The sequence below is a fragment of the Lissotriton helveticus genome, chromosome 8 (genome assembly GCF_964261635.1).
Source record: "Lissotriton helveticus chromosome 8, aLisHel1.1, whole genome shotgun sequence".
Taxonomy (NCBI): Eukaryota; Metazoa; Chordata; class Amphibia; order Caudata; family Salamandridae; genus Lissotriton; species Lissotriton helveticus.
In genome coordinates this window covers 1,702,752,499-1,702,896,677 of record NC_136069.1, presented here as the reverse complement: position 1 = coordinate 1,702,896,677, position 144,179 = coordinate 1,702,752,499, and the positions used below count along the sequence as shown (strand labels likewise).

Genomic DNA, 144,179 nt, shown 5'->3' with positions numbered 1-144,179 from the left:
GGAAAATTGTCCATTATAACCGCCTTGTTTAAGCTTCTCAAATACACAAAAAAACGCAAGGAGCCATCTTGTTTTTGTGTGATCACGACCGGAGATAACCATTGTGTAGCTTCTAGAGTCTCAATGATATCATCATCAAGCATTTGCTTGATGATCTTTCTAACCTCAAATCTAGCAGTGGTATTTTGCGTGCAACATGTTTAACTGGTACAGCATTTCTTTTGAGTGTTTTTTAACATGTTGATAGCCAATAGCCTCTCCCAATACAGTATCAAATACCTTTTCATGTTTAGATAAGATCATTTCTAAATCATTATTTTCACTGTGAATGCACATTAAAGGTGGGTCAGCCCTAGGATCCACCCTGATATTCAAGTCATATTGATGTAACCAACCTAAAATGGCAGGGCATGAGGAGAAACATACATTTAGCCATTAGTAACTCTATGTTTGAAAGTAATGCAAGCTTTGAAATACCCTAAAACTCCAATACTCGCTCCTTGGTAATCTTTCAATATAACATCTGAGGCTATTAAATTTGCCGTACTACATGAATCATCATACACCTTCTTAGGGATTATGGTATATAATGAACCAGTGTCCACCATAAGTGATAGTGTTTGGCCATTTATATCCAAATCCTCTTTTGGACGAGTCAAAACAATGTCATCAGTACTATTAGAGTTGTAGTCAGACGTACTCATCATGATGTCTGCCTCATAATCTACTTCCTCAGAGTCTATCATGGCAATCATACGTGCAAAGTGTCCTTTTTCCCCACATTTTAGACAGTCTTTCCCCAAAGCGAAAGTTTATTGAATCTGCCAGATGAAAAGGACTGCCACATCTATGGCATGAACATGTGTTTTGTTTATAGCTGGTTGGCATCGAAGGTTTGACAAAAGCAAAAGAACTCCTGCCTCCCTTCGATGTCACGCTCTGGGTTTGTTTTGCACGTATTGGATTTACTAATTTATTAGAGGTTAGAGGTAGAACCAGCTTGTAATGTAGCAATTTCTGAATTATTACCTTGTTGTATCATTTTCAACTCTTTCATGCACTTATCACTTTCTTCTAATACTTTTGCAATAGCAATAGCCTCTGTGAGGGAAGGATTTCTAGCAGCCCATAATTTTTCTTGTTTTTTTTTACTGTAACATATCATCTTGCATGTTACCAACTTGACATTTCATGGACAACTCTCTTAGCCTAGATACAAAATCATTGATAGACTCATTTGGTTTTTGTGGCTGTTTATAGAACTTATGTCTTCGCGTGACAATATTCTCTTGTTTCGCAAATCTTGTACGTAACCTAAATAAAGCATCTTTATAAACATCATCTATTTCAAGTGGTCATAAAGGAAGGTGTTTAAAAATTATTTGTCCCTCTTTCCCTAAAGCTCCTAACAATAAAGCTTTCTTTCCATCAGCAGAAAACGTAGTACCCTCTAAGTCCATGGAAGGTTCACCAGGGGAATTTAAGAACGGGGCTGGTGCAAGAATAGAATTGGTAATATTCATTATAAATAGCAGTGAAGAATATGACACACGCTGTAATGTGTGTGTGTCACAGTTGTAGATATCACTCTTGTGTGTGTGTCACAGTCGTTATAAAACACTTGTAAAAGAGTTCCACGCTTGACACACTGAATGTATGTGTGTGTGTCACAGTTGTAGAAATGTAGCCTTGTGGTTAATTGAGAAAATTTGCAAAAACATGCTATATAAATCCTTTAATTTAACACACTGAGTGGATATGTGTGTGTATCACAGTTGAGAGACTGTAGCCTTCTAGAAAGTAGAGAATATTTCCGTAAATGCTTTTCAAAATCTTTATTACACTCTTGTTCGTGTTATTAGCAGCTGAGCGTTCGCTTACAGTGGGGTCCACTAATAGTGCCGCTTTAAGCTTTGTAAAGTTAAACAGCTTATTGACATGTACTTGAATATATCTTCTTGCGCAGCGTGAGAAAGTTATCAGGAGTTAATGGTGGGACCCACTGCCCACTGGTAATGTAGCTTTACGCTGTTTAGTTTGTGTATCACCCTTTTAATTGCTTTAAGCTTTTGAGCAATTCAGTCAGTGTATTTCCCTTTTAACAGGGATGGCTTTCCGAGCAGACTGGTTTTTCTTTTAACCGCTGAACAAGGGCAGAGTTGATGAGAGGGAAATAAAGCTGCGATCTCAAGCGCTGCGCTCTGATGGGTGAAGGATCAGTTAATGCGCTGAAATGAGTCGGAAGCTGCTGCATATGTAAGCGGGTGTATTCATTACCGCTGCGCTTTGCAAAGATGTAGAAATAACGTACCTTGATCTCACCAATATATATTGAAAAAGTGCTTGCTTGTAGTATGCTGCTGGGTTTTCTCTGTGTGATCAGTTGAAACTGCTTGGTTGGGCAGTGATCCGGATCAGTTACACGTGGGTCACAAGTCGCCAAAAATATTGTAAGTAGGCAAGCGGAGACTCGTAGGTAAAGGGAGACTTCTTTATTAATGAAGCAACAATGAAGAAACCCGACCAGCAGAGCCGAGTTGGAAATATTAACTAAGGGTCATGGTACGAGAAGACTGCCATCACGAGCTCAGATACACTCCTGAGGCAGCATGGGGAGATACAGTAATACAATAAATATAACACAAACGTCTTGTACTCTGACTTTTGACCATATTACATGCTGTTGGTAATAGCTATCTGCAGCTATATGCGAGGTAAGGTTTTGGTGCCACGGAAATATCCAGAAAATCCAGCAGAATAAGAATCAAGCAAATGGCATGGAGGATCTCAACGTGAACCTTTCATTAAACAACCCTCATCAAATCAATCCTCTGCAGCTCTTCCTTGCTATAAGCTCTTAGAATGCAACCTTTGTGAACATTCTAAAGCACCTTCTGGAAGGCAGCCTCATCAAGTTAATTATCTGCACCTGTTTCTTGTTACAAATACCTTTAATGTAAACTTTCTGAACGTTCTAAAGCAGTCTTATTTAAAGAACGTCCATACTCCTCTCCTTCGCTTAACCTCTTTGCCTGCCACTTACCTCTTTCCTGTGTTCCAGAACTCTGTCTTGCCAGCTCCCTTGATCCTCCCGCTTTGACCTCACCGCAAAGAACGTCCCATATTAGTCTTGCACCCGGATGGAAAAAAGACCAAAAATGAAAGGAGTGATGGATTATCAGACTTGATTTTACCATGCGCTGAGCTCAGTCACAACATTGTAATGCGAACAAAGGTAATAAGTGTTTTTGTTCAACTGGTACATACTGTTGGCAGGGCTCTGCCAGAGAGGAGTTGGGCAAAGCTGACCATGTCCAAATTTGCTTGTGGGTTTGATGCTGAAATCATATTCAGTACAGTTTTGAACATTTTGATAAAAGAGCCTCTGCAGACAATCTAAACGAAAACAAAACAGCAACAAAACCAAAGGTTGGTTGAGATTTGAAAAGCTTTTGTAAGGTGATACATTAAGAGATAGAGTTAATACCAGAATAAAGCCTTATTGCTTGTTTATAGGTATCATATCTGCCGGTACCATGCATCAGTCTGGTGTGAATGCCTTCTGAAGTGTTGCTGTTGAGTAGACGAGCCACAGCATCTTTGACACTACACACTCTCTCCATCCTACCCCCTGGGATTTGCCACCGGAGTGTCTTCTCCTGTAAACTGAGGGCAAGTATCAGGAGGATTCATGAAAAAGCGGTCGCCACCCATCTGAATCATCTTGGATCCAGGTAGATGCTTATGGCAGCCGAATTTGATCCTTTGTGGATATAAAATAGCCTTTCAAGAGTTATAAAAGGCTTTGGCAGGGTATTTTAGGTAATCGTACTTTTTTGTGATAACTAAAATTGCTACTAAAATACAGAATTGCAATTTGCGATTCCTTAAGCACATGTACCAAGCATTTCCTAAATGCAAACTGGCCATTTAGGAAATGCTTCTACCATCAACTGAAAGTTGATGGTACCAATGTGTAATTTTTGAAATGCACAAAAAATAAATTTTTCAAAGTGTCATGTAGCGCACACATGGCCCTAGATGTGCACTTTTCATTTTGGGGTGCTTTAGGGGGACCTTAGTTTTGCATTTCCTAATGTGTGATTACCAATTAGGTAATCTCAAATTAGGTAATGCAAAACCATTCACACTGATGGGCTAGGCCCATAGGAATAAATGGAGTAGGATTTCCTCATAGCGATTACCTAATTGCAATTGCGACTCTGTAGTAATCGCTACAAGGGAATCGCTATTTTCTTACATATCATTTTGCATTCCCTAAATAGCGATTACATAAAATTCGCTATTTAGGGACTGCAAAATGGAACTTTAATACATGTGGCCCCAAGGCCCTTATGGCTGAAGCTATTTAGCATTTCTTAACGGAGCCAATCGCTACTTCGGGCAGTTAAGAAATGCTAAATAGTCTTTCCTTATGTACAAAAGGTAGAAATTGAGTCGCTAATTACGGTTTCTACCTTATAGAAATTGAATTTTTTGTGATTACTAAAATAGGAAATTCTTAATAGGGATTTTTTACTTGTGATTTCCTAACAGCATGCACAAAGCATTTCCAAAATGCGACATGGGCATTTAAGAAATTCTATAACTATCGAATCCAATCCAAGGTGCAAATTAAAAAAAAAGGCACCCAAAATGCATTTTTTGGAGTGTCAAAGAGTGTGTACTTGCCCCAAAGTCATTGAAGCGCTTTACACTCTCATCACTTTCTTTTTATTTAGATTTAAGGGTGGGGGGGGGGGGCTTAGGCCCATAGGGACCAATGGCTTTGCAGTTCCCAAATTGTGATTTCGTAATAGCAATAGAAACTGCATTGGAATCGCCTTTAGGAAATCGCAATATTCGTACATTCCAATTTGCATTTCCTAAACAGCGATTTCTTAGTAATTGCTATTTAGGAAATGCAAAATGTAAGTTTCGGACATATGAGCTTCAATCCTGAAGTCCTCTCTCTTGTCAGAGCACTTTTGTTTACAGTTTACACCACAGGTCTTGCCAACTTGTGTCACAATATCTCTACACTTTTACCAAGGTATATGTAATTGTTCTTAGAAACCCACGCTGACAAGACTATTACAGCTGCACCTACCATTGAGATCAGGCTCTGAGGATCCTTTATAAAAGCCCTCTTCCTTTCCAGTACGTTTATAAAGGATGGCAGGGAGGGCATTTAAAATGTGATCTGCAGTACTTGCTGATTTTTCAAGTAAAGTTAAAACAGGCAATAGAAGTCTCTCCAGACGTTGCAGTGATTCTGAATATTGCACATAGGATGATTGCTGGAAACATCTACATCAGTCAGAAGTACCAGATAACTCAGAAACCATAGATGACTTCAACCTATGGCTACAGCTGAACAATTTCCTTGAGGGTTTTGATGAATGGCTGATCCTGATTTTGAGCACCGTCGGCTTTAACATTGAAATCAATGTCAATATCTAGAAGTGTAAAATCTCCAGTAGCGGGATCCACGTCTCTACAATCGGGCGGAGTGGGTTCAGTGATAGGAGTCTCCTTGTTTGAAGGCATCTCATTTAGGGTTTTACAATTTGGAGTTTGTGTGACTTTCTTTGTGTGAGTCTTCCTCCACTTTTGAGAAATAAGCTGGAATAGGTGCAGTTCCTTTTAAAGCATTTATTGGAGTGATTGGTTTCGAAGTGGATTAAACTGTGTCTTCGTGCATGATCTGGATGAAATTATTCAACTGGAACTGAGTTTTCGCAAACTTATTGTGGGATCAGGAAAATGCATCCAGGGTTGTCCTTCAATTTAAGAAAAACCTAGCTTGACTTCACCGAATGACTCAAACTGCACCTAGTGTCTTCCTGTGGAACCCACTCGCCAAAGCGTATGCCTCTCCACAACACATACGCCTTCTGTTCCACCTCATTTGGCCTGGGCTGTCCCAGAACCTTTGCTACAGGAGAAACCTGCTCCTCACCAAGAAGCAGGACTCTGGGCCCTGGAGAAGGGAGGGCACTAAGCCAGTCTGTGGATTCCGGTAAATGAGCACTCCAGGCCTTCTGAGATAAGTGAAAGGACCCCAAGGGCCTTCTCTTGCTGTATGTCCCTGACACAGTCCTGATCCCCTCCCTCCCTCTCAGTAAAGTGCAACCTACTCACCCGGAATGGGTCTCAAGGCGCTGAGCCACTTTACTCTCTACACCAAACAGAGAAACGCAGGAGAGCAACAGATTTGACAATGTGTGCACTCCCTGTGGACACCGTCTGCACAAAGAGTGCCAAGCCTGAGTTAGGTAAAAGAGGTAAACAAAAAAACCAGAGGTGCACCCCTTTTACAAAGTTAATTCTGATTCCAAATATGTCCACAAATTTCCGGAAGTAGTTGGAAATCTTCTCTTTATTGTTGCCTCATCAATATGTATAAGAAAACAGCCAAACTGTTTTGTCCATATACATATTGACTTCTTCAGGACTGTATTGTGAATAATATATACAAATACAGTAATACTAACAAAACAAAGACTGAACAAAACAAGTGTAGCAAACCAATACATATAAACACAGTCCTTGAATAAACAGAGATACACAACAACATATAGGGGTCGATTAGGATGGCGGTTTTTCCGCATCCTCCGGGCCGGCGGAAGTGTCCGCCGGCCTGGAGGATGCGGAAAAACCGCGGCGGAGACTCCAAAGACCCACCGCCAAATTAGGATGGCTGGTGGGTCTGATAATCTGTCCGCCGCTTTTCCGCCGCGGTCGGAAGGCGACCGCGGCGGAAAAGCACTAACATGTCTGGCGGTGTCTATCAGACACCGCCAGGCATATTAGGATGTCTGAAAATATATGCTTTTCCGCGGCGACTTTACCGCCGTGGAAAAGCATACGGACCTTCACTTCGGGGGCCCGTTGCGGGCCCCCTGGGTGAAGGTGGGGTGGGGGGTGCACATGGGGGGTACCTATGGTACCCCCCTGCATTTGTGTGCACAATGCAGCAGGCACCGCGCGGTGCCTGCCGCTTTGTGCACGCAAATGCTGTGCATGGATTTTTTACATTGCGGCGGATGCACCTTGAAGCTGCACCCGCCGCAATGTTAGAGATGGAGGATGTGACCGCCACACTGGCGGTCACATCCTAATTTGATCGGAGGGAACGCCGCAGCCCATGCGGACGTTCCCTCCTCCTCAGGGGTCGCGGACGGACTCAAGTCCGTCCGCGATCCTAATCGACCCCATAATGTTACAAGAAAAACAGTTGTGGGAAGAGTGCCATTGTATAAGTATATGAGAGAACTAACATATTTGGAGAGGCTAGACTTGATGGGAAATCAGAAATACCATGTCTCCTACTGTTGCTCCTATACATTTCACATCTCTTACATTTTAAGTAAATAATAGGATAGGATAGGATAGTATTTGTAAAACGCACTATACCCAAAGGTGTCAAGGCACAGGGTAGACAAGAGCATAGGGAGAAGCATAGGGAGAAGCGCAAACAGCTGATTAAGAGGGGAATTGCCATGTTTTCAGAAGATTCCTGAAAACCGAAAAAGAGCTTGTGTTGGCAATGGAAGGGGGGAGTGGGTTCCAGAGTCTGGCTGCGGCAACCAAAAAGGAGGAGCCGCCCTATCTGGACCTACAAAATCTGGACAAGACTAAGTAAGTAAGTAAATAATTTATTGTGTTTGGTTAATTAAAACCTTTACAATATTGAATACATTCAAAATCAAACTAAAAAATGAACGAGCTAGCCTTTGATAAAATACATTAGCATTCTTTAAAACATAGTTCCCTTTTTTTTTAAAACAGTATTACGATGTCAGTAGTCTGAGCCTTTTCTTGCTCATCCGTCTTTCATTGTATGGTTGGCGGTCACCATTTTTTCAGATTTCATGATTAGGATGCTCTCCTTCTGTAGGAATTTGGCGGCCCTACAGGCTGATTGCAGCTGGAAACTGTTCAATGCTAACATGACGGCGGGCCGACATGTTCTGATTTGGTGTAAACGGAATGTATTTAATAAGTAATAACGTCTCAGAATGGACAAGGATGGGCAAATGCACAGTATGTGAGTCAGTGTTTCTGCGGTTCAGCCACATAGCCTGCAAAGCGGTGTCTGCCATGTTTGCTTCCATGCAGGAGTCTGATCCTTGGACGTGTAAGTTCCAAGGCATGTTCTTAGGAGCATTTGTAGAGTGGATGAAGATATGTAGTTGACTAAGTATGGTTGCAGAGCACTTCTCTCATACGTGGCTAGCACCATCCAGCCATGTTTTTTCTTTACTAGTGCGGCTTTGTCGGTGATCCAGGATTTTTGTTTTGCAGCACTGTTGACTATTTTTTTGAAGGCCGCGAAAGAGTAATTTGTATTCCATGCCTCTTTCATGTTAAGTTGTATCAGCGCCTCTTCCAATGATGTTTTCCATGCAATTTTTACCCGGTTATTTATTTCGGACCAACACTGACCCATCAACGTGGCTTCCTGTGCTGCTCTTAGTTTCCAGCACATTTTTAGTAACACGGCTTGTCTAACTTGGTGCTGATTCGATAGCCCAAATTCAAGGCGGACTTGCGCTTGTGATGCAAATCTTGGTATATGAAAGATGTATTTAAACAGATCTGACTGTTGTAAATTCAAGAAGTTAACATCTTTGCCTCTGAAAAGTTCCGAACCGTACGTAAGGGAAGGTAGAAACTTTGCTTCAATTACTTTCAAGAGATATGAATTAGATGGGCATTTCAATTTTGTTTTCAGTAAATTTAAAGCAAACCGTAGTTTGTTGGCCTGGGCTTTTCTGCGCAGTTGATGGCTTTTTAATGTCCATCTTGAGTCGACCACTACTCCCAGGTACCTGTAGGAAAGACTTGGCTCTATGATGTTGCCCGCAATGTGCCATTTGTATGATTGCAACCCTTGCCGTGATGAGAAACAGACGATCTTCATTTTGTTGTAGTTAAATTGCAGCCCATTTGCCCCGATGTAATCGTGTAGTCTTGTGATGGACCATTGTAGACCCAAGGGGGTCTGGCTGCACAGTACTATGTCGTCAGCATATTGTAGACTCCTTATTTTGTGATGTGCTAACTTTGGCAGGTCACTTTGTGTCTCCAAGATGCACTTGTCGAGGTCGGCGGTAAAGATGTTGAAGAGGGTGGGCGCTAGTACGCATCCCTGCTTGAGGCCAATTTCCCTGGGAATTTTTTGGGTGGATCTGTCGCCGTTACCTAGTTTGATCTTGACCCAGGTAGATGAGTAAAGGTTTATGATTGCTTGTAACAGCTTCGAGGGTATCCCCCATTTGGCCATTTTTTGCCATAGAATCTCCCTTGGGACTGTGTCAAAAGCCGCTTTTAGGTCGACAAAGCATGTATACAATTTTGTTGACCTTTCCTTTGCTCTTTCAATAAGAAGGTTTAAAGCAAGGAGGTTGCATGTGGTGTTAGTTCCGGGCCTGAACCCCGTCTGAGTGATAGGGAGGATGTTTTTAGAGCTAACCCAGTCTTCCAGTGCTCTCAGGAGATTGGAGGCGTATATGGACAAGACTAGTCTTTTCTTTGTGGATGATCTCAGGGTCCTCCCTGGAGTGTACCATTGAAACAACGATTTGCGTTGGGGTGAGCCTTTACTATGCAAGACATTGAAGGAAATACGCTCCCTGATAGGGAGCCAGTTTAAGGTAAAGACCCCTCTCTGGCAGACTGATGTTTGGAATACAGAATGGCACATGTAGCTAATTCCTCCAGTGTTCAGCACAGGGCATTTAATATATGTAATTCTGTAAAAGATTAAAAGATGAAAAATTGAAACAATATTTTTTATTGAAAGTGGCAAAGATACAGGGCTATTAACACTGAAATAAACCCTAAACCATTGGTTTTTCTGACAGAGAGGTCAAAGCTGAACAGCCATCGACAGATGCCAATGTGTGTTGTATGGTTCCCATTTTCTGACAATCCCACTCACCCTCATCACATGTGTATTCAATACACAAATTAACAATTCCTGAAATCGTTATTGAGTCATTATCTTCAAAACTCTCTTCACATAGAACAATTTTTGGTTACTTAATTTTAAAGTATTTCACTTACAGTATATTGGATATTTCACTGTCACTGGTGTAGTTCTTCAATCCCTATGCTGGGGTGGGGCTGTCAAACACTCCATGTGCCTCCACTAACTACAGTGCTGACCCTTGCTGAGAGGTTTTCTTGTGACTGATCACAGCACTGACCTTCGGTGTGAGGTCATCTCATCATTAACTCCAGTGATGACCCCTAATGATAGATTATCTTGTGACTGATCAAAGCGCTGAACCTTGGTTGTAAGTGTTGTCATGACTAACTACACTGATGACCTGTGCAGAGACACCCTCTTGTGGCTAAAGACAGCACTGACCTTCGGTAAGAAGACTTGTCATGAATAACCACCCACTGCCGGCCTGTGGAGAGTGGTCCTCTTGTGGTGAACCACACCTCTGACCCTTGGCAAGAAGACTTGTCATGACTAATGTTAGACTTGGCCCTTTTTGCAGGGTCATCCTTGAACTTTTTTGCCTTCTTCCTAGTATTTTGCCTGCCCTGGTGTTGGTCGTTTTTGGACTCTGGGCACTTTATCACTGCTGTCCGGTGTAAAGTGCATGTGCTCTCTATGGTAAACATAGTAAGATTGGTCTACACCTGTTTGGCATATTTAATTTACCTATCAATCCATTGTAAAGTGGTATCTCATATACCCAGGGCCAGAAAAATAAATGCTAATAACCACACCACTGGCCTGTGGGGAGAGGTGCTCTTGGGACAACCAACATCTTTGACACTTGGTTTCAAAAACTCATGAAGAACCACACGGCCGGCCTGTGGAGAGAGGTCCTCTTGAGCCAACCTACAGCTATTATTGTTGGTGACGAGACTTGTCATCTATAACCACACCACTGGCCTGTGCAGAGATACCCTCTTGTGGCAAACCACAGCACTGACCTTTGGTAAGAAGACTTGTCATGTACAACCACACTGCTGGCCTGCGGAGAGAGGCCCTCTTGAGCCAACCTACATCTACGATCATTGGTGAGATGTCATCTTGCGACTGATCACTGTGCTCACTTTTGGTGTGAGGTCATCTCATCAAAAACTGCAGCACTGACCTTTGGTAGGAGGTCATCTAATGACTAACCAGACACTGGCCTGTGGTTAGAAGTCTTCTCCTGAATAATACCAGTGTTGACCCTTGAGGGGCCTTCTCGTGAGTAACCACAGCTCTCACCTGAGACGAAAGATCCTTTTGTGACTAGCCTTAGCGTTGGCGCTTGGCAAGAGGACACCGGCGTCGCTCTAATCTGTGTAGTTTCGTAAGTGAAGAACATGCTGTACTTGAACTGTTAAACCACTATTTGTTCTACTTTATCTCACATTACATATCAACATAATGGCACTGGCAAGGTGAAAGAGAATACAAATGTATCAGTCAGACGTCCTGTACCCTTTCTGTGCTGTGCTGTATATTCAATAGTATTTAATTTGGCATTTTCTCTCCTTCCACATGTTACTAGCCAACACTACTCCTAGAGTTAACTAATTTGTTACAGGCCTTTAACGCCTGGTCTCACTTTGGCACTAACTTTGAACTGCGGTCCCTCAATCCGGAGCCTGTACCAATCATAGCCATCAAGTTTCTGGGTTGCTCTTGTGCGACATTTCACACCTTCTCAGCACCTTGAGACCCTCCTGCTTACAATTCCCTGATTGATTGATTGATTGATTGATTGATTGATTGAATATGCCTGTCAGGATTAGTTTTATGCAGGAAGAGATCCCTTTCTGCGCAGAAGCAATCCTGCATACAACACAGGCCCCCTGGCACCACGGCGCACAGGAACCTGCATTGGCGCAAGGTTGCCCATTGTGCGCCGGTGCAGAGGGAACAGTCAGGAATGCGCTATATGCCTCAAATACAGCACATTCCTGTACTTTCCCAGTGACGCAGTGCAGCACAGCCCAGCAAGGTAGCAATATTTCATAAATATGGTCCAAAGGGTACTTATGTGCGACATTTAATGCCATAGGTTTGACACTCCGTGTGGCTCTTTACCATGAGTAGAACAAAGCGGTGGAGTCCATGTCGTGTCACAGATGTCTCAAATTAATTCCTTCTTTGGAATTTCATGCAAAAGAAAATAATTTGAAGCAGCTGAAATGGTGCACTGCTGCCACAAACCTAGACCAACCATCAGCCACACATCACTGTCTGCCTACTGCAAGTAGGGTTGCCACATGGCTGGTTTATTACCTTAATTTTTAAGTCCAGGCCAGTAACTATATTGCCAAAAGCACACGTGGGGCCAGCCCACTACACCAGGGTCACTGAGACATAGTAGACGTAGCCAAGTTGAGTTTGATGTAGTTTATTAAGTCACTAAGAAGAAGTTACAGCAAGCCCCACCAGGATCAGCCTCCTAGCTGCTCAGCCCACCATCTAAGTGACAAAACTCACACCTGGCACCCAAGCATTCCACTTACACTAACATTCTACACGGAACACACACACAGGCTGAGCAGCTAGGGACAATTGGTGAAAGGGAACATAAAGACATAACCTGTAGATACTACATCTGGCTCTTGTTGTGCAAGCCTGCCTACCTCAGTACTTTTATACCGTCTTTTCTGACATAATCCAGGGGCTTCACTTCAGAGACCAGCAGAGATGTTTCCTCTTACATTCCATGTGCATTTTTTTGAGGTTTTACAAACAGCAAACTTGCCCTCATGGCATTGGAGCACTGTACATGAGCACCACTTACATTACACAAGGTCAAATCAACTTTTTAGGACAGGATGAGCCGGCTTCGAGACTCGAACATGGTCCCCCAGTTCTAAAGTCTGCAGCGCTGTCCACAACACCGCATCCAGGGTCCAGTGTCAGAAATGCTGTGAGGTCCAATCATAGCAGAGGAGAGGAGCTGGAGTTTCCGGGCCCAGGCAACAACAAGATACAAAAGTTGTGTTGTTCCCGTGTCAGCATCGCCTGCTTTAACCTGCCTCACTTCTGTAAAGCCACACAAAAGGACTACACAGCAGGACTACATAGTTGGATGACAGCAGCAGGTCTGAGCTTGGGCTGGAACGCCTGGTTCCTTTGTGGAAAGTAAAGATCCAGGCAGAGTGTACAGGAGGCAGTTAATCAGCATGACTAATGCATTTCATTGGTGTGATGCGGACTCAGCCACTGAAATGCGTTAGTCTAACCCTCCATGCGTGGCACTGGGCAGGGCTGACCAACGGACCCTACGGGGCAGATTTCCAAGCCCCTTGCTACACATTTACGCAACCATTGCGTCACTTCTGTGATGCAGCGCCGGCGTAAACTATGCGCCACATTGTGCCTTATTTGCAACGTGATGCATCTGGGAAGACGTGTCACGTTGTAAAGCCCTGCACCACATGAAACCTGCATTAGGTTTCATATGGGCGTAAAATCGCAGGGTTTGACGTTCCGTAGCAGGTACGTCTCTTAAAAGTGACACAGTAAAAACTACAAGATTTCACTGAGTCACTTTTCCGAGGCCGCTGCGACAAAACCTTAAGACTGCTTGAAGAAGGCTTAAAGAGTGGCACACAATGTTAGATATGGGTGGCCCCTGTGCATTGCTGGAGTTGTGTTGCGCTTGCGATGTGACTCCAGCAATGAGCCGCCTTTACACCACAAGATGCGACACGCATCTGCCTATCCTTGCGCCATGGTGCGCCGCATTGTAAATGCATCACATCCGTGGTGGTGCAAGGGGAGACTTGTTCTGGCGCATCCCTGCTGATTTGCAGAGATGCGCCAGACATTGTAAATCTGCCGCTACATTGTTTATGTGGGTCATTTAAAAAAATGCTGATGTGCTGAGTGACAGATCCATGCACACACAGATCTGGTCACTTGTAGACTCTTAGTTCTTTTTGGCTTTCAGACTTCATTCACTTCAGAGTGTGAAGGATGTGTGAATTCAAAGCAAGCTGCTCTGTCCATCACACTGTCAGCTTGGTTCAGTGATGCATGCATTGCAAAATTTGATATACTACGGGCCCGATTCACAGAACTAACTTAAGACAAAATCCTAAACTTACTACCATTTTGGTATTCACAGAAGGCACTTTAGGACTCCTAAATGCTTTCTGTGAATTCCAAAAGTCTTAAAGTTAGGATTTTTCTCAGTTTAGGAGTAGTAAAGTTAGGAATCCTAACTTTAGGACTCCTAAATGCCTACTGTGAATACCGAAAGTCTTAAAGTTAGGATTTTTCTCAGTTTAGGAGTAGTACAGTTAGGACTCCTAACTTTAGGACTCCTAAATGCCTTCTGTGAATACCGAAAGTCTTAAAGTTAGGATTTTTTCACTGAGAAAAATCCTAACATTAAGATTTTTCGGTATTCACAGAAGGCATTTAGGAGTCCTAAAGTTAGGACTCCTAACTTCTGTGAATACCGAAATGAGTAAGTGCCTTCTGTGAATACCAAAATGAGTAAGTGCTTTCTGTGAATACCAAAATCTCTGGGATTTAAATGGTTGGATTGTTTACATAAAATGCAAAAAACACAAAAGGGGTGCTATTGGTCTGAGAAGGCTAGCAAGTGTCTGTTTTCTAATAAGTGAGTGTGTGCATAGACTAATAAGGGTGACAAAGGAGAGAAGAAAAGACAAGAAAACCCATCAGCCCACCCATTGGCGGAACATCATCATCTGGGATTTTTGAATGCAGACTGGTATCCACTAGGTGCCTCACTATAAAATATTGTGAGGAAACTCTAGTGTCGGATCCGCCAGTGATGGAAAGCCAGACAGCAGTATGTTATGAGCTGTGGGTGATGATAAGTTGCAGTGCTCAAAAAGTATGTGCTAATAAAGAGTGAAAAAAGACAGTGTTGTTTTAAAATTGGCTAACATGGTACCTAAAAACTAAATTTATTGAGACGGTCACCATGATGACAAGGTGAAAAGCAGAGTGTGGATAGTTTTCAACAAATACTACTATCCATTGATGGATTAACTGGTCGACATGTTTCAGCCAAAAAATGGCTTTCTTCAGGACCTATTATTATAACACTACTGCAACTGTGACAAAGAATAGTGAAAACTGAATACCATGCAAGAGCAGTTAACCTACCATCTGTTGTTCTGGAGCTAACCTGTGCCTGTACAATTCGGATTCTGTTCCGCTGGAATCTCATTCTGCATGCTGGGGGTTGTCCTCATCCATTAACCTTGTTGCGACACCTCTCTCTAGTAGCTTAGAGAGTTTCAGGGACAGACAGAGTATACCGGGACTTTCGCAAGAGTCTAATGACTTCATCAGTCAGGCTTGGTCCTCGCACACCGGCAGGCGTTACTCATCAGCATGGAAGCGTTGGAGTAGCTGGTGCAATGAACGGGGTTAAAATCCCCTTGAGGCAGATTGCAGTTTAGTCATTAATGTCTTGTGCTCCTTGGCTTCTGCTGGGCGGGCGTATAGATTGGTTAACAATTTTCGGTCCGCCATGTCGCCATGCCATTTGTCTGTAGATGGTAAGCCAGTGGGTGAACATCCCATAGTCTGTAAATTATTGAGGGGTATCCATATGGGCAGACAGCCTATTCCCAAGTATTCTGATTTGTGGGATGTTACCATAGTCCTGAGATTTTTGGAGTCTTGCCTGGAAAATTAGGGGCAGATTTACAAGCCCCTTGCTCCACTATTGCGTCACTTTTCCCATGATAAAAGTGACGCAAAAGTCGCCCAATGGGCTTGTAAATCTGCCCCTTAATATCTGTCCTGGAAGATACTGTTGGCCAAATTGACTATGCTTCTGTGTCTCATCTCTTTCAGGAGGGTGTCTGACGTCCAGGCTTTGCATCTCGCAGGGAGGATTTTTTCTCCTGAAGTAGTTACACTTGCAATTTCTTATCACACTAAGTGCAATCCTTCCTCTGTTTCCTATCCCGCGTTTCCGAATAATCCTAAACTTTGCGTTGTACAATGTTTAAAGGCTTATGAGGTGAATATTGCTGAATTTCGTATTGATATGAGGGGACAATTGTTGATTGCTTTGCAGAAGCCTTTTCACCGACGTTTGCACGGTGGGTGCATTGGCTTATGAGTGATATCTCAGTGTTTGGTGCTCAGTCAGCTCAAGGAGAGATGGCTTTAAAGTCCTTTGCTTTGGGTTCTAGTTTAACTGACAATCTTAAAGTGGTTGATTGGTCCCTGGAATCTACCTTTAAGTCTTTTTACTGTAAAACTATAATTGATTTTGCTTCTGTGGTGGTGGCTCAGCTTTAAAAAAGCATAATCGGAGCCTACGCTCTTCACATCGAATTCAACATTTTCCAACATTTGTGACAAGAATTTTCAATTCTATTAAGGACACGGTGGCGAGCATTATCCCACCCATTGCATTGCATGTATCTATATAAACTGTTTGCATTGCGTTTTATTTTGAATGCCTTATATGTTTCTATTGTTTTCCCACAGATGACAATGTTTTAAGTTACTGTATGCCCTTAGTAAGGCCAGTATTTACGCTGTTTTTTCTCCTTGCTTGGCAATGGAAATAAGTGACTCTAGTGTCAGTGGTGTTCCGAAGCTGTGAGACGTCCTTGGTTGGTCTAGAGCTCATTTCTGGAGGAGACTCTCCTGAGGCTTCATCGTCGGATCGCCGGGTCTGGTTGGACCGTGGTCCGGTTCATGCCCCGTTGGGGTGGGTGGTGATGGTCCATGCTGGTAGATGACCTGTAGGTGCAGGGTCTTGAACTTTTGGTTGTATCCTGACATGGCAAGTCTCAAGCCTTAATGATCGGATAAAGGAATACAGCCCTGGGAGGTGTTGCTGGTGTCACCCGTCTTGGCCAGATCAGGACACAGAAGCAGGGGAGTCAGGCTGGTGTCGCACTCAGCATTATTGGCCAGAGCTGGAGACAGAAGCAGAAGAGAGTACATAGGCTGTTGCTGAGCTCAGCAGTCTTGAACGGAGCTGGACACAGGAGCATGGGGCAGGCAGGTAGCTAATGTTCATTGAGAATTCCTCTCTCTTAGGCCACAGGATGACCTGCAGGAGCCAGACTGATCCTTGAGGTGGACACAAGGAAGCCTTCATCTACATTGATACCTGTGTGAATCTAGAACCAGACCCTTACCCTCTGGATTACAAAGGCAGAGCCAGGTAAATGAGAAATCAAGATACAACAGCATAATGTTACTTGGAATAGGGTAGACAATGGTTATCATTGTCCTTATGCAGCAACTTACAGATCTGGGACTAACTACTTGAGGAGAGCTTTAACCCACTCACACTAGTCACACACACTTCTAATACTGAGTGGCATCAACGGGTCCTGGGGAGACCACACAGGTTTATCTGGGAGGGCAATCAGGGAGTCTCCCCACTAGGAATGCAAGTAAAGAGGTCCGCCCCATGGCATTAGCTGCTCCCAACCATTGGCCATGTTTTCATCAGGTCATAAGGTTAGTGGTCACCTGTTGCAGAGGGGTTCCACTTTGGCTGGACGCTTCCTGTCCAGAAGAATCTGGCTCTGAGATGGGAAACAACACAAATATAAGACTGATCTCCTGTTCTGGGGAATCTAGGCATGATTCACCTAGATAGTAAAATATATCAGGTTTATCAGAATGATGAAATGAGGAGCAGGATAACACATTTCTAATGCACCTGTGACTTTCAGGGACTATTGGTTTGAGATGATTGTAATACCCGATGCATGAAAAAGTTAAAACATTGATATCCTGCGCTCAGAAAAACAAAATCAGGGATATCCTTTCTCCAACAGACTTGGCATCTCTAGAAAATGCTTCAGGCCAAGTTAGCGTGTATGTGCTTGGATAGAAATCCTTGCCTAAATGGGGAGAATAGCAGACAATGGTTGAAAGGAGAAGAAAGCATACTTTCTAAGCATTTACATAACATAATTAATTGGATACTGCTTACTCTTCTAGCAGGACTGATGCACTTGACATCTAGGAACATCTCAGCAGGGCTTCGATACTTTGAGCTAGACAAAATTAGGACTTCTCAGATGGGCTGATATGCACCTAGTATGACAGTAGCTACACAACCTCAAAGGGTTGTGCTCTTTTAAAGTTAAGTATGGTCACTTCTCAACAGAACTTCTATGCACTTAATGGATCGACCTCTGCACTTCACAACAGAACTGATATGTTTACTTGGACCATCTAAACCCACCACACCAGATCTTCTGAGCAGACATTTTCCAACCTTGACTTAAGAATGATATTTGTGAGAAGGTATTGAATACATCAACCTGAGCACAGCTCCTCTGGTCTCCCAGTTTGTTTCTAACTAAAGGAGAGAGATTGGAAAACCCAGTGTTTGTGTGAGTCTTTGCACAGGGTGACTCTCTGTGTGCGTCTTTGTAACAGCACACAATGTATTTCCATTCGCAAACCAAAATATGTCTCACTATCATTCTTTAGATATGTAAATAAATGCAGAGAAAGATAAAAGTGGCCATAATTGGAAACATATATTGTTTAATATGTATATCTTATCTTTGGCTCCAACCTCAAATAACCTACACAATTATGTGCTGTGGAAAGTGCTGCGATTAGGAGATAGCTCACACGAACACCTCGAAGGTTGTCTGAGGGGCACTCTGTGCAGTATATAAGTGGCCCTCTGGACATGATCCTTCAGAGCAAGAGTCCACAGTCTTAGATTATTCCTGCTACTTTGGACCGAAGCAAGAACCATGAGGTGGCTGCTGCTCCTGGGTCTGGTGGTGCTCTCTGAGTGCCTGGTCAAGTAAGTCTAGATTAAAACCCTTCCAGTATCTGCTCTAATGAGACTGATGCATCAAGGGATGCAGACCCCGACTGCACTCTATGGGGCATATTTACAATAAGTGGTGCTTCCCTGCATATCAGCAGGGATGCGCCACTTATTGTGCGCCATGCCTATGCCAACATGGTTGCGCTGCATTTACAATGCGGCGCACCATGGCGCAAAAACGGCACAGATGCGTCACGCATCTGTGCCGTAAAAGTGTCGCATTGCTGGAGTTGCGTCGCAAGCACGACGCAGCTCCAGCAATGCTCGGGGGCCCTATTATTCCAATGCTGCATCAATCCTTACGCCTGCTTCAACCGGAACGCCCCCCCCCCCCTGTGCAGGAACGCCTCCTTCTGGTGCGGAGCTTTACAACGTGACGCATCTCCCAGATGCGTCACGTTGTAAATACCCCGCACCTTGGAGTATCTTTTGCGCCGCTGCTGCGACACAAAAGTGACGCAACAGCGGTGCAACAGCGGTGCAAAAGCGGCGCAAGGGGCTTGTAAATATGCCCCTGTGAGTCTAGTGCATCAAGAGGTGCAGCCACTGACTGCACTTTATGAGACCGGTTTATGAAGAGGTGAAGACCCTCACTGCACTTTATGAGACTGGAGCTTCAAAAGGTGCAGACCCTGGCTGCCCTTTACAAGACTGGTGCATCAAGAGGTGCAGTCTCTTGTTGCACTTTATGAGACTGGTGCATCAAGAGGTGCAGTCCCTTGTTGCACTTTATGAGGCAGGTGCATCAAGAGGTGCAGTCTCTTGTTGCACTTTATGAGACTGGTGCATCAAGAGGTGCAGTCTCTTGTTGCACTTTATGAGGCAGGTGCATCAAGAGGTGCAGTCTCTTGTTGCACTTTATGAGGCAGGTGCATCAAGAGGTGCAGTCCCTTGTTGCACTTTATGAGGCAGGTGCATCAAAAGGTGCAGTCTCTTGTTGCACTTTATGAGACTGGTGCATCAAGAGGTGCAGTCCCTTGTTGCACTTTATGAGGCAGGTGCATCAAGAGGTGCAGTCTCTTGTTGCACTTTATGAGACTGGTGCATCAAGAGGTGCAGTCTCTTGTTGCACTTTATGAGACTGGTGCATCAAGAGGTGCGGACCCCGGCTGCAGCTTGTGAGACTGATGCATCAAGAGATGCAGACCCTGAATGCACTTTAGGAAACTGGTGCATCAAGAGGTACAGACCCTGGCTGCACTTTATGAGACTGGGCATCAAGAAGTATTGACCCTGGGTGCATTTTTAACAAGACTGGTGCATCAAGAGATGCAGACCCTGACTGCAGTTTATGAGACTGGCTCATCAAGAGGTGCATTCCTCAGATGCACTTTATGAGACTGGTGCATCAAGAGGTGCAGCCCCCGGATGCACTTTATGAGACTGGTGCATCATGGGGTGCAGACCCTTGTTGCACTTTATGAGACTGTTGCATCAAGAGGTGTAGACACAAGCTGCACTTTATGAGACTGGTGTGTAAAGAGGTGCAGACCCCGGATACACTTTGAGACTGGTAAATCAAGAGGGTCAGACCCTGGCTGCACTTTATGAGACTGGTGCATCAAGCGGTGCAGCCCCTAGCTGCACTTTATGAAACTGGTGCATGAAGAGGTGCAGCCCCTAGCATAAAACTAGTGCATCAAGAGGTGCAGTCCCTGGCTGTATATGCTTTGCTTCCCCTACACCCACCAGTACGACCCTAAGTCACATCACAGACCAAACATTTTGGCCCCTGGGAAAATGTTTTGGGGGACACCTATGGCTTAGATGGTCTCAGTAAACATATAAAAGTCCTGCTATAATGTGCGGACACAGCTCCATTAACTGTATGGACGCCCTGTTAAGAAGTGACAATAATGCAAACAGCCCTGCCAGGATGTGAGCGGCCACCATAGGAGATGCCGATGGGTCTGTCCGCCATGTTGGATGATCTACATTACAACATCCTGTTCAGGTGCCTATCAATAGCCCCTGCAGCTCCCGCAGGGCAGCGGGCACTGAGCTCCAGGGGCCCCCTCCCACACTGTGCAAGGCGACGGCTGATCGCTCCTGAATGGGTCCAGAGCGTGGGGTGCCCCTCTATGTACTCTGCAGGGGGGAGGTTTTTGGTGCACACCCCTGTCTACAAATCGCAGTAGAAAGGGCTTCGCGAGAAAAACCATGGGTGGGAGCATGGGAGCAAACTCTGTACCATACATGGAAAGCCTCCTTTAAGCAAAGTAATACCACGTGCAAAGTTCTATTGTGTATACTTTTAGGCATTTTTCTGGCAAGTAAAGGCCATATAGACACTTTGTGATGGTTTGTGTTACTTGGGGTGACTTTGCACTGGTGTTGATTACTATGGACCTATAGCTTTAGGTTACCATAAATCAGAGCCAGTTGTACCCTTTCCTGGTTCCAAAAGGAACCATATTTTCCTTTGATTTATATAAAAATCTAAAAAAGTTTTCTATACCAGTTCTAAGTGCACTTGATGACTAGAAAGGAGCAATGCTGTATACGTTTCTTGTTTATAATGTAATATTGCTTGCCAAGACCAGACTTATTGGCTTTATTAATGCTTGTATTTCCTTCACAATAGTGACGCTAGTCAGTCAGGTTTAAAAAGAATGTATTTTGTCCTTTCTTTTATTTTGGGGTGCATTTTACAGAGGAGTGCACTGTTGAAAGTGGGACATCCCAAGGGGTGCTCACATGCCTTAACTGTGCTCACCGGGGCACCGGGCTCTGCTTGTGTTCTCCCGAAGTCTGGGGCTGGACAGGCTGTGTGAGGTTTAAAAGGGCCAACCAGGGGTCTCAGCTATGACCCCTAAATGATGTCCATGACTGAACAGTAATCGATATAGTGATAGCCAAACTCTCTGTACATGTTCCCAGTCATTCTGAGATACAGCATCTTTTAATCTTACTCACATTCAGCTGATTCTAATATTTTTTTTAACAAATTAGTCATTGCATTTTGGTGTGTTTATTGTTGCCAGACAGATTCTGCTTTTTTGTTTCATGTGCAGAAGCATGCAGTCTCTTTCATATGAAAGAGTGTATCACCAAGGACTTAAGGCGTCTGTGGGAGGGGGGTGCATGTCCATGAATGAAATACCCTCTCTCGTATGTTAAGAGGATACTGCGGTCGCCTCAGAGCGCCATGACCCTCCAATGGAACCCGGCCTCACGCCTTGATCCTCTTATGGACAGGGAACTCCTTTGTGGCTTGCAACGTCTTAGAAATGTATGTCGGGGACACCCCACCGCCATTATTATAACTATAATTATTATCATCATCAGTATTATTAATATTAAGATCTGAATAATTATCATCAGCAGTATTATTATTATTATTAGTATTATTATTATTATTATTATTATTATTACTATTGTTATTATTATTATTATTATTACTAGTATTATTATTATTATTATTATTATTATTATTATTACTATTATTATTATTATTATTATTATTATTATTATTATTATTATCAGTAATATTAATAATATTGGAATTATTACAGTCATCAGTATTATTATTTATTGTATCATTATCAACAGTCTTAGTGTTAGTATTACTATGATCAATATAATACTATTAATAATAATATTAATAATAATTATTATTATTGGTATTATTGTTGCTGTCATTATTATTATTACTAATTGTACGTAATTATCATTTTTACTACTATTAGTAGTAGTAGTATTATTATTATCATAATTATTATTATCATCAAATCTTTATTTAAGTAAAGAGTACCATAAAAGACACAGATTCAGAGGATGAATTAGTATATGTTAATATGCATCAAAAGATGCTGTTCAATAATAAAAGTTGTACAATTTTAAAAGGTGACATTAAATGTAAAAACTTGCAAGGATAAAAATAGAGATGAAATTAAACTACGGGAGGCATATAGATCTCATTATCCTCATAGGTACGAACCGTCCCGATGCTATAATATAGGCAAACTTGCAGATACATTTCCTACATGAGCCAAGTTCTGGTGGAGATTTTTTAAGTGCTCTATGTTACATTAGTTGTTATAATAAGACAGCATTTCCAACATGGATTCATGGCAATGATGGATATATCAAGGAGATGGATCAGTCATTTGTCTATACAATAAAACATTACAAATATTGTAAAAAAAATGTAAAAAAAAAAACTTAAAAGAATGCTAAACAATATTGCTTGCTCTTCCAGATTTACTGTCAAATATGGCACTTTAATATAGCCTTATAGCCCGCCGTAGTGCTCTATACTGGCTATTAAAGGCCCACTGAATCGTTAAAGGCCCGAGCCGAACACAAGGGACTTTAACGAGACAGCGGGACTTTAATTGCCGGTATAGCCCTACTACGAAGGGCTATAAGGCTATTAGAACATTCTGACACTAGAGGGCAGAATGTTCTAACAAATTAAACAAAGGGTTCCCAAAGCTCGAGGGGATATAAATCCCCTCGAGCTTCGAGAAGCCTTTGCAGAACATTGGAATGTTGCTCTGCAGGCCTTTACCGGCCCGTAGAAGCAGGGAGCACTCCATTGTCTGCAATGGAGCTCCCAACATTCCAATGTTCTAATAAGGATTTAAACACAAATGCTGATCATAGGGTTAGGCCGGGATGGATTCAACGTCCTTCGTCTGATTGCCCATGCAATTCCCAGGTATTGTGCAATAGCACACTTAAATAGAGATATTGCATCAGATTTTAGTATACGCAAAGCCACTCTGCGCTCTCGAGTGCCCAGTTCTCTACAAACAGGAAGGAAATATCTATTCCTGGGTTTAGTGTATGCTTTGCATGCAAAAAGGGAGTGAGCAATAGATTCTTGTGGAGAGGGACAGCAGGGACAACCCTTTGGTAATGCTTTGTTAGACAGCCATGAATTTGTAAATGAATTAATAGGCAGGCTGCCAAATCTGTACTGAATGTATCATTTTCTATTGGCCGGCACTTTAATAATATCGAGGTAACTTTCAAGGGTGCAGTTGCACTTAATATAGTTAAATTCCTCGGTCAGTCTTCCTCGATTGCCGGCTAAAACGGAGAAGTGTTCAACCCCTTCCCAATAGAGGATTTTAATCTGACTTTTAGTGAGGGGTGGTGGAGAACCGATATCATGTCCCACTAGACCTATGTGTGACAGGAGGCTTTTGACGTGCTTTGTCCAACCAATTTTATGCATGGAATCCAGGGCACAAATCTCTTGGAAAGCGGCAGCGTACACAGATAATTCCGGGGTGGATACCAGACGATACCAGAACAATAGGGGGCGGAGCTTCACTAGGTCACATCTAGTAACAATGGGAGAGTGGGAGTACTCTGTGGGACAGAAACCAAATTTTTAAGGAACCTATTCTCCAGGGATACCATATTGTTGGCTTTTACCATCCCCCAAAGCTCAGCACCATAAAGGGCACTGCTCACGGCCTTACAACTATACAATTTTAATGCCGGAGCAACCGGCTTAGTGTGGGAGAGGCGGTGTTCTTTACGCAGGACCCCGGTTACCTGGGAACATTTGTGGTTCCAGGCCATATACTCAGAAAGTTTTACTCCCAGGTAGTCGAAGGAGCTGGCTCTCTCCAGTGGGACGTCATTTAGAAACAGATCACCCTTAAAAGATTTATGAGGATTTAGGAGCATGAGCTTGTTTTTTGCTGTATTAATTTCAAGCCCCTCCCATCACGGAAGAGCTTGAAATGGTCTAATAGGTTCTGCAAGTCCTTTGGGGTCTTTGAGACGAGAGGCGTGTTGTCTGCGAATACGAGGGTAGGTATTCTTTTTGCTCTGCTAGTGTCGGGGCATCCGCAGGGGTGGCAGATAAGGCCTTTTCTATATTATTATTATTATCATTACTATTATCATCATCATTATCAACATCATTATTACTATTATTATCATTGGGGTGTACATTGTTGTATTAACATTATTATCATAAATATTATTATTATTATTATTATTATTGCCATAGACTGCTAACTCGAACACTACCTTCTAGATGGTGTGATCTGCGTGAACAATACTAGCAGGAAGGGACTGGATGCAAATGATCTGCTTAGAAAGTTTTCATTTAGAACAATAATGACCATTGCTTGCAATACAAGAGAATGAGTTGCTCTATGCATCACGCTTCCACTCGTCCCCTCCTCTCTAGGGTACCTCTGTGGAAAGGGAAGACCCTCAGGGATCGCCTGAGAGAGCAGGGCCGGCTCAAGGACTTTCTGAAGACGCACAAGCTGAACCTGGCCAGCAAGTATGTGCCAATCTTTGCCGCTGAAGTCGCCACAGAACCAATGACGAACTACATGGACGTAAGTGTCTATAGTCGTACAGGCGGACCACACTCATAGCAGAGAGATTCTGTTGTTGCTGGCCTGTAGGTAACTCAGACATTTATTAAAGCCAGTGGCATGTGAACTTTAGCCTCTCTCATGGAAACTCAGGGTCTCAGTTAGAGTTTGGTGGTAGAGCAACATCATTCAATTTCTAAAATATGTGCTGATCCAGAGGAGAATTCAGTGGTTATATTGTCTTCGCCATCTTACTGCATGGTAAATAAATAGCACCAGTTATCTCTCTTTTATGATTTGCTTATATCCACAAAATGATATATTCTGAAACTACTCTAAATTCTGTTTTCCGTTTTCGACCAACTATTGAATCAATTGCCCATGTAGCTTTTAGAACATTTAAAATGAAGGGCGTGCATTCAAAGGCTATTCTGGGAGCCGGCAATGATTTTCCATGTTGAAACTGACATCGTTTGACACTCATGGTTTTTTCTGTTGGTCCCCATTTTGTGCTGAAGGTTCCTGCATATTGAGGATCTCCCTATACCACATAGTCACTTCTAGATCTCAGACCCATCAGTAACCTTCTGTCGATAAACATTGGCAGGCTCTGAGTTCTGGTTATGTTCCCTCTCTGAGCCCCAAAATCTACAAAACCCGCCCCATCTAATTAGTTGCCATCACCTCGTTCACAAAGCACAGCCTATACCTCAAAGGAGATCCTGCCTCCTCTATGCTTGCTGTGGCTTCATCACTGCACCGTGAACCATCCTGGGCTCTAATGACGCTGTGTGTAGACCTCTCACGGCTTTGGTGCTATCCTTATCCCTCTTGCTTCCCCACCACAGAACTCAATTTACACTTACAATTCCTGCATTCCTATTATGCAGCAGCTGGTGCTTTGTATGCAGACATTCAATGCAGGTAATATCAGGAATAGATATTAACTAAAATATTGCAGATTTCATTATTTGTAATTGAAATTTTGACCTATAGACATATCACAAGATTACACAGAATAGTTTAAATTAACATCCTAGGAAACTGGGTTTCAAAAGTGTTTTTTGTTTTCTGGCAGACAACCTATTACGGAACTATCTCCATTGGGACACCACCTCAGAGCTTCAACGTGATCTTTGACAGTGGTTCATCCAATCTCTGGGTCCCGTCTACGTCTTGCACCAGCTCCGCCTGCTGTAAGTATCTGTGAATCGATGAGATGTATGGAGAAACCTGAATAAATACCCAGGACATACAGATCATGCAAAGATCTCTAACACTCTTTTTTTAGCTCTTCGCCATTGTTGACATTTTCATGTTCTCCATTAGTATTTGTATAACCCTCAGAATATACATCATCATTATGCAGGTGTTTACCTCTGGATTCAATGGATTCTTAAATGGGTTAAAATGTTGTATCCTAATTGAGTCCAATCTGATCCTTCTGTTTCAAAAAAATCGGATCTAATCCAAGCATTCTTATCCAATTCAGTCCAATCTTATCCAATCCAATCCAAACTGAACCAAACCAATCTGATCCTATCCAATCCAACCTGACCCAACCTGATCTGAACCAATCCAATCCACTACAATTCAATCCAATCCGATCCCCACTAACGCAGTCCGATCCAATCCAGTTCAAGCCAGTCCAAATCAGATCAATTCAATCCAATCCAATCCACTCCAATTCAATCCAATCCGATCCCCTCTAGTACAGTCTGATCCAATCCAGTTCAAAGCAGTCCAAATCAGATCAATTCAATCCAATCCACTCCAATTCAATCCAATCCGATCCCCTCTAGTGCAGTCCAATCCAATCCAGTTCAAACCAGTCCAAATCAGATCAATTCAATCCAATCCACTCCAATTCAATCCAATCCGATCCCCACTAACGCCGTCCAATCCAATCCAGTTCAAACCAGTCCAAATCAGATCAATTCAATCCAATCCAATCCACTCCAATTCAATCCAATCCGATCCCCTCTAGTGCAGTCCGATCCACTCCAATCTATTCCAATTGCTCACATGCTGGTCCATTCTGAGCATACACAATCCATTCCAGGGTTATCCACTCCGTTCTAATACAGTTCAGTTCAAAAAAACCCGATGCATTCTACCCCCAGATAACCAATCTGCCATCGTATTTAGATCTGCCTTCTCAGTCGAGTTTTCAATCTGCCCTTCCACTGTGTCCACCTATAGACAGTCTTGACCGTGCCATTGAATATAGTTATCGGTTTACGTTCTTCCACACATGGAGCATTATTTACATGCCCTTAATGCCACCAGGGTGTCACTTTTTATGATGCTCCTGTGGCCTAGCAGCATTCCCCACGTTTACAAGGTTGTGCTAAGCCACGTAACAAGGCTTAACACCAGCTTGTGAAAATGACCCTTTCCGCCGCAGTCCTCTGCAGCAAAGGCGCGTGCACTGGGTTTTGCAGTGGGCATTCCACCGCAACACCCATTGCTTTTTGATGCTGCCCCAGATTTACAATGCCAAGGCAGCGCCACAAACTAACACCGGGGAATACCTGGTCTTAGAATGGTGATACGTGGAGAAATTATTAATTTCTTCTCATTTTTTGCTCTTTCTTTGTGTGTTGCATGCTGCATAGAAAGAGCAAATCGAAATTACTGCTTGTTTATGTGCAGGAAGGTGTCCCTCCCTGCACACTAACAATCGCCTCTGCAGCACAGGTCCCCTTGCAGCATGGCGGCAGGATGCCTGCGCAGGCGCTGGGCAGCTTTTTAAGCAACACAGGGGTGCATCGCATTCTTGTGAATACAGCGCATCCCTGTGTTATAAAAATGTCAGGGCGCTGCATTGCCAAATTTGGTGTAAGACAGCACCTCCACAATTATTTGTAAACTCGTCCCATAATCTCATCACCAAAAGCCCAAGAATAAGGGTGCCTGAGTAAAGCTTTGCCCTCATTCAAGCACAGTATTGCCCCACACAGCACCACCGACAGCTACTATCACATAAAGCATTTGTTCAAGGGAAATCTTGCTGAAAATGATCTCCATGACCGGTCATGTCAGAGAGGCAGCTTGTTCACTAAATATTTACTGTTCATAGCATCTTCTTTGTTTTTCTTCGGACAAAGAAAAATGTAGAGACAATTTATAATTTCTGCATCCAGCAACAATCTTGTTATGATTCATGACATGTCAATCACCCGTAAGTATTGCAGAATTTGCAAAGTGTCGATTTTCTACACTTTTCCTCATTGTGAAAATTCACTACTGACTGCATAAGAAAACACAATATTTGACAGTAGTAAATGTATCGAGGTGCCAAAGTGAAACTCGGTTGTAAATATAATCGGGCAAAAATCAGATGAAAGGCCCACAACACCTACATGAGAAACTAAAATAAAATCTACTCTCCTAAGGTCAGTTTTCTATTGCCAGAATGGGAAGTGAATCATGCACAGCTTGTAACAAAAGAACTACGGGGCATATTAGCAAGGGCAATTATCGCCGCTTTAGCGGGACTTTTTCCTGCTAAAGCAGCGATATTTTTATCGCCCTATCAGCAAGCTACCGACAGCTTTTAGGCAAGAGCGACTGGTTTGTGGCCCGCTTTGCAAGTCAGCGATATTTATCGCTCATGACATGCAAAGTGAGCGTACCCAAACTGTTAGCGACTGAAAGCACTCGCTAACACAGCTATCGCCCATTAGCAACGCAGGCTTAGCGATAAAAAAAGTCGCGCTAAGCGCGAATATCGCTAGAATCTAACGCCTGCTAATAGGATGACTTACCTATGCATTCAATGGGGGGGTGGATTGTCATGTTAAGTCCCCATTGGCGGTAATGGGAGAATATCACTGGATTTCCAGCAATATTCTCGCATTTCGCCGCTATCGCTGGATATTTTAGCACAATGGAGAAAAAGGTTGCTAATAGCATGTTTTCTCCGCTAAAATATCCAGCGATAGGCAGCGATAAAAAAAAACACGCAATGCACGTTTTGCGATAAATATCGCAATTCCTTTGCTAATATGCCCCTACCACCTTTGAGAGGCTTAGTAGCAAAGTATGTAGATTAACAGCTTGATATGAACAACTTGATTTCATAACAGTCACAGCAATTGCAAATTGTTTCAGATGTTGTGGGGTCTAATGGATTTCTGCCTCCTCTACTTCTTCATCCTGACAATGTATGTTTGAGATTGGGATATTATTACATTGTTGTTAAATCATGAATTATAATAACTTTTCGGGACCTCTGTATATATTACAAACCTCTCATCCTGCAGTTTCTTAGTGGGTTGTGAAATACAACTCTGTCAGGGGAGCAAGGACGTATGTGTTCTTTGTGTATTGTCTTTGTAAGATGTTATTTTCATTAGAAACATGTAATAGTGCTGTTTTTTAGTTTTTTAAATGCTATGTATATTTTTTTTAATTGTTAGAAGAATGTTTTGAAGTTTCTAGGTTAAAGCTTGACCCGAGTAAAATTTGAATTATGTACACCATATTTGCAAAATTCGCCAATTTCAATTAACGCAAATTTTACAGAATTCTTGAAATATAACACTACACAATTTTGCATAATTTGTAATTAGGGAAGACACTTGGAAAAAACATTGTCTCAATGAGTGTATTTTTGTTTAAATGTATGCCATTTTCACAAAAGTTTGCTACAAATATTGCAAGACTCGTGCTTTAAGAGAATCGAAAGTGAACAGTCTTTGGCTATCTGTCTGAGCACTATTTGTTGTGGTTGGCCTTTCTGTAAAGAATTTTGCCAGTGTTAAAAATTGTGAAGACTCAGTTTTAAGCTTCTGCCTTTCATCCCTCCTCTCCAATACTTTGCCTTTCTCTTAGATGTGCCTCCTTGGTCCATCCTGGTGCTGGTCCACCATAATCAAGCCAGATGTGTTGTGCAGAGAAGTTGGCCACCTCTAGTCAGCATCCCTCTGTGGCTTGCAGTGTGTTTCCTTTCTAGCTTTCTACTTCTTTATGGGTATTCCTGGCACCAACCCTACAGCCACTCACATATACATCTAATAGACATGTGTATTCTGTGGTATTTATAGACAATTACTAATAGTGTCCATTACCCTAGACAATGTCTTCTGATTATGGCCAAATCAAACCATAAATATCTGAATATTAAGCAAATATGCTATCAAAATGACATCAGTTTAAGCCCACCCATTTAAGGAATGTTTTGATTGTAGGAGAAATAAAGACCCCTTCAGAATTATATAGGAAAGTCAGCCAAAGGTCTCCTTGAAAAGCCTCAACTGAGCACCAAGCTGAAAGCCTGTTCCACATTGTACGTACTATGGTGTAAGTTGTTACTATAAACTGAGAAATTCCAAAATACAGAGGGGCATATTATCAAGGGGGTTTATCTCCGCTTTTTTGGCTTTAAAAGCCAAGAAAGCGGAGATAAAATTATCTCCCTATTACCTAGCTGTCGCTAACACCAGTTAGCGACAGCTAGTAGGAGATAGCGATCATCTTGGGCCCGCTTTGCATGTCAGTGAAATTTATCACTAATGACATGCAAAGTGGGCGTGCCAAGATGTTAGCGACTGGAAACAGTCGCTAACATCGCTATCTCCTATTACCAACTTTTGGAGATATTCGCGTTAAGCGCGAATATCTCCAAAAGCTAGCACCTGCCCCTGAGCAGTTCTTAGCCATGTTATCCAATGGTAGGTGGATAACATGGCTAAGAGCATTCGCTCGGTAATGCATGAATATCGCTGACTTTTCAGCGATATTCATGCATTTCGGCCGATTTTTATCGCTTAGGAGATAAACCTTGATAATAGCAAGGTTCCTAAGCGATAAAAATCGCCGCAGCTCGGCGATAAAAATATTGCCGCTAAACCAACATAGCGATAATTATCGCTAGTTGTTGGTAATATGCCCCAGAATCTCTTGACAGTACATGGCACCGAGCTTGCACTAAAACAGCAAGGAAGCCAGAAAGCCCTGCCCTTACAGAGGATTTATGGTAATTATATTTTATTTCCACAGCCAATCACAACGAGTTTAACCCTTCCAGTTCCTCCACTTTCCAGTCTACCAGCACCAGCCTGTCCATCGGATATGGCACCGGAAGCATGACGGGAGTCCTTGGATACGACACTGTCCAGGTAGGATAATCTGAGGTCCCACGCGTCCTTTCTGGTGCCCACTTCTGATGCCACACACATATATCATTGATTAGCGGTGCTGAATGCTGACCTCTGTGTACCCCTAGGTTGGAGGTCTCACGGTCACTAACCAGGTCTTTGGTTTGGCCTACACTGAAGCCGACTTCTTCTCCTCAATGCCGTTCGATGGGATCCTGGGAGTGGCCTACCCAAGCATTGCATCTGATTCCGCCACCCCCGTCTTTGACAACATGTGGAGCCAGGGTCTGCTGGCACAGGACCTCTTTTCCGTCTACCTTAGCGCGTAAGTCACAGATCATGTCGCCTGATCAGGGGAGTAAATCAGATGAATTACCTATAAACTAGTCATAATTAAAACAGAGAGAAATACTTAACTGTTGATGAGCTAGATGTACCAATATTTAATTTTTTATTAAAAACAATCACAAATTGTGCACCAAACTTTAGTAAATGAACTCAGATTTTTTAAAACACCTATATTCTAATAGATTTTGCAAAATAACACTTCAGAGTAGGTCGCAAATCTATCTGTTTCAATATATTCATGAGGTAGGTCACAAATTGCAAATCAGTTTGATTGGATGGATACATTACTTGGATGGTGGCCTGCTGGGGTCATCAAACCACCATATCTGTGATCACATTTAAAGTACTTTTTTTAATGCGGCTCGTTTTCATTAAAGATTGATAGGGCCCGATTCACAGAACTAACTTAAGACAAAATCCTAAACTTACTACCATTTTGGTATTCACAGAAGGCAATTACTCATTTCGGTATTCATAGAAGTTAGGAGTCCTAACTTTAGGACTCCTAAATGCCTTCTGTGAGAATCCTAACTTTAAGACTTTCGGTATTCACACAAGGCATTTAGGAGTCCTAAAGTTAGGAGTCCTAACTTTACTACTCCTAAACTGAGAAAAATCCTAACTTTAAGACTTTCGGTATTCACAGAAGGCATTTAGGAGTCATAACTTTACTACTCCTAAACTGAGAAAAATCCTAACTTTAAGACTTTTGGTATTCACAGAAGGCATTTAGGAGTCCTAAAGTTAGAACTCCTAACTTCTGTGAATACCGAAATGAGTACGTTCCTTTATGTGAATATCAAAATAGTAGTAAGTTTAGGATTTGTCTTAAGTTAGTTCTGTGAGTCGGGCCCATGGTCTTTATTTAAGAAAAAAGTAATTTTTTGAAAAGTTTATTTATGAGATGGCAGTAGTCGTCTGGGCTACTGGCCAGTCATGAACAAACTTTTTTTTGTCATTCACAAAAGGGAAGGGATCTGCCCTTCCTCTGTGCAAATGGGCTACCAGCTCCTTCGAGAGTTGATAGCCTAGCAATTGTTTGTGAGTGAAATCGCAGTCACAAACTATTGTTACATAGCACTGCGGATCTAAATTTAGAAGGGATGCCCTAAACATGCCCCTTTCAAATTGCAATTTGTAGTGCTATTCCAAACCGATTTAGCGATTCAGTAACCAATTACCAAATCACAAAGGTGTTTTGTACATTTGTTCAAACGTAGCCCTGTATATTTTAAGAAGGTTCCATGGTTGAGCCGCCGTCCTACAGCAGCCATTTTCAACAGCGCACTCAGTAGCCAATGGCTGAGATCCCTTTTGTTTTCGTCTCCACAGGAACGGAGCCAGCGGGAGTGTGGTGATTTTTGGCGGATATGAGACTCAGTACTACTCTGGAGCCATGAACTGGATCCCGCTCTCTTCTCAAGGATACTGGCAGATCACCGTGGACAGGTAAAGGTTACTGTGCACCTGTCACTCACAGAGAGATGTGTCAGAGCAGCAGAGATGTGAGCTTAGAAATGAAAGACAAGGTGAAATTATCAATGCTCAGATTGCAATATTCCTAGTGATGCACTGATGTGTGATGCCAAACTCTGATGTGTGAATCTACCTTCTGATGTGTGAATCTACCCTCTGATGTGTGAATCCACCACCCTCTGATGTGTGAATCCACCACCCTCTGATGTGTGATGCCACCCCCCAGCCTCTGATGTGTGATTCAACCTCTGATGTGTGTTTCCAGCCTCTGATGTGTGATATTCCATTCATTGATGTGTGATTCCACCCTCTGAAGAGTGACCCAATGATGGGATATTTTAAATTAGAAAACTGTCTGCAGGGTAGGTTCCAGTGGATATTTGATTCAGCATTTGTTTTCTGTTCTTTTACCTATTAAGTTATTCAAACATTACAAACAATCTTTTGAGGTCAATTCACTGTCTCAGAAAGTAACATACATCAAACATCCGTTACCCGGGGTCATTACATGACACTCACCTTTCCTGACCCGTCAGCTCTGTTACAAGATGCTTTTAAAACACAATGAGGCATTGTAAACCCCCCCTTCCACAGCTTAAGCAGGGCTGGTTTTGGCATGTATACATATTTATAATCCTGTTCTGTCTGCAGCTCTGCAGACAAAGGCTCCTAAAAAAAATTAATAGAGGACAAAGCAAGCCTAGTCAACCGTGCCCATGGCTGGATGGTCATTCAAAGCTACACAAGCAGCCTCTGCCAAAGCTATCTAGGGGTCGGGTTCACTAGGCCCATAAAGGAGAAGTTCTTACGCTTACAGCTGGGCCTACTTCCATCACAAAAACACCTCCGCCCATGGCTTGCTTCAATGGGAAAAACATTCAATTAGCAAGCCATGTCGTAAAATTTTTGGAGAAAGCAGAAAAGAAACAAGAAAGCCAGATGGCAGACACCGGCTGAAGTTAACCCAAGAAGCAAACTAAAGGGGCACCGAACAGCGATCCAAGCTGCACATTACAATGCGGTCTAAAACCTAGGGGCAAGACCTTCTACACAGCCACCGCAGGCAATACAAGGGACTTACGCTACCGTAAGGGTTACTCAGTGTGAAAGTAGCATCAAATTTTGCAGTAACTACTATCTACCGCAGGAAATTATTGCCACCATATATTTTTAAAAACCCAAATGCAAGACTTTCAATATAGCCTTTTCAAGCAATACAAGGGACTTATACGATTTTAATCCATACTCAGTGTAAAAGTTGCATACATTTCTGTTGCAATAACTATTCACAAAATGAAGCTATTGTCATTTTATATCTTTTATAATAATTATATTTAATTAATGTATTAATATTTGCAATGGTTTTAATTAACTGAGCAATAAAGATTACTTACTTCCTAAAAAAAGAGAGTAAGAGAAAACCATGACAGAGGTCACAGGTGTGAAGGGACCAATAGTAAAGGCAGTCCAGTTGGAGAAATGATGAGAAAAAGAGAGTGAGAGATAGAAGGAGGGCTGGAAGGGAGCTTGAAAGTAAGGATGTAAAAAGAAAATATAGAAACTTAGGCTAGCAGAGGTCTGAGGCTACCACTGGAGGCTGAACGAGAGAGGTAGACACCAGTGGATGCAAAGTTTAAAAGCTATCGCTGGAGACCGAAGAGGAGAAGGGGGTCATGGTGGTTTCAGAGGCCTGAGGCTATCAATGGAGACTGAAGAGATGGGGAAGACCTCGGTGAATGCAGACCCCTGAGGCTGCCTCGTCAGACTTGTAAGAAGTGTAATACTTGAGCGGGTTTAGATATCTGAGGCTACTACTGTAGCTTCAATGACATGAGGCTACCATGGCAGACTGAGCAGCATAAGGACTTCAGCAAGGAACACATTTTTCAAGATACAAACTTTGGTTCTTCCAGCTGTCAACATCTAGACTCTGGTAAAGGTTCTACAAAATGTATTAGACAAAGGCTGTGACATCCTATTCTCATGATTGACCAAGGACCTATTCCTTTCGTGGAAACTCCTTCCAATAACATCAAAAATCACATATATAACTCACATGATCATACGCGGATATTAATAGTGTACCCTCCACATTTAAATTTGTGTTATTACCCGATATGATGTATATGGGCTAATATTTGCTATTTTGTCTCTTTCAGCGTCACCATCAATGGAAATGTTATTGCCTGCAGTGGAGGCTGCCAAGCCATCGTCGACACAGGCACGTCTTTGATTGCCGGATCATCGACTGGTGTTGCCAACATCCAGAGTGCTATTGGAGCTTACCAGGATTCTAATGGAGAGGTAAGTGTTATTACAAGGTTATTATATGACTCAACATCCACTGATTCCAATAGCAACTTGTTGTTGTGCGGCTGTTGATAACCTACCTATGAGTTGCCCAAGAAGATGGGGCTCCCATGGGGGACTAGTTTGTTTGTCTGTCAGCCCTTATCACAGGACTCTCCGTCTATACCTCTAATTATACTGTGATGTCTTGTCTTCAACGTGTAATGTCTCAACAGTTTTTGGTGGATTGATTGACCGCTTGTCAAGGTTTTTAAAGGTGCTCCAGAATTCTTGAATTCCAAGCACTCTTCTTTCCCTGGATGCCTTACTTCGACATATGGGATTTCAACCAAGAGATCCCTGTGAGTGGAATGGTCCAGTGATTTACCACCAACCTTCACAAGTGTGTGTAGATGAGAGATATTTTGTTTCTGTGGGATGTATGCCCAATGTTTTCTGGTTCCAGGATGGTATGGTCACTAGTGGTGTGTGGTGTTGATCTTGTTGCATGAATATTTTTCGTGGGTTCTGATATTGTGTGGCATTCAACAGTCTAAAAGAGTTTCAGCATTAAAAACTCACAAAATGTTCTTTAGAAAGAGGTGATAGATCGTCACGGCTAGGGCGGAGTACATTTGTTCATTTGCTTTTACAACTTGGTAAGCGGAAGCAGATTGTGGCACAAATCTGCAAAATTATGCTAATTTGCTTCCACCTAACATGGATGCAAAACAAGGGGGAGAGCAAGTGAATGGACAACACAGCCCATTAAATAAAAACTTCACGGTTTGTGGACATTTTAGGTTCTTTGCTCTGCACCTGTTAGTATTGTGGTTCTCATTAGTCCAACTTCTGCTGATGTAGGAGAACCACAAACTGCACAGATCCAAAGAGCTGCCTCACATCCATCCACCTGTGCTCTGGATTACCTGCAAATAGTGTTTCTCTGCAGAAGCAAATTTTAAACACACTCTGATTACAGTTATTCCACATTTTTTATTGTCCACCTCTCCTCATACCCAGCTCCTGCTGTGACACTCGGAATACTTCTACAGTAATTTGAATTTAACAATGCCAAGTCTACCTTTAAATGTATGAAGTGATGAACACCCACCTGCTCAATAGGAGGGAGCACTGACTCTCCTGATGGAGACACCTATTCTCACCTATACTTACATTCTCTTTGATTTGTTCGATGCTGTTTCTAGTACAACAGTCCTATTCTTCACCTGGTTCGACTGGGGATTGTCCTACGCTTTCCACCTCATGATCCTAACACTTTCTTTATCATTTCTTTTGTTTCTTAGTATGTGGTGAACTGTAACTCCATCAGCTCCCTGCCTGATATCGTCTTCAATATCAACGGGGTTGGTTACCCAGTGCCAGCCAGCGCCTACATCAACCAGGTAAGAGATGTATCTAGCCGTGGCAGCTTGCTATCCTCAAACGTGAGTGACTGTCACCTTGTTAGTCCTCGGAAATGAGTGACTGCCACTTTGTTAGTCCTGAAACAAGGGCGACTGTCACCTTGCTGTTCCTCAAGCGATTGTGTCTGTCACCTAGCACCATGGTGCAAGGCTGCCTGGGTTGCATGCAGGATTGTTTATGCTCATGAAGGGGCACCTTCCTGCAGAAAAACAATCCTGAAAGTCTTTTTCCTCTTTCCCCGTGTGCTGCAGAATGTGCAGCACACGTGGAAAGAGCAAAAGTATGGAGAAATAAAGACATTTCTCCGTGTTATATAAGACTTACTTAAATTAGCCTACATATCTAAGTGACCCATGAAAAGAATAAAACAATCTAACAATTTCTGTAGGCCATTAGCCATTCTGGCCATTAGCACTGCATCGTCTGTATAACGTAGGACAGGAATGAGGCGTGCAGCTATCCTTAATGGTTCAAAGCAAGCACCCACTGAGAATGTTTCAAGTCCATTGATATATATACCATGAATAAACAAACATTTGCAATGCAATCGGTCGCCTTTGGGACCTAATTTGTATTTAGCTATTCAGCACATTAGCCTGGGTGTTGAAACATCTACTGTTCTTTAACATGGAGGGAAAGTAAGCACCAAACTGCGTGACATGCCAGGTATGGGAACACATGGAGAGAAATATTGCCTTTCAGTGGGAATTGGTTTAGTGTAAAGCTCTGTTTGTAATAAAAAAATCAGGGCCTTCGGTGGTCATATCACTGAAAATACAAGATTTGAAAAAAAAATTGTCCACGGGTGCTAAGACAATTTCTATGGACTGGAATCTAGAGAAAGCTGAAGTGATTCTGGTATTTTACTGGCCTCTGCTGGTCGTTTTCTATCAAAAAAGTTAAATAGAGGCAGTTGCCAGAAAAAGGAAAAAAAGAAAGTCTCTCAGCAGAAAGCAAATCTGGTATTTTACTGACCTCTGCTGGTCGTTTTCTATCAAGACAGCTAAATAGAGGCAGCTGAACAGAAAAAAAAGTCCTTCAGTGGAAGCAGACAAGTCCTAGGACTGATCTCCAGAGCCCACAAAGTACATACACATATAAATATATAATAAGCATATACTAAAGTGTATACAAGAGGTCTCGAATGCTCGATCTTAAAAGGAGCAAAGACGCACCCTTGTCTAACACCTCTCCTGATCCTGAAAAGAGCAGTACTCTCCATCAGACCCGCAGCGCACCCCAGCACTTGACTCGTGATACATTTGACTTAGGAGAATTGCAGTTGATTCTGAGGCTCATAGTGATGTCATCATTTGCCACAATTTTGTGCGATTTACACAGTCAAATGCACTGCTCGGGTCCATTCAACCTTTCATAGCCCTAGTATATTTGGCAATCCGTAAATTTAGGTTGCGGCACTGCTCCACCGTGCCCAGCCATTTTCTAAACCTAAATTGTGTATGACAGAGGATCAGATTTTATCCTGCCCACAACTCTATTTTTTCATTTAATATCCTCCCCAATATTTACACAGAGGAATCCAACAGGGACATTGGTTTGTAGCATCTTGGGTCTGCTCTGCTACCTTTTTTAAAAACCATCTCATTACTTATTGCGACCATTGGTTAAAACTGGCACTAAATGTCGTTTTTTACATATCCATTGGTGCATCATCTGGGCCCGGCACCTCCCCCAAATAGCGCCTATTTAGGGTAAAAACAATGTGTGCAAATACAAGAGGATCTGGGTCAGTGCACATGATTTATGTCTCACTATACTCTCAGTTCTATCCTTGAGTGGGCACAACATGGAGCTATAAGGTTTCACCCACTCATATGTTGAAACTGGACAGTCAATATAAGGGGCTGTAGTTTTCCCCAAAGAATGGAGAATTTATGATTTTTCAAAACAATAATGTCATCTTAGTCCTCACTAGCACTCACTAAATTTTCTCAAGTGTTGTTCTTAATTTCAACTTTTCTTGCTTTTAGGGTCTGTTTATATCTCAATCTACAATATTGTACTGATTCTCTCTCACACATCTAAATAAAGGGCTTCTTTTAACTCATTATGTGCCTGCTTAGATGATCGGTGGCACCACCACAATCCTATATTTTTACTGCTCCTCTTTGTTATGGTCAAAAAATGTATCGTTGCGACACCAATCGTATCAAAAGACAATCAGATCTCTGGGGTACTTGATACATCATCTAAGCATATCAGAAAGTCAGTTAAATTATGTCTGACTAGTGTAGTAAAAAACTCAGTGGGATCTACTCCTGACCATTTAATTCTATCCTGCATATCTCTCACGGCTGCCACATTCCTAACTAGGGTTGCCTCATCGGCTAAGTTAGCACCAATCTTTAATTCAACTGCTAAACGTTGTGGTCACATACGCGATTCTAATTACAGCATGATGATGCCCCCTATATATAGACAATCATGCTAGCATCTCCCCAGCCGGAGATTGATTGGTCATTTACATACACCCGGGGTACAAATTCCAAAGGCGGTGCATCTAAGTGGTAACATGAATGTCAGTGGGGAGTTGAGAGAGGGTCAAGGTAGACCAGGAGAGGACATCAAACCTGTCTGTTCCAGCAGGACCCATAGAGTATAGGTAGGCCATTGGGATGTTGCAAGTGGTGTAAGGCGAGACACCGTGCACTGCACTGCTGCTGCAGGAGTAGGATACACCTGAGGCCAAGCAGAAAGAGCTAGGCAGCCTTTGCAGCGCTCTTCCACCAAAACCGGGCACAACTTAAAATGGGATTTATGAAGCTACGCAAGGCCACCGTGCAGGACCCCGAGTGGCTTCATAAATCTAGAGTAATGCAACTCGCAAATCGCTGCGTTGCCTTACTCTGCTCCAGGGAGGAGTTTCCGAGGTGACTCAATAAATCTCGAGCAATGCAACTCGCAAACCACTGCTTTGCCTTACTCTGCGCCAGGGAGGAGTTTCCATGGGTGTTGCACGGGTGCTTTGATGCATTCCCATATTTAACAGAAGTGGTTGATCTGGAAATGCACCAAAAACCTACCTCCTCTTTATGCCTCACCTCCCCAGGTGAGGCATAAAGAGGAGATATATCTTTATTTCTCCTCGTTTCTTCCTCTTTCTGTGCATGCTGTATTTTGCATAACGAAGGAAAGGCCTTTTGTGCAGGAGGATGCCATTTGCTGCACAAAAACAGTCCTTCTTACAATGCATGTATCCGTGCACCATGGTGCAAGAGTGCCTGCATTGCCCGAGGCAGCCAAAAGGGTGTCTGCTCAGGGGAAAAGGCAGAAATGTGCCATATTGAATGTGCATTCCTGCCCCTTCCTTGCCACACAGTGCAGCACAGGAAGGTCACTTGCTGCACAGTACTACATACCTTGGCCATAGATATGGCCCCAGGGAGCCCAGGAACACATTCAGAAAGCTCACCCAAAGTTTATCATCAGAGATGGAGCTGGGACCCACATTCCCTCGGCATTAACCCCTTCGCTGCGGGGGTTATTTTCCCGCGATATTGGGGGGGAGGGGAGCTCAGCTCGTCATGAGCATGGAAGAGGTTAAATGTGTACAAATGTGTCACTACGTCAACAGGGGGAACGGAGGGGCAACGCCTGATTGATAGTTTGTTGTTGCCTTACACCTCTCTGTTACCACGTGTACAGAATGATGATTCAGACTATGTATGCCTGCGTCCCACACAGAGTCTGAACTGCATGCTAAGTATAAAGCCAGGGGTGTAGCTATCATTGGTGCAGCAGGTGCAATGGCACCAGGGCAAATAGACCGAGAGGCCCATTTAACCCAGATAATTGCTGTGTTATACTCCCTCCACCGCAGTCAACGAGACCATTTTCCTTGCTCGCACGAAGCCTAGGGCATCCTAGCTATGCAGTTTAAATATTGCATGAATTGTAAAGCCAGCAGACACTGTAGCTATCTAAGTGTGAAGCTGCTGAGAGAATGCTGAGCATGAGGTCCTCTGTAGAAGCAAAAGGGCTTATCATAAACAACCGGCGATAATTATCGCTAAGTGCACGTAGCATGAGAATAATTATTGCTGGCTAACGCATGTTTCTATCGCGGAGATAGCATGATATCAGCAACGCTTATCTCCAAAGCGATAGAAATCCAAGCGTTAGCTACAAAACTGTGCGATTATTGCTTGAAATCCACGAAAATCATACTGTTACAGGCGATACCTTGCTGATAGGACAGGGTGGACTTAGCCATGTAATCCACCTCACATTGGAGTACATGGCTAAGTCAGATTGAAAGCAGGAATACAAGAACCTGTGTTAAGCGTGGTTAGAGCTTCTTTTTTAATTGCTAAGCAGGTTAGCAGTTTTCTTGTTAATTGGAGAAATGTCGTTTAGCCACATTCTCCATGTAAGTTTGGCAAGGTACGCCCATTTTGCATCTCATTTGAGATGCAAAGCTGGGCGTTGTGGAAAAGGGCGATAAGGCAAGGATTCACGCGATAGCGTGACCTTGCTGATAATGCAATATAATTATTGCCGCTTTTCTCCCAAAAACGGACGCTACAGCAGCGATAATTATATAGCAGCCCCTTGATGATATGCCCCAAAGTGAGCAGAACCAAGGGCAGCACACTCTGGTCACAATGCCAGGGAGGGGAGAAACTCACAATATTCTACAGAAATAGCATAGCTGTGATTTGAAACTAGGAATGACTTTGATGAGGTTAGTCACCCAGACAGAGAGACAGGAAGAAGCTGCCTAAGTGAACTTTCAGTGCACTGCAGAACATCATCAAATAGACTCAGTGTGTCCAAGGTTAATCCACAAGAATTGACCTAATGTTCTCTTCCTGTCTTCTGTTAGAACTACTGTAACGTCAACATCCAGCAAACCCCTGTCGACCTCTGGATCCTGGGAGACGTCTTCATCAGGGAGTACTATGTCGTCTTCGACAGATCCGGAAACCAGGTTGGCCTTGCCAGCGTCGCCTGAAGAAGGAGCATTTGATGCCTTCAGAAAAAGATCGACACATGTCGATAATGATTCTTGTGACTGTTACAGTTCTATTAGTATGTACATACATGAACCAATACCATTAAAACTGCACATTGAAGCACACAAACACGTTTCTTCTGTTGTTAAACATCACAAAGTGGATCCCATTTTTTATAGCTGGTAACAAAAGCAAGCATTCATATCAGTGAATGGAATTCATTTTCAGTGAGGGGAACAGTAATTATTACATTCCATGTAATTATGTGAAAGCAAGGCCAGCACCACAAACGGTTCTCGGATTGCACACCCTAAAGAGGGCTGTATTTAGGACCAGCTTGGGAACAAAAAGCAGCCTTGGCAGATGTTGCCACACCCACCCAGTGCTTCGCTTGTAAAAGAGTAGGCGCTGGGGCATACAGTTTGCTCAAAGATCAGCTGCTAAATACTAAGGGTCCATAGTTTTGATTCTAGCTTGCGACTTTTTAATTGACCATCAGACACTCCCTGCCTCTTTATCTCACTCTTGCAGGTTCTTTTTCATCCCTGTTTTCTGCCTGAATCACACCTTTCTGTCCCTCTTTCCCTCTATTGTGTTTTTCTCTCTCCTGCTCTGGATCAAAGTCTGATGAGAATAAAAGAAGTGCTGGTCCTCAAAATGCGTGCCGGTGGACTCAATTTGCAACCATCAGTTCAAAGTAAGCACCGCACCACCCCCATGAATCACAGGAGGAGCAACCACCATCACTGCAAGGAGGAATTGAGAGCTCCTTCCCCCACAAGAAATTGTATAAAAGCATGGTGCAGTTTACAAAGCCTTTTCACTAGATATTGTCCTTCTAATCTTCCAGCTCCTTTTCCGCATTCCTTTCTATTTCTCTCTCATTTTTCTTCCTCCCTCCATTACCCTCCAGTTTCTTCTTTCCATCCTTACCATATATAACTCTGTCTGTGCAACTCTCTGGTGCATCTGGGGATTCTTGTATGACGTGACCCTCAGTCCATGACACAACTGCGCCCCCGATCCAAGGCTTAACAACGCGTTTCAGCCCTGATCAGAACCCCCAGCACCCTTGGCCTCAACCCCAAGTGACACCATCAATTAATTAAGTGTTTGTTAAGCGCTACTACTCACCTGTGAGGGTCTCAAGGCGCTGGGGGAGGGGTTTTCACAGGTTCCAGTCCATCAAGGAGGGGTTCTGTCGAAGAGCCATGTTTTGAGGTTTTTTGTGAAGATGGGGAGTGATGTTGTCTGTCTGAGGTGAAGCAGAAGGTCGTTTTAGGCTCTGGCTGCGAGGAAGGAGAAGGAGCTTCCTCCCGATCTGGTCTTTCTGGTGCGGGGGACCATGGCGTAGAAGAGCTGGGCTGATCGTTGGGTCCTTTGGGGTGCGTGGAATTTGAGTCTTCTGTTCAGGTATGCTGGTCCGGTGTCATAGAGGGCCTTGTGTGCGTGGGTGAGCATCATGAAGGTGACTCTAGCTTCGATGGGGAGACAGTGGAGTGTGCGCAGGTGCTGGGAGATGTGGCAGTGGGGAAACATCACTTACAACGCAACTTTTACCACGCAGTGCCTTTACATCGCAACTTTTACAACGCAGACCTTTACAACGCATTGCGCTGGGGGGCGCTCTAGGATAGGGAATAGGTTAATTTACTATCCAATAACCTTCCCTAGTGTCCACGGGGACTGGAGTTGGAATAGTAAATTAAACTATTCACTATCCAGCGCCCAAAAGCACTATGCGTTGTAATGGTATGCGTTGTAAAAACCGCGTTGTAAAAGCATGCGATGTAAAAGCATGCGTTGTAATGTCGTACATCCGTGGCAGTGTCTTGGCAGGTTGATGCCAGTCTTGAGGCGGCGATCAGCCCTGATCTGAGCCCCAATCACCCTTGACTTGAGCATTCTTCAGGAACTGATGCGTATGTGGGCCTGTGAGAGTTTGGACCCTCAACTCTGGGGCACTTCGTTTTGAATTGGCTATGCGCCTTACAAACCCCGTTACTAATATTATTATTGTAAATACATAAACTTTGGCATATTTCTTTTACCTAAAAAAACAGATACAAATCATTAGAGTACTGAAAGGTATGTGTGCATCTCCAGGGTGGATGCCACCCCTCCTCAGGGGTGAGATGCTGCATCTGACGGACAGGGACCGCGAGCAATGACTGCAGGGAGGGATGCTTCTGCATCTGACTCAAGAGCGACACCTGGTGAGCACTCGCAGTACTGCAGCGTTGAGGAAGGGGTCTCAGACTTGCACAGGTGACTCAGGAGGGGCGTTTATTAACGACGATGAGCAGGTACCGCAGGGTTATGAAGACTTTAGGCTGTTGGATGGGACTGGAGGGGACTCTTCGTGACCCTTGCAGTGCTGCAGCTTTGTGAAAGACTTTTCCTGCTTCTGCATCCGACTTGTGTGAAGGTTCATGAATGCCTTGCCAGCCACAAGTGTTCTTCAATGAAAAAACTGTGGAAAAAAATCTATACACAATTAATATTTACTTTTTCCACTATGGCGATTGGGGGTATGTGTCTGTGTGTGCACGCACACACGTGTGTTTTATTATGTAGGACACTTAATAGCATTTCTTCAGTCATTTGTGTCTCCAATTGGAGTTTTTATTTATTGCCATTTGGTACAATCATGTTGTTCCCTCTTACTACAGAACAGATCCTAGGGCAGAGGATCAGCACACTTCTGCCAGGCTGTCCTCACAATTAGCAAGTCAAATGTCCAGGCTCACACATGTACCTCTAGCAATGAGAAGTATGTTGCCTAAGAAAAAGTTTGAAGACACTTGAATTTACCAGTGACTACTCATGCCTCCATAAAGTTGCCTCCCCCCAATGCTGCATAGTAAAGAAGACACTTACTGAATACTGACCCATCATAAACCATCTTTAACCTATTTGCTTATATCAATAAAAGCACAGATCCGTAGAGTAGCCAAACTCTGCACCCAGATGTATATTGTTGAAGCGACGCTGCATCAGCCTTGTGAAGAACACTTGCAGCAATGCATCTAACTTGGAATCTACGTCTAGTAACACCTTGTGGCAGTGCAACACTGCTAACAAGCTTTGACTTGTGAGGGACATCTAGTCAGGTTTAGGGGGCAGGAGCCTTGTTAAAGACGTGAAGATGCTGCGTCTCAATCGAGAGGGGCATATATCACTGACTTGAGGTGCGACGGCTATGCGAAAGGCCAAACCTATTGGCTTTGCCAACACTTTTTTTTTTAACATGAAGTTATCTCTCCATGTGCCGAGTGGTCAAGTGGAGTATGTAATATTTGGCACCTTCAGCCTTTTTTTCTTTGGTTTTTGTTTTTACAATTCGAAGCTCAGACACTCGATTGAAGCTTGGATCATGCAGCTTCCCAACACCCAGGACTGCTGGAATAAATGCATCACTAGGTTTGCCCTGTTCTACATTGCAATGCAGCCCCACTGCACATCGCCCTGTGCCCCTGAACTGCACAACAGACAGTGCACACAGGAGCCGTAGCATCCACTGGGCCCTCGAGGGGCCACTGGCCCTGTGCTTACTGCTTCATATCACTGAGCTCGCCTTTGTGCACACTGAGCTCACCTGGTGCACAATTAGCTCACCTGGTGCCCACCGAGTTTGTCTGGTGCAAATGAGCTTGCCTCGTGTACACCGAGCTCGTTTTTTCACACAGAGCTCGCCTGGTGCACATTTAGCTCACCTGGTGCACATTTAGTTCGCCTGGTGCACACCGAGCTCGCCTGGTGCACACCAGGCTAGTCTGGTGCACACAGAGCTCGCCTGGTGCACACAGAGCTCGCCTGGTGCACATTTAGCTCACCTGGTGCAAATTTAGTTCGACTGGTGCACACCGAGCTCGCCTGATGCACACCGAGCTCGTCTGGTGCACACAAGTCTGCCTGGTGCACACCGTGGTCGCCTGGTGCACACTGCAGTCTTCTGGTGCACACTGAGCTCGCCTGGTGCACACCGAGCTCGTCTGGTGCACACAAGTCTGCCTGGTGCACACCGTGGTCGCCTGGTGCACACTGCAGTCTTCTGGTGCACACTGAGCTCGCCTGGTGCACACCGAGCTCGCCTGGTGCACACCAAGCTCGCCTGGTGCACACCGAGCTCACCTGGTGCACACCAAGCTCGCCTGGTGCACACCGAGCTCGCCTGGTGCACACCGAGCTAGTCTGGTGCACACAGAGCTCGCCTGGTGCACATTTAGCTCACCTGGTGCAAATTTAGCTCGCCTGGTGCACACAGAGCTGCCTGGTGCACACAGAGCTGCCTGGTGCACACCGAGCTCGCCTGGTGCACACCGAGCTCGCCTAGTGCACACCGAGCTCGCCTGGTCCACACCACGGTCACCTGGGGCACACAGCGGTCGTCTGGTGCACACCGAGCTCACCTGGTACACATCCAGCTCACCTGGTGCACATTTGTTTATGTTAATGTTATTGATATTTGTATAGCGTTAACTGTTAACCGAAGGTGTCCTGGCGCTGAATGAAAGTCCTGACTGAAGATGAAATCGGAGAGGTTGTTCGCCGATTTAATTTGCAAAGAGCCAGGTTGTTAGTGCCTTCCAAAAAGCTAGAATATTGTTAGTGTTTCTCAGGTGAGGTGGGAGGGTGATCCATTGGCTACAAAGCTTCTGCCGCCCCAAGTGGCCTTTTTCACCCTAGGCACTACCACGAGCTTCGCATCTGATGACCGCAAAACTCTTTTTGGTGTGTACCAGTGAAATCTCTGTTTTAGGAAGTCCGGCCCATTTCCATGCAGGGCTCTAAAGACCAGACACAATGCTTTGAACTCAGAACGCTTCCTGACCGGAAACCAATGGAGCGCTTTTATTTTATCAGAGATCGATTCAAATTTTAGTGTGTCTGTGAGGAGTCTGGCCGCTGCATTTTGAAGGGTCTGTAGTTTGTTCAGCGAACCCTCGTGGATCTTGAGATACAGGCTATTACAATAATCCAATCTGGACATTATTAACGTGGGGGCTACAATATGTTTCGCTTCTTTGGGTAACAGTGGCATTATTTTTTTACATGATCTAAGGATAAATGATGTTGAAGAGGCCACTTTGTTCACCTGGTCTTTGAAGCAGAGTTTGTCATCTATCCATACCCCCAAGTTCTTCTCCTTCCTGATTGGGGTAGGGAGCGGACCTGATGCTTCTGGCCAGCAATTAGGGGTTCAAAAATTGGTATTATTACCAAAAATGAATAACCTCTGTCTTTGTGGAATTAAGTTTTAAGCAATTTTACTGCGGTTTCCTGAATGGTTTCTGGCAGTATGGTCACTACTATTTGTGTGTCATCCACGTACGACGTCAAATTGAATCCAAATGATTCAATTAACGGAGCCAATGAAGACACGTAAACATTGAATAGATTTGGGCTAAGCGAGGACCCGTGTGGCACGCCACAGGGTAGAGAAAAGGGCTTTGCTTCAAATTTGTCGAGGGCCACCGTTTGTGTTCTGTCTGTCGGGAAGGATCTGATCAGTTTCCATGCCAAGCCCCTGATTCCGATCTTGTCCAAAAGGCCCATCAGCGCGGCATGATGGACCGTATCAAATGCCGCTGACAAATCCAACATGATCAACATGATTTCCTCCCTGGTCCAGAATGGTCCTAATTTCCTCGGTAGATTTGAGGAGCGCCGTTTCCGTGCTATGGCTTTCTCTGAAACCATATTGAGTTGGATTTAGTGCTTGAGATATTTGCAAAAACTGGTTAAGTTGGAAATTCATATTTCTTTTACTAAGTTTAGCCAGGAGTGGTAATCTGGAAATTGGTCTGAAGTTATTAGGGTCATTTGCATCTAGATTCTGTTTCTTCAACAAGGGCAGGATTGATGCCGGTTTCCATTCCAATGGAAAGTATCCTTCCAGATACATATTGTTAATGATGGAAGTCAATTTTTGTGACACTGGCTCAGCTCGTAGTTTAACTACGGCTGGTGGGCAGGGATCGTAAGAACCTGACTTGACTTTTGAGAGGAGATTGAGGATGTCAGTTTCCGTTAGAAAAGCGAATTGGTCAAAAGTGGTGCTGTCTTTTATTTCTCCAAATTGGCCACCATTACAATTAGTTGATGTATTTAATGTGGAGCGTGCAAAGGTTTGGAAAATGCCATTGACTTAGCGCGGCTGGTGCACATTTAGCTCGCCTGGTGCACATTTAGCTTGCCTGGTACACATTTAGCTCGCCTGGTGCTCACCAAGCTCGCCTGGTGCACACCAAGCTCGCCTGGTGCACACCAAGCTCGCCTGGTGCACACCAAGCTCGCCTGGTGCACACCACGCGCGCCTGGTGCACACCACGCGCGCCTGGTGCACACCACGCGCGCCTGGTGCACACCGAGCTCGTCTGGTGCACACAGAGCTCGTCTGGTGCACACCGAGCTCGCCTGGAGCACACCGAGCTCGCCTGGAGCACACCGAGCTCGCCTGGTGCACACCGAGCTCGCCTGGTGCACACCGAGCTCGCCTGGTGCACACCGAGCTCGCCTGGTGCACACCGAGCATGCCTGGTGCACACCGAGCTCGCCTGGTGCACATCGAGCTCACCTGGTGCACACCGAGTTGTAGCCGGGAGCCCCGGATAGCACTTCATTCCCATCTCTATCTTGCACAACATGCTGTACCCACTTCTACCCATCAAACTGGACTCTGATAATGAACATGATCATGTGCTCCCTATACGTATGCATGTGGAACTACATTAAAATGGGTCTCTGCAGGTGTGCTGATCTGTGTAAAAGCACACATGGTCTGTGTGCATGTGTAAACCTACACAACATGTCCTAGCGTGCATGCTGTATGTGCACGTGGGGATCTACGCTGCATGTTACAGCATGCATGCTCTGTGTGGACAAATGAACCTATGCCGCATGTCTCAGCGTGCATGCTCTGTGTGCACGCTTCAACCTACACTATTCGCTTCAGCGTGCATGCTTTGTGTGCACGTGTGAACCTATGCTGCATGTCTAAGCGTGCATGCTCTGTGTGGACACGTGAACCCATGCCGCATGTCTCAGCATGCATGCTCTGTGTGCATGCGTGAACCTACACTGCATGCCTCAGGGTGCATGCTTGGTGTGCACACGTGAACCTACACCGCATATGTCAGCGTACATGCTCAGCCTGCATGTGTGAACCTATGCTGAATCTTTCACCGTACATGCTCAGCCTGCATGTGTGAACCTATGCTGCACGTTTCCCCGTACATGCTCTATGCACAAGTGAACCTCTGTTGCATGTCTCAGTGTACATGCTCTGTCTGCACGAGTGAACCTATGTTGCATGTCTCAGTATAAATGTACTGTGCACACGCTTGAACCTATGATGCATGTCTTGGCATACATGCTCTGTGTGCACGTGTGAACATACGTTGCATGTCTCAGCGTACATGCGCTTTGCGCATGTGTGAACCTATGTTGCATGTCTGAGCATAACTGTTCTGTGTGCAAGCTTGAACCTAAATTGTATGTCACAGTGTACATGCTCTGTGTGCATGCGTGAACCTATGCTGCATGTCTGTGTACATGTTCTGTGTGCACGCCAGTGTACATGCTCTGTGTGCATGCATGAACCTATGCTGCATGTCTCAGTGTACATGCTCTGTGTGCACACGTGAACCTATGCTGCATGTCTCGGAGTACATGCTCCATGCAAAATCCATGCTTGTTGGCTTATCAATGTGCCCCAAATAATCGGCCCTCAGTGGCCCCGGATAGGAGCAGTGGTGCCACAGGACAGACACCCCCTGATGACACCGCTGAGACCACAGAAAAATAAACTGCTTATTACACGAGGTCACATCAACTCTTAATGGTTTACACCACCCCACATCAGCTAGCAAATCCACCACAGGGCTATACATTGTCTGAAGAGAGTAAGTTAATGGTTTAGGTTATTTACATAACAAATGGTAAAATGCATTCAATTTATTAAGTTTTACAAAGGGAGTGTCCAAGGTGGCCAGTCCTCTGAGAAACAATGTGTTGGCCATGATATGTTTGTAGGGCTCAGGCTCTGCAGTGGCAGGCGGTAATGCAGCATTAAAGCCAATTAATGCACACTGTTGCAAAGGACAAAGAGGCAGGAGAGTGAACGGATGCTATGAACTCATTTCTCAATCATGTGGACCCGCAGAGGAGTGACCGTGTCCCACGTGCAGAAATAAGGCCGAAGAGGCTGGCTGAAGGAGGTAGGAGGGAAAGTAACAAGCTGGCATCTATCGCCCACGTTGTAAAATGTGAGACTTCCAGCCTCAAAGTTCAGAAAAACTCCCACAACCCGCGGGCGTTGTCGTGGACTCAGAGGAGTGCCAGGGTAAGCAGTGGTGAGTGCCCGGTACCCATCCCACAGGCCAACCGCCCACACCCCGTTTTCAGGAGATGGTTCAAAGACCCCTTTCCTCCTCACAGATTCATAACACACTCCCAGTATCCACTCCCTCATCTCTCCCACCTCAACCTCCCAGTAGTGAATCCCTGAGGTTAGTCTTGGGAATCCCAGGACACAGGGGGCATCGAAGCGCTCTGGAGAATCCGGCAGTCCCAAGGCGGCGCTCCCCATTATAACACTCCTGCGATCCTCTGAGAGGCTGAGGTTAGGATGGGCAGAGTCGGGGTCCAGCACCACACCATCTACAGCAGAGAGGAAAGGAGACACCATCAGAGGAGCAGCAAACCTTCACACCATCAATCACCCAACATCAAACCATCTACAGGAGAGAGGAAAACAGACACCATCAAGGAAGTATCGAAATGTCATACCATCAATCACCACATCATCTACAGCAGAGAGAAAAAGACACACCATCAGAGGTGCAGCAAAGCGTCGCACCATCAATCCCCAAACACCACATCATCTACATCAAAGCGGAAAAGAGACACCATCCGGGAAGCAGAAAACCTACACACAATCAATGCCCCAGCATCACACCATCTAGAGCAGAGAGGATAAGAGACCATCAGAGGAGCAGGAAACCTTCACACCATCAATCCCCCAGCATCACACCATCTACAGCAGAGAGGAAATGAGACACCATCAGAGGAGCAGCAAACCTTCACACCATCAATCCCCCAGCATCACACCATCTACAGCAGAGAGGAAATGAGACACCATCAGAGGAGCAGCAAACCTTCACACCATCAATCACCCAATATCAAACCATCTACAGGAGAGAGGAAAACAGACACCATCAAGGAAGTAGCGAAATGTCATACCATCAATCACCACATCATCTACAGCAGAGAGAAAAAGACACACCATCAGAGGTGCAGCAAAGCGTCGCACCATCAATCCCCAAACACCACATCATCTACATCAAAGCGGAAAAGAGACACCATCCGGGAAGCAGAAAACCTACACACAATCAATGCCCCAGCATCACAACATCTAGAGCAGAGAGGAAATGAGACACCATCAGAGGAGCAGGAAACCTTCACACCATCAATCCCCCAGCATCACACCATCTACAGCAACGAGGAAATGAGACACCATGAGAGGAGCAGTACACCTTCACACCATCAATCACCCAGCATCACACCATCTACAGCAGAGAGGAAAAGAGACACCATCAGGGAAGCAGCAAACCTTCACACCATCAATCATCCAGCACCACACCATCTAGAGCAGAGAGGATAAGAGACCACCAGAGGAGCAGAAAACCTTCACACCATCAATCACCCAACATCACACCTTCTACAGCAAAGAGGAAATGGGACACCATCAGAGGAGCAGCACACCTTCACACCATCAATTACCCAGCACCACACCATCTACATAAGAGAGGAAAAGAGACACCGTCAGGGAAGCAGCAAACCTTCACACCATCAATCACCCAGCACCACACCATCTAGAGCAGAGAGGATAGGAGACCATCAGAGGAGCAGAAAACCTTCACACCATCAATCCCCCAGCACCACACCATCTAGAGGAGAGAGGATAAGAGACCATCAGAGGAGCAGGAAACCTTTACACCATCAATCCCACAGCACCACACCATCTACAGAAGAGAGGAAATGAGACACCATCAGAGGAGCAGCACACCTTCACACCATCAATCACCCAACATCACACCATCTTCAGCAGAGAGGAAAAGTGACACCATCAGAGGAGCAGCAAAATTCACACTATCAATCACCACATCATCTACAGCAGAGAGGAAAGACACCATCAGAGGAGCAGTAAACCTTCACGCCATCTGTCACCCACACACACGAGGGACATCAAAACTCTTCAAACCATCACCCCTGGCAGCAACGACTAACTCACTCTCGCAAAAAATGGATAATAAGCTCAAAAAACCTCATAAACACACTATTAACTTGAAGGTCCAAATATGGTCTTGTGCATGTTCAGTAGGTCTGTACATCCACCTTGAGGACCAAATATTAATTGAAAGAAAGGATTTCATGGCAGAAGTTTCCATTCTGCTACACAAAGAAGGTGAAGTTAGAAAGGAAAGAGGTGTTCATGGATTTGGAAGTGTTTGGAGGTAATTCTGGGAAATACTTGTAAATGGGTATGAGAAATTAGTAACAAGTTATGAGATCAAGTAAACCGAACTTCACCGATACTGAGAACCTGAAGCAACAATCCCTGTCTCTGAATAATAATTCAGGCAGAACTAAAGGAAACTTTTTGCAATCTGCTTCACTCAAAGACCACAGGCTTGTTCAGGCTTTTGTTTTGAATGCGATAAGACCGGTTATTTTTAGCTTCTGCATCTTGGCGGTGTATAATTTTTTTTGTATTAGTCATTTATGTTATGAATGTTTTCAGGTTGAGGATATTTTATATGTTTGTAGAATTCTTTATACTATTATAGATGTTTTCTTTTAGCAATATAGTGTACAGCACATTTTAGGAAAACTAATTCACATTGTCTTAGGCGGGTACAATTCTCACATCTAACTCTCATGAACATCTTTGAAAACTAGCAATTTCTGTTCACACATTCATTGTTTTGTATTGTCCACACACTTTATAACAGTATAAAAAGCTTGTGGTTCAGCTAGTGGCGTGAGATCAGACGATCCTGATCGGAGATGCCCTAATTTATGGAATGTGCCATCTGATGTTTTCCGTCATTATGGGAATGTTCCCTACATGGTGTGCAGGCATGCAGGAGATATACTAAGTATTTTCCTGCCCTGAGTGCCTGTTGGAAAGTGGGTTATTGGTAGGGGCAAATGTGGGTCTGCCACTGGCAATAAGGTCACTAACACATGACAGGACTCGGCATAGGTCTTAGACAATTATTCCATGCTCAACCCTTGGTAACGTGTTTCCGAGCAGACAGGCTTAACTTCAAAGACAGGTATGTAAAGCATTTAAAAACACTAATTCAGAAAATAATTAAGACACATCACATAATACAAATCCAACACCAATATAAAAATAGGAAACATTTGTATCCTTAAAATGACACCAAAACAACAAAAATCCAATGTAGGGAACCAGAGATAAGAATTTTCAAAGATTTAGCATTATATAGCACTTAGAAACATATAGCGCCTTATTGCAATATCTGGTTGCGATAGACCAGCTCAAAGTCAAAGTTTCAGGCCAACCGCAATGGAGCCCTGAGCGGCTACCACTTGCAGTAGGTCCCGGTCACAGTTTTTACCATCGGACTTTGAAACTATCCTAGAGCTTTTCTTGCCGCGGTCCCTCGAAGCTCTCAGCTAGTCTGTATTCAGTGAGGGTTCACCGGATAGCCTTGCGATGAGGTAGCATCAAACTTATGGAAGTCTGACCTCCGGAGCATCCTGGTGGGGCAAACCTAGTATCCAGGCAGACACGCGGTTGAAGGCAGGCAGCTTGGCTGCCGTGGTTGCTCCCGGTCACCTTTTTTTCGTTCGGACTTAGAAACTTTTACAGAACTTTTTCTCACGGGGTCCCTCGATGCCCTTCACCAGGCCCGATTCGGTGAGGGTTCCCCAGCCTTGGATTTCTTCTACTGCCGATCAAACTCTGGAAGTTGGACCTACGGAGCTTTTAGCGGCACAAACCTGGATGGCTTGGTTGAAGGCAGGCGGCTTGGCTGGCCAGCTTGAGTCGGTCCCTCTATGGAACTTTTTTTCAAAGTTGCTCTAAAGTTTTCCAAACTTCTTGAACTTCTTCCTGAAGTTCCTCAAGGGGTTCCAAAGTATTTAAAACTCACTCCAAGGGTCTGGAAGCTCAAAGATGGTCCTTGAGAGTTGGACTTTAGTTCCCGCAATGCACTTGGACAAAAAACTTTCAAATCCACTGGTGTTCTCCAGGTTGAGGATCTTTGGTGGTAATGGTCCAGGTGAGCTCTGTTAATCTGTAGCGTGCAGGGAGTCCACTCTTTAGTTCTTTTGCAGCAAGGTAATCCACAGGGCTGTAGTTTCAGCTGGTGCAGTCTTCAGGGGACAGGAATTAGAACTTTGCACCCCAACTTCTCAGCATAGCAACGTCTTGCTTCCTTAAGTTTCAAGCAGCAGATACTTATTCCAAGGTCTCTGGGTCAAGCGGGAGGTCACTGCTGACCAATGGGAGCAGGGCAACTCCCCAAGAACATGACCACATCCTATACAGTGAGGCATTATTTTGTCCCAGAGTGCACCAAATCCTCAAAATTCATAATGGCTGATTTTCCAGCAGGGAGGTAAGAGCTGGCTAAACACACCCCTAGGATGGCTAATTTTCATAAACTCTCCCCCTTGCATCTGCGCATTCCTTCCATAATCCCAGCTCTGGCTGAGGTGAAAAGTTTAGAGTTGCAAATGACACTAAGGCCTCCTCTTTCCTTGGAAGACTATGGTTTACAACTCCTCCCCCTGCTCTGGCATTTCTTTGTAGCAGCACACTGCCCTCCCAGCAGAGCTGGTTAACCCCAGAGGCTCTTTATCACCTCTTCAAGGCAGCCTGGCTAATCCACTTAACTCTGACCAATCAGGACAGATCACTGGAAGACTGAATCTGGACTTACAAACAAAAAAAGTCTTATAACTTCTTGTAGGTACACTTTAGGAGAAATTAAACCATATATTGAGTTTATTAATACCATTCGAGGACGTCTTTGAATGGTTCTTCTAGCCCTCTTCTATCAAGAGTTATTAGTTAATAACTTCCTACGATGTTAAAATATGTAGCAAGTGATTTGCAATGGGAAATATGACTTGGGCATTTTTTCCAGCACCAGGACGTACAAAAACATTTTATAAGTACTTTGCTTATATCTACAGGATCCCTACCCCATTGGACAACTAGTGGAGACTTAAGGGGTTCTTAATCTGTAGAAATATTACAGATCCTCCCTCCACAGGACTCCTAGCATCAAAGTTGAATTTGGCAGCACGTTACCACAATGTGGGAAGTGAAATGTGAAATTTCACTTAACCCAGGACATATAAAACTCATGTTATAAGGGTCTACCTTATAAATACCTGACCCCCAACCCCTTGGACACCACCTAGGGGAGACCCTGGGGTTCCTAATATGCCAAAACATTGTAGGTTATCCATTTTTACGTGCCCCAAAGCAGAGTTTGAGCACAATGTATTTTTAAAAGCAGTCCTGCCACCCAGGTCTACTTTTAAACCTGACCTCTGGCTTCAGCAGTGCACACATGCAATTGCAGAAAAGCTACTGGCCTCCAAACGGCCATGCCCTATTGTGAGCTAGGGTTTTCTAGGTAGTTTTAATCCCCCTCCCCTAATATTTAATAGGGTCTGATAGCGTAGGTCATTCCAACCACAGAGGTTCCCAACCCTTAGTGTACCCTAGTGTATGAAGGTGTTTGCACTGTATTCTAAATGTGTCTCTTTCAGCATAGCACTGGCCCTTGGCCTGGTTAGGCAGAGCCCAGGGTCAGTCAGAGTCAGTTACCAGCAGTACCATTCAGCAAAAAGTTTGGGAGTGTCTAGGGCACAGGATGACTTTGCAACATAGCCACCCGCCCCCCCAATGAAAGGTGATGGGTTACTAACCTATACACTGGTAGTCCTCATCAGCTAAGTGGAAAAACCTGGAAAGTCTATCCGCATTTGCATCGGCAACCCCAGGTCTGTGTTCCACTGTAAAGTCCATCGCCTGTAGGGAAATGGGCCACCTTAACAGCGTGGGATTCTCGCCTCTCATCGGCATGAGCCATCTGAGAGGCCTGTGGTCAGTTTGAACATGAAAGTGAGTCCCAAATAAATATGGTCTCAACTTTTTCAGGGACCAAACCAAAGCAGAAGCCTCTCTCTCCGTGGCACTCCACCTCTGCTCTCTGGGAAGAAGCCTCCTGCTAATAAAGGCAACTGGCTAATCAAAACCCTCTTCATTTAGCCGTGACAATACTACCCCAACTCTTGCTCTGAAGCATCTGTCTGAACCACAAACTCTTTTGTGTAGTCAGGGGCCAGCCGCACTGGTGCTGAACACATACCAGCTTTCAGAGTGTCAACAGCCTTCTGACACTCTGGGGTCCAATCCACCTTCTTGGGCCTCTTTTTAAAAGTGATTTCTGTTAGGGGTCCCATAATTTTAAACAAACCTTCTATAGTACACTGCGAGTCCAAGGAATGCCCTGACCTTCGTCTGGGTAACAGGAGCTGTCCAATCCAAAATAGTTTGGATTTTAGCTTGGAGAGGCTGTACATGGCCACACCTACCAGGTGGCCCAGGTACACCATAGAACTCTGCACTATTTGGCACTTGCTTGCCTTATTAGTCAGGCCTGCCTGCTGCATGGCCTGAAGCACGTCCCTTAGGTGGCTTAAGTGATTCCCCCAGGTAGAATTGTATACAGCTATATCATCCAGGTAAGTTCGCCAACCTTTGGAAGGTGGCAGGTGCATTCTTTAAGCTAAAGGGCATTACTTTGAACTGATAATGTCCATCTGGTGTGGAAAATGCTGACCTCTCCTTTGCTCCATCAGTGAGTACAATCTGCCAGTAACCTGAAGTCAAATCAAAAGTACTGAGGTACTTAGCAGCCCCTAACCTATCAATGAGCTCATCAGTGCTAGGCATGGAGTGTCAGTCTTTGCTACTGCATTCAATCCTCTGTAGTCCACAGAGAACCTTAACTCCTTGGGTCCTCCTTGAGGACTAGGTTTGGGTACCAGCACCACTGGACTGGCCCGTGGATTCTCAGACGGTTCAATTACCCCCAATTCCAGCATCTTAGCAACCTCAGTGTTAATGCTGGCTCTGACATGGTCAGACAACCTGTACAGTTTATGTTTGACAGGTAGGCTGTCACCACTGTAAATGTGGTGCACACACCACTCAGTGATGCCTGGGGTCAAAGAGAACAGGCCAGCAAACCGCTCCAGCACTTGCTGACAGTATCCGTGTTGCTGGTCTGTCAACTTGGGACAGATCACAACTCCCTCCACTGACCCATCTTGCACATTAGTGGAGAGGAAGTCAGGCACAGGCTCAGCTTCCTCCTCCACACCCTCATCAGTGACCAGTAACATGGTCATGTCTGCCCTGTCATGGTGGGGTTTCAATCTATTCACATGCAGGAACCTATGAGGGTTCCTGGGGGTGCCAAGGTCAACCAAATAGGTAACCTCACCCTTCTTTTCTAAGATTGGATAGGGCCCACTCCACTTGTCATGGAGGGCCCAGACAACAACTCAATGGGAAACCAACCCCTTTCTGTGGCACCTCCCTGGAGGTAAAGAGTAAGCATGGGAGGAGAACATCCCATCTCCTCCGGAGTTTCTCTGACAACCCATTTATCATGCCCTTCAGGGTTTTGTTGAATCTCTCAACAAGACCATTTGCTTGTGGGTGATAGGGGGTGGTGAACTTGTAGTTGACACCACACGCATCCCACATAGCAATCAGATAGCTGGACAGGAAAATCGTGCCCCTATCTGATACCACCTCTTTTGGAAAACCCACCCTGGTGAACACACCAAGCAGTGCTCTAGCCACCGCAGGAGCATCAAAGGTTCTAAGAGGGATTGCTTCAGGGTACCTGGTGGCATGCTCCACTACCACTAGGATATACCTATTCCCTGATGCAGTAGGTGGGTCCATGGGACCAACAATGTCCATCCCCACCCTTTCAAAAGGAACCCCAACCACTGGCAGTGGTATTAGGGGAGCCTTTGTCTTGCCCCCTGCCTTGCTACTGGCCTGAGAGGTGACACAATGCTGCAAAACTCCTTTACTTTTGGAGACATATGAGGCCAGTAGAAATGGTTCACCAACCGGTTCCATGTCTTTGTCTGTCCGTTATGTCCTACCAAGGCGAAATCATAACCCAAAGTCAGGAAGAACTCTCTGTGCTTCTGGGGCACCACTAACCTCCTGGTGGCCCCGTCCTTTAGGTTTCTGGCCTCAGTATAAAGCTATCCGTCTTCCCAGTAGAATTTGTGAAACCCACTGTCATCCCCCTCCTCTTGCTTAGAAGCAATCCGCCTCAAGCTCTCAAGGGGGGGGGACAGTCATGTTGTCTCTTACTGAACTACTCTCTCGAGGGTCCACCTGCTCCTGTCAGTTCTGCCAAATCTGACAGCTCAGGGGCCAGATCCTCCCCATCAGGGTTAGATTCTTCATGCACCTCTGGAGTTCCCTGGGCTGGCTCACCAGGCCCAGTGCCCTTGTCTTTGTATGTTTGGCCCTTTGTTCCAGGGTCCAAGTGTTCAGCCTCTCCCTTCTGGCGAGTCTGGGACCTAGTCACAGCACATACCCACTCAGAGAGCTCCAATATTTTCATATGGAGTCCTCTCTCCACCTCTGACCACACAGAGGCTTCAAGATCATTGCCCAGTAAACACTGGACTGGGAGCAGCTTTGACACAGCTGCCTTTATAGGGCCTGTCACACCTCCCCATTCCAAATCCAACACAGCCATGGGATGGAGTTTGGTAGTGCTGTCTGCATAAGTCACCTAGTGATACTCAGCAGGTAACAACCTCTCTGAAGGCACCAGCTCATACAGGACCATAGTTACACTAACCCCAGTGTCTCTGATACCCTCAACCTCGGTCCCATTCACTTTAGGCCTCTGCCTGTACTTGTCCATGTTTGGAGGTAAGGCAGCCAGGGTTGCAATATTCACCCCATCCAGGGACACTAACGTTGCTTCCACCACCTGACTACCCCTCTCTGGGGCACCACTCTCCACCCCTACACTGACACTGGCAATCCCTGTAGATGACCCCTTAGGGGGAAGCTTCTTGGCACAGACAGCATCTCCCTGTTTGTGCCCTGGTTGGTTACAAAGCATGTACCCACTTTTGAGGGGTCGAAGAACCTACCATTCTTTCCCCGAAACCCCCTCCCTTTGAATTTGGGTTGGCTTGGGCCCCCCTCCTGGTGCAGGTTTTTGTGGGTCTTTGGAGGACTCCTGATTTTGACCTTCCCTCCCTTGGGCTTTCCCTTGGGAAGGGACCTGTCCCCTTTCTTCTAGTCACTCCCCTGGTGCTAAATGGAAACAAGGGTTCCCATCCACTCATCAGCTGCTTCCCCCAGCTCTCTGGGGTCTAGCATCTTAGAGTCCACTAGATACTGGCGTAAGTTCTCTTCTGCACAATGAGTCAAAACATGTTCTTTCAAAATCAAATGATACAATCCTTCATTAAGTATGAGCGCAAAATCCGCTCCGCTCGTGAAATTTGAGAATTTTCAGCAATTTCGCAATCCGCGAATCTCAGGAAATTGCCCAAAAATTCGCAAATTTGCGAGCAGGCGGATTTTTTTTTTGGCCCACAGGAAGCACAGTTAAGGCAGGTGCTCGAGGTGAAGCTAACTTTCTAACAATTTTAGAATGGCGCCGGCAAGCTGCCAGAGTGCTTGCTGGCGCCATTCTAAAATGGTTACAAAGTTAGCTTCAACTCGGGCACCTGCCTTACCTCTGTAAGTGCTTCCTGTGGGCCAAAAATTAAACCTCAACAGGAAGCACTTACAGATATGAATAAAGCAGGTGCCGGAGTTGAAGCTCAAATGCAGTAACGTTTTAATCAGCCCAAAACATTAGTGAGCATGGTCGAGGCTGGGCAAGAGTGCTTTAACCCAATATCTGCGGTCGAAAATTAGCAGTAATACTCGAGGGAGCTCTCTGAATCCCTGAGTTTCTCGAGTGCAACACCCGTGTAGTTCCTGTGACCAGGAGGCTGCTTTCTCCTCACCTGCTGCCCTGCTCGCTCTCTGACCCTTTATACACAAGAGGCATGTGAACACGCATAGAAGCCCCACACCACACACTAGCGGTATCAAACGTCTTCCCGCCCTTTCCCAACTATGATGGACAGCTCACTCAAGGGACCTCGGCGCCTTTTGGCGCGGTGGCAAAGTTACAGGCACACATGGTCAGTGGAGACAAATCTTCTGGCCCTTTACGCAGCTGCAGTGTAGGAAAAGCACTATACATTTAACCAACAAGGTAGCACTTACTGATTAGTCAGTAGAAAGTACTCCAGTTGAGTAGATGGAAATTGCAAAAAAATCCGCGCTTTCGCAGACTTTTTTGTGATTTGGCGCAAATTCGCGGACCGCAGATCCGCAAAATTCGCCCATACTTATCCTTCATATGTGTCAACTTTGTTCCCAACAATCCAGCCTTCCAGTGCCTTCAATGAAATGTCCACAAAGTCTTCCCAAGAATTTGAACTCAATATCTGGGTGCCTCAAAACTCCCCCCTGTACTGCTCTGGAGTCAGACCAAATCTCTTGACTAAGCATGCCTTCCTCTGCTGATATGATTCTGCATCCTCTCCCTTCAGGGTCATGAGCTTATCCCTTTCAGCTCCTGGAATCAACTCCCACAGGAGTGCACTCCAATACCTAGAGTGGGCCCTAATCATTCTAAGGGCCTTCTCAAAAGCTGCTATCCACCTGTATATGTGTCATCCAGCTCTGTGTACTTGGGCACTAAACCCTTGGGAAGTTTAGGATCAAATGCACCAACCCTGGACATCTCAAAATCTTCATAGTTTTCACTGCCACCATTTCTTTTGAACGCATCCTCTCTCTCCCATTTCTTCTTAGCCAATTCCAATTTCTCTTTCCCCAAGGAAATCGACGCTAATTGAGCCTCAAGCTGTCTCTCCGCAAGGAACAGTGGTGGTTCCTGAGTAAGGGACCCTTCCCCATTCCTACCATCTGGATTTACAGGACTAACATGAGAGATAATGGAAGAGGCACCATCCTCACCCTCCTCTTGGGTGAGGTTTGGGGGCGTTGGGACACCCTCCATCCCCCCTCGAATCTCCTCAGCTACCCCAGCCCAAGCATGTAGGGACTTAAGTAACCCTGCCTTCCTAATCTTGTTGGAAGCAGGCAGCCCCCTAAGCCTACACTGTACCCTAAGATCAGCCATCCTGAACTGGGACAGTTTAGCCAGGTCCAGCTCCATGGTTCCCTAGCTTTGGGTCACAACAGCTAGGCACAACAAACTTAGAACAATTTGGAAAAACCTAGACAATGGATTAAAAACAGTTTAGCCCAAATTCCAAAAATCAAACTCAAAAGTTGTGTTCTAAGGCAATTTAGAGGAATTTTATAATCTTAATTCACTTTACTGAAAGGTGTACTTTTAAACACAAGTCCTCATCCACACCGCTGAGCACCAAATGTTGGAAAGTGGATTACTGGTAGGGGCAAATTGAGCCGGCCACTGGTAATAAGGCCACTAACACATGATAGGACTCAGCATGGGTCTTAGACACTTATTCCTATGCTCAACCCTTGGTAACGTGGTTGTGAGTAGAAAGGCTTAACTTCAAAGACAGGTATATAAAGCATTTTAAAACACCAGTTCAGTAAATAAATAGGACACATCACATAATAAAAATCCAACACCAATTGATAAAAATAGGCAGTATTTTTATCTTTAAAATGACACCAAAATGACAAAAACTCTAATTTAGGGAACGAGAGATATACTTTTCAAAGATTTAGCAATATATAGCACTTGGAAACATATAGTGACTTATTGCGATATCTGGTCGCGATAGACCGGCTCAAAGTCAAAGTTTCAGGCCGAACGCGATGGAGCCCTGAACAGCTAACACTCGCGGTAGGTCCCGGTCACAGTTTTTACTTTAGGACTAAGAAACTTTTCTGGTGCTTTTCTTCAAGGGTATCCTCGGGGTTTTCAGCCAGTCCGAATTCCGTGAGGGTTTGCCGGATAGCCTTGCGATGAGGTCCCGGTCAAACTTACAGAAGTCTGACCTCTGGAGCGTTCCAGCGTCGTAAATCCAGGATCTAGGCCGACACGTGGTTGAAAGTAGGCGGCTTGCCTTTGGCAGTTGCTCCGGGTCACCTTTTCTTCGTTCAGACTTAGAAACTATTACGGAGCTTTTTCTCGTGGGTCCCTCAATGCTCTTCACCAGGGCGGATTCGGTGAGGGTTCGTTGGCCTTGGATTTCTTCTACTCCTGGTCAAACTCTTGAAGTTGGACCTATGGAGCTTTCAGTGGGATGAACCTGGATTGCTTGGCCAGCTCGCGGTTGAAGGCAGGCGGCTTGGCTGGCCAGGTTGAGTCGGTCCTTCTATGGAGTTTTTTTTTCCAAAGTTGCTCTACAGTTCTCCAAACGTCTTCCTGAAGTTCCTCAAGGGGTTACAAAGTGTCTCAAATTCACTCCAAGGGTCTGGAAGCTCCAAGATGGTCCTTGAAAGTGGAGGACTTGAGTTCCCACAATCAACTTGGACAAAAAAACTAACAAATCCACTGGTGTTCTCCAGTTGAAGGTCTTTGGTGGTGATGGTCCAGGTGAGGTCTGTTAATCTGTAGCGTGCAGGGAGTCCACTCTTTAGTTCTTTTGCAGCAAAGTAATCCACAAGGCTGTAGTTTCAGCTGGTGTAGTGTTCAGAGGATAGGCCTTAGAACTTTACACTCCACTTCTCAGTATGGCAATGTCTTGCTTCATTAAGTTTTAAGCAGCAGATCTGAGAGTATCTGCTGAGAGGCTCACCTGTGAGTGAGACACCAAACACCCAGTAGATACATCTGTGAGTGATACACCAAACACCCTATGGATACACTTGTGAGTGAACTCCCAGACATCCTGTGGATACACCTGTGAGTGAGACACCAAATACCCTGTGGATATACCTGCGAGTGAACTCCCAGACATCCTTTGGATACACCTGCGAGTGAACTCCCAGACATCCTTTGGATACACCTGCGAGTGAACTCCCAGACATCCTGTGGATACACCTGTGAGTGAACTCCCAGACATCCTGTGGATACACCTGCGAGTGAACTCCCAGACATCCTGTGGATACACCTGCGAGTGAACTCCCAGACATCCTGTGGATACACCTGTGAGTGAACTCCCAGACATCCTGGTGATACACATGTGAGTGAACTCCCAGACATCCTGTGGATACACCTGGGAGTGAGCTCCCAGACATCCTGTGGATACACCTGGGAGTGAGCTCCCAGACATCCTTTGGATACACCTGCGTGTGAGCTCCCAGACATCCTGTGAATACACCGGCGAGTGAGCTCCCAGACATCCTGTGGATACACCTGCGAGTGAGCTCCCAGACATCCTGTGGATACACCTGCGAGTGAGCTCCCAGACATCCTGTGGATACACCTGCGAGTGAACTCCCAGACATCCTGTGGATACACATGTGAGTGAGCTCCCAGACATCCTGTGGATACACCTGCGAGTGAGCGCCCAGACATCCTGTGGATACACCTGTGAGTGAGCTCCCAGACATCCTGTGGATACACCTGCGAGTGAGCTCCCAGCCATCCTGTGGATACACCTGTGAGTGAACTCCCAGACATCCTGTGGATACACCTGTGAGTGAACTCCCAGACATCCTGTGGATACACCTGTGAGTGAACTCCCAGACATCCTGTGGATACACCTACGAGTGAGCTCCCAGACATTCTGTGGATACACCTGCAAGTGAGCTCCCAGACATCCTGTGGATACACCTGTGAGTGAGCTCCGAGATATCCTGTGGCTACACCTGTGAATGAGAGACCAAATAGCCTATGCTCCACTTGTTTGAAGTCTTTGGAAATCGCAGGAGGAGGTGGGAGTGTGCCACGTCAGTAAGGACTGGTGTGACTTACTGAGACCTGGAAATGTGTCACGTCAGTAAGGAATGGTGTGACTTACCGAGTGCTGGGAGTGTGGTGCGTCGGTAAGGTCTTGTGTGACGTAACAAGAGCAGGGAGTGTGGCGTGTCTGTAAGGACTGGTGTGACTTACCGAGTGCTGGGAGTGTGGCGCGTCTTTAAGGACTGGTGGGACTTACCGAGAGCTGGGAGTGTGGCATTTTGGTAAGGACTGATGGGTCTTACCGGAGGTGGGAGTGAGGTGCATCAGTAAAGAATAGTCTGACTTACCTGCAAACAGACAGCACCGGCGCCACTCTGGAAATCAAAGAAGAGAAAAGACAGTCAAAAAAAGAAAAATACATTTCCATTTAAAAATAAAAATGTGCAATCACTGTTAAATGAAACAAACAGGTGGAGCAGCAGAGAAATGTCTGTTCATGAAGAGAGCTCTCTTGGAGATGTTTGTTATATATATGTCACAGCAGGAGACCTGGACTCTGACCCTGGCTTCCCCACTGAACTAACCTCCTGATTTATATCTTGGCGGTATTGGTACCCTGTTGCAACTGCAACAGAGTATCTATACCGCCATGATAATAGTCTGCACTACACAAGTGATGGGCACTCTGCAGGAGGTGACGAGGAGCCACCGAGTCTCCCATATCTCACTGAGGGGCCACTGAGTCTCCCATATCCCAAAGATGTTAATCGGTCTTGAGCTGAATGGAGGCCACCTGAAGGGTTGTTGGCCCCCTGTGCAGCATGGGCTGGAGGAGCCTGCTTTATGCCCCTGGGCAGACCGTAGGAATGGCTACAGTGGTCACTACTCTGTCGCCGCCATAGCCAAAGTTCTTCGACGGCCCTACAGACTAAGTGCTGTTGGAGAAATTAGTATGGGTGGGGATATGGCCATTTTGTTTTTTTACTGTCCGTCACCACCCGGCAAACCCTTGCGGTGAGACACAAAATATAAATAACCCCCCATCCCCCTCCATGGTAGGCATTTATAGTTTTGTTTTCAAAAAGATAATACTGTAAGGTAACCCAATGTTATCTTACGGGAAAAGTCGGCCTTACAGTAGTGGAAAACAAACGTAGGAGTTTTTCACTACGTGGAAATGTAAAATGTAACACCTTCCACTTTTTAACTACAATTAAGCATGAGCGCAAAATCCGCTCCGATCGCGGATTTTGCGGATTTTCGGTAAATCCGCGATCCGCGAACTCTCGCGGATTTACCGAGAATCCGCAATCCGCGATCGGAGCGGATTTTGTGGTCAAAAGTTCAAGCCTGCATAATTTACGATGGCGCCGGCAAGCTGCCAGCGCCATCCTCAAATGGTTACTTAATTAGCTTCGACAGGAAGCTCTAACAGATAAGATAAAGCAGGGGCTCGAGCGCCTGCTTTATTTTATCAGTTGGAGCTTCCTGTTGAAGCTAATTAAGTAACTTTTGCAGGATGGCGCTGGCAGCTTGCCGGCGCCATCGTAAATTATTTACATGGTGTCTGAAGGGCAGGGTTCATTCTGGCACGACGGTCCTGGCACAAAAAATAAACCTCAACAGGAAACACTTGCAGATATCAATAACGCATGTGCCCTAGTTGCAGCTTAAATTCAGTGACTCATTCATCAGCCAAAAAATAATCGTGAGCCTTGTGGAGGCTGGGCAGGTGTGCCTTGTTCCCAAATATACCAGACCTTTTATACACACAAGAGGCATGTGCGCTCGCATGGAAGCCCCGTCCGTTTGGCCCCGCCCACACACTCGAGGTGTGCACCGTCTTCCCGCCATTTACCCACTATGCTGGACATTTCACTCAAGGGACCCCTGCGCACTTCGGCGCGATTGCATAGTAACACACACTTGGTCGCTGGAACTAGTTGAAGCGCAAATGCAGTGACTCATTCATCAGCCCAAAAAAAATCGTGAGCGTTGGGAGGCTGGGCAGATGTGCCTTCTTCCCAAATATACCATCGAAAATCCGCTGTGATGCTGGCCAGAGGCATTTGCATCTTTGACTTTCACGAGCGCAATCCCCGTGCTGTTCCTGTGACCAGGGACTTCTGTCTCTTAATCTGCTGCTCTGATCGGTCTCTGACCTTTTGTATACACAAGAGGCATGTGCGCTCGCATGGAAGCCCCGTCTGTTTGGCCCCGCCCACACACTCGAGGAAGCCCCGCCCCCAAATCCGCCGATCCGCAAAATCCGCGGATTTTGCGGATCCACGATCCGTGAATCCGCAAATTCGTGAATCGTGGATCCGCAAAATCCGCCCATGCTTAACTACAATGCACTCTGATCTCTGGACTGTTTAGGGCCTACCTATGGGTGACAAATGCATGAGAAGGGAAGGTTTAGGCCTGGCAAATGGTTTATTTTGCCAGGTCATAATAGCCATGGCAGACCTGAGACATGTTTTTAGTGCTACTTTATTGGGAAGCAGAATGAGTTGTGCAGGCCCACTAGTAGCATTTAATTTACAGGCCCTGGTACTTGTGGTACCATATACTGGGCAGGTATAAGTAGATTTAATGTGCCAATGAGGTGTATTCCTAGATTACCATGTTTCAAGAAGGGAGCACAAGCACATTAGCACTGGTTAGCAGAGGTAAAGTGCGCATAGCCCTAGTGCCAACAAAAACAAAGTTCTAAAAACAGGAGGGGTGACGGCAAAACATTTGGGGGAAGATCACACAAAGGAAGTTTGAAGTTTATGGGTTTGTATAGCGCTGAATCACCCATGAGGGTATCTCAGCGCTTAGGAAGGCAGAGAGCAATAAAATAAAGGAATTAGAAAAGGTGAGTTTTCAGCAGATTTCTGAACTGAGACAGATTCTGGTAATTGCGCAGATGAAAGGGTAACTTATTCCAGAATACAGGGGCAAGGTAAGAAAAAGCTTTTTCTCCGCTGTTCGGAACTTGATCTAAGTGCTCGTGCTGGGGTGTATAAAACTAGTTTGCTCGAAAGATACGAGGGGCCTTGGCCATTAACCAGTTAAGTGCTGCCGTCGGCCGTTGAACGTTCGGAGCACTACCTGGCTGGTGCTGCGCACGTTCAAAGGCCGACGCAGCCCCGCCCGTTTTTTAAAACGGCCGTGAAATCGTGGCAGCGGCCAACGGGGTAGGGGCTTTATAGATAGTGCAGCCTATTTTGAATTTAACCCTCTTCCTCACCAGAAGCCAGTAGAGTTGGTTAAGGAGGGGTACAGAGGGTGTTCTGGAGGGGACGTCAGCAACAAGACAGGCGGCAGTATTCTGCACCACCTGGAGTTTGTTGAGGGAGGATTCGTTCGCTGAAAATAAAAGGGCATTACAGTAGTCAAGTCTACTTAGTATCAAGGCTTGCATTAACGTTTTCTTGGTGGATGAAGGTAAAAGGGGAACAATCCTTCTAAGACCGCTGAGGATGTAGAAGCATGAGCCAGCAGTGTTATTAGCATGTGCCTCAAGAGTTAGTTTGTGATCAATTCTGACACCTAGGTTCTTGACTACTTCTTTAGGGGCAGGGGCAGGACCAAGTTCTTCCGGCCACCAGGTAGGTGACCAGCGTGTGACAGCTCCTCCAAACAGCATGATTTCAGATTTCCCAGCGTTGAGTTGTAAAAAGTTAGCCCGCATTCAGCTAGCGATGGTTTTCATGCCTTCTGAGAAAATAAATTCAATATCGGGTCTATTTTTGTCAAATGTGAGGAGGAGCTGTGTGTCGTCTGCCTTTGAGATGGGGGTGAATCCCAAGGATCTCATGAGTCTGGTCAGAGGGGTGACAAATATTGAAAAGGGTCAGGCTCAAGCAGGAGCCCTGTGGGACCCCCTTGGTGACTTTAGTAGTGGTAGATTTATAGGTTCCCAGATTAACAGTCTGAGTTCTGTCAGTCAGGAAGTCGGTAACCCACTTCAGGGCCAGCCCTTGAATGCCTATCCTGGAGAATCTGGTGGGAAATGGTATCAAATGCAGCTGACAGGTCAAGCAGCATCAAAAGTGCTGCTTGACCCTTGTCCAAGGCCATACGGATGTTGTCAGTAACCTCAATAAGAGCGGATTCGGTACTGTGTTTGGCCCGAAAACCAGATTGTGAAGAATCTAGATGGTGAGAGGTTTCCATGTACTCGGACAAGTGTTTTTTGATATGTTTTTCAATGAGCTTGGTCTGCAGGGGTAGTAGAGATATGGGTCAGTAGTTGGATAGTTCAGTGGTAGGAATCTTAGGGTTTTTTCGTATGGGTATTACTTGTGCGTTTTTCCATGCTGGAGGGAGACAACCAGAACTCAGGGAACTATTAAGAAAAGAGCAAATAGGAGGGGCAAGCTGGTCAGCAAATTTGGCCGAAATCTTGGCGGGGATGATGTCTAGGGGGGAGCCGGATTTGGTAGTCGCAATATGACTTCCATATGGCTGAGAGGGGGAAAGGAGTGTAGTTGTGTGGGAATGTTGTGTTTGTCAGAGGGGCCTATAGTGGAAGGGGAGGAGATGGTATTGGCAGTGAGGATGTTCTGATATATGGTATCAATTTTTTGAGTGAGATAAGACGCAACACTATTGCATAGCGACTGAGTAGGAGATTCCGCAGTATCACAGGCACTTGGGTTGGTGTAAGACTTAACTATTTGAAATAGAATCCTGGAGTTAGTTCCACCTTGTTCCAATTGATGAGCAATATGGATTTTGCGCGCATTTTTGATATTTTTATGATAGGATGCTACAGCAGTTTCGTAACTCAATTTATCTTGTTCTCTGTGAGAGAGTCGCCAAGTACGTTCTAATTTCTAGCACCAACTACTCTTTTCAGTACGTAGGGCAGGAGAATACCAGTCAGAAGGAATGGATTTAGGGGAGTGGGTAAGAGGCTTCAACGGTGCTGCCTCATTAAGAAAGTTGGTGATGATGGTATTAAAATGTGATAGTTGGTGTTCTACATCGTAGTTAAGAGTGTCAGTGTCCCAGATAAGAAAAGGGGTCATAAAGTGGTCGGCCTTGATTTTGTGCCAGGGTCTATGCCTTCTGTCCGTGTAGGATATGGGAGTCGGGGAGGTAGTAGGACTCGTCAGATGAAAATTAATCAGGACCAAGTCAAAGGAAGTGTGTCCCCACATAAGGTGTTCTGGGAGTTCGAGAGGATGAGATCTAAGGTGTGGCCAGCTATATGGGTGGGGTCATTATTCATTTTAAGGAGACCTAAAGAGGCCAGGTCCTCTAGACAGACCACAGCTTCATGATTGGAGACATCCTCGCTATGAATGTTGAAATCTCCTAGAAGTAGGAAATTGCGGGTAGCAATTATATGAGGGGATACTAATTCCAATAGACGGCTAATAAAGTTGTATAGCTGGCCCGGGGGTCTGTATACAAGGCCCCTTTTCCAACTACGTTGGGGGTGGAGATCAAGCCTGAAAATAAGGCATTCAAATAGGTCTGTGCAGAGCTGGTCAAGGATGGTGACGGATATAGAGTCCTTATGGATTATGGCAACACCTCCACCAGCTTGTTCCAACCCATCGAGTCTTTGGATGCGGAAGCCAAGTGGAAGAGCCAGAGCAATTGCCGGGATAGCAGAAGGTTTAATCCAGGTCTCTGTGAGAAATCCAATTTCAGGGTTTTTATCGTTTAAAATATCCCATATATTGGTGGCTTGCCTGGGGAGGGGCCTTACATTGGTTAGAAGGTAGTTCCAAATATTAATATTGGATGGGTCGAGGGTAGAACCAAGGGGGTGATTAGTGTGAGGGACAGTACCTATGTTGGAAAAAGTGTCAACAATAGAAAGTTTAGGGGTAACATTAGTCTCCGGGGAAGAGGTAGCCTGATACTTGCATATTTTACATGAAAAAGGCCCTTCTGGTATGCAGCCAAAGTAGGTCGGCAACCCAAAAGGGGTCGGTCTAATCCTAAGCAATATGTCTCTAGTATAAATGCGCCTAGTATTGATAGTAGGTGAGGTGTCTGGGTATAAACTGCCAGGGGTCCTGGCTCCTGGTGACGAACAGGCGGGACGGGAGCGGACGGGCGCAAACGGGCTTGCCTTTGGCGCGCCGTCAGCGCGCCCGCTGCGCGTCTCGCCAAGCATTGGATTAAATAGGTTAGGCCGCTAGACCGTCAACCTCCTTTCCGGTCTGAACCGGAAATGCTCCGGAAAGATCCGGAAATGCCCCAGATCACACCCGTCAGCACTACCTCTCTCCACTCAACGGGCGAGCCAGAGTTGGACCGGAGAGGAGTGCTTGGAAGGCAGCGCGTGGTAAGTAAGAAAGTGGGGAAGAAGATAATGCCAACAATATTCCCAGCATTGCTGCAAGCCATACAATAGCTTGCACAAAAGGTGCCCTGCAACTGTTAAAAATGACAATGGAACATGGTCTACGCTCCTGTAACGGGCGATTCCCATCAGATTGCCCAAGTAAACCTACCTTCAAAAGAGGTTGTTCTGCCAGCCATTTAGATTATATATTGGTTTCTCTAAGCCTATGGCCAATGCTTCTGGACCTGAAGGTGGATAACTGTATAGAAAGTGACCACTTGCCTCTCTCTTTGACCAATCTTAGTTCATTACTCGTGCTTCCTACGGAGATGGTCCCTAGAGATTACAACTCATCACATGACCCTTTAGAGTCAAATAATCGCAGGTCCTTAAAATGGCCTGCTGTGATGGGTAATGCTGGCATTATTAAGAAAATGTACGAACTTTATGTAACACTTATGTCACCGCTAGTTGATATTAACACTGAGGATTTCTCCCTAACAGAAGTGCATGGGAATCTGATACTGCAACTTAGCGAGATCCTTTCAAAAGGGACTAAAAAAAGCACAATTTGGCCGAAACAACTGTCTGAAGGAAGGACTGTGGTATAATAAAGCTTGCCGCCAGGCCAAATCAGAATTAATAAAAGCTGTAAAAGGGAACCAAACAAATATTGATAGAGACAAAAGAACGCATTACAAAAAAAACATTTTATTAGCAAAAAAGGAATGAGATGAAAAAGTTTGGACGGACTTGCTTCAAGCATGCAAACTGAATGACCAATCATTGTTTTGGAATCTTATCGCTAGAGGCACTAAAGAAGGGACCCCATCCAGGGATAGGTTTCTTGAGGAAAATATCTGGGTCAAACGCTTTTCTACACTGTATTCGTGTGGAGGGGATGAGGAAGAGTGGATACATGAATACACAGAATCAAATTCATGTGAAACATCCTTAACATTCAGTTTGACAGATGCTATACTAGCCATTAATACAGTCAAACAGGGCAAAGCTCCAGGCCCAGATAAAATTCCTGGGGATCTCTGGAAACATGAGAATCACTTGTGGGCTCCGCACATTAATTTGCTCAGTAATGTTATCGTAAGAGGAGCTCCAATTCCGGAGACCTGGCGGGGCGCAGAAATTGTGACTATTTTCAATAAGGGAGACAGACTTAACCCATCACACTATAGACCTATCAGTTGGATAGATGTCCTTCAAAAGATTTTTGCTCGCCAACTTGTAAGCATGTTAAATATGTGGATCGAGGATAATTCTATTTTAACAAAATACCAGGCAGGTTTTAGAGCCAGAATTAGTACGGTAGATCAAGTTTTTAGATTCCTATGTCTAATCTGGAAATATATTAATATAAGGAACTCTCACTTATATGTAGCTTTTGTGGACCTCAGAGCGGCCTTTGATCTGGTCCCAAGGGGAAGTTATGGAAATTGCTAAGGGACAAGGGTGTCCCCGGGGACATTCTCCAACAGCTGATCAGGTTGCATGAGGGAAACTACGCAAGAGTGAGGTGGGGACCTAATGGGGATTTAACAGACAGAATAGATATAAAGAGAGGCGTCAGGCAAGGTTGTGTCTTGGCGCCAACCCTCTTCTCCCTTTACGTAAATGACATTTCAGACACCCTCTTGGGCTGCGAGCATGACTCTCCCAAGTTGTGTGGTCAAGCCGTTCCGGCCCTATTATTCGCGGACGACACGATTTTAATCTCCCAGAACCCTAAAGGATTACAGAACCTGCTGAACAAATTCCGGTCTTATTGTCTGGATAAAAACCTTGAAATGAATTCCTCTAAAACTAAGGTCATGATGATCAGTCCTCATAAGGGTTTTAACAAAGCTTTTATTGTAAATAATGAAAAGATTGAACATGTGCAACATTTTAAATATTTGGGTATTACCCTCGATACTAAAATGAACTGGAAGCCACAAATAGAATAATTGAGGCTAATACTAACACAAAACCAAGCCCCAATAATTAGGAATCATAAGAATAGCCTTGTTAGAGTAGTATCACCTACAATTGTGCTATTTAAATATAAAGCTCATTCGGCTACCCTATATGTGGGGCCACGTAGTAAGAGATGCCTTTTCAGTCCAAGAAAACAGCTTCTTTAGACAACTTTTAGCTGTTCCAGGTTGCACCCCTTTAATCCCTTTATTTTGGGATTTGAATATACGCCTTTCGGATGATTATGCCTCCCTACGTCCACTACTATACTGGGTTCGCCTGTGGTCTACCGAGGAGCGAGTGGACTATAGAGATGCATTAAAGGAAATAATGCAAATAAAGAATACTACCCGGTAGGCATGGTTAGTGCACATCGAAAATTGGTTTTTAAAGCTGGGCCTATGTAGTTTTTGGACAGATCCTGACTCCCTTACCCATTCATCTAAAAAATTGCTGAAGGCAAGGTACTGGAAATATACCCATAGTTGTTTATTACAACATTCTAAAGTAGGAATATTGACCCATAAATTCTTTGATGTTAAAATTGAAAGTAAATTCGAATGCTTTATGGATGAAATTCTGCCCCCTGTGGCTAAATCATTGTATTTAAAGTACCGTTATGGAATTCTACAATTTAAATCTAGAACATCAACCGTGGGCGTGTAATAAAGGACCTGGGGGCAGTACCAAATCTGACTTGTGTGAATTGTGTGACATGGGTGTTAGGGAGGATGAGGCCCCTGTTCTATTTGTATGCCCCGCATACCTGCAGGCAGGGAAAAAGTGGATTAAACCAATTTGCCACCTCTTAAGCTTTCGGCACATCAAAGATGGGGAAAGAGTGTTTAAGGGCGACACGTCACAGACTATAGTATTTAGCCTGAGCCGTTTTTTCTTGCTGTAGCGATAGTTAGGAAAAGAAATGGCTTAAAAATGTAACAGTATTATCAGGACAAGTACTGATATGACATATATCAGCCTTAAAGTTTAATCCATTGAATGTAAATATGCCAAACAAGGTGGACTTTTTTACTAAAGTCCCCTCTATATATTAACCCTAATTGCAACATGCGTAATATCTTATAGATTGCCATGATTCAAATACTTATTAGTTTTAACATTTTTTTAAATATAATAAGTTCCTGGTATTTTTACGCTTTTTAAAAAAAAAGTTATCTATCATATTTATTCTTTTATATATGTATTACCTCGCCCACGGATGCTTGGATTTGTTGCAAAGGATTGATGAATTTATACTGTGCCTGTAAGAATCTCTAATGTCTGCACAAACTGTGTGCCCTCCAAAGCCAACCTTTTACTGAGTAAATATTTTATATACGTATGTATGTACTAACTTTACTTCCTTCAATTGGCACATCCCGTTTATGATGATTGTTTTTAAATATTGTATTGTATTCTTTTATGGTTGTTTTAACCGAAATAAAGAAATTGATGATGAATAAAGTGACGAGGACATGTAGAGGTACTTGTTAGTGGTTGTCTACATGGGTTTGGGAATATGCTCCTAGACAGGGCATTCATACTAAGAGGAGGGTCACGACAGGAGATACAGGATTTATGGAGTGAACAGAGAGAGGTTGGGATTATGAAAAAACCTGCCTGTTTTTAGCCTCTTGCCAAGTCTGGCACAGAACAAAAGGGCATTGTGTAGAGAATAACACAGTATGAACAGTTGTGTTTCCAGGGTGTACTTTGCCCATAGCTCTTTGAGGCCATCTATTGGTTGTAGGCGCTGGGTTTACTGTAAGGATTAGAGAGCTGTCCTTGCTCCATTCCAAGACCATCCCTGCTGGTCTGTATTTAGGGTTCGTTGTTTCGGGGGCGTCAGCTCATCTGGCTCTGGGAAGTTGTGGTCCTAGAACTGGGAGTGGGTGGGGAGGTGGACCAGGGTGTGTAGCCCTTTTTTAAGAACCTGTGATGGAGCAGACTAGTCTGGAGAGAGTGCTCCAGAGTTTGTTCATTCTCAGAGTAAGGTTCCTCCTCTGGGTGGGTTGCACACCGGCAGGGATGCTGTGGTAGTAGATTGGAGCCCTGATGGGCCTGGGATCCAGATTTCACTCCTTGAAAGCCTAAGCACCCAGTGAGTTTACTTCAGGTTTTTGTGTGTATTTGAGGTTTATGAACTGCTGGGTGCTGGATAAAACTGCTCCCCATGCATGCCTTTGCACCATGCAGGCAAGGAACCAGGAAGCGTGTAGAAGACCAGCATTGAAAGTGGGAATCAGGGCTATTTTAGGCTTTAAGGGGCATATTATCAAGAACGGGCGTTACATTATTGCCACTTTTATCGGCAGGAAACTGCGGATAAAGCGGCGATAATGTGCTTGATAATATGCCCTTGTGAATTCCAATCGAAGCCCATGTTAGATGTCTTCACATTACAATACATGCTTGACCCGGGTACCACGAGGAGGCTGCTCTTTGGGAAGGACCAGCTTGGGACGGGGCCCCTTCCAACACCCCGTGGTGACAAAGCTACTATCTGACCTGCCTGCTTAAATAGACATCTCTTTTCGGAAAATACTTATATCAAAATAAAAAAATAAAAATAAACAAACACACACAGGCTCAGTCTTGCTAAGATGTCCACCTGGTCCAAGGTTCATGACAATGCTCAAGTGGTGTCCGCCATGCGGCAGGTGAACACAGGGTCTCAGCAGATGTTGCAGTGAAGTTCATGCCGGGTTTACTCACCCAAGGATTCGATGATACTTTCCTGAATCTCAGCAGATTCTTCACCGAAATAGCGCAGGATCTTCGCCTGCTCCTTCGAGCCTAGTCGCTGCTTCATGTCTTTCAGTGTTTGGAATCTAAAGGAAAGAGGAACAGATGCCACACAATGAAACCACCGACCGGCAGCTGGTGGAAGGATGGCACAAAGTTGCATTTGGGCAGAATGATGGCACAAGGGTGCACTCTGGCAGGTGGCAGAATGATGGCACAAGGGTGCATTCTGGCAGGTGGCAGAAGGATGGCACAAAGTTGCCTTCTGGCAGGAGGCAGAAGGATGGCACAAGGGTGCACTCTGGCAGGTGGCAGAAGAATGGCACAAAGTTACATTGTAGCAGCTGGCAGAAGGATGGCACAAGGGTAACACTGGCAGGTGGTAGAAGGATAGCACAAGGGTACCACTCTGGCAGGAGGCAGAAAGATGGCACAAAGTTGCCTTCTGGCAGGAGGTAGAAGGGTGCACTCTGGCAGGTGGCAGAAGGATGGCACAAAGTTGCCTTCTGGCAGAAGGCAGAAGGATTCCAGAAGGGTGCACTCTGGCAGGTGGCAGAAGGATGGCACAAGGGTACCACTCTGGCAGGTGGCAGAAGGATGGCAGAAGGGTGCACTCTGGCAGGTGGCAGAAGGATGGCACAAGGGTACCACTCTGGCAGGTGGCAGAAGGGTGCACTCTGGCAGGTGGCAGAAGGATGGCACAAGGGTGCATTCTGGCAGGTGGCAGAAGAATAGCACAAGGGTACCACTCTGGCAGTTGGCAGAAGGATGGCACAAGGGTGCACTATGACATGTGGCAGAAGAATAGCACAAGGGTACCACTCTGGCAGGTGGCAGAAGGAAGGCACAAAGTTGCATTCTGGCAGGAGAATGGCACAAGGGTGCCACAGGAAGGTGGCAGGAGGGTGGCACAAGGGTGAACTCTGGCAGGTGGCAGAAGGATGGAACAAAGTTGCATTCTGGCAGGAGGCAGAAGGATGGCACAAGGGTACCACAGGCAGGTGGCACAAGGATGGCACAAGGATGCATTCATGCATGAGGCAGAAGGATGGCACAAGGGTGCACTCTGGCAGGTGGCAGAAGGATGGCACAAAGTTGCATTCTGGCAGGAGGGAGAAGGATGGCACAAGGGTACCACAGGCAGGTGGCACAAGGATGGCACAAGGATGCATTCATGCATGAGGCAGAAGGATGGCACAAGGGTGAACTCTGGCAGGTGGCAGAAGATTGGCACAAAGTTGCATTCTGGCAGGAGGGAGAAGGATGGCACAAGGGTACCACAGGCAGGTGGCACAAGGATGGCACAAGGATGCATTCATGCATGAGGCAGAAGGATGGCACAAAGGTGCACTCTGGCAGGTGGCAGAAGGATGGCACAAAGTTGCATTCTGGCAGGAGGGAGAAGGATGGCACAAGGGTACCACAGGCAGGTGGCACAAGGATGGCACAAGGATGCATTCATGCATGAGGCAGAAGGATGGCACAAGGGTGCACTCTGGCAGGTGGCAGAAAGATGGCAGAAAGTTGCCTTCTGGCAGGAGGCAGAAGGATGGCAGAAGGGTGCACTCTGGCAGGTGGCAGAAGGATGGCAGAAGGGTGCACTCTGGCAGGTGGCAGAAGGATGGCACAAGGGTACCACTCTGGCAGGTGGCAAAAGGGTGCACTCTGGCAGGTGGCAGAAGGATGGCACAAGGGTGCATTCTGGCAGGTGGCAGAAGGATGGCAGAAGGGTGCACTCTGGCAGGTGGCAGAAGGATGGCAGAAGGGTGCACTCTGGCAGGTGGCAGAAGGATGGCACAAGGGTACCACTCTGGCAGGTGGCAAAAGGGTGCACTCTGGCAGGTGGCAGAAGGATGGCACAAGGGTGCATTCTGGCAGGTGGCAGAAGGGTGCACTCTGGCAGGTGGCAAAAGGGTGCACTCTGGCAGGTGGCAGAAGGATAGCACAAAGTTGCATTCTGGCAGGTGGTAGAAGGATGGCACAAAGTTGCATTCTGGCAGGAGGATGGCACAAGGGTGCCACAGGCAGGTGGCAGGAGGGTGGCACAAAGTTGCATTCTAGCAGGTGGCAGAAGGATGGCACAAGGGTGAACTCTGGCAGGTGGCAGAATGATGGCACAAAGTTGCATTCTGGCAGGAGGGAGAAGGATGGCACAAGGGTACCACAGGCAGGTGGCACAAGGATGGCACAAGGATGCATTCATGCATGAGGCAGAAGGATGGCACAAGGGTGAACTCTGGCAGGTGGCAGAAGGATGGCACAAAGTTGCATTCTGGCAGGAGGGAGAAGGATGGCACAAGGGTACCACAGGCAGGTGGCACAAGGATGGCACAAGGATGCATTCATGCATGAGCCAGAAGGATGGCACAAGGGTGAACTCTGGCAGGTGGCAGAAGGATGGCACAAAGTTGCATTCTGGCAGGAGGGAGAAGGATGGCACAAGGGTACCACAGGCAGGTAGCACAAGGATGGCACAAGGATGCATTCTTGCATGGGGCAGAAGGATGGCACAAGGGTGCACTCTAGTGGGTGGCACAAGGATGATATATGATATGATACGATAAAGGGGATTTGTAGAGCGCACGTTCACCAGCGGTTTCTTGGCGCTAAGTGGAGAGGCTGAGGCGTACAGCAGTGTGATGAAATTAGTTGAAGGCTTGGGAGAAGAATATTCTTTTAGAAAGTTATAATCTGCCTCGTTGACAAAGCTGTTTCCTGGCACTAGTCTGTATCATATATGGAAAAATACCACTTACACACGCATTGCTAATGTGATAGATGGACAAATATGTAGGACTTTTACCATTACATTCCAATATTGGATACCTCCCTCTCTCAACATGCTTTTGAGGCTACCGAGTCACTTGGAAATGCAAATAGACAACTGTGTTCGGATGTCTCTGCATTACCCTGGGCTTTACTCTGGGTGGAATTTGATCCATATTTTTTGCCTTATTCTGTCTTTCTATACTAGTTCTAACTGTACTTGTGGAGTGGTGTGGCTCACTGGTTAGAGGCGGCAGACCCGGAAGCAGGAGTCGGCCCGGGACCAGGGTTCAATTCCCGACGCGGCAGGGTCGTGGACCAGGGTCAGCGGACTCGATAATTCTCGCCTCGGTGCCTACTCTAACCAGGGATCACACTCGGCCACTCTGGGCATTAGCTTGCCTCATCTCCACAACGGCCCCATCAACGCCGGGGATGCCTGGCTCCACCTTGGGGACTCCCAGCAGGGACCATCCCACAGGGAAAGCCAGGACGGGTTCCCCAGCGGTATACCGCGCCAGGATACTCCGGTAGTAATTGAGCGCCTTACAAAACAGCTTATAACATAACATAACTTGCTGATACTTAATTAGAAGGAAAACGAGATTGGTTTAATAGCAAGGATGGCTAACGCATTTATTTGCGTAAAGAGCTGTCATGTCTGAACTTACACAGTGTTTATTACACAAAACTACAAACATAAACATGTGAATCAATTCCTACCTGCGCAAAGCTCTCTGCATGTCCTAGAGGTAGAACAAAAACACAACAGAAAAGCATTAGTTACCTCCTGGTCACTTGGAATCATCCCACACACTTTTCAGTCCTGATCAGGCTCTGTAAGGCCCATCCCGGAGAGAGTGTTATTGTGGACTAGGGTTTACATGTCTCTGGCTTGCGGTCTCAACACACCAGTCTCACTCACCACAACCTTCCTGTCCTGAGGACCACCCAACACCTCACCCTCTGTAGTGTATTTTAAATAAAAGAACGCTGGAACTCTTTTGGTTCACACTGTACACCATAGGCCTGTGACGTAAGCGTTGGAGGGATGAGTTGAAGGCAGGCTTAGAATGCTGAGTTCTGGATTACACACAGCGGAATGAAGACGTGTACAGCTACTCTCTGTGTGTGGCGTGGTTATTGGCGAGTACCTGGGCTGGTCGGATGCTACACTGTCCACACCAGATGAGGCTAGAATGGTCCATGTGGGATGAGAAACCATGTACAAAGACAGATCCCTCACTTCTGAGGGTTTGTTGCCCTGTCGATGCTCTGAAGTCACTTCAATCACTGACCGAGAGTTGTGTTCTACGAGCAAAGGGCGAATATTAAACATCAGCCCTAGGCATGCAAGCCAGGCTCACGAAGCGCCTTGGTGAAGTGCTGTCCAAGTGCCGGCACGTGCCGTGGAAGTCCAGTAGACACCAGCCCAAAAAAGTACTTTAAGACCCCTTTGAATCTGATAAGGCTTTTTTCCTTTCGAAACAAACCAAGTAATTGCGGAAATTGTTGTCCAAGTGCACTTGACACCAACACCCTGAGGAACAAGAGAATCAACAAAAAGAGCATCATACAAGGTATAAAGTAAAAGAGGTAAGTCTCTCCACCAAAAGCCAGCAGGCGCGCCTCAAAGACAAATCCCTCTCGACCAATCAGATTTCCTCTCTTGAAAGCTACTAGTGTGATAGACAAGGAGGTGCAGCAGTCCAATTAGACTTCATGAAACTGAGTTAAGCAGTTGAAGAGGTACTGCACGGAAGGCTTTGCGACAACCTAACTCATTCCCGGCACCAATATTCCTACCTTTTAAATATTTATATATTGGCTTGTAAAAACCTGGGTCAAATGCAGTATATGTGTTGAAGCCGTAACTCATTCCCACCCTAGGTGGTCATACTTATATGCGATTGTGGGGCTTACAAATGGCCATTGACCTGTAATGTGAGGTATTCTAGCAGAGGATTAAGCACCTTTAACACGTGTATTGAGGCTACAGCCGAACAAAGACGGATGTAGTGATATTTGTTACCTTAGTTCATTTTTGATTAATTTACATTTGAACTTCTGTTCTCTTTTTTTCTGAAAACCCTGGTGTGAGATGAAATGGATGTCCAACAAGATGGTTAATCAATGAGTGATGGATAATCAATGAGGTGTCCTTGAGGAGCAATTGTAATACTGTACATTGACCAACAAGCAGTCGGTCACCTCCCTAAACCACTGATCACACACGCACCACTGACTGGTACATTCCAATGAAGGCTTCCCCCAGTAGAACTAGTAGCGGGAGCTAAACAAGGAGGCTTAAAGATCTGAGCACGGACACGGTTACTGCCCCTGACATGTGTCAATAAATCACACTCCAGGCTCTGCCATGACAAGAGCTGAGCTCCCCTACGACAAGTAGAAACTGGAGCAGAGCAGGTTATCATTACTGTGAGAAGTTCTCTTCACCCAGGGAGATACCATGCTCTTTGCTTTTTAAACCCGGAGGTGTTCAACTTCTTCTGGAGAGTACTAAACAGTCCTTGGGAGTAAAAAGACTTTAGTAATTATATTGTCAATGAAAATAGAATGCTTCTTCACTCTCTGAGAAGCTCTGTTAGATGGAATTGTTCTGATGTTGGACTTGGCCATTTCTGCAGGGTCATCCTCAAACTTTTCCCTTTACCCTCCACTTTTTTTTTTTGCTTAACTCGTTTTTGCCAAACTTAGGACTGGTTAGCAGTAGTAACGTGCACAAAGTGCTTGTGTTCTCTCCTTTAAACATGGTAGCATTGGCTTATCCCCAACTGCATATTTAATTTCCTGAGAAGTCCCCAGTAAAGTGGTACTACATGTACCCAAGGCCAGCCAATTAAATGTTACACATGGGTCTGCAGCACTTATTGTGCCACCCACTTGCGTAGTCTCTTTAAACACGTCTCAGGCGTGCCATTGCAGCCTGTGTATGCAGTTTTGAACTGCCAGGTCGACCTGGCAAAATATATAATTTTGCCAGGCCCAAAAATTGCTTTTTATTACATATGTCACCCCTAGGGTAGGCTCTAAAGATCCCACAGGGAAGGATGCAGTGTTTAAGAATTGGGATTTAAAGCTTTACATGTCCTGGTAGTGAAAAGCCCTGAAATTCATTTTTCAGTACTGCAAGGGATACCTCTCCCTTAGGAGAACATTGGAGATACCTTAATACATTTAATAATCTGTAATTTCCCAATAGGCGTAAGTAATCAATTCAGGTTTGGTGTCTTTGGAACTGTAATGACAATTCCTGTCTGATTTTAAATGACAATTTTGAAAATGCCACTTGTAGAAAGTTTGAGAACAGGGGAGTTAGGTCCTGGGACGTGCAATCGGCTGGACCATACGTTATACTTGAAAAAACAAGATGCCAACTGCACACTTATTCTGGATCCTCTATTTTGAGGAAAAAACCAAGTGCAACTCCTAGGTTAATTTGGGTATACTACTATTACCCACTTCTGTTTATTATTTTCAGTTTTTTGCTATTTCTTGTATGAAAAGGACACTTTACATATTGCTTTGTTCACACATAAAAACTATTATTTACAACACAAAACATTTTCATAACAAAAAAACACCAAATTGTATATATACAGTTATTTGTTTTGCTATATACACAAAAAACAAGCATTAATTTTCTTGCAAAGACAAGAGTCACGTTATAGACTCAGAGTTTAGATAGACAGTTAATGATTGAAATCACAAATTAATAGACAACAAATTAATGAAATCAAATATTCATTCCAACGGAATAGACCATAAATCAATTTCAGTCTATTAGAAAACTGATGTCTAATCTCTTTTACGCCAACGCGTTTCAAATCCGGTATGTTCACTCAACGGATTCTCATCAGGGCTCTGTCTTTATAGATTTATCTAAAGGTGTATAAAACAAAACTCATTTTAGCTTCTTTGTCTGTAGTTTTTAGACTTCCATCTGACTATTGTCAATGCCACTAATATTACCTGTTTTCCAGCGGTCGCCCGTCCGCAAGTACTATTGTGCTCTTGGCTGAATTGCTTTCACTCTGCACCTATAGGAAAATAGGGGCATAGTGACTTTTTCTACATTATCTTGGCAGAAAAACGGGGGGCACATCTCTACTTGACATACCTTTTTAGATCGAGTCTTTGCACCTTCAATCTCTTCAATTTACTTTTCAGTTATTGTTGGTGGATTACAGCCTACAAATGATAAGGCATTTGTTTTAGAAAAATACTCGCATTAGGTCGAAAGAGAAGACGCTCGCTACTCGGAAAGGCATACCTGCTCGGTGTCGCTTCCTGCTTGGGCTGCAAACACTCTTTTTCATTCAGCGGCAAGCGCTCGTCTTGCGCTTTTCGAGTCAGACTTTCGCTGTCCTCCTGAGTGAACAGTCGTTTCCCTAAGTATATAAAATTGTATTTACTGGCTTGTCATTCACGCTGCATCAAGGGAGGCACTACAGTTTCATGTCTATGGACTTACTTAGTATCGCGGCAATCCGGTGACTGGCTCATCAGTCTGTGGATGCAGCGGCCATCTTAAGACGGTGTTTTAAAGCTTTCATTTGGCCGTAATTGTCGGCGGCCATCTTTTAGTGGGTTTGTTGTATACATAAGGGAACATGAATCATGTTAGGAGCGCCAAAAGGGTGAATTACCAATTTTGTTGGAGGGCTTTTTCGACCAGCGTTTTTAGCAATTTTTGCACTGGTGTTACCTTGCTGTGGAATTACTGCCTGGAGACATTATTCAGAGCGTACTGTAATCCTGCAGCTACAATCTGGATATTTCAGATAATGAATTGAGGCCAGTTAGTGCACTATTGAATTTCAATATCAAATACGCCTCCTTTTGTAGCAAGATTTTATCAGGATCCATAGGTCTGGATTGTTGCAAAACATACAGAATTGACCATTTCAAGTCATTTTCAGTATGTTTGTTTTCAATAAAATGTTCCACCATAGGGGCGGTCAACACCTTATTCTTCAATCTTGATTTGTGTTGAGTTATGCGCGTATTTACTTGCTGTGTTGTCTTACCTATGTACATTTTTGCGCATGGACAGGTGATGACATACACAACAGTTAGAGAAACTCAAGTGCTTCCACCACAAAGGGTTTCAAAAAGAAATCCACATATAATCACCTGCACAGACGGAAGGTTAGTCTCTTCTCTTCATAGAAAAAAGACTGATAAAAACACAATGCTGCACCATCAAAGCGCCCATCCTAGGAACTTGAAGGCCAACTTACCGTATGGCCAACTGCTTCGCATCAGAAGAAACTGCACAGAGTTGTCTGAATATGAAAGGCATGCTGACACATTTTGTAATGAGCTTGAAAACAGAGAATATCCTAAAAAACTGTTGAAGCACTCATTTAAGCGGGCGCGGTATACGCCTCGCGAATGCTTGTTGCAGACTAAACAAAAAACAGAACTGGACCGTCTGGTCTGTGTCACTACATTTGGGCCTGACACCAATAAACTGAGACAGGTAGTCCTAAAAAACTGGCACTTACTAGAAAATTTGGATTGTCCGTTTCTGCGTCCGCTTTTTGCGTACCGGAAAAATAAAAGCATTGGGCAACAAATAGTACGGGCAGATATTGCATTACCAAAGCCCAAGAGTGACCTATTGTCACAATGGAAGCTAAAACCCATTGAAGGGCACCACAAGTGCGGTTCTTGTGCGGCTTGTGGGACAACAATAGAAGGGAAGGAATTCCAACATGGAAGCATAAGGTGGAACCACTTGAGTTTCTCTAACTGTAAGACACGCAATGTTGTGTATGTCATCACCTGTCCATGCGCAAAAATTTACATAGGTAAGACAACACAGCAAGTAAATACGCGCATAACTCAACACAAATCAAGATTGAAGAATAAGGTGTTGACCGCCCCTATGGTGGAACATTTTATTGAAAACAAACATACTGAAAATGACTTGAAATGGTCAATTCTGTATGTTTTGCAACAATCCAGACCTATGGCTCCTGATAAAATCTTGCTACAAAAGGCGGCGTATTTGATATTGAAATTCAATAGTGCACTAACTGGCCTCAATTCATTATCTGAAATATCCAGATTGTAGCTGCAGGATTACAGTACGCTCTGAATAATGTCTCTAGGAAGTAATTACACAGCAAGGTAACACCAGTGCAAAAATTGCTAAAAACGCTGGTCGAAAAAGCCCTCCAGCAAAATTGGTAATTCACCCTTTTGGCGCTCCTAACATGATACATGTTCCCTTATGTATACAACAAACCCACTAAAAGATGGCCGCCGACAATTACGGCCAAATGAAAGCTTTAAAACACCGTCTTAAGATGGCCGCTGCATCCACAGACTGATGAGTCAGTCACCGGATTGCCGCGATACGAAGTAAGTCCATAGACATGAAACTGTAGTGCCTCCCTTGATGCAGCGTGAATGGCAAGCCAGTAAATACAATTTTATATACTTAGGGAAACGACTGTTCACTCAGGAGGACAGCGAAAGTCTGACTCGAAAAGCGCAAGACGAGCGCTTGCCGCTGAATGAAAAAGAGTGTTTGCAGCCCAAGCAGGAAGCGACACCGAGCAGGTATGCCTTACCGAGTAGCGAGCGTCTTCTCTTTCGACCTAATGCGAGTATTTTTCTAAAACAAATGCCTTATCATTTGTAGGCTGTAATCCACCAACAATAACTGAAAAGTAAATTGAAGAGATTGAAAGTGCAAAGACTCGATCTAAAAAGGTATGTCAAGTAGAGATGTGCCCCCCGTTTTTCTGCCAGGATAAAATAGAAAAAGTCACTATGCCCCTATTTTCCTATAGGTGCAGAGTGAAAGCAATTCAGCCAAGAGCACAATAGTACTTGCGAACGGGCGACCACTGGAAAATAGGTAATATTAGTGGCATTGACAATAGTCAGATGGAAGTCTAAAAACTACAGACAAAGAAGCTAAAATGAGTTTTGTTTTATACACCTTTAGATAAATCTATAAAGACAGAGCCCTGATGAGAATCCGTTGAGTGAACATACCGGATTTGAAACGCGTTGGCGTAAAAGAGATTAGACATCAGTTTTCTAATAGACTGAAATTGATTTATGGTCTATTCCATTGGAATGAATATTTGATTTCATTAATTAGTTGTCTATTAATTTGTGATTTCAATCATTAACTGTCTATCTAAACTCTGAGTCTATAACGTGACTCTTGTCTTTGCAAGAAAATGAATGCTTGTTTTTTGTGTATATAGCAAAACAAATAACTGTATATATACAATTTGGTGTTTTTTTGTTACGAAAATGTTTTGTGTTGTAAATAATTGTTTTTATGTGTGAACAAAGCAATATGTAAAGTGTCCTTTTCATATAAGAAATAGCAAAAAACTGAAAATAATAAACAGAAGAGGGTAATAGTAGTATACCCAAATTAACCTAGGAGTTGCACTTGGTTTTTTCCACTTGTAGAAAGTTGGCAGATATTTTCTTTGATTAGCAATTTTGTGTCTGTAGCCTTTCCCTAGCTCACATGCCTGAGTGCAGCTGATAGCCGAGCTTCGTGTATTCTTCCTAGACTGCCACACACAATAGAGGTATTAGGTGTGCCTGGATGGGCCATCACCGGCAAGATGGGTGGGCGGAGCCGGGCACAGTCCTACTTACACTCGAATAGGCTGTGTCCTGCATACACACAAAGGGCTGATTCCCCCCAGTAGTTAGTCTGGAGCCAGGGCAGGGATTGCAGGATGCCTGGACACTTCAAAGGTAAACTGCTAGACGCTTCTCCCACTTGAAAGGCAGAACTGGGTATATATATTGGACCTCAGAAACCACCTGTGAATACTCTGCAATGAAGGACTGCAGTGCTGCTTTGAGGACTGCCACTCTGCTGGACTGTTGCTCTCAAGTGCTGCTGCCTTCTGCCCTCTTGCCTGGGTGAGAAGGACTGGACCTGTATCTGTTGAACCCAGCACCCCCAAGAATTTCCTTGCAGACCTCTTCAGACTAGACTCAGAATAGTTATCCAGACAAACAAAAAGGATGATTTGTGGATTCTCTAAAGTAGTAAATGTGCACCCATATGTAGGTGTACTTTTAAGGGTGCAGAGTTACAGCTTTTATAATGAATTGGGTCCATAGCCTAGTTAGCCCAAAACCTAAGGCTATAATATTCACATTCATATCCCATCAAATAATAACCCAGTAACATTAAGTTTAAATCTAGAGAAATATAGTCAAACACCTTAAAACTTTGGTCAAACAATTCCATGAACAATTTCAACAAAAGACAATATAGAGTGCTGCCAAGTCATCCTGGGTGCCCTATGCACCCCTTTTTTTGCATTATGGTGCACTATGTATCAGGGTACACTTACTATTGGCATGACCTATCCTATAAGTCCTTAGTAGAAAATAGGGCACAGTGATTACAGCTCCGGAGTCATTTTAAAAGGAGCCTTTTAATATAATGTATTGTATGTAAAGTTTAACAAACTACTGGTTTAAATTAACCTTATTTCACTACTACTCATACCCTGCCATGGGTGGGGGGGGGGGGGAGCGGGGAGGTGGGAAGTATGCTTGTTATATGAAGGATCAGGGGACACCGGCAGAGGCTTACCGTTCCCAATTCGGCAGTGGAGAAACCACCACATTGTTCCCCACTGCCCTCTCTGTCTATATTTATGGGGCATCTACAACAGTGTGTTCACTTGTGCAGCAGGTGCAGTGGCACCGGGGGCAGAATCTTGAGGAACCCACTGAGCAGCACTTTATTTTAATATTCAAACAGCAGTCAGGGAGCTTTCTTTGCTTGCACTGGAACGCATAAACCCCATCCTGCACCACCGAGAGATCCCACTGACCCGCCACGGGACCCATCCTGCACCACTGAGGGTGCCCCCGATCCCCTGTGAACCCCATCCTGCCCCACGACCCTGCCCCAATCCCGGTGAACCCCATCCTGCCCCACGACCCTGCCCCCAATCCCGGTGAACCCCATCCTGCCCCACGAGCCTACCCCCAATCCCCGTGAACTCCATCCGATCCCCTGTAAACCCACCAAGCACCACCAAGCATGCCCATCCATCCCCGGCAACCCCATCCTGCACCACTGAGCATGCCCCCGATCCATTGTGAACCCCATCCTGCACCATAGAGCTTGCTCCGGATGCCCGTGAACCCCATCCTGCATCACCGAGTGTGCCCCCGATCCCATGTGAACCCCATCCTGCAACACCAAGTGTGCCCCTGATCCAGAGAACCCCATCTTGCACCACTGAGCGTGCCCCTGATCCCTGTGAATCCAATCCTGCACCACCGAGTATGCCCCCGATCCCCTGTGAACCCCATCCTGCCCCACTGAGTGTACCCTGATCCCAGTGAACCCCATTCTGTACCACTAAGTGTGCCCCTGATTCCCTGTGAACCCCATCCTGCAAAACCAAGTATGCTTCCAGATTCCCATGAACCTCATCCTGCCCCACCGAACGTGCTCCCCATGAACCCCATCCTGTACCACCAATGGTCCCCCCAATCTCTGTGATCCCATCCCGCATAACCAAGCGTGCCCCTTAATCTCCTGTGAACCCCATCCTTCACCACCGAGCGTGTCCCCGATTCCCGTGAACCCTATCCTGAACCACCTAGAGAGCCCCCGATCCCCTGTGAACCCCACCCTGCACCACCGAGCATGCCCATCAATCCCCGAGAATCCCATCCTGCACCACTGAGCGTGCCCCGATCCCCTGTGAACCCCATCCTGCACCACATAGTGTACCCTGTTCCCCGTGAGTCCCATCCTCAACCGAGTGTGCCCCCGATCTCCAGTGAATCTCATCCTGCACAACCATACGTGCCCCTCAATCCCCAATGGGCCCCGTCCTGCACCACTGACCGTGCTCCCAATCCCCATCCTGCACCAACGAGCGTGCTCCCCGATCCCATGAACCCTATTCTGTACCACTGATTGTGCCCCAATCACTGTGAGCCCCATAATATTAATCCACAGTTGTAAAGCGTGAACAATCACCCGTAAGGGTCTCTAGGCGCTGGGGGCCGTCGGGAAGATTAAGCAAGCTATTGCCCAGAGTCACATGGTGCTGGGCTAATCTGCCACCGGAGATCGAACCGTGAGCCCCAGGGTTCCTGAGTCAGTCACCCTGGCCGCGGCGCCACACCTCTTCCCATCCTTCACAACCAAGCGTGCCCCTCAATCCCCTGTAAACCCACCCTGCACCACCAAGCATGCCCCCGATCACGGTGCACAGCTTTTGTGCAATGAAGATATGAAGTCCCTTCCCTTACCTTCTCCAGGTCCACCCCGGGCTGCGGATGCTTTTCTTCCATCCCTGTGATCAGCCTCTGGACAGAGGACCGCTTCTCCTCCAGCTGGACCGCCTTCTCAAGTCTCATCTTTAAAATCTCCTCTTTTTCTCCTTCGAGTCTGCTGAGAACACGCATTTTCTCCTTCTCCAGATACAGCCGAAGTTCCTCAAACTCACAGATGATTCGGTCTCTCTGGTGCTGAACTTTTAGCTTAAAAAACAAACAAAAATGAGGACAGTCACTGCCATCTGTCAAGGACCTCACAGTGATGGCTCTTGACTGTGGTGCAAAAGAGGGTCTTGAACTAATAAAAACACCTCCTAATAGACCACAGAAAGCAACACACAGGAAAGAAAAAGAAAAGATTGGTATATCACAGGGAAAAACACTTCAGTGAGACAATTCAGAAAAGCTTTTATGGGAATAGGAAGTCATCCCACATAGATCCTAAAGCACATGGCCAGAGTCAAATAACAGTCAGATAAGACACTGTTAGTACATCATTACAAATAAGACACATAGTTTACTCCTCCGTGTAGCATTAACTGAACACCCAGCTCTTCCTAGGTTGCTTCACAAGTTGCCATGGTGATTATGTACAATGATGTCCTAACAGGATTTACTCATCTGACTGGTACTGGACTCTGACAATGTGCTTTAGGTTCTAGGTACTCTATTCTGTTTTGTTTATTTTTGTCTCTGCTTCTTGAGAAAACATCACCCCTGAAGAAGGGCAGAGCCCGATATGCACTGGGATAACTAAATATCAGGCATCGATGGGGGGGATTACATGGGGTCCTTAATACATTTGGTTTTGATTTCATTTTGGAATTTATATAGCGCACGATTGCCCTGGAGCGTCTAGGCGCTTTGGGGAGGAGGAAGCCGGAAGTGGTGCATTAGTTTGAGAACAGCCATGTTTTTAATAGTTTTCTGATACCGAACAGTGCTGGGCAGCTTTTGTTATTTGGCTGGAGCAAGTTCCATAACCTCACAGTGCCCAGTACAAAGCTTCTTACTTCCCAGCTGGCTTTCTTAACCGCATCGCTGCGGCGGAATATTCCGCCGCAGCGCTAAGGGGGCGGGGCGGCCGCATGCTGGTGATGGAACCGCTCCGTCATCAGCCGCGGTTGGGTTGTGCTCATGACGGAGCGGTTCCGTCATGGCCCGCCCGCTCAATAGAACGCGCCGCGCAGGCGTGAAATCAGCGCCGCGCAGGCGCGCCGGCGGGGACGTAGTTGACTATGAAACACCATGGAAACAATACGGTGGGGTCCTGTTTTCATGTGATAGGACTCCTCCGCAGGGTATTCCCGCTCCTCCCTGACTCCATTAGGAAGACTCTGGTTCAGGCTCTAGTAATCAGCCGACTTGATTACTGTAATGGTCTTCTGGTGTCTGCAAACGAAGAGGTGTTGGACCGATTACAAGTGGTACAAAACACAGCAGCCAGGCTAGTCCTCAATGCTCCCCCCCAGATCCTCCTCTAAACCTCTGTTGGAGAAACTCCATTGGTTATCTATCCGCCAAAGAGTGAAATTCAAGACTTGCTGTATTGTACATAAAGGATTCCATGATCTAGGCCCTGTCTATTTAGCCAATAAATTTGTTTCTTGTGTTCCCACACGCACCCTTAGGTCAAGTGAGCAGCTGCTGCTAAGAGTACCTAAGATTAGTAGGTCCAGACTGGGTGGCAAGGCCCTGTCAGTGTTAGGTCCTACTTTGTGGAATAGTCTTCCGCTCCAACTGAGACAGTGCTCAGATCATTTTGCTTTTAGAAAGCAGTTGAAAACCTTTCTGTTTCAGTTATAAACTAGTTAAGTCTCGAAGAACCCAATGATCAGCCACTCTGTGAGTTTTGGTCTCATACTGCTATTAGTGTCCTGGTTTTGCTTTTGTTGCCTTACAGCGCGGATATACTCCTTCGGGAGTCTATCCAAGCGCTTTACAAACCCGCAAATAAATAAATGACGGAACCGCACCGTCATCAGCACAGCCCAACCGCAGCTGATGAAGGAGCGGTTCCGTTATCAGCATGGAACGGGTTAAATTTAGGAGTCTGGAGGAGCATGCTTTGCGCTGAGCGTAGTTGTCTTGATGGATGGTACCAGTTGAGGTGTTGTTAATACTAGGAACCCATGGATGAAATTCAGGGTATCACTGTGAGGAATTACACTTCTTGAAAGATCACTGTCACGGTTGAAGAGTGTTTACTTGATAAGGAACTACTTCAAGTACTGAGAAGCGAATGATGTACAGATCCTGTTTTGGGACTCTGTGATGCGTTACAGGGGCATGCTCCCAGGTCGCGAGGTGCAGCATTATTCTGCCTTTGACTCATTAAGGAGTGCATGGTCAACCAACCTTGAATGGGAAGTAACACCAAAAAAGCACCGCTCTACTTGAGTCGGTGAACCCTGAAATGTCCAACTCCCTGTTAGTAGAAGTGCTAAGAGAGCACAGTGGTTGCTATTTATACTACAAGTGCATGAATGTAACCTAATTCATATATATGGTAAGGGGATGTGGCGTTCCATCTGGAGCTGCCCACTTTGGAACTGGGGAACCTGGCTCGACGTTTGGCATCGGATGAACATCCTGCAGTTCTTGACAAATCACTTAAGCTCCCTGTGCCTACAAAAATGAATGTGTCCTCGTGTAATGTAACTGATGCTTAAGTAAAGTTCTTCCATACTTTGAGTTAAGTATGCGCTACGTAAAACTGTAAAAAAAAAACGATTCTAATTTTCACTGATTTTCAGCCAATTCACAAAGGCATTTATGGCTACGTAAGAGAACTCCACTTTACTTAGTCAAAAATGCCTATGCGCCTCGGCACCTAGATGACTAAGAAGACAAGTAATCCTCAGTCTAGCCAGGGGCTTGTTTCAATGCAATACATACAGGTACAAGACGGCTTATCGACATTTCCTCAGGCCTACTGAAATTATGTGATTTTGTGGGTGCTGCATTTTCTGCAAAGACATGGTTTTGCCACATAATCCATCATTTGGTATATAATTTGTTACCAAAGATGCAGCAACATGTGCTGTTGCACAGTGAAAGACCCTTCACAAAGATGGACTGTCCCCCTTTGTTTGCTGGTTTGTGAATTTGGGTGTCACAGTGGTACTAATGAGGTAAAACCTTCACCCGGGTAATACAAGCAGAAACAGTTCATCACATCACACAATGTGTCTTTTCTTAACACATCATTTAGTCAACCCTGAGGGTACACTTCACTTACAGGTGTTACTCTAACTAGTTCGGAACTGCTGTGTTATTGTGAATCTTGTATTTACTGGTGAGGAGTGGTGCTGATAGCTGCTCAGGTGAACACTGGCCGTACCACCCACAATGTGTGAGTATCTGATGGGGACTTCCTCCTGTCAATCAATAGCTGCTTATTAATGCACTAAAAGAACCAGAGAGAGGGGCCCTAGAGAGAGATGAGACCGCACTACTCCCTGTCGAAACGTAAACTCACTAGAAGTACAATCTCAGAGAATCATGAATGTAAGAAAGATAGGGGCCCCACTCGTATTGTTCTACCAACGTTAGAGCCAGAGAAGATGTGAGTCCTTATCATAGGGAGAGATGGGAAAAAAAGTGGAAAGACCTTTCTTAGGGCAAGAACCCTCACTCACCCAAAGGCGACATGCTTCATCATAGGGTTCCCTCCTCACACCAGGGCTGCAAGGTGCTGGGTGTGGGCTACAACTCTTCTGGGAGGTACCCAAGAAGGGCTAAGTGAGGAACACAGTGCAGGAACAACTCTTATAGATTAAAACTGGCTCTGGGGGCCACACATGTTCATTATATGGTCTCACAGTACAGGGTTAAAAGGAAAGAGGACAAGGGGTCATCAACAAATATACCCCTAAGTTAGGTCAGTGCAACCAATCAATGGCTGCTGCCAGACGCAGCCTTCTTTGCCAGAGCGCAAAGAAGAAGGCAGCCTCTGTGTTCAGGCGCTTAACATTTACATTCATTAACATTTCCACCCACAATGCTCGAGGCCACAGAATTCAGTTCCCATACTCCTACATTAGTAAAAGGTGCCTCACTCACCTCGAGCTCTGCTGCTTGCAAACTCTCCTCATCCTGAAATCCCTTCAGCTCCTCCATCAGATCCATTTTCAAGTTTTTCAGATGGACATCAATTCTTTTCTGAGGAAAGAAAATAACACAACTGCATTCAAGGGGGCGTGTGCTGTTGAGGCGGATGTGCGGGTCACAAATCATCCCCTCCCCTGCATTTATCGGTGCTTCTCCTCCCCATCCCTGACTCTGTCATGTCATTCGTCCCCTTCCTCCAGCTCTCCATCCCCCCCTGCTTTGTTCACTTCCTTCCACCCAATGATAGGATCATATGAACTGCAGTTTAGCTGCCTAACAGTAACAGCACTGGCATCTTTTAGTGTGATTGCCCTAGTCTTTTTGCTTCTGACCTCCTCTTTTTGACTATGTGCTGCATTTTGTTTTTGCTAGTTTTAGGACTCTGGGCACTTTACCACTGCCGATCAGTGCTAAAGTGTATGTGCTCCCTGTCTAAATTGTAGCCTTGAGACCCTACGGGTGAGTAGTGCGCTCTACAAATGACCTGATTGATTGATTGATTGATTGATAATAATAATTGGTTCCTCCATTCCTGGCATATTTGGCTCACTAATAAATCCCAAGTACAATGCGCTGTGTGTGCCAAGGGCCTGCAATTCAAACGCTACTAGTTGGCCTGCAGCACACGAGTAGCCCTTTAAACATGTCTCAGACCTGCCACTACAGTGTATGTGTGTGCAGTTTTAATGGTCCATTTAGACCTCCAAAATCACCCACTTGCCAGGCCATAGCTTCCCTTTTAGTACATGTAAGGCACACCTAAGGTAAGCCCAAGGTAGCCCCATAGGGAGGCTGCAGTGAATTTATAAAGTTGGACATGTACTGCCATATTTTACTTGTCCTGGACGTGAAACGCTGCTGATCCAATTTTTTTTCACTACAGCAAGGCTTAGCTCTCCCATAGGTTAGCATTGGAGCTGCCTTGTAGTATCTTGCAAGCATATGTTCCAATAGGGAGCTTATGGAAAATTAGATTTTGGGGCCTCCTGACTCACAATTTCAAATATATCTGTTAGTTGGTTTTTAAATTGCAGGTCTGAAAATGCCACTTTATCAAGTGGGACGGGTATGCTCAGACGTGATTCCCGGGCTCTCCATGCCACTGGAATCAAGCTATTCTGGCTGATGAGAGTTGAAAGCCCAAAACCAGTCCTAGGATGTTTCCAGTCCAGGGAGGACCTGGCTTGGCAGTTCAGACTGGACTGTTCCCATGGGGCACAGGGTCAAGACTGATTTGCATATGGCTGAGTTCAAATTGGAATGGCATGGTGAGCAAAAAAACGATGGATTTAAGCCCAGATCTCTGTACTGGGGTGAATGTATGACATTGTTCTGCATTCTGTCCATCAACTGTTGTTTTTGCAATTGTCACCCCGAGTGGGACGGGTATGCCCAGACGTGAGTTCCATGCTCTCCATGCCACTGGAATCTAGCTATCCTGGCTGAAGAGTGGTGAAACCCTGAAACCAGTTCTAGAAGGCTTGTTTCTAGTCCATGGTGGACCTGGCTTGGCAGTTTGGGCTGGACTGTTCCCATGTGGCACAGGGTCAAGACTGATTTGCATATGGCTGGGTTCAAATTGGAATGGCATGGTGAGCAAAAAAACGATGGATTTAAGTCCAGATCTCTGTACTGGGGTGAATGTATGAAATTGTTCTGTATTCTGTCCATCAACTGTTGTTTTTACATTTATAAAGTTGGCATTTCCCTACTTTAACCATTCTGTGTCTCTGCCTGTCTGCTGAATACACGTCTGTGTTAGGATGGCAGTTGGGCTGTTTGCGCATTCACTCGGGACAAACACACAAAGGGAGCTGAGGTGTGCCCTGGGTATTTTTATGGCCCTTTACCAGGCCGATGGGCCTTCCTAAGTTAGAGAGGTCGGGGGAGTGGTCACAGACATCTGAATAAGGCTGTGCCGGTCCTCACACAAAGCAGTTGTCGTGCCTTGGAGTGTATCTGAAGCCAGAGCAGGGAAAGGAAGAATTTGGTGCACTACAATGATTTCCTTTGAAGTTTGCCTACTTCGAAGCCTGACATGGGTATAAGTACTGGGCCTCTCATATCATGTACTCAGAACTCTTCGGAGTTGAGGCCATTCTTCCAGGAATAGGAGCTGGATAAGGTGTCAGGAGGGATTGACACTTTGCGGTCTGCTTTGCTGTATTGGCCTGACTGTGCATGAGTTTTGAGCACCGCTTCACCAACGTACTTGAGCCACTGCTCCGATGCAGCGCCCGCTTCGCCCCAGGGGTATCGACGCATTGTGACTGGATTTTCGACGCATCTTCCCTGGGCACCGATTTCTTCATCGACACCACACAGTGGTAAGGAACCAATGACTCGTGTCTGCAAACGACATAACACCTCCCCTGCCTAGAAGTAAGGAACCGAAGCCTCACTTCCATTGTAGCGGTATAGAACCAACGCCTTACCTTCATTGTAGCAGTATGGAACAGATGCATCACCAGCTTATTCAATGCTTCTCCTCCCCTGCGCCTTGCCTCATCTTTGATTTTTGATACATTTGAGGTACTTTGTCTTAAACAAACGCATCCATTGATTTCTATGGACTAAACTTTCCTACCCTTTACACATTGCCTCGGAGATAAACCTGACTTCTCGTGCTAAGATATTAAGGGGTGAGCAGGGGTTATTTTAGAAGTGTAATCCCTTTACGCTGACATGGGTAGGGGTCCGTATTTGGACAGAGTGCAAACCACTCCCAACTAGAGACCCCATTTCTAACATTATGCTAGGAGTATAGATGCATAAAACAGAGTAGATCACGACTCCATACCTTGTGCACCTATTATTTATATACATAAGGACCGGTTTCAGGCTTTCAGCCCTCATCAGCCAGGTTAAGAGGATTCCAGTGGCATGGAGAGCACGGGATTCAGGTCTGAGCATACCCGTCCCACTCGGGGTGACAAATGCAAAAACAACAGGTGATGGACAGAATGCAGATCAATGTCATACATTCACCACAGTACAGAGATCTGGGCCTAAATCCATCGTTTTTTTGCTCACCATGCCTTTCCAGTTTGAACGCAGCCATATGCAAATCAGTCTTGACCCAGTGCCCCATGGGAACAGCCAATCCCGAACTGCCAAGCCATGTCTTCCCTGGACCGGAATCAAGCATCCAAGGACCGGTTTCGGGTTTTCAACGCTCATCAGCCAGGATAGCTTGACTCCAGTGGCATAGAGAGTTCACATCAATAAAAAATTAAATGTTACCCCTACCCTCTGTGGTAAAACAGAAGGTAATGCATGCCTTGTATGAGGCATGGACCCATGGGTGGAACCAACATACCTTCTCTTCCAGGACATCTGAGGAGGGAAGCGCGCTGTGAGATGTGTGATCTTGTGGCACCGGACCCGTGTCACGTGATGCAGTCAGGGGACCTTCCGCGACATCACCCCCCTCCTTCCCAGGTCCTGAGCCGAGCTTGTTTCTGCTCACTGAGCAAGCATTGCTGTCGCTGTCCCCTGCGTCCGCCATGAAAGCAAAATGACCTCTACAGCCAATGTGCCAAGTGATCTAGAAAGAGCCCAAGAAAAAATATGAGCAAATGCACCAAAAAGAAAAGCGCTAACAAGCAGGGCGCCGAAGGAACTCTGGCAAAGAGGGGTTCATGGCGACAGACGCAAACCCACTTACAGTGTTCTGAACAACACACGTCATACAGAGCAACATGTGCCTTACATTTAAACAACAAAGCATCAGCCGCAGATTTAGGAGACCGCATTTCTCTTGGTTTTTGTCTGGACACTTGTGGTGTTAAAATACAAATACACGTGAACATTCTGCGAGCATTCATTATCTATGGCATATTTTCACCAGAAGTACAATTACAACTTTAAAGCAGGTTGTATCAATTCATGTATTTGCACATCTTTCTTCCTGTGTGAATCATGTTGAAAGGAAGCTTTGGATAATACACAATACAAACACTTACTTCTGCCGACACACCGAGCACTCTTCACCCTGGAACAGATTCTTCTTGTTAAATGAGGAAAAGAAACCACAGAGCAGCAATGACCAGCAGAGGAAACTGAAGTCACAATTTTTTTTGTTTCAGAGAGAGAAATGCGTGTGCATTTATTGTGCATGTTTTAAGTGCCTACAGTTTAGTACCATGAAAAACACGTCTAATACATTTTTGATGAGTTAATTCGCATCCTTTCTTGTGCACTGGCAGGAAGGGCTGTCTCTGCCTTTCCTGACCCCTCTTGTACCCTCAGGTTGGGTTTTGGGTGTGGTGTGTCTCTCCTGAGCTCTGCTTGGAGGGGTCTCTGCTTCTGTAGGAGTCACAGCTCGGAGGAAAGAAGCATGCCTGTTGCCTAAAGCCCTAGAAAAGGCCAGAACAAGCGGTCACTTACTTCCTGTAGATTGCAGGGATTTTCCTGCTGGGTGTTTTACCTGCTCTAATCAGGGGCAACGCGTCATCAGACCCGCAGGTGGTCTCACCGGCTGTGGAGTGCACTTGGTGCACTCTAAGCTGGGGTCCCAAGCGGGGACAGTGGGGGTGTATTAATATCTGCGGACACCCCTCCAGCGGACGTGTAAGGAGGGCCTATAGGATTTATCCAGGATGTGACGTATGTTACAAGATCCCACCCACAAAAAGAGGTAGGAAACTGAAAAAAGTACAGGTACATATGAGCACTGCAGTCTCAACCAGAACAAGCTTCAACTCCAAGCATTTCATTTCCAATCCAGGCTCTGTTGATGAGGAGAGGGGGGCGGGAGGTACTTGCTTTGGCCTGCTAGAAATGTTGCCGTACGAAAATATCGTGACCAAAATATCATTGTCAAGAATATCGTCATCCTATACTTCTAATGTACAAAAATATCTAAAAAAACATATTGGTGTAATAAATATTGTTTTATTAAATATCGTTTTTTAAATATATATAGTAAAATTATAAACATTAAATACAATAAATAGTAACAATTCTTTTTAAAAGAGTATATTTCAAATATAACAAACAATTAAAAAAAGTTAAACACAAACATATATGCACATATCTACTTAAAAACAATTAAACTAATAATTTTAATTTAGAAATTCTAAATATGAAATTATAACAAATCTATAGACACCGTTAACATAATATAAATTATGACGTGGTTATGACTACAATTTATAAATCGTGATGTAGCAACACGTGTGAGCAATAGCACACAGAGATCTCAGAATGCATATTCATATATGGTATAAGTGTTTGTAATTAAGACTAGTACACTGATAATAATATTGCGCTGTTGAAATATGTAATGCTATTCTTCATATGCGCCATATACATATGTTATCACTCTTCAGGCATTTTGTACAAAACTGTGATATCAGTTATGATAAAATCAGAAAATACCAATAAAGATAGTTGAACAAAAAATATAAATTATGACAATGTAAAATAAATTCTAAAATATAAAATGTAATACATTTGCTATTCCCACTACAATTTATACTAAACTACGCAAACTATTTAGTAAATATATCAAATAAATGTACAACTCCCACTTCACGCAACAAAAAAATAATAAAACTAGGTAACATTTACAAATCTCCCTCCATTAAATGCAACAGTAGTAAAAGTGTTGGATTGCAGATAGGTAGTGTTCACTATTCCCATTCCAGCCAGTACAACAGTAGGGAAACTGTTAGTTTGCAGAGGGCTAAAATGTACTATTCCCATTCCAATGAGTGCAACAGAGGGAAAGTGTTGGATTTCGGAGGGGTAAAATGTACTATTCCCACTCCAGTCAGTAACAGTAACAGTAAAACAGTGAGGAAAGTGTTGGATTGCAGAGGGGGACATTTTCAAATCCCCATCCTATGCGTGCAACTGTAGGAAAAGTGTTTTATTGCAGAGGAGTAAAATTTACAACTCACACTCCAATAATTGCAATAGTAGGGAAAGTGTTGGATAGCGGAGGGGTAACATTTACTTTTCCTACTCCAGTCAGTACAACAGTAAGGAAAGAGTTGGATTGCAGAGGGGTAAAATGTACTATTACCACTCCAATGAGTGCAAAAGAGGGAAAGTGTTGGATTGCGCAGGGCTAAAATGTTCTATTCCTACCCTAATGAGTGCAACAGAGGGAAAGTGTTGGATTTCGGAGGGGTAAAATGTACTATTCCCACTCCAGTCAGTATAACAGTAGGGAAAGAGTTGGATTGCAGAGGGGTAAAATGTACTATTCCCACTCCAGACAGTGCAACATTAAAGACAAAAGACCCCATTAGGATGGTGGGCAGACAATCGCCCACCTGCCACCCTAGCGGTGCTGTGACCATCCGCCAGTGGTGCGGGGATCCTGCACCACTAATCAGGATGTGACCGCCACCCTGGCGGTCGCATTCGCATCTCTGACATTGCAACGGACCGTGCTGTAGGCAGCGCCCGCAGCAATGCCACAGAGGCACGTTGTGCATTGCCATGCACAACATTGCAGGTATAGCGCAGTGCCTACCGCCTTGGGCATGGAAATGCAGGGGAGTACCATAGGTACTCCACAAGTGTAGCCCCACACCCCTCCCGGGGACCACAACGGGCCCGGGAAAAAAGACGGTATGCCTTACCATGGCAGCATCGCTAATGTGGTGGACAGTGCTTGCTAGGCATCGCAACCATTTTAGGCTCCCTGGGCCATCTGCCAAGCAATCGGGGCGATTGCTGGAGGTGGACGGTCTTTGCATCCAGTGCGGACGCATTCCTGTTCCCACCGCCGTCCTAATCTGGCAGTGGGAAATATCCATTCGATGGCGGAAGAACCGGCACCGCAGGGCCCCTGCAGTGGTGGTCCTTCGGCCAGCCAAATGGGGCCCAAAATATCTTGAACAAAATAAAATTTCAAAAACAAAATAAATAAAAAACTATAAATATGTTGAAAAATAAAATACAAATATAGTCAATTTTTTTTAAAATTTAAATAAAAACATATTACAATGTTAAATATATATCACAAGTACCTACAAATATTATAAATAATACAAACATAATTTTCATACAAATATTTTTATTCAGAAATTATTTAACAAGAAATTGTTATTACATACATTTAATTTAGTAACATCCCACGATATAACCCCACAAAACTCACAACCTGCAACTAAAACTTTTTTTAAATTACACTATTAATATAAATATTTGTCAAACTGATCATTTACTGTATGTGAATTATTAATTATAATTATTGTACTTCCAAAAATATATCCCCGCTAACCACACTACACACTCATAAAATTAAACAGAAAGTTCTCTACACAATTAACATAATTATCAAATCAACAATTAATAATTACTTAAAATGAATTTACTTCACACCCAATACCCCTACAAAACCCACAACACTAATCTAAAATCAAAAAAGTAATTGCACAATTAACTTATCAATGAAAGAAATATGAATTAAAAATTATTAATTAAAATTAATTTACTTCCCAAAATGTAGCCTTATAACCCCACAAACCGCACCTAAAATTAATTATTCTTTTAAATAATTACACAAATAAAAGGGTTGTCAGTTAAATAATTAATATTTAAAAACAAATTATTAATTAAAATGTACTTACTCCCCACCCTTTACCCCTATAAACCCCACCTAAAAAAATGTAATCAAATGTAATAATTAAATATCAATTAACATGAACTATTTAGTTAAAAATAAATAACTTTGCACCATTTACGGCCATAAACCCCACTGCCCACACATAAAATTTACATTAAAAAAATTAAAAGCGCAATTAACAATTAAGGGCCTCATTACGATGTCGGTCGGAAAGCATTTCGACTGACTCCTTGTCGGAATCGTTTCCGATCGACTCGGATTCGGTAAGTCTGACCGACCAATTACAATGTTTCCGAACCCCATTCAGTCGGACTCCCATTGAATTTAACGACAGCCTATGTTCCGACCATCAACACAGACTCCCCTTGAAAAAAGGGGTGGTTGCGGAAAACCTTGAACCCTATGGCAGGCACTTCATGGTGCCTGCCACAGTTTGCATGGTTGTGAAGAGGGGTCCCACAGGTACCCCCACGGGTCCTAGCCAGAGGCCTCCCGGTGAAGGGGGGCCTGTTACAGAATCCCAAAGTCAGTTTACGACAGCCGTTTCGTGTCAGACAGACCGATTCGGGAAGGCTGTCTGACCTCATAATACGTTGGTCAGAAATGCGGTCCATAGACATGTATGATTCAGCTCCGAATAAATCTGAGTCTCCGAATGCCGGTCGGAATTGAGTCAGAAAAACCTTTCCATCGCAGTCGGTCAGTCGGAAACATAGGTTCCGACACAGGTTAGGAAAATCCGAATGCTGGTCATAGCCTTTCCAACAGACATCGCCATCGGTCCCTAAATATCCATTAAATTATATTCAGTTTTAAAAAATCATAAATTTATTATAAATAAATTATGTCTCATTCTATACTCCTATAAAATCGATATTGCTTACTTGAAAAATGTATATTCTTGTTATCAATATTCTTACTGTCAAAATTTCCATATCACGATATTTTAGACTTGATATTCTGGTGTGGCAATATTTTTTACTCTATATTTTGTGTGAATACCCTGCCTTCCTACCTCCTGAAGAGATTGCAGCGGGTGCAGAATGCCGCAGCCTGGCTTTTGCTGCGACCCAGTAAAGCTCCCATGCAGCAAGCTCTTAAAGACCTGCTCCGTCAAAGAAAGTGTGAGGTTCAAAGGTCAAGTTCTAACACACAGAGCTTTTTACTCCAAAGGTCCTCGGTACTTGTCCAACAGATTTACCTTTTATCCACCGGCAACTCCAGTTCTTCCACTCCTTTCTGGTGGTAATTCCTCGATTTAGAAGTAAAAAGTGAGATGGCCGCTCCTACCTGGCCGCCAGGGAGTGGGACGCATACCCACTACGGCTCCGCGCCACCGGGGACTTTCAGACCCTCAAGATAATCCTCAAGACATGGCTCTTGGGATCTGCTTTCTAGCTCCCTTCATCAGTCAGCAGCAAATCTTACTGCTTACCCCCGGGATAGTGTAGTAGAGAACAACAGGAGTGAAACCCATAGACCGGATTGAGATGTGGGTATATATATGTTTTTAGCAACAATATCTCAACCGGATTCAGTGAGGGAGGCAAATACACGTGCATGTACAAGACATTACAAGGTAGTGAAAGAAGGAGAGACTCCCAATATCATTTTGGAAAAAGTGCACGTAGCATCATATATTGAATTGATGCTGGCATGGTGGCCAGATGTTCACAGGGACTCACCCTCCCTGTGAACATCTGGCCACCATGTCTGGGACCCCCCCCTGTCCCTAAACAGGAAGTAAAAAGCCTGGGAGTTTGGATCGAAACGGACCTCTCCTTCACCACGCAGGCCAAAAAAGTAGCAGGCACCTGCTTCGGGCTACTCAAATCGATGAGAAAGATCCTGCCCCTCCTTCCACCCACATCGCAAAGACTTCTCATCCAAGGCCTCATTTTGTCCAGGCTTGACTATAGCAATGCCATATACCTGGGCGCTCCCGAAGCAACCCTAAACAAACTGCAGAAAATCCAAAATGCGGCCGCCCGGATCCTTACGCATACTCCGGCCAGAACCTCAGCCAAACCTGCCCTGAAACTCCTCCACTGGCTCCCAGTGAGGGAACGAGTAACATTCAAAGCCCTAAGCTTGGCCCATAGGCTACTGCAGAATCAGGGCCCGCCGATTTTGAGGAAATTCATACAACCCTACAAAGCCCCTAGATCTCTTCGATCGGATATGGAGTCCCTCATCGCCGTCCCTAGATTCAAGAAAACCCGCACGGGTGGTAGACGTTTCTCGATCCACACAGCGCGTCTATGGAACGCCCTTCCCCGAGACCTGCGGAAAGAATCGAACTACCTAAGATTCAGAAAACGACTTAAAACCCACCTGTTCCCTTAAACTCTAACCACCCCGACCTAATCAACTATTCGTTTTGCTTCCTGTTAAAACTACTTCCCCCCCCTTTTTCCACCCCCAGCCCCCACTGGTGTAGGGTTCTTCAGCGCTGGGATACCTCAGGGTGACTACGCGCTCTATAAATTTTAATAATAATAATAATAATAATAATAATTCACACTTTATACAGGACAGTTGTAACAGCACTGTTGGCATAAAATGCGGTGGCCACCCAGTGGGGCTTTGTGCACTTGGTACTCGTGAAACAAAGAGTGACGGCGTGAGTGACAAGTGGGATAGTCATTGAGTAGCTGCTTCGCTACACAAATGCCAAATTATAGTAATAACGTTAATGATGATGTCTGTCTGAAAGAAAATTGTCCATGCGGTCTGGCAGGTCTAGAACTTCACAGGGGTGCAGATTTCTGGCTTACAGAATTTTCCACATTTCTGCAGAGTGCGCCTGGAGACCTACAACTGTTGCACTTTGAGGCATCCTTCTCGTTAGCTTTCGCATATGCCCATTTTCTTCTCTGCCCCCACACCACCAAGTAAGGGGGCTTCTACCTCACCAAGGAAAGGAATTCAACACTGCCCTGTTCAGAAGTACTTTATGGATCCTTTCCAGGGCAGCAAGGGGCTGGGGAAGAGTTTGTGGACAATGTGCAAGTTTGTGAGAGTCGTGAACTCACAGGGCAGACCCCTCCAGGAAGGCCAGGCCTCACGAATCCACACCTCAAGCGCTTTGTGTAAGTAAATCCTTTGACAAGAGCAGACCTATTTTTAAGCTTCTAACAGTGGGTTTGCACTTGTAGAAATGCTGCATGCGCTGTATGCTAAAATGACAGATGCAAAGAGTGTCATGAATAATGTATTGTGTGCCTGCAACCCAGCTGCTACAGAGCTCATTCTGTGTATACCCTTCCCTCTGCCTCAGGACCCCTCCCTTTCTGCTGGTACCTCCTGTGCTTGCAGAGGTCACTCTTTCCTCCCTTCTCCTCTGACCGAGAACCCCTCCCTCAATGCCGGTACCTGCTGTGCTCCAGTGTTTGCAGAGGTCACCCGGGGACCCCTCCATCGCTGCTGGTACCTGCTGTGCTCCAGTGCTTGCAGAGGTCACTCTTTATACCCTTCTCCTCTGACCGAGAACCCCTCCCTCACTGTCAGTACCTGCTCTGCTCCAGTATTTCCAGATCACTCTTTCTACCCTACTCCTCTACCCGAGAACCCCTCCCTCGCTGCTGGTATCTGCTGTGCTCCAGTGTCTGCAGAGGTCACTCTTTATACCCTTCCCCCTCTGCCTGAGGACCCCTCCCTCGCTGCTGGTACCTGCTGTGCTCCAGTGTTTGCAAAGGTCACGCTTTATACCCTTCCCTCTGCCTGAGGACCCCTCCCTCGCTGCTGGTACCTGCTGTGCTCCAGTGCTTGCAGAGGTCGCTCTTTATACCCTTCCCCTCTGTCCGAGGACCCTTCCCTCGCTGCTGGTACCCGCTGTGCTCCAGTGTTTGCTGAGGTCACTCTTTATACCCTTTCCCTCTGCTGAGGACCCCTCCCTCGCTGCTGGTACCTGCTGTGCTCCAGTGTCTGCAGAGGTCACTCTTTATACCCTTTCCCTCTGCCTTAGGACCCCTCCCTCGCTGCTGGTACCTGCTGTGCTCCAGTGTCTGCAGAGGTCACTCTTTATACCCTTTCTCTCTGCCTGAGGACCCCTCCCTCGCTGCTGGTACCTGCTGTGCTCCAGTGCTTGCAGAGGTCACTCTTTATACCTTTCCCCTCTGCCTGAGGACCCCTCCCTCGCTGCTGGTACCTGCTGTGCTCCAGTGTTTGCAGAGGTCACTCTTTATACCCTTCCCCTCTGCTGAGGACCCCTCCCTTGCTGCTGGTACCTGCTGTGCTCCAGTGCTTGCAGAGGTCACACTTTATACCCTTCCCCTCTGCCTGCAGACCGCTTCCTCGCTGCTGGTACCCGCTGTGCTCCAGTGCTTGCAGAGGTCACTCTTTATACCCTTCCCCTCTGCCTGCAGACCGCTTCTTTGCTGCTGGTACCCGCTATGCTCCAGTGCTTGCAGAGGTCGCTCTTTATACCCTTCCCTCTGCCTGAGGACCCCTCCCTCGCTGTCAGTACCTGCTCTGCTCCAGTATTTCCATATCACTCTTTCTACCCTACTCCTCTACCCGAGAACCCCTCCCTCGCTACTGGTATCTGCTGTGCTCCAGTGTCTGCAGAGGTCACTCTTTATAGCCTTCCCCTCTGCCCAAGCACCCCTCCCTCGCTGCTGGTACCTGCTGTGCTCCAGTGTCTGCAGAGGTCACTCTTTATACCCTTCCCCTCTGCCTGAGGACCCCTCCCTCGCTGCTGGTACCTGCTGTGCTCCAGTGCTTGCAGAGGTCGCTCTTTATACCCTTCCCCTCTGCCTGAGGACCCCTCCCTCGCTGCTGGTACCTGCTGTGCTCCAGTGCTTGCAGAGGTCGCTCTTTATACCCTTTCCCTCTGCCTGAGGACACATCCCTCGCTGATGGTACGTGCTGTGCTCCAGTGTTTGCAGAGGTCACTCTTTATACATTTCCACCTCGCTGATGGTACGTGCTGTGCTCCAGTGTTTGCAGAGGTCACCCGAGGACCCCTCCTTTGCTGCCGGTCCCTGCTGTACTGCAGTTTGCAAAGGTCACTCTTTATACCCTTCCCCTCTGCCTGAGAACTGCTTGCTCACTGCCGGTACCAGCTCTGCTCCGGTGTTTGCAGAGGTCACTCTTTATACCCTTCCCCTCTGCTGAGGACCCATCCCTCGCTGCCGGTACCTGCTGTGCTCCAGTGTCTGCAGAGGTCACTCTTTATACCCTTCCCCTCTGCCTGAGGACCCCTCCCTCGCTGCTGGTACCTGCTGTGCTCCAGTGTTTGCAGAGGTCACTCTTTATACCCTTCCCCCTCTGCCTGAGGACCCCTCCCTCGCTGCTGGTACCTGCTGTGCTCCAGTGCTTGCAGAGGTCGCTCTTTATACCCTTCCCCTCTGCCTGAGGACCCCTCCCTCGCTGCTGGTACCTGCTGTGCTCCAGTGCTTGCAGAGGTCGCTCTTTATACCCTTCCCCTCTGTCCGAGGACCCTTCCCTCGCTGCTGGTACCCGCTGTGCTCCAGTGTTTGCTGAGGTCACTCTTTATACCCTTTCCCTCTGCTGAGGACCCCTCCCTCGCTGCTGGTACCTGCTGTGCTCCAGTGTCTGCAGAGGTCACTCTTTATACCCTTTCCCTCTGCCTTAGGACCCCTCCCTCGCTGCTGGTACCTGCTGTGCTCCAGTGTCTGCAGAGGTCACTCTTTATACCCTTTCTCTCTGCCTGAGGACCCCTCCCTCGCTGCTGGTACCTGCTGTGCTCCAGTGCTTGCAGAGGTCACTCTTTATACCTTTCCCCTCTGCCTGAGGACCCCTCCCTCGCTGCTGGTACCTGCTGTGCTCCAGTGTTTGCAGAGGTCACTCTTTATACCCTTCCCCTCTGCTGAGGACCCCTCCCTTGCTGCTGGTACCTGCTGTGCTCCAGTGCTTGCAGAGGTCACTCTTTATACCCTTCCCCTCTGCCTGCAGACCGCTTCCTCGCTGCTGGTACCCGCTGTGCTCCAGTGCTTGCAGAGGTCACTCTTTATACCCTTCCCCTCTGCCTGCAGACCGCTTCCTCGCTGCTGGTACCCGCTGTGCTCCAGTGCTTGCAGAGGTCGCTCTTTATACCCTTCCCTCTGCCTGAGGACCCCTCCCTCGCTGTCAGTACCTGCTCTGCTCCAGTATTTCCATATCACTCTTTCTACCCTACTCCTCTACCCGAGAACCCCTCCCTCGCTACTGGTATCTGCTGTGCTCCAGTGTCTGCAGAGGTCACTCTTTATAGCCTTCCCCTCTGCCCAAGCACCCCTCCCTCGCTGCTGGTACCTGCTGTGCTCCAGTGTCTGCAGAGGTCACTCTTTATACCCTTCCCCTCTGCCTGAGGACCCCTCCCTCGCTGCTGGTACCTGCTGTGCTCCAGTGCTTGCAGAGGTCGCTCTTTATACCCTTCCCCTCTGCCTGAGGACCCCTCCCTCGCTGCTGGTACCTGCTGTGCTCCAGTGCTTGCAGAGGTCGCTCTTTATACCCTTTCCCTCTGCCTGAGGACACATCCCTCGCTGATGGTACGTGCTGTGCTCCAGTGTTTGCAGAGGTCACTCTTTATACATTTCCACCTCGCTGATGGTACGTGCTGTGCTCCAGTGTTTGCAGAGGTCACCCGAGGACCCCTCCTTTGCTGCCGGTCCCTGCTGTACTGCAGTTTGCAAAGGTCACTCTTTATACCCTTCCCCTCTGCCTGAGAACTGCTTGCTCACTGCCGGTACCAGCTCTGCTCCGGTGTTTGCAGAGGTCACTCTTTATACCCTTCCCCTCTGCTGAGGACCCATCCCTCGCTGCCGGTACCTGCTGTGCTCCAGTGTCTGCAGAGGTCACTCTTTATACCCTTCCCCTCTGCCTGAGGACCCCTCCCTCGCTGCTGGTACCTGCTGTGCTCCAGTGTTTGCAGAGGTCACTCTTTATACCCTTCCTCTCTGCCTGAGGACCCCTCCCTCGCTGCTGGTACCTGCTGTGCTCCAGTGTCTGCAGAGGTCACTCTTTATACCCTTTCCCTCTGCCTTAGGACCCCTCCCTCGCTGCTGGTACCTGCTGTGCTCCAGTGTTTGCTGAGGTCATTCTTCATACCTTTCCCCTCGCTGCTGGTACCTGCTGTGCTCTAGTGTTTGCAGAGGTCATTCTTTATACCTTTCTCCACGCTGCTGGTACCAGCTGTGCTCCAGTGTTGCAGGGATTCTGCTCCGACACAGAACTGTGCATAAAGACTTGGAACCTCAGTGAATTAGGGTGTGCCAAAACGCACCTTAGTAGCCAAAATCCCCTACCAGACTAGCAATCAGTGTCTCATTGGTTCTTACACACCCCCAATGATTAGACAACCCAGAACATGGACTTAGAACACCTCAGGTAATGTGGAACACACGAACACTCTTTCGTTATACTAACATACCAGTCCAAAATACCAGTCCAAAACGAGGAGTAAATGAAGACACTTGCTAGTTTGAAATATTTGTTTCTAATGCCGTGTTCTTAAGCGCAGTATCTTAGCTAATACAAGCAAACATATTATAAGCAACAAGGTTATCAGCATAGTTTCTATTCCACAAAATAAAAAGGGAGAAAGCATGTTAAAATGCTAAAAGGAAGAAAGCTAAATGGCACCTCAGTCTTACCCTCCCTTGCTAGTATATTATATCTACAGAAGGTCTCTTTGGGTTTAGGAGAGCGGGCCCACACCTCTGGTCCTAGTAGAAAGGGATCACACCATTTTCTACGCCAGCTTTCTGCATGCGAATGTTCTCCAAACTGTGTGTACATGCTCTGCGCAGTGCATTATTAAACGCGCCAAAATCAGATGTGGCCGCAGCTGCATATGTGTTATGTCTAGGACGTGCGCTGATCAGACCGAACAACAACCACTGTGTTGAAATAACCTTGAAGGCCTCGGCCCTCACTGTTCAGACATAGCTTACCAAGCAGGGCTGATACTATAGGAAAACATATTTTTCTTGTTTGTGTGAAGCAAAATATTCTGCTAGACTCTATACATTTATAATATTGTGAGCTGAAGCAGCAGAGAGGAAAAATGGCGTTTAAACTTCTAATAAGCTCATGCTAACTTAACACAGTGTAAAGGCAAAGCCTACCTCCATGACACCAGTGCTTGCAGAGGTCACTCTTTATACCCTTCCCCTCTGCCGAGTACCCCTCCCTCGCTGCTGGTACCTGCTCTGCTCCAGTGTTTACTGAGGATCTCTTTATACGCTTCCCCTCTGCTGAGGACCCCTCCATTGATGCTGGCTCCCGCTGTGCTCCAGTGTTTGCTGAGGTCGCTCTTTATACCCTTCCCCTCTGCCGGAGGGCCCATCCCTCGCTGCTGATACCCGCTGTGCTCCAGTGCTTGCAGAGGTCACTCTTTATCCCGGTTCCCTCTGCCGGAGGGCCCCTCCCTCGCTGCTGGTACCTGCTGTGCTCCAGTGTTAGCTGAGGTCACTGTTTATACCCCTCCCTTCGCTGCTGGTTCCCGCTGTGCTCCAGTTTATCCCCTCCCCATCAGTCTGAGGACCCCTCCCTCGCTGCTGATACCCGCTGTGCTCCAGTGCTTGCAGAGGTCACTCTTTATCCCAGTTCCCTCTGCCTGAGGGCCCCTCCCTCACTGCTGGTACCTGCTGTGCTCCAGTGTTTGCTGAGGTCACTGTTTATACCCTTCCCTTCGCTGCTAGTATCTGCTGTGCTCTAGTTTATCCCCTCAGTCTGAGGACCCCTCCCTCGCTGCTGGTACCCACTGTACTCCAGTATTTGCTGAGGTTACTCTTTATATGCTTCCCCTCGCTGCTGGTTCCCGCTGTGCTCCAGTTTATCCCCTCCCCATCAGTCTGAGGACCCCTCCCTCGCTGCTGGTACCCGCTGTGCTCCAGTTTATCCCCTCCCCCTCAGTCTGAGGACCCCACCCTTGCTGCTGGTACCCGCTGTGCTCCAGTTTATCCCCTCCCCCTCAGTCTGAGGACCCCTCCCTTGCTGCTGGTACCCGCTGTGCTCCAGTTTATCCCCTCCCCCTCTGCCTGAGGACCCCTCCCTCGATGCTGGTACCCGCTGTGCTCCAGTTTATCCCCTCCCCCTCAGTCTGAGGACCCCTCCCTCGCTGCTGGTACCCGCTGTACTCCAGTATTTGCTGAGGTTACTCTTTATATGCTTCCCCTCGCTGCTGGTTCCCGCTGTGCTCCAGTTTATCCCCTCCCCATCAGTCTGAGGACCCCTCCCTCGCTGCTGGTACCCGCTGTGCTCCAGTTTATCCCCTCCCCCTCTGCCTGAGGACCCCTCCCTCGCTGCTGGTACCCACTGTACTCCAGTATTTGCAGAGGTCACTCTTTATACGCTTCCCCTCGCTGCTGGTTCCCGCTGTGCTCCAGTTTATCCCCTCCCCCTCTGCCTGAGGACCCCTCCCTCGATGCTGGTACCCGCTGTGCTCTAGTTTATCCCCTCCCCCTCAGTCTGAGGACCCCTCCCTTGCTGCTGGTACCCGCTGTGCTCCAGTTTATCCCCTCCCCCTCTGCCTGAGGACCCCTCCCTCGCTGCTGGTACCCGCTGTACTCCAGTATTTGTTGAGGTTACTCTTTATACGCTTCCCCTCGCTGCTGGTTCCCGCTGTGCTCCAGTTTATCCCCTCCCCCTCAGTCTGAGGACCCCTCCCTCGCTGCTGGTACCTGCTGTGCCCCAGTGTTTGCTGAGGTCATTCTTTATACCTTTCCCTTTGCTGCTGGTATCTGCTGTGCTCTAGTTTATGCCCTCCCCCTCTGCCTGAGGACCCCTCCCTCGCTGCTGGTACCCGCTGTGCTCTAGTTTATCCCCTCCTCCTCAGTCTGAGGACCCCTCCCTCGCTGCTGGTACCCGCTGTACTCCAGTATTTGCTGAGGTTACTCTTTATACACTTCCCCTCGCTGCTGGTTCCCGCTGTGCTCCAGTTTATCCCCTCCCCCTCAGTCTGAGGACCCCTCCCTTGCTGCTGGTTCCCGCTGTGCTCCAGTTTATCCCCTCCCCCTCAGTCTGAGGACCCCTCCCTCGCTGCTGGTTCCCGCTGTGCTCCTGTGTCTTCTGAGGTCACTCTTTATACCCTTCCCTTTGCTGCTGGTACCTGCTGTACTCCACTGTTTGCTGAGGTCACTCTTTATACCCTTCCCTTTGCTGCTGGTACCTGCTGTGCTTCAGTGTTTCCTGAGGTCAAACTTTATACCCTTTCCCTCGCTGCTAGTACCCGCTGTGCTCTAGAGTTTGCAGAGGTCACTCTTTGTACCCTTCCCTTTGCTGCTGGTACCTGCTGTGTTCCAGTGTTTGCAGAGGTCACTCTTTATACCCTTCCCCCTCTGCCCGATGACCCCTCCCTCGCTGCTGGTACCCGCTGTGCTTTAGGGTTGGCAGAGGTCACTCTTTATACCCTTCCCCTCTGCCTGAGGACCCCTCCCTCGCTGCTGGTACCTGCTGTGCTTTAGGGTTGGCAGAGGTCACTCTTTATACCCTTCCCCACTGCCTGAGGACCCCTCCCCCGCTGCTGGTACCCGCTGTGCTCCTATGTCTGCAGAGGTCACTCTTTATACCCTTCCCCTCTGCCTCAGGACCCCTCCCTCGCTGCTGATACCCGCTGTGCTCCAGTGCTTGCAGAGGTCACTCTTTATCCCGGTTCCCTCTGCCGGAGGGCCCCTCCCTCGCTGCTGGTACCTGCTGTGCTCCAGTGTTAGCTGAGGTCACTGTTTATACCCCTCCCTTCGCTGCTGGTTCCCGCTGTGCTCCAGTTTATCCCCTCCCCATCAGTCTGAGGACCCCTCCCTCGCTGCTGATACCCGCTGTGCTCCAGTGCTTGCAGAGGTCACTCTTTATCCCAGTTCCCTCTGCCTGAGGGCCCCTCCCTCACTGCTGGTACCTGCTGTGCTCCAGTGTTTGCTGAGGTCACTGTTTATACCCTTCCCTTCGCTGCTAGTATCTGCTGTGCTCTAGTTTATCCCCTCCCCCTCAGTCTGAGGACCCCTCCCTCGCTGCTGGTACCCGCTGTACTCCAGTATTTGCTGAGGTTACTCTTTATATGCTTCCCCTCGCTGCTGGTTCCCGCTGTGCTCCAGTTTATCCCCTCCCCATCAGTCTGAGGACCCCTCCCTCGCTGCTGGTACCCGCTGTGCTCCAGTTTATCCCCTCCCCCTCTGCCTGAGGACCCCTCCCTCGCTGCTGGTACCCACTGTACTCCAGTATTTGCAGAGGTCACTCTTTATACGCTTCCCCTCGCTGCTGGTTCCCGCTGTGCTCCAGTTTATCCCCTCCCCCTCTGCCTGAGGACCCCTCCCTCGATGCTGGTACCCGCTGTGCTCTAGTTTATCCCCTCCCCCTCAGTCTGAGGACCCCTCCCTTGCTGCTGGTACCCGCTGTGCTCCAGTTTATCCCCTCCCCCTCTTCCTGAGGACCCCTCCCTCGCTGCTGGTACCCGCTGTACTCCAGTATTTGCTGAGGTTACTCTTTATACGCTTCCCCTCGCTGCTGGTTCCCGCTGTGCTCCAGTTTATCCCCTCCCCCTCAGTCTGAGGACGCCTCCCTCGCTGCTGGTTCCCGCTGTGCTCCTGTGTCTTCTGAGGTCACTCTTTATACCCTTCCCTTTGCTGCTGGTACCTGCTGTACTCCACTGTTTGCTGAGGTCACTCTTTATACCCTTCCCTTTGCTGCTGGTACCTGTTATGCTCCAGTGTTTCCTGAGGTCAAACTTTATACCCTTTCCCTTGCTGCTAGTACCCGCTGTGCTCTAGAGTTTGCAGAGGTCACTCTTTGTACCCTTCCCTTTGCTGCTGGTACCTGCTGTGTTCCAGTGTTTGCAGAGGTCACTCTTTATACCCTTCCCCCTCTGCCCGATGACCCCTCCCTCGCTGCTGGTACCCGCTGTGCTTTAGGGTTGGCAGAGGTCACTCTTTATACCCTTCCCCTCTGCCTGAGGACCCCTCCCTCGCTGCTGGTACCCGCTGTGCTTTAGGGTTGGCAGAGGTCACTCTTTATACCCTTCCCCACTGCCTGAGGACCCCTCCCCCGCTGCTGGTACCCGCTGTGCTCCTATGTCTGCAGAGGTCACTCTTTATACCCTTCCCCTCTGCCTCAGGACCCCTCCCTCGCTGCTGGTACACGCTGTGCTCCTGTGTCTGCAGAGGTCACTCTTTATACCCTTCCCCCTCTGCCTCAGGATCCCTCCCTCGCTGCTGGTACCCGCTGTACTGCAGTATTTGCTGAGGTCACTCTTTATACCCTTCCCTTCAATGCTGGTACCCGCTGAGCTCCAGTTTATCCCCTCCCCCTCAGTCTGAGGACCCCTCCCTTGCTGCTGGTACCCGCTGTGCTCCAGTGTATCCCCTCCCCCTCTGCCTCAGGATCCCTCTCTCGCTGCTGGTACCTGCTGTGCTCCAGCGTTTGCAGAGGTCGCTCTTTATACCCTTCCCACTCTGCCTCGGGACCCCTCCCTCGCTGCTAGTACCTGCTGTGCTCCAGTGTTTGCTGAGGTCACTCTTTATACCCTTCCCCACTGCCTGAGGAACCCTCCCTCACTGCCGGTACCTGCTGTGCTCCAGTGCTTGCAGAGGTCACTCTTTATACCCTTCCCCTCTGCTGAGTACCCCTCCCTCGCTGCTGGTACCTGCTCTGCTCCAGTGTTTACTGAGGATCTCTTTATACCCTTCCCCTCTGCTGAGTACCCCTCCCTCGCTGCTGGTACCCGCTGTGCTCCTGTGTTTGGTGAGGTCACTCTTTATACCCTTCCCCTCTGCCGGAGGACCCCTCCCTCACTGCCGGTACCTCCTGTGCTCCAGTGCTTGCAGAGATCACTCTTTATACCCTTCCCCTCTGCTGAGTACCCCTCCCTCGCTGCTGGTACCTGCTCTGCTCCAGTGTTTACTGAGGATCTCTTTATACCCTTCCCCTCTGCTGAGTACCCCTCCCTCGCTGCTGGTACCCGCTGTGCTCCTGTGTTTGCTGAGGTCACTCTTTATACCCTTCACCTCGCTGCTGGTACCCGCTGTGCTCCTGTGTTTGCTGAGGTCACTCTTTATACCCTTCACCTCGGCCTGAGGACACATCCCTCGCTGCTGGTACCCGCTTTGCTCCAGTGTCTGCAGAGGTCACTCTTTATACCCTTCCCTTTTCTGCTGGTACCCGCTGTGCTCCTGTGTTTGCTGAGGTCACTCTTTATACCCTTCCCCCTCTGCCTCAGGACCCCTCCCTCACTGCCGGTACCTGCTGTGCTCCAGTGATTGCAGAGGTCACTCTTTATACCCTTCCCCTCTGCCTGAGGACCCCTCCCTCACTGCCGGTACCTGCTGTGCTCCAGTGCTTGCAGAGGTCACTCTTTATACCCTTCCCCTCTGCTGAGTACCCCTCCCTCGCTGCTGGTACCTGCTCTGCTCCAGTGTTTACTGAGGATCTCTTTATACCCTTCCCCTCTGCTGAGTACCCCTCCCTCGCTGCTGGTACCCGCTGTGCTCCAGTGTTTACTGAGGATCTCTTTATACCCTTCCCCTCTGCTGAGTACCCCTCCCTCGCTGCTGGTACCCGCTGTGCTCCAGTGTTTACTGAGGATCTCTTTATACCCTTCCCCTCTGCTGAGTACCCCTCCCTCACTGGTGGTACCTGCTCTGCTCCAGTTTACTGAGGATCTCTTTATACCCGTCCCCTCTGCTGAGTACCCCTCCCCCGCTGCTGGTACCCGCTGTGCTCCAGTGTCTGCAGAGGTCACTCTTTATACCATTCCCCTCTGCCTGAGGACCCCTCCCTCACTGCCGGTACCTGCTGTGCTCCAGTGCTTGCAGAGGTCACTTTTTATACCCTTCCCCTCTGCTGAGTTCTCCTCCCTCGCTGCTGGTACCTGCTCTGCTCCAGTGTTTACTGAGGATCTCTTTATACCCTTCCCCTCTGCTGAGGACTCCTCCCTCGCTGCTGGTACCCGCTGTGCTCCAGTGTTTACTGAGAATCTCTTTATACCCTTCCCCTCTGCTGAGTACCCCTCCCTCGCTGCTGGTACCCGCTGTGCTCCAGTGTTTACTGAGGATCTCTTTATACCCTTCCCCTCTGCTGAGTACCCCTCCCTCGCTGCTGGTACCTGCTCTGCTCCAGTGTTTACTGAGGATCTCTTTATACCCTTCCCCTCTGCTGAGTACCCCTCCCTCGCTGCTGGTACCTGCTCTGCTCCAGTGTTTACTGAGGATCTCTTTATACCCTTCCCCTCTGCTGAGGACCCCTCCCTCACTGCTGGTACCTCCTGTGCTCCAGTGCTTGCAGAGATCACTCTTTATACCCTTCCCCTCTGCTGAGTACCCCTCCCTCGCTGCTGGTACCTGCTCTGCTCCAGTGTTTACTGAGGATCTCTTTATACCATTCCCCTCTGCTGAGTACCCCTCCCTCGCTGCTGGTACCCGCTGTGCTCCTGTGTTTGCTGAGGTCACTCTTTATACCCTTCACCTCGCTGCTGGTACCCGCTGTGCTCCTGTGTTTGCTGAGGTCACTCTTTATACCCTTCACCTCGGCCTGAGGACACATCCCTCGCTGCTGGTACCCGCTTTGCTCCAGTGTCTGCAGAGGTCACTCTTTATACCCTTCCCTTTTCTGCTGGTACCCGCTGTGCTCCTGTGTTTGCTGAGGTCACTCTTTATACCCTTCCCCCTCTGCCTCAGGACCCCTCCCTCACTGCCGGTACCTGCTGTGCTCCAGTGATTGCAGAGGTCACTCTTTATACCCTTCCCCTCTGCCTGAGGACCCCTCCCTCACTGCCGGTACCTGCTGTGCTCCAGTGCTTGCAGAGGTCACTCTTTATACCCTTCCCCTCTGCTGAGTACCCCTCCCTCGCTGCTGGTACCTGCTCTGCTCCAGTGTTTACTGAGGATCTCTTTATACCCTTCCCCTCTGCTGAGTACCCCTCCCTCGCTGCTGGTACCCGCTGTGCTCCAGTGTTTACTGAGGATCTCTTTATACCCTTCCCCTCTGCTGAGTACCCTCCCTCGCTGCTGGTACCCGCTGTGCTCCAGTGTTTACTGAGGATCTCTTTATACCCTTCCCCTCTGCTGAGTACCCCTCCCTCACTGGTGGTACCTGCTCTGCTCCAGTTTACTGAGGATCTCTTTATACCCGTCCCCTCTGCTGAGTACCCCTCCCCCGCTGCTGGTACCCGCTGTGCTCCAGTGTCTGCAGAGGTCACTCTTTATACCCTTCCCCTCTGCCTGAGGACCCCTCCCTCACTGCCGGTACCTGCTGTGCTCCAGTGCTTGCAGAGGTCACTTTTTATACCCTTCCCCTCTGCTGAGTTCTCCTCCCTCGCTGCTGGTACCTGCTCTGCTCCAGTGTTTACTGAGGATCTCTTTATACCCTTCCCCTCTGCTGAGGACTCCTCCCTCGCTGCTGGTACCCGCTGTGCTCCAGTGTTTACTGAGAATCTCTTTATACCCTTCCCCTCTGCTGAGTACCCCTCCCTCGCTGCTGGTACCCGCTGTGCTCCAGTGTTTACTGAGGATCTCTTTATACCCTTCCCCTCTGCTGAGTACCCCTCCCTCGCTGCTGGTACCTGCTCTGCTCCAGTGTTTACTGAGGATCTCTTTATACCCTTCCCCTCTGCTGAGTACCCCTCCCTCGCTGCTGGTACCTGCTCTGCTCCAGTGTTTACTGAGGATCTCTTTATACCCTTCCCCTCTGCTGAGGACCCCTCCCTCGCTGCTGGTACCCGCTGTGCTCCAGTGTTTACTGAGGATCTCTTTATACCCTTCCCCTCTGCTGAGTACCCCTCCCTCGCTGCTGGTACCTGCTCTGCTCCAGTGTTTACTGAGGATCTCTTTATACCCTTCCCCTCTGCTGAGTACCCCTCCCTCGCTGCTGGTACCCGCTATGCTCCAGTGTTTACTGAGGATCTCTTTATACCCTTCCCCTCTGCTGAGTACCCCTCCCTCGCTGCTGGTACCCGCTGTGCTCCAGTGTTTACTGAGGATCTCTTTATACCCTTCCCCTCTGCTGAGTACCCCTCCCTCACTGCTGGTACCTGCTCTGCTCCAGTGTTTACTGAGGATCTCTTTATACCCTTCCCCTCTGCTGAGTACCCCTCCCTCACTGCTAATACCTGCTGTGCTCCAGTGTTTACTGAGGATCTCTTTATACCCTTCCCCTCTGCTGAGTACCCCTCCCTCGCTGCTGGTACCCGCTGTGCTCCAGTAGTTACTGAGGTTCTCTTTATACCCTTCCCCTCTGCTGAGTACCCCTCCCTCACTGCTGGTACCTGCTCTGCTCCAGTGTTTACTGAGGATCTCTTTATACCCTTCCCCTCTGCTGAGTACCCCTCCCTCGCTGCTGGTACCCGCTGTGCTCCAGTGTTTACTGAGGATCTCATTATACCCTTCCCCTCTGCTGAGTACCCCTCCATCACTGGTGGTACCTGCTCTGCTCCAGTGTTTACTGAGGATCTCTTTATACCAGTCCCCTCTGCTGAGTACCACTCCCCCGCTGCTGGTACCCGCTGTGCTCCAGTGTATGCAGAGGTCACTCTTTATACCCTTCCCCTCTGCCTGAGGACCCCTCTCTCACTGCCGGTACCTGCTGTGCTCCAGTGCTTGCAGAGGTCACTTTTTATACCCTTCCCCTCTGCTGAGTACCCCTCCCTCGCTGCTGGTACCTGCTCTGCTCCAGTGTTTACTGAGGATCTCTTTATACCCTTCCCCTCTGCTGATGACCCCTCCCTCGCTGCTGGTACCCGCTGTGCTCCAGTGTTTACTGAGGATCTCTTTATACCCTTCCCCTCTGCTGAGTACCCCTCCCTCGCTGCTGGTACCCGCTGTGCTCCAGTGTTTACTGAGGATCTCTTTATACCCTTCCCCTCTGCTGAGTACCCCTCCCTCGCTGCTGGTACCCGCTGTGCTCCAGTGCTTGCAGAGGTCACTCTTTATACCCTTCCCCTCTGCTAAGTACCCCTCCCTCGCTGCTGGTACCTGCTCTGCTCCAGTGTTTACTGAGGATCTCTTTATACCCTTCCCCTCTGCTGAGTACCCCTCCCTCACTGCTGGTACCTGCTGTGCTCCAGTGTTTACTGAGGATCTCTTTATACCCTTCCCCTCTGCTGAGTACCCCTCCCTCGCTGCTGGTACCCGCTGTGCTCCAGTGTTTACTGAGGATCTCTTTATACCCTTCCCCTCTGCGGAGTACCCCTCCCTCGCTGCTGGTACCCGCTGTGCTCCAGTAGTTACTGAGGATCTCTTTATACCCTTCCCCTCTGCTGAGTACCCTTCCCTCACTGCTGGTACCTGCTCTGCTCCAGTGTTTACTGAGGATCTCTTTATACCCTTCCCCTCTGCTGAGTACCCCTCCCTCGCTGCTGGTACCCGCTGTGCTCCAGTGTTTACTGAGGATCTTTTTATACCCTTCCCCTCTGCTGAGTACCCCTCCATCACTGGTGGTACCTGCTCTGCTCCAGTGTTTACTGAGGATCTCTTTATACCCGTCCCCTCTGCTGAGTACCACTCCCCCGCTGCTGGTACCCGCTGTGCTCCAGTGTCTGCAGAGGTCACTCTTTATACCCTTCCCCTCTGCCTGAGGACCCCTCCCTCACTGCCGGTACCTGCTGTGCTCCAGTGCTTGCAGAGGTCACTCTTTATACCCTTCCCCTCTGCTGAGTACCCCTCCCTCGCTGCTGGTACCTGCTGTGCTCCAGTGTTTACTGAGGATCTCTTTATACCCTTCCCCTCTGCTGAGGACCCCTCCCTCGCTGCTGGTACCCGCTGTGCTCCAGTGTTTACTGAGGATCTCTTTATACCCTTCCCCTCTGCTGAGTACCCCTCCCTCGCTGCTGGTACCTGCTGTGCTCCAGTAGTTACTGAGGATCTCTTTATACCCTTCCCCTCTGCTGAGTACCCTTCCCTCACTGCTGGTACCTGCTCTGCTCCAGTGTTTACTGAGGATCTCTTTATACCCTTCCCCTCTGCTGAGTACCCCTCCCTCGCTGCTGGTACCCGCTGTGCTCCAGTGTTTACTGAGGATCTCTTTATACCCTTCCCCTCTGCTGAGTACCCCTCCCTCACTGCCGGTACCTGCTGTGCTCCAGTGCTTGCAGAGGTCACTCTTTATACCCTTCCCCTCTGCTGAGTACCCCTCCCTCGCTGCTGGTACCTGCTGTGCTCCAGTGTTAACTGAGGATCTCTTTATACCCTTCCCCTCTGCTGAGGACCCCTCCCTCGCTGCTGGTACCCGCTGTGCTCCAGTGTTTACTGAGGATCTCTTTATACCCTTCCCCTCTGCTGAGTACCCCTCCCTCGCTGCTGGTACCTGCTGTGCTCCAGTAGTTACTGAGGATCTCTTTATACCCTTCCCCTCTGCTGAGTACCCTTCCCTCACTGCTGGTACCTGCTCTGCTCCAGTGTTTACTGAGGATCTCTTTATACCCTTCCCCTCTGCTGAGTACCCCTCCCTCGCTGCTGGTACCCGCTGTGCTCCAGTGTTTACTGAGGATCTCTTTATACCCTTCCCCTCTGCTGAGTACCCCTCCCTCGCTGCTGGTACCCGCTGTGCTCCAGTAGTTACTGAGGATCTCTTTATACCCTTCCCCTCTGCTGAGTACCCCTCCCTCGCTGCTGGTACCCGCTGTGCTCCAGTGTTTACTGAGGATCTTTTTATACCCTTCCCCTCTGCTGAGTACCCCTCCATCACTGGTGGTACCTGCTCTGCTCCAGTGTTTACTGAGGATCTCTTTATACCCGTCCCCTCTGCTGAGTACCACTCCCCCGCTGCTGGTACCTGCTGTGCTCCAATGTCTGCAGAGGTCACTCTTTATACCCTTCCCCTCTGCCTGAGGACCCCTCCCTCACTGCCGGTACCTGCTGTGCTCCAGTGCTTGCAGAGGTCACTCTTTATACCCTTCCCCTCTGCTGAGTACCCCTCCCTCGCTGCTGGTACCTGCTGTGCTCCAGTGTTTACTGAGGATCTCTTTATACCCTTCCCCTCTGCTGAGGACCCCTCCCTCGCTGCTGGTACCCGCTGTGCTCCAGTGTTTACTGAGGATCTCTTTATACCCTTCCCCTCTGCTGAGTACCCCTCCCTCGCTGCTGGTACCTGCTGTGCTCCAGTAGTTACTGAGGATCTCTTTATACCCTTCCCCTCTGCTGAGTACCCTTCCCTCACTGCTGGTACCTGCTCTGCTCCAGTGTTTACTGAGGATCTCTTTATACCCTTCCCCTCTGCTGAGTACCCCTCCCTCGCTGCTGGTACCCGCTGTGCTCCAGTGTTTACTGAGGATCTCTTTATACCCTTCCCCTCTGCTGAGTACCCCTCCATCACTGGTGGTACCTGCTCTGCTCCAGTGTTTACTGAGGATCTCTTTATACCCGTCCCCTCTGCTGAGTACCACTACCCCGCTGCTGGTACCCGCTGTGCTCCAGTGTCTGCAGAGGTCACTCTTTATCCCGGTTCCCTCTGCCGGAGGGCCCCTCCCTCGCTGCTGGTACCTGCTGTGCTCCAGTGTTAGCTGAGGTCACTGTTTATACCCCTCCCTTCGCTGCTGGTTCCCGCTGTGCTCCAGTTTATCCCCTCCCCATCAGTCTGAGGACCCCTCCCTCGCTGCGGATACCCGCTGTGCTCCAGTGCTTGCAGAGGTCACTCTTTATCCCAGTTCCCTCTGCCTGAGGGCCCCTCCCTCACTGCTGGTACCTGCTGTGCTCCAGTGTTTGCTGAGGTCACTGTTTATACCCTTCCCTTCGCTGCTAGTATCTGCTGTGCTCTAGTTTATCCCCTCAGTCTGAGGACCCCTCCCTCGCTGCTGGTACCCACTGTACTCCAGTATTTGCTGAGGTTACTCTTTATATGCTTCCCCTCGCTGCTGGTTCCCGCTGTGCTCCAGTTTATCCCCTCCCCATCAGTCTGAGGACCCCTCCCTCGCTGCTGGTACCCGCTGTGCTCCAGTTTATCCCCTCCCCCTCAGTCTGAGGACCCCTCCCTTGCTGCTGGTACCCGCTGTGCTCCAGTTTATCCCCTCCCCCTCAGTCTGAGGACCCCTCCCTTGCTGCTGGTACCCGCAGTCCTCCAGTTTATCCCCTCCCCCTCTGCCTGAGGACCCCTCCCTCGATGCTGGTACCCGCTGTGCTCCAGTTTATCCCCTCCCCCTCAGTCTGAGGACCCCTCCCTCGCTGCTGGTACCCGCTGTACTCCAGTATTTGCTGAGGTTACTCTTTATATGCTTCCCCTCGCTGCTGGTTCCCGCTGTGCTCCAGTTTATCCCCTCCCCATCAGTCTGAGGACCCCTGCCTCGCTGCTGGTACCCGCTGTGCTCCAGTTTATCCCCTCCCCCTCTGCCTGAGGACCCCTCCCTCGCTGCTGGTACCCACTGTACTCCAGTATTTGCAGAGGTCACTCTTTATACGCTTCCCCTCGCTGCTGGTTCCCGCTGTGCTCCAGTTTATCCCCTCCCCCTCTGCCTGAGGACCCCTCCCTCGATGCTGGTACCCGCTGTGCTCTAGTTTATCCCCTCCCCCTCAGTCTGAGGACCCCTCCCTTGCTGCTGGTACCCGCTGTGCTCCAGTTTATCCCCTCCCCCTCTGCCTGAGGACCCCTCCCTCGCTGCTGGTACCCGCTGTACTCCAGTATTTGTTGAGGTTACTCTTTATACACTTCCCCTCGCTGCTGGTTCCCGCTGTGCTCCAGTTTATCCCCTCCCCCTCAGTCTGAGGACCCCTCCCTCGCTGCTGGTACCTGCTGTGCCCCAGTGTTTGCTGAGGTCATTCTTTATACCTTTCCCTTTGCTGCTGGTATCTGCTGTGCTCTAGTTTATGCCCTCCCCCTCTGCCTGAGGACCCCTCCCTCGCTGCTGGTACCCGCTGTGCTCTAGTTTATCCCCTCCCCCTCAGTCTGAGGACCCCTCCCTCGCTGCTGGTACCCGCTGTACTCCAGTATTTGCTGAGGTTACTCTTTATACACTTCCCCTCGCTGCTGGTTCCCGCTGTGCTCCAGTTTATCCCCTCCCCCTCAGTCTGAGGACCCCTCCCTTGCTGCTGGTTCCCGCTGTGCTCCAGTTTATCCCCTCCCCCTCAGTCTGAGGACCCCTCCCTCGCTGCTGGTTCCCGCTGTGCTCCTGTGTCTTCTGAGGTCACTCTTTATACCCTTCCCTTTGCTGCTGGTACCTGCTGTACTCCACTGTTTGCTGAGGTCACTCTTTATACCCTTCCCTTTGCTGCTGGTACCTGCTGTGCTCCAGTGTTTCCTGAGGTCAAACTTTATACCCTTTCCCTCGCTGCTAGTACCCGCTGTGCTCTAGAGTTTGCAGAGGTCACTCTTTGTACCCTTCCCTTTGCTGCTGGTACCTGCTGTGTTCCAGTGTTTGCAGAGGTCACTCTTTATACCCTTCCCCCTCTGCCCGATGACCCCTCCCTCGCTGCTGGTACCCGCTGTGCTTTAGGGTTGGCAGAGGTCACACTTTATACCCTTCCCCTCTGCCTGAGGACCCCTCCCTCGCTGCTGGTACCTGCTGTGCTTTAGGGTTGGCAGAGGTCACTCTTTATACCCTTCCCCACTGCCTGAGGACCCCTCCCCCGCTGCTGGTACCCGCTGTGCTCCTATGTCTGCAGAGGTCACTCTTTATACCCTTCCCCTCTGCCTCAGGACCCCTCCCTCGCTGCTGATACCCGCTGTGCTCCAGTGCTTGCAGAGGTCACTCTTTATCCCGGTTCCCTCTGCCGGAGGGCCCCTCCCTCGCTGCTGGTACCTGCTGTGCTCCAGTGTTAGCTGAGGTCACTGTTTATACCCCTCCCTTCGCTGCTGGTTCCCGCTGTGCTCCAGTTTATCCCCTCCCCATCAGTCTGAGGACCCCTCCCTCGCTGCTGATACCCGCTGTGCTCCAGTGCTTGCAGAGGTCACTCTTTATCCCAGTTCCCTCTGCCTGAGGGCCCCTCCCTCACTGCTGGTACCTGCTGTGCTCCAGTGTTTGCTGAGGTCACTGTTTATACCCTTCCCTTCGCTGCTAGTATCTGCTGTGCTCTAGTTTATCCCCTCCCCCTCAGTCTGAGGACCCCTCCCTCGCTGCTGGTACCCGCTGTACTCCAGTATTTGCTGAGGTTACTCTTTGTATGCTTCACCTCGCTGCTGGTTCCCGCTGTGCTCCAGTTTATCCCCTCCCCATCAGTCTGAGGACCCCTCCCTCGCTGCTGGTACCCCCTGTGCTCCAGTTTATCCCCTCCCCCTCTGCCTGAGGACCCCTCCCTCGATGCTGGTACCCGCTGTGCTCCAGTTTATCCCCTCCCCCTCAGTCTGAGGACCCCTCCCTCGCTGCTGGTACCCGCTGTACTCCAGTATTTGCTGAGGTTACTCTTTATATGCTTCCCCTCGCTGCTGGTTCCCGCTGTGCTCCAGTTTATCCCCTCCCCATCAGTCTGAGGACCCCTGCCTCGCTGCTGGTACCCGCTGTGCTCCAGTTTATCCCCTCCCCCTCTGCCTGAGGACCCCTCCCTCGCTGCTGGTACCCACTGTACTAAGGAATTTGCAGAGGTCACTCTTTATACGCTTCCCCTCGCTGCTGGTTCCCGCTGTGCTCCAGTTTATCCCCTCCCCCTCTGCCTGAGGACCCCTCCCTCGATGCTGGTACCCGCTGTGCTCTAGTTTATCCCCTCCCCCTCAGTCTGAGGACCCCTCCCTTGCTGCTGGTACCCGCTGTGCTCCAGTTTATCCCCTCCCCCTCTGCCTGAGGACCCCTCCCTCGCTGCTGGTACCCGCTGTACTCCAGTATTTGTTGAGGTTACTCTTTATACACTTCCCCTCGCTGCTGGTTCCCGCTGTGCTCCAGTTTATCCCCTCCCCCTCAGTCTGAGGACCCCTCCCTCGCTGCTGGTACCTGCTGTGCCCCAGTGTTTGCTGAGGTCATTCTTTATACCTTTCCCTTTGCTGCTGGTATCTGCTGTGCTCTAGTTTATGCCCTCCCCCTCTGCCTGAGGACCCCTCCCTCGCTGCTGGTACCCGCTGTGCTCTAGTTTATCCCCTCCCCCTCAGTCTGAGGACCCCTCCCTCGCTGCTGGTACCCGCTGTACTCCAGTATTTGCTGAGGTTACTCTTTATACACTTCCCCTCGCTGCTGGTTCCCGCTGTGCTCCAGTTTATCCCCTCCCCCTCAGTCTGAGGACCCCTCCCTTGCTGCTGGTTCCCGCTGTGCTCCAGTTTATCCCCTCCCCCTCAGTCTGAGGACCCCTCCCTCGCTGCTGGTTCCCGCTGTGCTCCTGTGTCTTCTGAGGTCACTCTTTATACCCTTCCCTTTGCTGCTGGTACCTGCTGTACTCCACTGTTTGCTGAGGTCACTCTTTATACCCTTCCCTTTGCTGCTGGTACCTGCTGTGCTCCAGTGTTTCCTGAGGTCAAACTTTATACCCTTTCCCTCGCTGCTAGTACCCGCTGTGCTCTAGAGTTTGCAGAGGTCACTCTTTGTACCATTCCCTTTGCTGCTGGTACCTGCTGTGTTCCAGTGTTTGCAGAGGTCACTCTTTATACCCTTCCCCCTCTGCCCGATGACCCCTCCCTCGCTGCTGGTACCCGCTGTGCTTTAGGGTTGGCAGAGGTCACACTTTATGCCCTTCCCCTCTGCCTGAGGACCCCTCCCTCTCTGCTGGTACCTGCTGTGCTTTAGGGTTGGCAGAGGTCACTCTTTATACCCTTCCCCACTGCCTGAGGACCCCTCCCCCGCTGCTGGTACCCGCTGTGCTCCTATGTCTGCAGAGGTCACTCTTTATACCCTTCCCCTCTGCCTCAGGACCCCTCCCTCGCTGCTGATACCCGCTGTGCTCCAGTGCTTGCAGAGGTCACTCTTTATCCCGGTTCCCTCTGCCGGAGGGCCCCTCCCTCGCTGCTGGTACCTGCTGTGCTCCAGTGTTAGCTGAGGTCACTGTTTATACCCCTCCCTTCGCTGCTGGTTCCCGCTGTGCTCCAGTTTATCCCCTCCCCATCAGTCTGAGGACCCCTCCCTCGCTGCTGATACCCGCTGTGCTCCAGTGCTTGCAGAGGTCACTCTTTATCCCAGTTCCCTCTGCCTGAGGGCCCCTCCCTCACTGCTGGTACCTGCTGTGCTCCAGTGTTTGCTGAGGTCACTGTTTATACCCTTCCCTTCGCTGCTAGTATCTGCTGTGCTCTAGTTTATCCCCTCCCCCTCAGTCTGAGGACCCCTCCCTCGCTGCTGGTACCCGCTGTACTCCAGTATTTGCTGAGGTTACTCTTTGTATGCTTCACCTCGCTGCTGGTTCCCGCTGTGCTCCAGTTTATCCCCTCCCCATCAGTCTGAGGACCCCTCCCTCGCTGCTGGTACCCCCTGTGCTCCAGTTTATCCCCTCCCCCTCTGCCTGAGGACCCCTCCCTCGCTGCTGGTACCCACTGTACTCCAGTATTTGCAGAGGTCACTCTTTATACGCTTCCCCTCGCTGCTGGTTCCCGCTGTGCTCCAGTTTATCCCCTCCCCCTCTGCCTGAGGACCCCTCCCTCGATGCTGGTACCCGCTGTGCTCTAGTTTATCCCCTCCCCCTCAGTCTGAGGACCCCTCCCTTGCTGCTGGTACCCGCTGTGCTCCAGTTTATCCCCTCTCCCTCTTCCTGAGGACCCCTCCCTCGCTTCTGGTACCCGCTGTACTCCAGTATTTGCTGAGGTTACTCTTTATACGCTTCCCCTCGCTGCTGGTTCCCGCTGTGCTCCAGTTTATCCCCTCCCCCTCAGTCTGAGGACGCCTCCCTCGCTGCTGGTTCCCGCTGTGCTCCTGTGTCTTCTGAGGTCACTCTTTATACCCTTCCCTTTGCTGCTGGTACCTGCTGTACTCCACTGTTTGCTGAGGTCACTCTTTATACCCTTCCCTTTGCTGCTGGTACCTGCTATGCTCCAGTGTTTCCTGAGGTCAAACTTTATACCCTTTCCCTCGCTGCTAGTACCCGCTGTGCTCTAGAGTTTGCAGAGGTCACTCTTTGTACCCTTCCCTTTGCTGCTGGTACCTGCTGTGTTCCAGTGTTTGCAGAGGTCACTCTTTATACCCTTCCCCCTCTGCCCGATGACCCCTCCCTCGCTGCTGGTACCCGCTGTGCTTTAGGGTTGGCAGAGGTCACTCTTTATACCCTTCCCCTCTGCCTGAGGACCCCTCCCTCGCTGCTGGTACCCGCTGTGCTTTAGGGTTGGCAGAGGTCACTCTTTATACCCTTCCCCACTGCCTGAGGACCCCTCCCCCGCTGCTGGTACCCGCTGTGCTCCTATGTCTGCAGAGGTCACTCTTTATACCCTTCCCCTCTGCCTCAGGACCCCTCCCTCGCTGCTGGTACCCGCTGTGCTCCTGTGTCTGCAGAGGTCACTCTTTATACCCTTCCCCCTCTGCCTCAGGATCCCTCCCTCGCTGCTGGTACCTGCTCTGCTCCAGTGTTTACTGAGGATCTCTTTATACCCTTCCCCTCTGCTGAGGACCCCTCCCTCGCTGCTGGTACCCGCTGTGCTCCAGTGTTTACTGAGGATCTCTTTATACCCTTCCCCTCTGCTGAGTACCCCTCCCTCGCTGCTGGTACCTGCTCTGCTCCAGTGTTTACTGAGGATCTCTTTATACCCTTCCCCTCTGCTGAGTACCCCTCCCTCGCTGCTGGTACCCGCTATGCTCCAGTGTTTACTGAGGATCTCTTTATACCCTTCCCCTCTGCTGAGTACCCCTCCCTCGCTGCTGGTACCCGCTGTGCTCCAGTGTTTACTGATGATCTCTTTATACCCTTCCCCTCTGCTGAGTACCCCTCCCTCACTGCTGGTACCTGCTCTGCTCCAGTGTTTACTGAGGATCTCTTTATACCCTTCCCCTCTGCTGAGTACCCCTCCCTCACTGCTGGTACCTGCTGTGCTCCAGTGTTTACTGAGGATCTCTTTATACCCTTCCCCTCTGCTGAGTACCCCTCCCTCGCTGCTGGTACCCGCTGTGCTCCAGTGTTTACTGAGGATCTCTTTATACCCTTCCCCTCTGCTGAGTACCCCTCCCTCACTGCTGGTACCCGCTCTGCTCCAGTGTTTACTGAGGATCTCTTTATACCCTTCCCCTCTGCTGAGTACCCCTCCCTCACTGCTGGTACCTGCTCTGCTCCAGTGTTTACTGAGGATCTCTTTATACCCTTCCCCTCTGCTGAGTACCCCTCCCTCGCTGCTGGTACCCGCTGTGCTCCAGTGTTTACTGAGGATCTCATTATACCCTTCCCCTCTGCTGAGTACCCCTCCATCACTGGTGGTACCTGCTCTGCTCCAGTGTTTACTGAGGATCTCTTTATACCAGTCCCCTCTGCTGAGTACCACTCCCCCGCTGCTGGTACCCGCTGTGCTCCAGTGTATGCAGAGGTCACTCTTTATACCCTTCCCCTCTGCCTGAGGACCCCTCTCTCACTGCCGGTACCTGCTGTGCTCCAGTGCTTGCAGAGGTCACTTTTTATACCCTTCCCCTCTGCTGAGTACCCCTCCCTCGCTGCTGGTACCTGCTCTGCTCCAGTGTTTACTGAGGATCTCTTTATACCCTTCCCCTCTGCTGATGACCCCTCCCTCGCTGCTGGTACCCGCTGTGCTCCAGTGTTTACTGAGGATCTCTTTATACCCTTCCCCTCTGCTGAGTACCCCTCCCTCGCTGCTGGTACCCGCTGTGCTCCAGTGTTTACTGAGGATCTCTTTATACCCTTCCCCTCTGCTGAGTACCCCTCCCTCGCTGCTGGTACCCGCTGTGCTCCAGTGCTTGCAGAGGTCACTCTTTATACCCTTCCCCTCTGCTGAGTACCCCTCCCTCGCTGCTGGTACCTGCTCTGCTCCAGTGTTTACTGAGGATCTCTTTATACCCTTCCCCTCTGCTGAGTACCCCTCCCTCACAGCTGGTACCTGCTGTGCTCCAGTGTTTACTGAGGATCTCTTTATACCCTTCCCCTCTGCTGAGTACCCCTCCCTCGCTGCTGGTACCCGCTGTGCTCCAGTGTTTACTGAGGATCTCTTTATACCCTTCCCCTCTGCGGAGTACCCCTCCCTCGCTGCTGGTACCCGCTGTGCTCCAGTAGTTACTGAGGATCTCTTTATACCCTTCCCCTCTGCTGAGTACCCTTCCCTCACTGCTGGTACCTGCTCTGCTCCAGTGTTTACTGAGGATCTCTTTATACCCTTCCCCTCTGCTGAGTACCCCTCCCTCGCTGCTGGTACCCGCTGTGCTCCAGTGTTTACTGAGGATCTTTTTATACCCTTCCCCTCTGCTGAGTACCCCTCCATCACTGGTGGTACCTGCTCTGCTCCAGTGTTTACTGAGGATCTCTTTATACCCGTCCCCTCTGCTGAGTACCACTCCCCCGCTGCTGGTACCCGCTGTGCTCCAGTGTCTGCAGAGGTCACTCTTTATACCCTTCCCCTCTGCCTGAGGACCCCTCCCTCACTGCCGGTACCTGCTGTGCTCCAGTGCTTGCAGAGGTCACTCTTTATACCCTTCCCCTCTGCTGAGTACCCCTCCCTCGCTGCTGGTACCTGCTGTGCTCCAGTGTTTACTGAGGATCTCTTTATACCCTTCCCCTCTGCTGAGGACCCCTCCCTCGCTGCTGGTACCCGCTGTGCTCCAGTGTTTACTGAGGATCTCTTTATACCCTTCCCCTCTGCTGAGTACCCCTCCCTCGCTGCTGGTACCTGCTGTGCTCCAGTAGTTACTGAGGATCTCTTTATACCCTTCCCCTCTGCTGAGTACCCTTCCCTCACTGCTGGTACCTGCTCTGCTCCAGTGTTTACTGAGGATCTCTTTATACCCTTCCCCTCTGCTGAGTACCCCTCCCTCGCTGCTGGTACCCGCTGTGCTCCAGTGTTTACTGAGGATCTCTTTATACCCTTCCCCTCTGCTGAGTACCCCTCCCTCACTGCCGGTACCTGCTGTGCTCCAGTGCTTGCAGAGGTCACTCTTTATACCCTTCCCCTCTGCTGAGTACCCCTCCCTCGCTGCTGGTACCTGCTGTGCTCCAGTGTTTACTGAGGATCTCTTACCCTTCCCCTCTGCTGAGGACCCCTCCCTCGCTGCTGGTACCCGCTGTGCTCCAGTGTTTACTGAGGATCTCTTTATACCCTTCCCCTCTGCTGAGTACCCCTCCCTCGCTGCTGGTACCTGCTCTGCTCCAGTGTTTACTGAGGATCTCTTTATACCCTTCCCCTCTGCTGAGTACCCCTCCCTCGCTGCTGGTACCTGCTCTGCTCCAGTGTTTACTGAGGATCTCTTTATACCCTTCCCCTCTGCTGAGTACCCCTCCCTCACTGCTGGTACCTGCTGTGCGCCAGTGTTTACTGAGGATCTCTTTATACCCTTCCCCTCTGCTGAGTACCCCTCCCTCACTGCTGGTACCTGCTCTGCTCCAGTGTTTACTGAGGATCTCTTTATACCCTTCCCCTCTGCTGAGTACCCCTCCCTCGCTGCTGGTACCCGCTGTGCTCCAGTGTTTACTGAGGATCTCTTTATACCCTTCCCCTCTGCTGAGTACCCCTCCCTCGCTGCTGGTACCCGCTGTGCTCCAGTGTTTACTGAGGATCTCTTTATACCCTTCCCCTCTGCTGAGTACCCCTCCCTCGCTGCTGGTACCTGCTGTGCTCCAGTGTTTACTGAGGATCTCTTTATACCCTTCCCCTCTGCTGAGTACCCCTCCCTCGCTGCTGGTACCCGCTGTGCTCCAGTGTTTACTGAGGATCTATTTATACCCTTCCCCTCTGCTGAGTACCCCTCCCTCACTGCTGGTACCTGCTCTGCTCCAGTGTTTACTGAGGATCTCTTTATACCCTTCCTCTCTGCCTGAGGACCCCTCCCTCGCTGCTGGTACCTGCTCTGCTCCAGTGTTTACTGAGGATCTCTTTATACCCTTCCCCTCTGCTGAGTACCCCTCCCTCACTGCTGGTACCTGCTCTGCTCCAGTGTTTACTGAGGATCTCTTTATACCCTTCCCCTCTGCTGAGTACCCCTCCCTCGCTGCTGGTACCCGCTGTGCTCCAGTGTTTACTGAGGATCTCTTTATACCCTTCCCCTCTGCTGAGTACCCCTCCCTCGCTGCTGGTACCCGCTGTGCTCCAGTGTTTACTGAGGATCTATGTATACCCTTCCCCTCTGCTGAGTACCCCTCCCTCACTGCTGGTACCTGCTCTGCTCCAGTGTTTACTGAGGATCTCTTTATACCCTTCCCCTCTGCCTGAGGACCCCTCCCTCGCTGCTGGTACCTGCTCTGCTCCAGTGTTTACGGAGGATCTCTTTATACCCTTCCCCTCTGCTGAGTACCCCTCCCTCACTGCTGGTACCTGCTCTGCTCCAGTGTTTACTGAGGATCTCTTTATACCCTTCCCCTCTGCTGAGTACCCCTCCCTCGCTGCTGGTACACGCTGTGCTCCAGTGTTTACTGAGGATCTCTTTATACCCTTCCCCTCTGCTGAGTAACCCTCCCTCGCTGCTGGTACCCGCTGTGCTCCAGTGTTTACTGAGGATCTCTTTATACCCTTCCCCTCTGCTGAGTACCCCTCCCTCGCTGCTGGTACCCGCTGTGCTCCAGTGTTTACTGAGGATCTCTTTATACCCTTCCCCTCTGCTGAGTACCCCTCCCTCGCTGCTGGTACCCGCTGTGCTCCAGTGTTTACTGAGGATCTCTTTATACCCTTCCCCTCTGCTGAGTACCCCTCCCTCGCTGCTGGTACCCGCTGTGCTCCAGTGTTTACTGAGGATCTCTTTATACCCTTCCCCTCTGCTGAGTACCCCTCCCTCGCTGCTGGTACCCGCTGTGCTCCAGTGTTTACTGAGGATCTCTTTATACCCTTCCCCTCTGCTGAGTACCCCTCCCTCGCTGCTGGTACCTGCTCTGCGCCAGTGTTTACTGAGGATCTCTTTATACCCTTCCCCTCTGCTGAGGACTCCTCCCTCGCTGCTGGTACCCGCGGTGCTCCAGTGTTTACTGAGGATCTCTTTATACCCTTCCCCTCTGCTGAGTACCCCTCCCTCGCTGCTGGTACCCGCTCTGCTTCAGTGTTTACTGAGGATCTCTTTATACCCTTCCCCTCTGCTGAGGACCCCTCCCTCGCTGCTGGTACCCGCGGTGCTCCAGTGTTTACTGAGGATCTCTTTATACCCTTCCCCTCTGCCTGAGGACCCCTCCCTCGCTGCTGGTACCCGCTCTGCTCCAGTATTTGCTGAGGTCACTCTTTATACCCTTTCCTTTGCTGCTGGTACCTGCTGTGCTCCAGTAATTTCCGGAGGTCACTCTTTATCCCCTTCCCCTCTGCCTGAGGACCCCTCCCTCGCTGCTGCTAGTGGCTGTGCCCCAGTGTCCTTCTTGGGGTGCTGCTGTCTGGTCATGAAGCCGGGTACAGGAGTCTGGGAGAAGGAAGAAACAGGAGGCAGGCTGGAGGGATATCAGGGTCCAGGGGCTGGAAGAGAAGTAGGGTGCAGGATGGTGTAGGAGAAACAGGGAATAAGGGGCTGGGTGCAGGCTGGGGAATATCAGGGTCCAGGGGCTGGAGGAGAAGCAGGGTAGGGGAGGGTGAGGGATAAGCAGGGGAGGGGGAGGGTAAGCAGGGTGTAGGGCCGGGGCTGCAGGCGGGGGTCCTAGGGAGGAGGTGGAATGGATTCAAGGTACCGGAGGGGTACAAGGTACAGGGGCTGAGGACGGAGAAGGAACAAACACGGAAGTGGCCCCCCACGGAGGGTGGGACAAGGACTGGGGTCAGGAGAGAGGGAGGGAGGTGAAAGGAAGCGGCCCTCAGGCTCCAGTACAACAGCCGGGCCTGGGACCTGCCCAGGAGGCGCCCCTTCCAGGCGCTACATCCGTCTCGGGGCTGGTCCCCAGGACGCACGTGTCAAAGTCCTCATACATGGTGTGCATCGGCCTCCGCAGCCCAGATGTGCCCAGTCCCGGTGTTCCCTTAGCAGCGCGGTGCACTCTGGGAGTTGTGGTTCCAAGTGGCTTAAGGCACTTCATACCATGGACTCGGAGAGTGTCCCTGGTGGGTGGACAGACACGAGCTGTTAGCGCTGCTCTGTGTGCTGTATGCACGCATTTCTGAAGCAGATGAGCAGGCGCCTAGAAGCTGCAGTTTACCTATGTCTTTGGATACAGCAGAGACAGCCGTCCCGGAGGGGTCTCGTCCGTCCGTCCGCCTGTCCGGCCTCCAGTGTCCGCAGCTGGCTGCAGAGACATGCACGGGCGGACAGACACTCCTTCACGGTGCCATGTGCAGCGCACTCTTCTTCCGGGTTTCTAGGGACTGAATAACAGGTGCTCAGTGTGACCTAATGTGAAGGCACTCCTTTCATCGAAGATAAGAGGCAGAGCGAACCTCCCTGGGTTCAACCCACTGAACAGGAGGGTCAAACGTAGTGCAGCCGGACCCAGAGAATACTACAACCCCCACAAGTCCACCGCCACCCTTCACTCAGCAGCGCGTTGCATGACGGGACGGGGGTGTCACAGATGACATGAAAGCACTTTTCAGTAATGCATCATCAGAATGTACTATTTACAGCAGACGGCATGCAACAAAGGTGAGGACAACTGGACATTAAGATGGTCTTCAATAAAAGCATTTTGAAATGTAAGATGGTCTGTGCGAAATGATGAATAAAGGAGGTCTGGCAGGCACATGGTGAACATACCTGTGCACCTCATCCATGCCAGTGGAGCCGCTGCTCCAGTCCTGGACGTTCCTATGACAAATAATGCATTCTGGGGGATGTAGTCCTGCTCTGCCTCCACTCACCCAATTACACTGACATACTTTATAGCACAGATGTGTGGGTGACCTGTTGAGGAATGACAACAGCAGCCTGGAGGGAGGCGATCACCCAAGGTGGTGACGAGGGGGGAGGTTAACACGCTGCGTCCGAGCTCAGCGCCTCTAGGCGCTTGATTAATGTGCTATATTGCAGCATTTGTTCGTCATACTCATGACGAGGCTCGGCGCAGGGAGTACTAGGGCTTGTCTATAGCGTCCTAACCTAATCTTCCATACCTATAAGGGCTTTCATTCAATTCGATTGGTTACTTTGGGGATTTCTAACTTTTGGGACTCTGTTATATCAAAGTCAGTCACGTGTCCCAAAGCCTCTTTTCACCCAGCTGCCTCAAGAAAGGTTGGCTGAGGGAGGATGGGTTACACCCAGATGTGATTGTATTTATTTAGCGCTTACTACCCCAGACAAGGCATCAAAGCGCTTTTTCGACGAATAGCACGCTACTCCGTAACCAATAAAGGATTAGTGGTGAATTAATATAGTAAAAAATAGAAACTAATTTGAGTGATGGATATGTTAGTCAGTTATTTGGATTGAGAAGGCTAGCGGAGGGAGAGAAGAGGAAAAATGTTTGCATTTATATAGGGTTTGCTACCCTTGGTGGGATGTTAAAGCGCTTTTCGGCGAGTAGCTCGCTACTTCGGAACCCAGAAAGGATTAGTGGTGCCGCTCGCAGCGGTTTCGCCAGCTTGGGACCTGCCGCATCTGAGGCCGTGTGGGGAGCGTCAGCGGGACTCCAACTCCCAGGAGCCCCGCACTTGTACCATCTGTGCCCGATTTTTTGCTGCTCTCAGCCTATATTTAGGTATACGCCCCCGCTAAGCGGGCGAGCGTCGGGCGAACCCCGGGCCAAGGGCAGGCCCGTTTGAGTCCGTTCAAGGCCGGAGCAGGCTTGGCTGGGCCCACCCTCTAACGTCCACTACTTTAGATTACTAGTGGATTACTTTATTATTTTATTACAAGAGCCTCGAATGTGATCGAAAAAGAGATTGCGGTAACAGAACGACGGCTATCACTTGGCCCCAGCACCAGCCAAGTGTCCAATGGAGGATGGATATTTGCGGGACTCCCCATCCCCCCAGGCGCCTAAACACCACTATCGATGACCATCCGCTGTTGGGCAACGTCACGTCGATTGCGGTGGAGGACTCTGTGCCAGAATAAAGGTCACTGGACCAGTCAGCCTGTGCAATAACCAGGTCTAAGACTGCGTCCCACAAGTGCAGAAAGGAGCTATCAAAGGACAAACAAGGTTTCAAAAACAAGAAGAGGGCAGGGGGCCCACAAAAGGAAAACTGCTCCATCGGAGTACGGTCCACAAGGCCAGCGGAAGAGGGACGGAAAACTGTGGAACAAAATGCGGAGTCGGAGAATGTGACACCTCTACTGACTCCGATTACCCCCGATACCCTCGATACTCCAGTGGTCCCCGTGGTTACCTTGAATAGTGCTTTTTGGGAGAAAGTGGAGACTATCATTGCTGATTGCCTAACGCCCATAGTGACTAGAATGTCAGCCATCGAAGCAAATTTACTTCCGCTGATTAATGCCCTAGATCAGACCTCTGGTGATACAACAGACCTTGGTAATGCTAACATTGAGCACCCACCTCCAACCCCCCCCCCCCCCCCCCCCGGTGGTAACTCCACAAGCGGAGGAAGGTTATTGCCAGATCATCAAAGGGCCCAGGGGGCTGGGAGCTTACTACCGGCTAAACCTGGTTCAGCTGTGATTAGGACGGGTAGGCGGGACCTGAGGGGGTGGGAGTTTACAAAAGGCTAAACCGCTGCCAGCTACGAATGGGCCAAATAGTTACTCACAAAGCAAGGATAAACCTAGAAATAATCACAATGTTGCCCCAAATCCTCAATGTAGCACTAAAACATTAAGCACACAAATTGATCTACTGCCAGAAAGCAGCCCTTTTGTTGTAGTTTTAGCAGGGGTACCGCCACTGACGAATGGCAATGAAGAAACACATACTTCACTAAAGAACAAAGGGGCATATTATCAAGGGGGTTTATCTCCGCTTTTTTGGCTTTAAAAGCCAAGAAAGCGGAGATAAAATGATCTCCCTATTACCTAGCTGTCGCTAACACCAGTTAGCGACAGCTAGTAGGAGATAGCGACCATCTTGGGCCCCACTTTGCATGTCAGTGATATTTATCACTAATGATATGCAAAGTGGGCGTGCCAAGATGTTAGCGACTGGAAACAGTCGCTAACATCGCTATCTCCTATTACCAACTTTTGGAGATATTCGCGCTAAGCTCGAATATCTCCAAAAGCTAACGCCTGCCCTGAGCAGTTCTTAGCCATGTTATCCAATGGTAGGTGGATAACATGGCTAAGAGCATTAGCTCGATAATGCATGAATATCGCTGACTTTTCAGCGATATCCATGCATTGCGGCCGTTTTTTATCGCATTTGCGATAAACCTTGGTAATACCAAGGTTTATTTGCGATAAAAATCGCCGCAGCTTAGCGGTAAAATTTTATCTCTAACCAAGCAATAGCGATAATTAAAGCTACTGCGTGGTAATATGCCTCAAAGTTACTGATTGGCTAAACAAGAATAGACCATTACCGCAAAATGTAACAAGTGAAATCTTGTTTGTCCGAAGGGCGTCATGGGTGGGCCACAGAATCAAGGATCTTATGGGAGACTGTGTCCTAATTAATTTTAGGGACACACGGATAGTGTCGCATGTATGCCAGTGGACGCAGCCCCCACCTGTGCAAGCCATTCAGTCTCTCCCCCTCTCGTATTTTTATCCCCCGGCTCCACTGCGCACTAGTAGTGGCAGAGATACAGCATGGAACTTGGTAGGTTCCTCAACAAGGACAGGCTTAAGCCAGGGAAGGCCCAGAGTATCCCCGTTATCCGAGGCCGTTTGCACACACAATAGATTCAGTTGCCTTGACATGGTGGATTGACAGATTCCCAGCAAACTGGATATTATTCCTGGGGTATAAATGGGGCAGACTCTGAGGTAGAGTGGGAAGAGGGGGTCGAACTAGGAAGAAACATACAGGAAGAAACAGGGGATAGGAAGGGCGCAAGCTGTGAGGTGGTTATATCGACTTTAGTTGGTACAAGTAGCTGTCCACCCTCAGGGAGCATGTAGCTGACGGGAGGGCAAGTCCATGCCTAGTCCCATAGGTAAAGCAGGCCCACTGGAGGAGGCAAACGTGGAGCACACTGAGAGAAGAGATATGGGCCCATACGTAGAGGTTATAAAATTATTGTCCTGGAACCTGGCAGGATTATCTAATAAACTCTCCTGTCCAGAATGGAGATCCTTCATGGATGAAAATGATGTGTGCCTCTTTCAAGAGACCTGGGTGAGCACGGAGCAATTTAGGGTGGGCTTTGCCTCTTTTTATGTCCCGGCACTATGGGGAGGGAGAGGTCGTCCCTCGGGAGGCCTCACAATCTGGGTGGGATCTCTTCTGGGCTGTACAGTACTCATTATCCACTCCAGAGATATTCAATGTGTGGTTCTTGTCTGGCCAAATGCCTACAAACTAGCATTGATTAATGTCTTTTCACGTCCTGTTAGCATTGGCAGAGAGTCCAGCCCCATCGATGGCCTCTCCTCCTTCATTTCAACTATCCCGAATGATTGCCACATATTGGTAGGGGGTGATCGGAACTGCCGTTTTGAGCCCCTGGAGGGTCTCAATGAAGGTGCCCTAATGGCAGAGGATGACCATTGGTCAATTCCCATGACTCAGGCTCGTCCGCCAGGGCATGGTCTCCACTAGCCGTACAGGTCACGGCATTAACTATCACTCACTCCCTACGTGCATGTAATGGCCGTACACCCTCGGACATCCCAGCCAAATGCACATATAATAAACCAGGACAAATGTCACACCTTGATTATATTCTGCTGGAAACTAGGCTCTGGCCGCAGGTTATTGATCTCACTGTGATGACTAGAGTGGACAGCGATCAAAACGCCCTAATTCTAGAAATGGAACTGCCCAAGATTGGCAGGAATGAAGCACCACCGATGGGTGATGGTGCTAATAATCTCACCCTGACCAATAACAGGCATAGAGTTAGATGGTCTAGATTTAGGGAAAACCCAGAACAGATAGCGAAACTATATAATTTGGCAATTCCCTTTCTGTCAGAGGTCGCAGTCCTAGTTGATTTACCACCATCCTCTGCCTCTCTTTCACAGTTAGAGGTCCTCCACGGGGACCTAGTATCTAGCCTGGCAGGGGTGCTGAATCCCAGGGTGTCTGAGAAGGGAAATAGGGCCCCTTGCTCCTCCTGGTACAATACGGCGTGCAGGAAAGACAAGTCAGAGCTAGTTTCGGCCCTTAAAGACAACAATAGAACTATCATAACAGATAGGAGGGCTCGTTACAAAAGGCTAACTAAGTGCGCGAAGGAAGAGTGGGACCAGGAATAGTGGACTAGTTTATCCTCTGCTTTTAACACCAAAGATTTTAAAACATTTAGGTCCATAATTAATACCGGTTCAGGTCAACCGAAAACAGCTGTAGATCCCAACCTAGCGCCAGAAGTATGGGAAGGCCCCTTTCGGGCTCTATATTCCTGTGAGGCCCCCCTTGATGATGATCCTGTTAATCTACCTACCTCTGGCTAGCGTACCATCCAGCCAGAGGAGTGCAAGGTAACGGTGGCCGAAGTGTGTACTGCTATTAACAAACTTGCCTCAAACAAAGCACCCGGCTTGGACAAACTCCCGGGCGACCTTTTTAAGCATCAGCCCAAAGTCTGGGGTCCCTATCTCCGAATCGTTTTCAACGCAATCCTGAGAGGTATGGCGCTTCCCTGTACTTGGCTGGGAGCAGAGATAGTCCCAATCTTCAAAAAGGGCTCACCTCGGCTCCCATCCAACTACAGACCTATAATTCTATAAGTCTCATCGATGTCCCGCAGAAGATCTTTGCGAGACTTATTCTAGAGCAGCTACAGTACTGGATGGAGGAGTCTGAAATACTCAGCCCTCATCAGGCAGGGTTTAGGAAGAACACCTCCACGTGGATCAAATTTTTCGACAAGTGCTTTTGCACTGGAAAACAGTGCGTATAGCGGGTGGCACCCTCTATATGGTGTTTGTTGATCTTCGCTCTGCCTTTGACCTTATACCCAGGGGCAAACTATGGAGTGTCCTTCGCGAGCTGGGCATCCCCATTCATCTCCTTTCAGTCCTGATGAGGCTACACAAGGCCAATTTTGCCCAAGTTAGATGCGGGAAGAGTGGCGATTTGACATCTAGATTCCCCGTTGACCGGGAGGTAAGGCAGGGCTGTGTGCTTGCACTGACCCTGTTTTGCCTCTATGTCAACGGGGTAATCGCGCATCTAAATGGAGTGCAGAACAATGATGCACCTAAGCTAGCCGGGAATATGGTACCGGCGATAATGTTCGCCGATGATACCCTTTTGCTTTCTAGATCCCCAATGGGCATTCAGAGAACATTGGATGGTTTTGCAGAATTTTGTACTGTTCGCAGATTGGAGATCAATTCACTCAAAAAAAAATTTATGATCTTCAATCCGCCTAGAACCACAAGACCCAACCCCATTCTGGGAAAAACAAGACTGGAAAGGGTAAGCACTTTTGTTTATCTTGGGGTCACGATTAATGAGAGCTTGTCATGGGGCCCTCAGGGAACAAAATCTCAATTAAAACTTGCCTAATTATCGGGTGGGATTCTTAGACTATCCAATGTATCAACAATAAAACCTCTTGGCCCACCTCTGGAGGTCTATAAATCACAAGCCAGGGGTGCAAGCATGTATGGGGCGAACTATGGGGTCATTGTAATAAAACCAAAATCACCAGGGTTGAGAATAATTTTCTAAGGCACTTGCTAGCACTCCATCCCATTACCCCGCTCCTCCCACTAAGACTTGACATGGGGATTACGCCAATTGATGAGGAGCTAGCCTTAAAACCACTAAGGTATTGGCGCCGGCTCTGGGTCACACCGGAGCTGGTCAATTACAGCCAGGAGCTCAGAGAAATACTTATTAGCACGAGCGCATGCAAAATACCCTTGCTTACCTTCATTAAGAAGGAATTCACTAGGCTGGGACTTCCTGTCTTATGGTCTGACCCTGAGCGGGGCAGTAAAGAGATCTCAGCCATCATGCTCACGAAGGCATATCGTGCTGAGAACTTGAATTCGGCCTTGTGTAATCCCAATAACGGCTCTAGAACTGTTCCCTTTTGTTGGACCCGGCCTCGTGGCGTGGTTCGCCTCTGTCCCTCCACACCCTATGAGTGTAGGCCTGTACCCCGAGTCCCCTGCGCAGCCTCCCCATTAGTGTAGCTTGCACCCCGAGCCTGGTCGTCCTACTCCAAGTAAACCTAGATCCCCCGAGAACCTTGACCAGGCCTGCCTTTCCCGCTCCACGCCTGGCTCCGAGCGCCTAACCATGCATGCCCCACAAGGCCCGGACGCCATTTTCCCTTCCCGAGATCCCTGTCTCCCGGGGCCTAGCGTGACCCCGGCCCCAGCGAAACCCAGACTCCAAAGGCGCGCCAGTCCCGGATGGGGGGTAAAGGGCTCCCTGAGTGAGATAAGCCAGGGAGTTTCGATGGCACCTCCAGCCTCCCCTGAGGGGCCGGTATCTGTCACACCTTTGGCCCTCCCCTATCGGCCAGTTTCGATCACCCCTCTGGCCTCCCCAAGGGCTGGCTCCAGACCCGCTGGGCGTCTGGGAATTCCCGGGCCCATCTTTCAAAGGGATCAAAGAGCCAACCGCCGGACCCCGCCAACGACCAGCCCCCCCGGGCAGGAGACCTCCGCCTGCGAAGGTCCGGAGATCAAAGAGCAAAAGGACTATAATTGGGCCCGCCCGACAACTAGCGGGCAGTTGTATCTTGGACCTGAAGCCTGCTTATCTGATCGTGGCTGACCCTAAGACGAACTCATCTGGAACCTCGGAGCCCTGCTGACGCTGTCGCGGCTCAAGCTGAACTGAACCATCGGAGCCCTGATGACGGTGTCGCGGCTCAAGCTGAACTGAACCATCGGAGCCCTGCTGACGCTGTCGCGGCTCAAGCTGAACTGTAACCATCGGAGCCCTGCTGACGCTGTCGTGGCTCAAGCTGAACTGTAACCATCGGAGCCCTGCTGACGCTGTCGCGGCTCAAGCTGAGCTGTAACCATCGGAGCCCTGCTGACGCTGTCGCGGCTCGACCTTTCCAAGACCATCCGAGCCCTGCTGACGCTGTCGCGGCTCCTCACGAACTTCTCCAGATCGAGCCCTGCTGACCTCGTCGCGGCTTGAGGAGAACTCTGGTCCGGCTGGACCATCGAGACCAACATCACGACCGCGCCGACTCGACGGAGGCGAAGCAGCCAGTACGACCATCCTCCCGTATCCCCCGGCTCGAGGATTGAGAGCTGCGCGTAGGGTACGCCTCGTACTGACCCAGAGACTAAAAGACTGTCCCGCTTCCCCCTTCCCGAATCCTCCAAGACTTTGTGGTCCCTCGACCACCGTGTATATAAGAGTGCTTCCTTCGTTTATTGCTTATATAAAGAACTTGTTACTAGAATCCAACGGTGTGGTGTCTGTTCATAGTGTGGTGTGAGCTCAGTGTGTACGATCCTAGACTCGAAGTCCTCCCCGGTGAGGACCTCACAATCAAGACTCGGCAAGTTCTGTGGAAGAGGTGGGTCTTGGGAGGACTGGGTGAGCACAACCTGGCCCTCTGAGTGCGCCCCTTCTAACATTGGTGGCAGCGTCGCGATAAGAACCTACGTCTAGGGATCGTACAGCACTGACACACTACCCGAACGAAGAGCAACCATGAGCATCACAAACGACGAAACCACCTTCCAGATGGAACTTCTGGGAGATTATACACACCGGCAGCTGAAGCAGTTTTGCATAAATCGCCAAATCCCGACAACGGGACTAAACACCAAAGAGGACTTTCAACAAGCTCTAACAGCCTGGATGGAGACCGGAGCCCAACCTCCAGCACCGACAGAAGCCGATGGAGGGGGAGCACCCCGGATCGAAACCCACGCCCCAGAGCAAGAAAGAGCAGAGTCCCCGACGCGGACTCACAGCACAGAGAGAGGTCTATCTCGAGAAGAGATGACCGAGAACGCAACCGAAGCCACGAGCTAGAACTAGCCCGTTTGAAGATGGAGGTAGAACTCAAGCTGGCCGAGAAGAAGCTAGCCATCGAGCAGCTACGGCTGCAAGGAGAACTGGAGGAGAAAAAGCTCCAGAGAGAACTGGAGGAGAAGAAACTCCAGCGAGAACATGACGGAAAGAAGCTCCAGCTGGAGCACGAGCGCAGCATATTGGAAATGGAACTAAAGGCCCGGAACGAAGACAACCGAACAGCAGCGACCCGAGAGTCCGTTCCCCCGGTGGAACCCAAGGTCCACATCCCCAAGGATGTGGTCAAGGAATATTACAAAAACGATGACATCCAGCAATGGTTCAAGGCCTACGAGGTCGCCATGACCTCCCACCGAGTTCCCCAGAAGGATTGGGGAGCCGGGCTATGAGGGCGATTCCTGAGTGAGGGGAGAGACACCCTACTTGACCTACCGTCTGCCGAGCAGACCTCCTACAGCCACATGAAAGAGGCCCTCCTCACAAGGTACGGGCTCACCCCAGAAATGTACCGCCAACGCTTCCGAGAATGCAAGAAGATCCCCGGCACCACATGGGTAGAATATGTCAATTTCTACAGCCGGGCCCTGGAAGGGTGGATCAAGGGCAGCAAAGTATCCACCTTCGACGGACTCATCGACCTCATTGCGTATGAACATTTGTCCCTGAATTGCTTTGTGGAACTCCGACAGCACCTCCTGGACAGCAAGTTGGCTGACCCACGGAAACTGGCCGTCGAGGCCGATCGCTGGGTGAGCACCAGAGTACCCCGGGGGCCCGGGGGAGACTCTGGCCGAAATGAACAGGGACCTTCCCGCCCAAGGGGAGGGGGGAATCAGAATAGACAGAGGGGATCCCAGGGAGGGTCCCCGCGCAGCCCCCCCAGAAACTAGCCTGGCACATCGCCTCCCACCGCGCGCGCAGGGTTCCCCCCAGCTAAGCCAGGGCCCCGAGTCAGCCAAGCCTGCTTCCATTGCCAGCAACCCGGGCACTATGCCAATGACCCCCGCTGCCCTTTGTTCAAGAAGCCTGCCGCTGCAGGGCCCCCAGTGCGCCACATCACCTCAGTAGCCCTAGAAGAGGAGGAGGAAGAGGAGTTCGAGGGAGCTGACCCCGCCGCCATGATGTTAGTCTCCCTGGGTGATAGGGAGATGGTCCCAGGAGCCCCCCTACCCGACAACACAGAGAAATACCAACAGCAGGGGACTGTCAATGGCCATCACATAGGGGCGCTCCGAGACACTGGGGCCAGTATCACCGCCGTCAAACGGCACCTCGTCACCGAAGCCCAGATTGTTCCCCACATCTCCTGCAGGGTGATCGCAGCCGATAACTCCGTCCGCACCTGCCGGATAGCTCAAGTCCCGTTCGAATGGGGGGGGCGTCTCCGGAGAGTTACGAGTGGCGGTCCGCTCAGACATGCCCGTGGACTGCCTGCTCGGCAACGATCTAGAGAGCTCCCCATGGCAGCGGGTTGAGAAAAGGACCCACTTGGAGATGGTGGGCCTGCCCGAGTGGGCCTGTGTGAGTACCCGGTCGATGATCACCCGAAGGGCCACCCCCGAAGAGGCGACCTTAGAGGCGGCACCGGCGACCCCCGAGGACCCCGAGGTCCCTGAACCGTCTGAGACCCCTGAGCTGTTACCCGGAGAGAGCTTCCCCCCCGACGCAGGTCCCCTCGGCCCTGGCGTCGAACCGACCCCGAGCCTGGACGACCTTCCCGAGCTGGCCCAGTGGCGCCAGGAAGGAGGACCGTCCCGAGAAGAATTCTGCCTAGAACAGGCCTCCTGTCCGTCTTTGGTTGGGCCGTGGCAGCAGGCCGCCGCCCAGGCCGCCGATGACCAGTCCGGCTCCCACTTTGTCTATTGGGAAAACGGCCTCTTGTACAGCGAGCAAAAGTCTGCCGAGCTAGGGTCAGCCCGAGTGCTGGTGGTACCCCTACGCTTCCGTGGCTTTCTCCTGAACCTGGCCCACGATGTGCCCCTGGCGGGACTCTTGGGTCAAGACAAAACATATCACCGCCTAGTCACCCACTTTTACTGGCCGGGCATGCGCTCCGATGTGGAGGCCCACTGTAAGTCCTGCCCCACGTGTCAGTCCAGCGGAAAGAGTGGGGGGAAGCGCAAGGCTCCCCTCCAACCCTTCCCCGTGGTCAGTACCCCCTTTGTAAGGGTGGGGATCGACATCGTGGGCCCCCTCGACTCCCGGACCTCCCTGGGGCACCGTTTTATCCTTGTCTTGGTGGACCATGCCACCCGCTACCCCGGAAGCCATTCCCCTCCGAACGGTGACCGCCCCCGTAGTGGGGCGGGCCCTCATGGCCATCTTCTCCCGGGTGGGATTCCCCCGAGAAGTCATCAGCGACCGAGGGACCAACTTCATCTCGAAATACATGAAGTCCCTGTGGCAACAATGTGGGGTGACGTACAAATTTACCACCCCATATCACCCCAGGGTAACGGTCTGGTGGAGCGATTCAACCGGACCCTCAAGGGAATGATCATGGGTCTCGAAGAGCCCCTGAGGCGTAAGTGGGACGTCCTCCTTCCCTGTCTCCTCTTCGCATACCGCGAAGTACCCCAGAAGTCCCTGGGGTTCAGCCCCTTCGAACTCCTTTACGGGCACCCCGTCAGGGGCCCCTCAGCCTGGTCAAGGAAGGGTGGGAGACGGCGGCTCCAGAGCCCCCTCCCGATGTGTTTCGATACATTCTGGCCCTCCGGAACCAGACGAGGAAGTTCATAGAACTGGCCGAGGCAAACCTCGAGGCCAGTCAAGAAGAAATGAAACGGTGGTATGACCAGAATGCCACTCTGGTCGAGTTTCAGCACGGACAACAGGTCTGGGTGATGGCCCCCGTGGAGCCCTGTGCCCTGCAAGATAAGTGGACAGGGCCCTTCAAGGTGGTGGAACGTAAGAGTCAGGTGACCTACCTCATTGATGTAGAGTCCCCCAGGAACCCCTTGCGGGTCCTTCACGTGAACCGCCTCAAGCCCCACTTCGCCCGGTCCGAGTTGAGCTTGCTCCTCGCCACGGACGATGGAGAAGAAGAAGAAACGGAGCCTCTCCCCGACCTCCTGTGCGTGAAAGAAAAAGATGGCTCCGTAGAGGGGGTGAGTCTCTCCCCCTCCCTCTCTCCCGAGCAGCGCGAGGACTGTCGCCAGTTGTTGGGACAGTTCTCGGACCTCTTCTCCCTCACCCCCGGCGTCACCAACTGGTGCGTCCACGACGTGGACAACGGGGACAGCCCCCCGGTACGACACAGAGCCTACCGCGTCCCTGACAGAGTCCGGGCCTGCATCAAGGCCGAGGTATCAAAGATGTTAGCTCTCGGGGTGGTCGAAGCCTCTGTCAGCCCATGGGCTAGCCCCGTGGTCCTGGTTCCGAAGGCAGCCGCCCCAGGCGCTGTTCCCGAGCTGAGGTTCTGCGTTGACTACCGCGGGCTCAACGCAGTCACCAGAACCGATGCGCATCCCATCCCCCGAGCCGACGAGCTTTTTGATCGCCTCGGGGCTGCTCGCTTCCTAAGCACGTTCGACCTGACCGGTGGATACTGGCAGATCGCCCTCACCGAGGGAGCTAAGGAAAGATCCGCTTTTTCCACCCCGGATGGTCACTACCATTTCCGGGTGATGCCCTTCGGGATGAAGAACGCCCCCGCCACCTTCCAGGGGCTGGTGAACCAGGTACTGGCTGGGTTGGAAGAGTTCAGCACTGTGTATCTGGACGATATCGCAGTGTACAGTACCCACTGGCCCGAGCACCTCCAGCACCTCTGGGCGGTGCTGACGGCCCTGAGAAGGGCTGGTCTCACCATTAAGGCAAGCAAGTGCCAGATCGGACAAGGGTCCGTAGTCTACCTCGGGCACCAGGTCGGAAGCGGCCTCGTAGCCCCCCTCCAGCCCAAGATCGATGCCATCGTGGCCTGGGAGGCCCCCATGACCCAGACGGAAGTGCGGGCATTTCTAGGGCTCACGGGGTACTACCTCCGGTTCATCAAGGGGTACGGCAGCATCGTAGGCCCCCTCACGGAGTTAACCTCCAAAAACCAGCCGAAGAAAGTCAGCTGGACCCCCACCTGCCAAGAGGCGTTCGAAACGTTGAAAGACGCCATGTGCACCGCCCCCATCCTACAGGCCCCCGACTACTCCCGAGAGTTTGTAGTCCAGACGGACGCGTCCGAGCATGGCATCGGAGCCGTTCTGTCCCAGTTGAACGAGAACGGCCTGGATCAGCCAGTGGCATTCATTAGCCGGAGGCTACTCCCTCGAGAACAAAGGTGGAGCACCATCGAGCGGGAGGCCTTCGCGGTGGTTTGGGCCCTGAAGAAGCTGAGGCCCTACCTGTTCGGTACTCACTTCCGGGTCCAGACCGACCACCGACCTCTCCGGTGGCTAATGCAGATGAGAGGGGAAAATCCCAAATTGCTGCGATGGTCCATCTCCCTCCAGGGGATGGACTTCACTGTTGAGCACCGGCCTGGTTCTGACCACGCCAACGCAGACGGCCTGTCCAGATTCTTCCGCCTCAGCGAAGAGAACCCCCAAGAGGATGGGTTGTTCTCCCCGCCTTCAGCTGGGGGGGACGCGTGTTGGACCCGGCCTCGTGGCGTGGTTCGCCTTTGTCCCTCCACACCCTATGAGTGTAGGCCTGTACCCCGAGTCCCCTGCGCAGCCTCCCCATTAGTGTAGCTTGCACCCCGAGCCTGGTCGTCCTACTCCAAGTAAACCTAGATCCCCCGAGAACCTTGACCAGGCCTGCCTTTCCCGCTCCACGCCCGGCTCCGAGCGCCTAACCATGCATGCCCCACAAGGCCCGGACGCCATTTTCCCTTCCCGAGATCCCTGTCTCCCGGGGCCTAGC

General features: G+C 48.2%; 2 protein-coding genes and 2 long non-coding RNA genes across 5 annotated transcripts; 2 read left to right on the top strand and 2 right to left on the bottom strand.

Annotated features, from left to right (window-relative positions):
* Positions 1-18,624: 18,624 nt before the first annotated feature.
* On the top strand, positions 18,625-41,797 carry LOC144773640 (pepsin A-like). The gene is made up of 9 exons (XM_078658788.1): positions 18,625-18,776; positions 24,961-25,117; positions 26,175-26,292; positions 31,103-31,221; positions 31,329-31,525; positions 32,881-32,997; positions 35,184-35,328; positions 36,621-36,719; positions 41,588-41,797. The coding sequence occupies exons 1-9, from the start codon at positions 18,724-18,726 to the stop codon at positions 41,714-41,716; spliced, it is 1,134 nt and encodes a 377-aa protein (XP_078514914.1). The 5' UTR covers positions 18,625-18,723; the 3' UTR covers positions 41,717-41,797.
* Positions 41,798-49,673: 7,876 nt separating this feature from the next.
* Positions 49,674-137,325, bottom strand: LOC144774138 (E3 ubiquitin-protein ligase TRIM39-like). Its single transcript, XM_078659158.1, has 8 exons — positions 137,239-137,325; positions 95,230-95,457; positions 91,863-91,961; positions 87,771-88,001; positions 78,189-78,211; positions 74,670-74,785; positions 64,033-64,059; positions 49,674-50,381 (listed from the first exon to the last, which is right to left on the bottom strand). Exons 1-8 carry the CDS (start codon positions 137,323-137,325, stop codon positions 49,858-49,860), a joined length of 1,335 nt encoding a protein of 444 aa, XP_078515284.1. The 3' UTR covers positions 49,674-49,857.
* LOC144772147 (uncharacterized) lies at positions 81,241-81,999 on the bottom strand. 2 transcript variants are annotated; one of them, XR_013599672.1, is made up of 5 exons: positions 81,961-81,999; positions 81,760-81,877; positions 81,607-81,677; positions 81,459-81,526; positions 81,241-81,368 (listed from the first exon to the last, which is right to left on the bottom strand). It is a non-coding gene; the product is annotated as an uncharacterized LOC144772147 (long non-coding RNA). The 2 variants fall into 2 exon arrangements; XR_013599671.1 differs by lacking the exon at positions 81,961-81,999 and having other exon boundaries at positions 81,760-81,954.
* LOC144773636 (uncharacterized) lies at positions 83,924-84,361 on the top strand. The gene is made up of 3 exons (XR_013600040.1): positions 83,924-84,059; positions 84,142-84,212; positions 84,293-84,361. It is a non-coding gene; the product is annotated as an uncharacterized LOC144773636 (long non-coding RNA).
* Positions 137,326-144,179: the final 6,854 nt, after the last annotated feature.

What these genes read in the sequence shown, in the direction of transcription:
- LOC144774138 (XM_078659158.1), bottom strand. Translation starts at nt 137,325, where the DNA reads ATGATGGCTGAGATCTCTTTACTGCCCCGCTCAGGGTCAGACCATAAG. An exon ending in TGCAAGCAGCAGAGCTCGAG is followed by an intron (nt 88,002 to 91,862) that starts GTGAGTGAGGCA and finishes TTGTTTTTTAAG; the next exon opens with CTAAAAGTTCAGCACCAGAG. An exon ending in AAGTATCATCGAATCCTTGG is followed by an intron (nt 64,060 to 74,669) that starts GTGAGTAAACCC and finishes TTTGATTTCCAG; the next exon opens with AGTGGCGCCGGTGCTGTCTG.
- LOC144773640 (XM_078658788.1), top strand. Translation starts at nt 18,724, where the DNA reads ATGAGGTGGCTGCTGCTCCTGGGTCTGGTGGTGCTCTCTGAGTGCCTG. An exon ending in TTGCACCAGCTCCGCCTGCT is followed by an intron (nt 26,293 to 31,102) that starts GTAAGTATCTGT and finishes TTATTTCCACAG; the next exon opens with CCAATCACAACGAGTTTAAC. An exon ending in ACCAGGATTCTAATGGAGAG is followed by an intron (nt 35,329 to 36,620) that starts GTAAGTGTTATT and finishes TTTGTTTCTTAG; the next exon opens with TATGTGGTGAACTGTAACTC.